Source organism: Gastrolobium bilobum, unplaced genomic scaffold, assembly GCF_033153095.1.
Source record: "Gastrolobium bilobum isolate Gb01-03AN ecotype WA unplaced genomic scaffold, APGP_CSIRO_Gbil_v1 utg1595, whole genome shotgun sequence".
NCBI classification, from domain to species: Eukaryota; Viridiplantae; Streptophyta; class Magnoliopsida; order Fabales; family Fabaceae; genus Gastrolobium; species Gastrolobium bilobum.
This window is the reverse complement of record NW_026899397.1, coordinates 433,334-573,551: the sequence shown is the minus strand read 5'-3', so window position 1 is coordinate 573,551 and position 140,218 is coordinate 433,334. Positions and strand designations below refer to the sequence as shown.

Below are 140,218 nucleotides of genomic sequence, written 5' to 3'. Positions count from 1 at the left end.
CCAAAAAAAAAAAAATGTACTTAACTTAATGTTCACATAATTATCTATCTGTTTTCTGTTTTTTTTTTTTTTTTTTTTTTTGTAAATGGTTTTCTCTTATTTTTATTACATCTTTTAACAGAATTTTTTTTATTGAACATTAAATTAATAAACTTGAAAATACTTGAAGAATATATTTGATTAAGGGAAAAATATTAATCATACTATAATCAAGCTACACAAGTTTAGGTTTCATATTTTCAAAATGTCAAGTTTTAGATTTAAATTTAGCAAGTTTAAGTAAATGAATTAAATTTGAGTTTTTTTTTTCACAGGCTATTGTAAATATTAGGTTTTTTAGGTCTTTTATTATTATTTGTTGTATTGGGCCAAGCCTATTAGGTCAACAATTAGGTCTGTTCTTCTCTATAAATAGAGACTCCTTTGTATCAGATTATTTACACAATTATAATAATATTTTTCTGATTACCCTTTTCAAGTTGGTATCAGAGCTCTCGATCCTGAGGGCTCTGCTTCTGCGCCTACGAAACCTTTTTTTCGTCTCTCGCTGCCATCAGCCGCCACCGATTTTTTTTCTTCCGGGGACCTCTTGGACCGAGAAGATCACTCATCACTGTTTCTCCTCCTTATTTTGCCTCTCATACAGCAAGGATATACAACAATCAACGGACCACACAGCAACCAAACGAACGTCAAAGTCAGAACCTGTTCCTCACGGTTTGGGCACTTTTCTAGCGTATTTTTTGCTCCGACCAGGCACAGACCCAGCCGCGCTTGCCGGACGCCGCCGCCCTGAAAAGCCCAAGGTCATCGGAAGTTAGACACACCTCCACGCGCCATCCTTCTCCCTGCGCGTGGCTTCACCAGCGCGTGACGACGGTTCTCGAGATCGGACCACTGCAGTTCTGATCGACTCTCCAAGCTCGTTCTGGATCTGTGCTCTCCTCTTTGATCGGACTTCGTTTGGTATTTTTTCCGATTTTTTTGGCTTCTTAGAGCTTGTTCTTTAACTAGTTTTGTGCAGTATGGTCTCCGACACTGAAACTGAATCAACCATTGCAAACACAAACAAAAATTCTTCTACACAGTCTGTGGTGACCCCTAATGGTCACAATGATCTTCCTGCTCTTCATCAGAATTAGCGTCTGAATGGAAAGAATTATTTACAATAGTCTCAGGTATTTCGTACCATTCTCAAAGGACGCCGCAAAGTTTCCCATATTGAAGGACTTGTTCCTGCCAAAACAAATCCAACATTTGCTGATTGGGATGATGAAGACTCACTTATTATGAGGTGGCTATGGAACTCTGTGACTCCTGAGGTTAGTCAACACTGCATGTTTTTACCTACTGCTCTTGAGATATGGAGCGTTCTTAAGCAAACCTATTCAATGAAGCAAGATGCTGCCACTTGTTATGATCTGAGGAATCAGATCTTTTCTACCAAGCAAGGTTCTTTCTCTATAACTGAATATTATGGTATTATGAATAAATTATGGACTGAGCTTGATCAGTACGAGAATTTGAAGATGGAATGTAGCAAGGATGCAACCACTATGACCGCCTCCATTGAACGCCATAGGATCTATGATTTTCTTTGTGGTCTCAACTCAGAATACGACCCTATTCGAGTTCAAATTCTTGGTAAGGAAAAATTACCGTCTCTTTCTGAAGTTTTTCATATTGTCAGGGGTGAAGAAAGTCGCAGGGCTGTCATGACGGATACCAAAGTGTCTGAAGGGTCCATTATGCTTTCATCTAAAGTTACTACTTCAACTCCTTCTGACTCTAATCCCACTGATGAGTCTGCTATGATTTCAACAAAAAAGGATGGTTCTTCCCAAAGGAACTCCTTTGGAAAATTTTTTGATGGTTCATCTTCTAGACCGAAGAAAGATGATCGCTGGTGTTCTTATTGTAAAAGAACGGGTCATATCAAGGATCTATGCTTTCGCCTCCATGGAAAGCAAACAGTCTTAGACAAGATGGCAAGGATGTGTGGTCAAGCACATTTTACTTCCTCTGAAATAGCTTCTGCACCTCATGAGACCCAACCTGCGTTCCGTCAAGATGAGTTGGAACGGCTCCGCACCATCCTTGATTCTCTGAGTAAGCCATCTGATACTAATGCTTTGGCTATGACTGGTATGAGCTCCAAAACTTATTCTTTTTTGTCTTCATGTACTGATTTTAAACATTCTTGGGTTGTTGATTCTGGTGCTACTGATCATATGGCTTGTTATGCTGACCCTTTTACTTCTTATCATCCTACCATTGGAACTCATACCATAGCCGTAGCTGATGGCTCACATACATCAGTTGCGGGTTCTGGTAACATAAATTACAGCAGTCCTTACATCTTAAAGATGCTCTTCACGTTCCTAAACTCTCCACGAATCTTCTTTCTATTCACAAAATTACAAAAGATTTGAATTGTACTGTAACCTTCTTTCCTACCCATTGTGTTTTTCAGGATCTCGCCACGGGGAAGACGATTGGTAGTGCTAAAGAGCAAGTTGGGCTGTACTATCTGATGTCACAATCTCCCGCAAATAAAGTCACAGATCACATCTTGTTGTCTCATGGTCAATCAACTGCTGATTCTTTAATTTTGCTTCATCATATGCGCTTGGGACATCCTCCGTTTAGTTTACTCAAGTCTTTATTTCCGTCATTGTTTTTTTCTAAGTCTGTTGAGTCTTTTCATTGTGATGTTTGTGAGTTTGCTAAGCATCATCGTGTGACTTTTCCTTCTAGTATTACTAAGAGTGTTGAACCTTTTGATCTTATTCATTCTGATGTTTGGGGTCCTTCTAAGGTCCCTCATTCTTCTGGAAATAAATGATTTGTTTCTTTTATTGATGATTGCACTCGTGTAACTTGGGTTTACTTAATGCGTGAAAAGTCTGAGGTACCACAACTGTTCTTTCAATTTTATAAAATGGTTGAAACCCAATTTGGTAAAAAAATCAAGAGACTAAGGACAGATAATGGTACTGAATATGTTAATCAAAGTTTTTCCCAATTTATACGAAATAACGGTATGATTCATGAACTTACTTGTGTTGACACCCCCCAACAGAATGGGGTTGCTGAAAGAAAAAATCGTCACCTTCTTGAAGTGGCTCGTGCATTAATGTTTCAAACACATGTACCCAAATACAATTGGGGAGATGCTATTCTTACTGCAGCATTCTTGATCAACCGTTTACCCACTCGGGTACTTGACCATGTAAGTCCTATTCACTCTATAACTTCTTTTTTTCCTTATATTCCAACTATGAGTCTTCCTCCACGAGTGTTTTGGTGTGTTGCTTTTGTTCATGTTCATAAATATCATCGCAGTAAGTTGGACCCTAGGGCTATTAAATGTGTCTTCCTTGGTTATGTTCCTGATAAGAAGGGCTACAAGTGCTATCACCCTGGTAGTCGAATCTTTTTTGTTTCTATGGATGTTACATTTCAGGAATCTGAGTCCTTTTTCCAAGGTCCTCATCTTCAGGGGGAGAATAATTCACCAGAAAACTCATCACCTTCCTTCTTTGAGTCTGAATTTCCAGTGTCTACTCCTTTACCTGTGTCAGTGTCTCCTTCTTTTGTTCCTGTTCCTTCTATGTCTGATCCTCCTGTGAGTGATCCTTCTGTGACTGATACATCAAGTACACCAGAGATACGGAAAATTGTGACACCTGAATTGGTATATCAAAGAAGGAAACAACCCGCCTTACCTCAACATCAACCTCAATCGTTTGAACCACTGGTAAGTCCTGAATCTCATATTTCTGATCATGATGTTAATACTTCTGACGACTTACCCATTACTACTGCTTCTGATGATTTACCCATTGCTCTAAGAAAAGAAAAATATTATTATAATTGTGTAAATAATCTGATACAAAGGGGTCTCTATTTATAGAGAAGAACAGACCTAATTCTTGACCTAATGGGTTTGGCCCAATACAAAAAATAATAATAAAAGACCTAAACAACCTAATATTTACAATACTTCCCCTCAAGCTGAGGAATAGATATTTATCATTCCCAGCTTGCCAGTAAGTTCTTGAAATCTGTCTGAAAGAAGTCCCTTTGTCAATAGATCAACTAATTGACGCCCAGTGAGAATGTATGGAGTGATAATCAACCCGCTATCAAGTTTCTCTTTGATGAAATGGCGGTCGACCTCAATATGTTTAGTCCGATCATGTTGAACCGGATTATGAGCTACACAAGTTTAGGTTTCATATTTTCAAAATGTCAAGTTTTAGATTTAAATTTAGCAAGTTTAAGTAAATGAATTAAATTTGAGTATTTTTTTTTCACAGGCTTAGCCTGAACTTGATGTACTTCATTTGATTGTGATTAGGCTTTTGACATATATTGATTCTGGGTCTAATTAGGTTAGTATAATGCAAATATTAGTCCGACTAAATTTTGTGATGGATTAACTCGGCCGACAGACTTGATTAGGGCTATATTAGGTTCCCTCTCTAACATGTAAATAATAGGGTTAAACCGTATGAGTGGGGCAGAATCATGCACACCACACACACAGATCAAGTTCATTCCATTCAACAAAAGAGATGGTCCAAATAGGTATTCTATCTTTCTAAACATTGATATATATGACTGGTATTTCATCTATTATATATGCTTCCATCAGTGTGATGATTTTGTTCTTAGAAAATTCTTACACGTATATCCAGGATATGAACCAGTAGATGATCTCAATAGAGAGCTAATTACACCATTAAAACATATAAACTAACCAAAACTTAAGCAATGTTTTGCGCTAAAAAGTTAGTAGTTATCTTGGACATCAGGAAATACTTAAAAGCTAGTTTAAAGTCTCAAACCAAATCAACATAATATGATAAGTGGTAAAAGTAAAGTCTCAAACCAAGACAATGGCTATTACATCATAAGATGACAAAAGTTAATCAAAGATTCTTCACTACAATTATCGATCCGTTACATGTAATAAGCAGGATAATAACTCTTGTTAAGCAGAATATTGGCAATGACAATATCTTCATTTTTCTTGGTGTGTGTTCACAAATACAATTGCTATCTTGTCTTCATCAAGCATTCCCTTAAGCTTGTAGAATTTCTTATTGGCCTATTGGGCCATTGGGCTCTTTGTGTCATAATTTACACCAAAATTAAAAGCAATTGGATACTCTGATGAGTTTCTTGAATAAATATATTCATATAATTTGCCTTATCAAAATTTCAAATGGAGAAGGGTCTCATGATTTGTCCCGTCTCGAGGAATATTCTCATGATGTGCTCTGTCATAATAACTGACTTCTTACAATCCCTTATCACTCGGCAGTGGCAGTGTGGCACCAATCAATAACCTTACAGATTTGATGTGGTTCTACATTTACTAAGTTCACATGATGTCAAAACTATATTTTACATTGTACATCTAGTAAAATATTCAACTAGTCAATAATATTTTTTATCAAAATCAGCATGACTCCTCTAGCACTACCTTGCTGTTAAAATTATATCATTTCAATGAAGATAATAAGCATCCTTTAAAGAAGTTTCAATATCATAGTTGGTCCACAATATTTTTTTTTTTTCCTTTACAGACAGTTTACAGGTCAATTGGGATGGGAATGATGACAAGTTTAAGAAAAGGACATCAAAGGAAAAATAGTGTAGCCATGCCAAAGCCTCGAGTTGTGCCTTCTTAGTAGGTTACAATCTCACAGTCAAAATTTTATCTAACCAATTGTGCCAAAGCCAAAAAATTTACACTTTCTTTGGTGGTAGAGATTTTGACATCAAAAGAAACTAAAAAGTGAAGCCAAAAGTGAAGCTAGCAGCCAAATCCCACATCTCCAAAGCTTTCTCAAAAGCTTTTTTTTTTTTCTGCTAGGTGAGGTTATCAAACTCTGAAGCATCAGAGTCTCCCGCTTGAAAGAATATATTCCCTTCCACCAGTACAACAAAAAAATATTCAAACTTTGTAGAGAACCAAAGTGGGAAGAAAAAAAAAACTATATATGTAAATAATGTTGAGGGGCCCAAGACTCACATGCATGCCACATGTCAAAATCTAATTGTACAGCTGCTACCATTTGGTTTCTGCTTTGTACAATATCAGTATATTTAATCATAGTAAAATAATGAGTTTAATGTGAAAGAGGGGGGGGAGAGGACCACTGCATAAAACTGCTAGTTTTGATTCAAAAAACTGATAGAACTGCATGTGGGTATGGTGTAAGTAGCTCGCACCTCTATGCATGGAGCTCAGATCTGCTTTGTTTTTCTCTTATACTTAATTTGCCATTTGTATTTTTTATGCCTTTGTTTAGGATTCCAATATCTTTGAATGTGTTTCATTACCTGAAGTGAAAATTGAAAGTAGGGTAAGTGGAAACTTGCATGGCTTTAGAAGGCCACAATAATGTCCTAAAAAGGTCAAAAAGGGTTTTTATCACACAATGGGATTACTAATTTTTTATTAACAAAATGTTTCCTATACATTGTACTAAAACTTTAAAATCCGTGTCGGTTTCTGAGATTGTGATCCATTTTCTTAAGTTTGATTATCAATTCTCATTTGACACATAAAGTTATCCTAGGTTTTTATTCATTTTCTTAAACTATAATGCTCTTTCTCTCATTGGATAGATAACTGAAGTTTTTCTTATTATTCTTATTGAAATAGGTTATTCTATCTACTTTTTTTCACATACCTTACCTACTCATTTTTTAATATCATTGGATCAGAATTTCAAGGGAAGAAAGAAAGAGAGAGATTTTAATCTAATAATATTGAAAATGAGTAAGTAAGGAAAAAAAAAAAAATAGACAGAATATCATATTCTATTATTATTAGTTTATATCGAGCTTGTACTTCTGAAGTTAAATGACTCATTTTAAATTCACTAATATTCACCACGAAGTTCTTGTTAAACTTGTTATCAAAAGCTTAAGTTGATAAATTTGACTACCAAATAAACAAACAAAAACCCAGATAGATCAATACTTTTAAATGAAATAATTCTGAATATATATATACTATTGAGCAACTTAAAACTCATGATACAAAAGCTGACACTATTTTTTTATTTGAGAAAAGGTACCATAGTTTGGTTCCACTCACTCTCAAGACATCACATGTTTCAAAACCTATAAAAATAAAAGGCAAAGAAAAATCTTATCATCATTCAACATTTTCTGATAACGAAAAGAACCTATAAATAAAAGGGTAAAATTGGCCCAAATAAAGTTTTGTTTGACCAAAATTTTTTTTTATAGGGGTGGGGGGGTCTATAATAAAAAGAAGAAAGCAACTGAGAAAACAAAATGTCTGTTTGAGAGAGGGAGAGGACCAAAGAAGCGTGAAGTGCTCTTCTTTGCTTTTAGTTTGGGACCAAACTTAGGTAACCATATATATTGCGGAGTCAAAATCCAAGACCCTCTAATCCTAATGTTAACCCCCCATGTTGAAGGTCACTACCTCCCCCTTCATGGCCCCATTTGGCTATTGCTGAATGACTCTAGACAATGACTCAAACCAACAAAGTTGTCCACGACATTAGCAATCAAACAAAACTTTGATAAAATAAAGTCATAGTCCAAAGTTGATTTATTGTCGTTTTTTAGACACTTGGATTCTGAATTACGTATTCAGATTTTCTCATTTGGTGCATAGTTGTTCATACGTAACCAGAGGCGGATGGAGGTATAAGAGAAGGAGTAAGTGCCCATCCTTAAAATATGATGTAAAAATACAAAAATATCCTTATCTTATAATTCAAATTTTTCCAATTTAATTTTGACGTATGAGATTATAATAATTAATTAGGGTTACTATCAATGTTACTACCAATTAATTTCATCGTTAGATCGATTATGTTGATCCAACGGTTATATTTATTTTCATCTTTGTATGGTTATGATTTTCCATATTTAATACTTTATATTTATTTTCACCTTTGTATGGTTATGATTTCGCATATTTAATACTTTTACATTAAATATAGGGATCATAACCATACAAAAATAGAAATAAATATAACCATTGAATTAACATAATCGATCTAACGGTGAAATTGATTGGTAGTAACCCTAGTTGTTTGTGATATCTTGCCACTTTAATTTTTCTCCTTCTATTTTATTTTCCCGTGAGTTTTTTTTTCTCCTCCACCTTCATTCCAAACCTAACAGCAGGGAGCTCTGTTCCAGACCCATCATTTGCATATACATAATGATTCATCTCCTCTCAAACCTCAATCTCCGTTATTGGAAGTTGCAACATTTGCTTCTTCTTCTTCCATCATCGGTCCAGTCGAGTCACAATCCGTCCAGATCTAGATCTAAACCAGACTCAGTCAGCCGACAGCTGCTCGCAAGTCGCATTCCAGACCGAACCTAGATCTATATGTACCTAAACTTGTCGAGTGCCCACCCTTCGTTAATTTTCTGGACCCGCTGTTATTAAGAAAAATATTACATGAAAAAAAGAAGAGATATTAAGGTAAAGTAAAGAAAGCCTTAGAAACATTTCGTTGATGTTTGAAGGGGACACCTCTTGTCATATCCAAATTTATATATAGGAGCATGTAATACGTGTTATTGAATGGTGTTAATTTTGTGGTGCAAATTAAAGGAAAGAATTAAGGTGATATCTCTTTCTTTCTTTTAAATCCAGAATCCAATTTTTAGGTTAAAAGATTAGCTGTTTATATTTGGACGTCATTATGGGTACTTGTTTGCTTGGCCTGGCCCTCTTGCTTGCACATCTCATCCTGGTTGTCAAATAAGAAAAAGGTGTTTGTGGATGTGCTATGCTTTCTGGAAATTGAGATAATTGTATAATTAACATGAAACACTAAAAGATTAAGGTCAATTTTGAGGGGGTTTCATATGGGAAAATGAACTGCAACCACCTTCATAGTTATTATTTATGAAATTTCATATTCAATTGGGACCTCATACAATTGAGCAAACAAAACTACTTTATATTCAGAAAAATAAAGGAAAAAATGTTTCTGCAGTTAATGCAGATAAGTTATCTGCATTTATTTTCAAAACGACGTCGTTTTGGTATTGAAATCTCAAAAAATTATAAATATAAATACTATTATAATCTTGAAATAAATTAAAATTACGAAAACACCATGATTTCCGTCCCAAAACGACGTCGTATTGACTTATTGCAGATAACTTATCTGCAGCAGAAAAAATGAACCCAAAAACCATTTTGCTAAAGCTCCTCTCTTGGGATGAATAGTCCATTTATTAAATGCAGCACATAAATCTCTCTTTCTCACTTCCTCACCATGTAGGGTTTGAGTGATCCTTATGTGATCCCTTGTCCAATCATAGCAAATATAGCATTTAGAGGTTGGGCCCTGCTTGGCTAGTGTTGCAAAGACACCGAGAATAATTAACGTAATTGATAGGATAAACACTACAAGATAAAGGGTATTCTTATGTACAATCTCCAATGAGCATAGCACCTAATTTACAATGAAATTAAAGGTACTTCTTTTTGGAACATACATAATCAAAAGCTTTAATTGCCCATTTGCAGTGAGTGTGCTACATGGTCCACCAAAACCTTAATAGCTTGGATGATTCAGTGATACACCTCTATTTTTCATTGGATCACCCAAACATTCCCATCGACCGTTGGTCCATTACTTGGTGATTTTATTGACTGCAAGGGAAAGTAGCACCCATTTTAGGTAACCAAAAATCTTGATGTCGGCTTAACTTATGTGAATGGGAAATACTAATCTCATTTTACACGAGGTAGTTATCTCATTTTCTCTCACATCGAAAATCGCACCCCTCCTTTTTTCTTTTTCTTTTTTACTTTTTAATGGTGGACCCCACTTAAACTCTCTCTATAGCATAAGATAATACTCTCATGTAACATAAGATTAATATTCTCCTATGTCAATTTGTATTTTCATCAAATGCAAACATAATCATAATAATAATTATTGCCTATAGGAAAATCATTTCTTCCTATTTTTTTTTTCCCTTCCATAATCAGTTTTGCTTCCAGCTTATATTTTTCTTTCTTCTTTTTGTTATAGTTTGGTTTTGAAGAGAGAATATAGGATAACATGGGTACATTTTCTTAGATGCTCCACACTACGGGGAAGTTGTCCTTTTATTATAGCACTTGTTCCAACATGTGAATTCAGAATTTTTAAATGAGAAATATCCAATTATTTAAAATTTAACTAACCCTTCTGGTCCAAAACTTGTCGACATATGGTCCAAAAATTAAAGCAAAGCTTTAACCCATTATTATTATTTTAAGGGATACGCACTCCCTCCCTTGATTTCAATTTTTTTCTTCTAAAATTATATATTTTATGTTAAATATCATAAACTTATAATTTTCATTATTCAGTCTGTAATTTTAAAAAAGTAATATGATACCCCCTTTTTCAAAAAATAAATAAATGCATATTCTAATGGTAAAGTTATCAAATCATATAAAATTTAAATTTTCCCCAAAATAATCAACCCTAAAATTGGCTTGAAAATAATGTAACTATTTCGTCAAATTATAGGAAAAGAGAACTTTAACGTAGTTTTAAAAGCTGACAAAAAATATTTTATTTTTTACAGTGAAAAAGTTTATCTTTTAATTAATTATATTTAAAATTTAATGATTTTAAATAAATGTGAAAAAATATACTAAATATACACTAATCATTATTCAAAATTATTTTAACATATGAAGTGTGAACATACATAAATAAATAATAAAATAGCAAAGGAAAGGAAAAGATGGGAAAAATAAAAATAAAGTAATAAGAGAAAAGAAATATTTGGGGCAAAGGGGCATGAGAGATAGAGGTGCAATGCAAGACCTCATAAACTGTTTAGTGATTTGGACCTCTCTTGGTTTTTGGGGACAAAAAACCATTGAAATTATTGAATGAAGAAAAAAGCTTTGCTTTACCTTTGACCCTTCTCTCTCTCTCTCTCTCTCTGCCTAATAGTCCACCACAGGTTGAGTGGCCCAGTCTTATTTTATGATTCTCTCTCTCTCTCTTTCTCTTGAAGGCCTAAGCTACCAGGAGCTCCCAATCAACAGTGTTTATCTCTCTCTCTCTATCTCCTTTTTCTTCTCACACTGCTAAAGTAAAGAAGCTGAGTTTTGATCCTTGAAATCAGGTACTCTTTTAGGTTCACCTTACTTTCCCTTTTAGCGTTTTGCATTCCTTCTCTTGCTGGGTTTGCTCCTTATCCCTTCAAGTTTAACTCTTTTTTTGAATCTGGGTCTCTCTCTTTCTTTTCGGATCTGCTTTAGATTCGTCTCAAAACCATGCTTACTTGATCAAGATCCAATTTTTATTCAATTTTGTCTAAGGATCACTTTCATGTACCCTGCTTATGGTAAATATTTTTTCTCCGTCCCTGTACCCTTTTCTCTCTCCAAAACCTGCATTCTCCGATTGACGGGTGAATTTGACTCGTACCTTACTCTTTTCTTGGTCCTCCAAATTCAACCATCTATGTTTGTTTTATGATTTTTTTTTCTTTAAGCTGATTCTTTTTTTTGTTGAGCTTTACTAATCTTGTCATGGTCTGCATGCAGCTCCACATCTCAAGTTTGTTTCTTTTTAGGGATACATGCTTGTTTTTCTAACTGGGTCGTAGGTTTTGTCCACAGTTTGTTCATGTGTAATAATAGCATGTGGGTTCACTCAGCAGGAGTCTGAGGTTTTGGTTGGCTAATTATCTTGTTATGCTTTAGCTATGTTGTTATGCACATGTGTTCTGTGTATGTGGGTGGAACTGTTTCACTTGTTACTGGATCTATTTGTCTCTTGTTGAATGTGAGCTGATTGTGTGTTGATTGCTTAAGTCTTTCTTTAATAGATTGATATATGACTCTATGTCCTCCCTCATATTGTTGTTAAGCCGAACATGTTTTCAATACTGTAGTAAAATTGCTGACAACTTCTTTTCTGATATTGGTGCCTTTGATAGGTTTGTTTCTTATTTTTGAAGACATAAATGGATTCTAAGCCATGGATTTGGTCAATCTGATCTTAATTGTAACTCTTTAACATTTCTGATGGACTCGAAAACTAGTGCTAGAGCTCTCCCAAAACACCATCAAAAGACGGCTGAGATTCAAACCCTTGAGGCAAAAGACACAAGGCCTTCTTCACTGCCGGTTTCGAAGACGGCGAAACCTGAGCTGGCTGCACCTGAAGATCTATCAAAGTCTGTACAAAACACATCAAAGCAAAATACTGGGGAAATTTCGGAAAGCAAGAAGTTGGGAGCTCCAATCCAAAAGGGGTCTGCTGAATCTTTGAGTAATAAATGTGGTTCTGGTGCTTCCTCATCCATTCCCAACAAAGCATCTGGAGAAGTGGATCATGCTGTTACTGGGAACATAGGCTCACAGGAAAGCTCTGTTGATCAAGACAAAAAGACATCTGAATATGGAAGTGTGAAGAGCAGTTCTGTTTCTGCCAAAGTTAGTGATGGGACCAGCAGTCTTGCAAAGACAAGTGGAAGTGCAAAGACAAGTGGAAGTGCCAAGATCAGTGATCGAGCTGATTTTGTCGAGAGTGGTAAGAGCAGTATTTGCAGAGGAAGCACAAGCAGTGATGTGAGTGATGAGAGTACTTGTAGTAGTTTTAGTAGCAGCATAAACAAGCCTCACAAGGCAAATGACTTGAGATGGGAAGCTATCCAAGCTGTTCGAACTAGAGATGGTGCATTGGGTTTAGGTCACTTTAGACTACTGAAGAGGTTGGGTTGTGGGGATATTGGCAGTGTATACCTCTCTGAGTTGAGCGGAACTAAATGTTACTTTGCAATGAAGGTAATGGACAAAGGGTCCCTAGCAAGTCGTAAAAAGCTACTTCGTGCTCAGACAGAAAGAGAAATTCTTCAGTCACTTGATCACCCTTTCCTCCCCACTTTGTACACCCATTTTGAGACAGAGAAATTCTCATGCTTGGTGATGGAATTCTGCCCAGGTGGAGACCTCCATACTCTCAGGCAAAAGCAACCAGGGAAGCATTTTCCTGAGCAGGCAGTAAAGTATGTTTAAGTTATAATCTCAATTTTGGTTCATTCGAGCTGGTTATAGTACATACTGTATTTCTCCTTTTGATTCCCCCCCCCCCCCCCCCCCCCCCCCCCCCAATTGCTCATATAAGTTTAAGTTGCCCCTGCCCTGATTTACATCTGTTCTAATCTAAATCTCTGCCACAAGAAAGTAATTGATTGTACAATTTTGTTTGCATGAAACATGCAATCTTCTGAGACATACAAGATTTATAACAAAATAAAATATCTAAACAAAAAATAGAAGTTACAATATGCAGCAATTTTTTATTTTAAAGTTCATGCATATTTGGTGGAAGTCTTCAATTTATAGATATTTGAGACCAACTTGCTTATTGGGCTTTCAAATAAATGATTTTTTTTTTCAACCCATAAGAAGGTTGTCATGGAATTGTGGATAATGTGTTACTTTTCATGTGAGAACTGGACCCAATTTGAGATATGCTTTAGTGGCTTGTTATAGTCTACAAGGAAGGAAACTAGGTTTCATTCTTTTTAGGATATTGTAATTACAACCACATCATTTCTTTTTTTAATTTTTCCTTGGGTAATTCCATGAATTGTTATGTAGGTAGTTGCCGTGGAATCATCCTTATTTTTGCACCCGTATAGCTAAGTTGCTCTAATTGCTGCACTTTATTGAAGCAACTGTATTCTAATGCTTAGATTCCTGTGTCCTGGTTTGCAGATCCTGGTAACAATTATACATGCATGCATGCATGTATTACTTTTCATCTGTTTATCATGCCTCTGGTTGTTTTAATTAAGTCCTCTACGAAGTCAATAATGCATTCCAGACAATTTCAGATATTAAATGGAGGTTAATGACTGCTTTGTTTCTTCCAAATGTGCAAACAAATATATAACCTCAACCAGAGTAATAGAGAATCTTTGAAAATTTGCTTGTTTGTGGAAAGATAAAATAAGTGGAAATCTTGGTTTTAATATTGAAACAACCATAGGGCATCTGTTTTGATTCCTTTACTGGGACATTTTACTCAATGCAGACTACTTGTGATCATGCTCAGATTCCTTAACCTCTTTGATTTCTGATAAAATCTGTCAGCTGGAAATGAGATGTCGGATACTCCTTATGGCCTAGTCATGATTTCTTTTGTTATTTTTCATTTTGGTATTTTGTCTAATTTGGCAATGATGTTAATTTGATTTGATGGTAACAACTGCTAATTTCCTCATAACTTGCAGATTTTATGTGGCAGAGGTCCTACTGGCTTTGGAGTACCTCCACATGCTTGGGATTGTCTACCGTGATCTTAAGCCAGAAAATGTCCTTGTTAGGGATGATGGACATATTATGCTCTCTGACTTTGACCTTTCCCTGCGATGTACTGTTAGTCCAACCCTTGTTAAAACCTCATCCATGGATTCTGAGCCTTTAAGAAAGAATCCTGTTTACTGTGTCCAGCCTGCATGTATTGAGCCACCTTCCTGCATCCAACCATCCTGCGTTGCTCCTACCACATGCTTTTCTCCACGCCTCTTTTCTAGCAAATCAAAGAAGGACAGGAAGCCCAAAAATGAAATTGGCAACCAAGTTAGTCCATTACCTGAGCTCATTGCAGAGCCTACCGATGCGCGGTCTATGTCATTTGTTGGAACCCACGAGTACTTGGCACCTGAGATCATTAAGGGTGAAGGGCATGGGAGTGCAGTTGATTGGTGGACTTTTGGAATCTTTCTATATGAGCTGTTGTTTGGTAAAACACCTTTCAAGGGATCTGGGAACCGAGCTACTTTGTTTAATGTTGTAGGTCAGCCCTTGCGATTTCCAGAATCACCTGTTGTGAGTTTTGGAGCTAGGGATCTTATAAGGGGGTTGCTTGTGAAGGAACCTCAGCACAGATTGGCATATAAACGTGGTGCTACTGAGATTAAGCAACATCCCTTTTTTGAAGGTGTGAATTGGGCATTGATACGTTGTGCTACCCCACCTGAGATCCCAAAGCCAGTAGAGTTTGAGAAGATACCTTCCCCAGCCTCATCATCATCTGGCGAAAAGGCTGTTAACCATATGTCAATAGCTAATCAGAAAGGTTCTGATAATTATCTGGAGTTTGATTTCTTCTAGAGATAAACAATATTGATTGCAAATGGTTTCTATTAGAGGTGGAGGAACTGTTTTTCAATGTTTCAGGGACAGATGATGAGGAATTGTATGTTTGTTTTTGTTGGCTATTTACTGTTTCAAATTTGTATGGCATAATTAATGCATGGCTTCTCTCTGTCTTCTCAAAGGCCTAAAAGAACATTTTTCCACTGACTGCCAATGCATTAGGAATTTGAGCCAGCACAATGGTGGTTAGTTATGATGCTCTTAAGGTCCCAATTGGTAAGTATGCAATTGTGGGAACTGAAGCACAATGGGCATTCGGCAACATGTAGTTGCTCTATAGACCTGAAAATCAACAGATCAACAAAGTTTTTATATTTTTCTTTGAAACAAGAGCGCCAAAAGGAGTATCATCTAAATCCAAAAGCAACTAAAATGCAAAAATGGCTAGTTTTTGTTTTTTGATCATGGCAAGAAGGTTAATAGGAATTATGTTTCCATAAGCGTTACTGTTTTAAGGTGGGCACTTATGGTCGATGCACTTTCTGGAAGGTTGCTTTTGTTGAGTTTTTAGTATCCTCTCTTCACAAAAAGGGAAAAATTCTTCACAAATGTAATGTAAGAAGGTATTGCATCGCTAAACATAAGACATTTTAGACAGTAAAGGATTCATGAAGAAAAACATTAGTTCATGCCAATTAGTTTTTTTTTTTTATGGGTTTAATATTTTTTATGTTACAGGAGATAAATGTATCTTTTATATATATATATAAAATTATGTGAAATTTATGTTTTCTTTTTCTTTCTTTTCTCTTCATATGAGTTTCCTACACTATGTATAGAAGATAAATTTATTTAATATAATATGAGAAATATTAAATCATATATATATAATTTAATTATATTTATACAAATGAAGGGTTGAGGAAAAAGGATGAGAGTTGAGTTAGTTTGTGCTTGGTTGGTGGTGCATGAGTATATAATAAGGGTTTTTTATATTTAGATTTAAAAATTGACGGTGTGCGGTCTTTGACAAAAAAAATTGAAAATTGATGATCTTTGACAAAAAAAATAAATAATAATATTACATTGAACTAAGATATTATGTCAAATTCATTTCCTTTTTAAAAATACAGCATGGTTTAAATTGTGATCGAAGAGCTCTTTTTCCTGAAAAACTGTTATACTGGTTGCCACTTGCCATCAAGCCGTGTAAATCCTTGCCTCCAACTTTCAGAAAAAGCAGCTGTTTCAAATTTCTCCATTTTCAGAAAATATGTTCCTCCACCTTCTTATTATTTTTTCCTTGGACAGGGACATTAGATATCAAGAATATAATACCGTAGTCAATTTGAATCTAATATTTTGTTAATCTAATTCGCTACTCTCCAATTTGAACAAGTAACCAGAGTTACATAATAAAAATAAATAACATATCATAATCAATTGATAACATAAAAATAGTAGTATATTTGCAAAGCAACAAATGGAAATTTAAAATAGGATTTAATAGTTTACCAAAAAAAAAAAATAGGATTTAATATTTCTCTTATAAGTTAGATGCAACTCCTACAAATAGTGGGGAGTGAGTGAGCTCGGTCTTTTTCTTTTCTTTCTCTCCTTCTCATTGAATGTCAATCACTTCTTTTTGTTTACACGAGATAATTTTATCTTTAATTCATAAGAGAAACATTATATCCTTTTAACTATATCTTCACTCCTTATAACTTTGCAAGTGTTATTTCACTACTTTTTCTCTTTGGTTTTGTAGTATTATTGTTGGGATTTGTTTTTCTCATGTTGCATGAGAAAACAAACCCTTCCTACACACTATAAAAAGGTGTGCCACTCATTTTTTTGCTTTTTGTTTTTTTTTTAATAAATGCAGCTCACACTTGATATATCTATGACATGAGATTAGAATTCTCCTACAACATAAGATTTATTTTTTCCATTATTGTTATTGATGTTTGTATGAATAAGTCCAGTATACTTAAAGGAGTGAAAATGAATCACATTATACTTACCATTGATCTAAAATCTCTAAAATTTACATAGAACAAATAAAATATAACCAATTTATATTGATAAGAACACTTGTTTTTCAAAATGGACACATTGATGTTTATTGAGCATGTATATATGTCATCATCGTTAAATACATATAAAATAAATAATATCAACCAACCCAATAATGATATTCATAGCATTCTTTAGATATATATGCCACGAAGTATTGTTTATTATTGCTCCAATATAGTTTGTCTTTTTTATTTAATTTCTCTAAAATAACCCTTATGTTTCATTTATAATCAAAATAGTTAAGTAGTTATTTATAGGATCCTAGTTATGATTTATCCCGATTTTACCATCTATATTTTCTCGTTGTGAATAGTTTTTCAAATGTTCTTTTCTATAAAGCATATTAGATTTAGCTTGGGCAGTTGCCTCCCTCACCCCTTACTGTGGTTCTGTCCATGCTCATGACCATGAATCATAATATAGACTCTAATATTAAGTATTAGAACTGTTAGTAACACATTGTTTGAATCTTTTTAACATATTTAATCACTGGATCCATATTAGTCTCATTAATAAAGAATGGTCCCTAATGTGGGGCTTACATGCAATTTCACCAAAATAATAGAAAAAGTATTGAAAAGAGTATAAAAATATGTTGCTAACATTTCTCCGTTTCACATGTTTGAATTCTAACTAGACCAGGTCGTAAGAAATATTCTTCGAATATCCTAATTCCGACCTTGATGACTTGCCTTTGACCAGATTAAAATAAATATAAAATAATTTATTTTCGAGCAAAACCTGATCCGTATATCACTTGACTCAATGTTATTAAAATCGGCTTGGTCATTGACTCGGTCGAGGTACTGAGTCACTGGTTCAATCAGTGTCAGAGGCGGATCCACTTAGGGAAGAAGGGGGGCAAGTGCCCACCCTTAAATATGATGTAAAAATAAAAATATTTTTTTTCCTTAAAATTCAAGTTTTTCCAATTTAATTTTGGGATAAGATATTATAACAATCAATTAGGTTACTACAAATGTTACTACCAATCAATTTTCAATTTTACCGTTAGAACTGATCCAACGGTTATATTTATTTTCATCTCTGTATGATCATGATTCCCATTTTTAATACTTTATATTTATTTTCACCTTTGTATGGTTATGATTTTCTATATTTAATGCTTTTACATTAAATATGGGGATCATAACCCTATAAAGATGAAAATAAATATAACCGTTGGATCAACTAATCGATCTACGATGAAATTGATTGGTAGTAACCTTCGTTCGTTGTTACAATATCCTACACCTTTAATTTCCCGCCTTCTAATTTATTTTTATGTGAGTTTTTTTTCTCCTCCACCTTCATTATCCAAACCTAATCTAGATCTAGATCTAAACCAGATCGAGCCAGCCAGCAGCTGCTCGTAAATCACGTTTAAGACCAGACCTTATTAAGTGCCCACCCTTCGTTATTTTTCTGGATCCGCCACTGATCAGTGTGTTACTAGTTCAACTGCATGATCCGTGAATATATGCAAATCTATAATTTATATTAAAAAATTATAAACATAATCAAACAGCTGAAAAAAATAACATACATTTTAAATATTTTAATATAAAAAATAATAAATTACACATTATTTTCCAATAAAGGATCAAACGAACATATAATGCTTGTGATAATGTTGTTTCATGTTCAATAAACGATATCTCTAACTATAAATCAAATCAAAATTCTATGCATAGTGCATAACTAAGATAATATTAGTATTGTAGGTACATAACTTACGTAAGCCAATAAGTAACAAATCACTCAAATACGTCAATTATGATTTATTTTTTTGGATTTGTTTTAAAATAAACCAGGCCGGGTCACCCATTTTCACCAAAATCAGCCGGGTCACACCAGGTATAATGCATGGCCGGTCCATTGTTTCACCCAGACCGATTATATGACCGATTCACCGATTCCTGAGTTGACCCGACCGGGGCCGGTCCGGGTTTATTAACAATGTCTTGACTATAATGTTTAAAAAAATTATTAATATTTAGTATATATTTCACACACACACTGGACGAGTTTATTAACAATGACTTGACTATAATGTTAAAAAAAGTTTACTAATATTTAGTATATATTTCTCACACACACTTCCCGACCGAGTTTATTAACAATGACTTGACTATAATGTTAAAAAAAGTTTAGTAATATTTAGTATATATTTCACATCATTTAACATCGCTATAAGTTACATTCTCAATCTTAATCGTTGATCCTATTTATATCTAACGGTTAGATATTGTAAAAAAAGAGAGTCTTATATCAAATCTTGATCATTGATTTGCTTGCATCAAACGATTCAAATATCTAATAAATTAGAACCGTTAAATATAAATAGGATCAACGATTAAGATTGAGAGTGTAATTTATATCGATGTATATATATATATATATTGGGTCACAGTTAGTAATTAATTAATAATTTCCAATAAATTATAATCGTTGATTGATGAAAATCAACAGTTAGGATTTGGTATTAAACTAAAAAGTTTGATACTGGTGTCAAAGAATCTTATCCCTATATATATATGAGTCAGGATCATTTTACATCGATGTAAGTTATACGTTCAATCTTGATCATTGATCCTATTTATATCTAGCTGTTCTGATTTATTAGATATTTAAACTGTTAGATGCAAGCAAATCAATAATCAAGATTTGGTGTAAGATTTTTTCTTCTTAGAATATACTTCCTTTATATATATATATATATATATATATATATATATATATATATATATATACATATACATATATATATAGGGCTTATCGTTTCTCAAGCTGCTTGAAATAATTTTATCTCCGGCTACTAAATCATAATCGTACAAAGATGGATCAATGGTGATAAAAGAAGAGAGAAAAAAGGAATCATAACCATTCAAAGGTGAATAAATTAATATAAGAAAATAAATAAATAAAACAACGTAGTTTTGGAATAGCCGGAGATAAACTTATCTCAAGCTGCTTGAGAAATGTTTTTTCCATATATATATATATATATATATATACGAGACAAGTTATATTTACAAACTCTTACAAACTACACTAAGTACGACCGGTCATACTTTAATCATGCAGTGTACGACCGGTCGTACTTAGTGTAATTTGCAAAAAAAATTTGTAAACGGATCCTATCCCTATATATATATGGATAAAGTGTGTGTCATTTTTAAAGGATGTAAAGTTGTATCATTTTAAGAGAGAGAAAGAGATAGATAAAGAAGGAGAGAGAGTTGACAAAAAAAAAAATAAAGGTGTGGGTCTCACCTCTTTGTGAGAGTGAAAGGATGTAAGTTGTGTCATTTAAAAGGATAAACACTTTTTCTTATATATATATATATAGTTCGATTTTTTTGCAGCTACTTTATGTGCAGCAATGACAAATTTTTTGTATATATAGGTTAAAGCATTTAAAGTGTAAAATCATAACCATACACCTGTCATTACTGCACGTACAACAACTTTTACCATATATATATATATATATATATGGATCCATTGCACGCGAGATATAAGATCCAATTCATGAATGGCCTAAGAGACCTAATAACCAAGACTTAAAAGGCTAAGCAAAGACGTTTATCTCACGTTGACGTCATCCCACAAACATACAACTACAATCACAACAACACAAGATTGTACAACCACCTCTAAAAGGTGGCATAAGTAGGATAACCTACTCCTATTATAATAGAGGCTTGAAGCTTGTGTATAATCATTTTATCCATCTTTACCAAAGTTATTGATCAATTACTGACTTAATCGTCGAAATACCTTGAAGTTACCCAATTCATCCCAATCAAAGAAGACCAACCAACATCATATTCTCCCTCCCATGGAAGTATCTCTCGACAGTATATATTCCAACAAAAAAACCTAGATAACTATTGAATCAAACTCAATCGTGAATAATCTAACCGAATAGATTATTGGACTGATAAATACATATACACACTGATTTTTCAAATTCGGGTCCATGCTCACAAGTTACATGGCACATTGAACTACAAATAGTACAATTGAACTACAATCATTCAAATATAATGAAATAAGCAAAAGACCCCATTCAAAAATAATGAAATAAGACATAGCTATAATTACAGAAGTTGTGCAAGTATAGTATATTCCTAGTCTAACTTCAGGCTTAACGAAAAAAAAAAAAAACTTCATAATACATATTCAATCTTTACTCAGAGCTTGTTGACTCTGTGTCTAAATGACCCAAAAGGATTGGCTACAAAACGCATAAGAGGAACAAAACCACGGGATTCATCTTGTTTTTTTAAAACTTTGGAACTGCCACTGACACTGTCACTGGGGCTTGATGAAGTGCTACCAATCATCTGATCAATCACTTCCTTCCTGTCACATATTATTTTAACATCACATACATCTGGTACATTCTTGAGGACCTTATCTGCTATGGCATTTCCCTTTCCAGTTCCAGATATAGATTTGCTACACATGCCAATAATGAAATAACTGAAAAATATTAGTAAAAGACTATTGTTCTTATTAACTTAATTCTAGATATTGCAGGGCATGGTACCTTAATTTAGAGTTGGTAATTCCAATCACCAATTTCCTTATACAACGATTCCAAACAACGTCCACGATGGTTTTGGCAACGTTGTCACCCTCAACAAGCATCATCTCCACATTAACCTGTATAGGATTTACCATTATGTCCTAATAAACTCATCTGGTATACTTAACTTTTTCTAAGTTGTGATTTATTTATTTACCTTTGAATCAATACACTTGTCAATGAACCTTCGAAGGAGCTCTTTCTTCTTGGCTTGCTCTGTGGTCAAGTGAAACTTAACATACTCTGGATTCACTTGGTTTCTAGGCATTCTTCCAACTGCCATTAAAAATTAAAAACAGTGCCATCAAGCACACAAAGTCATAGCTAAATTAATAACTTAAAGTTTGTGTTAAATAACAAGAGACGAGAGGAACATTGAAATAAATCTGTGTAATATTGAAACAAGAGACTTGGCAGCTAGTTTATCCAAACTTGGATTAAGACGATGAACAAAACACGTAAAACCAAACACAAATCTTAATGAAATAAGAAAATATCTTTCTAACAGTTTGGAAGAAATTTTGTATGATAAACCAATAATAAAACTCTTATCATAAACCAAGTACTTACTGGTAAGCACTTACCACTAAGCCAAAAGTTATACTTATACCAAGTATTGGATGGAGCACTTATCATAAATCCAAAAGCTATAAAACTGTTAATTACGGCACAACTCTTTCTATTTATCAAGCATCACGGTTTTATCTAACTCCAACCAACATCGAGTCTTGCCAAGTCAGGATGTTGGGCTCAAATAATTACACATCTTATAAAGGGGTTTGGTCCCATAAAGATACTAATTTGAACATCATCAAAACTAATTAACATAGGAACAGAGAAAAGGGGGGGGGGGGGGGGGGGGGGCAAGAACATGACTTACGTGGACTTGAGATGTATCTGATTTCAGGATAAACGTGTACGAGACAGACAGTGGTAGAGGGTGTGACAGCATGGTTCAGAACCCATAAAAGTGCTTCCATGCTTGAATCTCCAACGGGGTTCACTGCCACATGAACAACATTTTTCTCATTCTGAATATCGAAAGAGAACACACTGGTCTCGCAGTCTTCTGGTATTGGATCCAATGGCACCTTAAGATTGGTCTCAAATTTTTCATCCTCAGAATCGTCATATTCTATCTCGTTGGTGCTGTAGTAGTTTTGGCTGTAATCTTCACTTTCTATCTCGGTGGTGCTGTAATCTTCACTCTCTATCTCGGTGGTGCTGTAGTTTTGGCTATAATCTAACACTCGGTTTTTATTGAACCCATTGAAATCATAACAAGCGTAACTACTGGAGGTTTCTTCATCGGAATCATAGTGCAAAGAGCCATGCTCCTTTTCCTCTGATGATGATGACATACTAGTTGTGTCCTCTAATGTTTGGTTCTCCAAGTTTGCATCAACTTGGTTTCTGCTATGGTTTGTATAGTCCTTTTTTATCATTGGCTAGTATTTTGAATTAGAGTTTCATTATACAAGACGAAAATTTCAGCAGCAACTTGAGAATGTATATATAGATCAGAGAAACTTGTGTGAATAATATATTAAACAAAAAGGGTGTGCGCAAAATTTTGTAGTTATAAAAATAAGAAAAAGTTTGTGTCATTTTAAATGACACTAGTTGTGTTATTTCATAGACACAAAAAAATGGGATCCATATTATTTTTTCTTCAAGTGAGATTCATATCTGAAGGGCCGGCTTGGCTCAGCGGTAAGCTTGCTTGCCGTGGTGTGTCAGGTCGCGGGTTCGAATCAGCCTCTCTGCAAAAAGCAGGGGAAAGAAAGACTGCTTAGAGTATTCCCTTCCCCAGACACTCACGAAGTGGGTATTTGAACTGGGTCGGCCCTTTAAGTGAGATTCATATCTCTTTGTATATATGAAATGACAAACTTTGTGTCACACACTTTTCCCTTGAAAATAACATAAAGTGACTTGAAATATAGAATAAACAAATAAGTAAAAATTAGGAAGTGACAAATGCAGGCAAGGACATGCAAGAAAAAAACAAAAAAACAAAGAAAAATGAAGATTGAGTTAGAGAGGGTACGTAAGGAGTAGTGTGTTTTCCTCGCCTCTGGGGAGTTGACCCTGAAACCCAATAGGGCCTAATTTAATGACATCTTTTTTTTGTTGGTAAAGTAATTTAATGACATCTTATGTCAGAACGTGAACATGCAACATGCCTTTTGCCATGAGGTTTGTTAACTATATGATCAAACATCTAATTAATGTCAAATCGCGTGAATCCATTAATTTAAACTTAACGATGGCGGCTTTTATTTCAAACTGCAAGATGAGATCACAACTAAAATGAGGAACGAGCCGTCTTGTGTTAAATTTTTACGCAGAATTTTTCATGTCAAAATTTTATATATATTTATATTGTCATCAAATAGATGGGTACTATATTAAAATTTATGTTCACAGGAGAACCAGCATGGATACGGGATTGATCCCCAGTCGAACGACATAAGCATGACAATTGTCTAGCTCTTGTCACAAAGGTTCTCTTGAGAAAAGAACTACTTTGATCGTCGTGGGACTCATATTACTACTTGAGTTTAGGAATTAAAGTGCGTAGCATCTTCCCATTATTAACCGGGAAACATTAATTCCATGCTTGAACTCTAATTATACCCACATATTATGAAAAAGACTTAGAATATAAGTATTAATAAAATTGGTTTTATTGCATAATGTTGAAGTATAAACTATTAATAAACCGTTTCGTTTACCACCGTCGCGAGACAAAATGCGGCGGTTTTCACAAACTACTGGAATAATCGCCTCCACATTACAATCTGAGATGATTATTTTAATTGCCTCCGCATGATAATTTGAGGCGGTTAAAATAACCGCCTTGAAATGACAATCTGAGGTGGTTATTTTAACCGCCTCTAAAATACATTATGAGACGGTTATATTAACCTCCTCCAAATAATGTGTAACCGCCTCCAAATAGTTAAAGTTATATAAATTTTAAATTTTTTATTTTTAAAAGTCAACATAATTTTTTTTAATTTTTTTTTTAATATAATTTTCGGCAGTGATTAATTACTATAATTTATTTTTATTTTTAAAACTTATCTTTAAAAGTTTAAAGATAATTTTTATTAGTTGAATGTAAAGAGCTTATTGAATTTTGTATATGTGTATGTTAGTGTGAGTTGTTATATTAAAGAGAATGGGGAAGGAGGAACAAGGGTCATCCCATATGGGACTTCAAAGTAAAAGTGAGATGAGTTTTTCAATGTGCAACAGCCATCTTTGAAAATTTATATAACACCAGATGATTCAACTTCAAAGTTTGAACGGTTAGATTAAAGTATTACAAGAGAAGAACACACTGACCAAATTTGAGGACGATCTAACAGCTGAACAAAGAGATCTCCCTCTTGAATCTCACTGTCCGACAGACCACGAACCGTCTCTAAAAATGCTTTGAAGGCAGTTATTTTAACTGCCTCTAATATACATTTTGAGACGGTTGACATGAAATCACCTTCAAATATATATTAGAAGCCGTTAAAATAACCGCCTCCATTGACCATTTAGAGGCGGTTGAGGTATCATCATCTCTAAATGTAGCAATTAGAGGCGGTTTTAATGTAACCGCCTCTGAATGGTAAATGGGGGCGATTATTTTAATCGCCTCTAGTACACATCTGGAGGCGATTTCTTGTCAACCGCCTCGAATCAATTGAACCGCCAGAAAAATTGTCTCTATGTATCAATTGGAGGCGGTTTAAGTTAAATCGCCTCAGTTAAACAGCCTCCAAATACTAGTTAAACAATTTATTATTGGTCCCAATTGAGGTTTAATTCAATTCCCTTCATATCTGGATCTACTTCACTTATTGCGATTTGGTTTTTCAGTGCGAACCTCTGAATCTAAAAGGGAATGAGATGGTGGACTACATTGGTGAGGTGATGAAGGATGGCCGAGTGGTTCATATTGATTTGGTGCTATGAAGACATCATTGCTAAGATCATAAAAAAAGAACATACATTGACTTTGAGAAAATGCTAGGGTAGATTGTGAAACACTGCAATATATAAATCTCAAGAAATTCCATTGGCTAGGGTGAAATTGTGAGAGAGGCATGCTATTTATATTTCTCACTAAAAAGTCTCACAAAATCTACACTAATAGAAAATCCATTAATCATCAGATTTTTTAATACCCCGAGATTATTTTTCCTTTGTTTAAAATCTTGATTGAATATCAATGGATTTGAACAGACTCTAAAACAATCTTTTAAAATCATAATCGAATACCACGTGACATTTTTACAATCCTTTAAAATCCTAATTGGGGATATTCGTTTATTTAAAATCCTCTAGCAAACGGAACAAAACTGCTTTTCAAAGAGAATATCATTCCATCAAGAGGGGATATTCGTTTATTTAGTATCAGACCGTCCATATCAGTCATATCAATTCTAATAAGTTATTCAGTAATTCCTTGGGGTTATAATTTTATTGTATCTGATCTCAATATAGGTGTTTTTTTATGGATTGCTATTTCCAGTATTGCTCCCATTGGACTTCTTATGTCAGGATATGGGTCAAATAATAAATATTCCTTTTTGGGGGGTCTGCGAGCTGCTGCTCAATCAATTAGTTATGAAATACCATTAACTCTATGTGTGTTATCAATATCTCTACGTGCGATTCGTTGATACATAAACTTTTTGATACTATTGCCATACTCCTCTCTTTTTAGTACTTTATAGCAAAATATCAAAGGGGTTGAATAAATCGTATAGATATATGAATTTTCATTATTTTTATTCGGAATTCGGGTTGAAGAAATAAATCAGATAGTTATATGAGTGAAATAAAATGATTTTTATTGAGTAGAATTTACAAATACTTCCATATTCATAGAGATAGAATTCATGTCATAATTAAAGAACTAATGTGTAATTCTTTTTCGTAATCAAAAACGATGGGAGGTTATTGATAATTCTAGAAGAGTTTTTTATTTAAAAATTAGGTTATTACTCAATAAATTCAAATTTTTATTTTTAAAGGATGAGATCAATTCAGAAGTACCTTTTGTTTTTTTTTTATTAAAATAGATTTATCTTTATTATTAGAACATAATTATTAGAACATAATTATTAGAACAGACAGAATTGAATTGGTCTAATTCAGAATCGTCCGATAGATTGGAATCTTATATATCTTAGGGATATATCAAGAAAAAAATAATCGTCCCGATCCTTAGATTTATTTTAGGCTTTCGAGGAGCCGTATGAGGTGAAAATCTCATGTACGGTTCTGTAATAGAGATGAGAACAGTAATGTTCTCACCGACTAGGATTATCTAATAGTTTAAGTACAGTTGATATTGTTGATACACAATCAAAATATGGTTTTTGGGGGTGGAATTTGTGGCGTCAACCTATGGGTTTCATCGTTTTTCTAATTTCTAGCGGGTTATCAAACCGAATATTCGGGTATCAAATTTGGTTTATTTTATGCTGCTTCCTATTTAAACGGGTTATCAAACCGAATATTCGGGTATCAAATTTGGTTTATTTTACGTTGCTTCCTATTTAAACCTTTTAATTTCTTCATTATTTGTAACAACTAAAACGAAAATGTTGAAAATCAAACGGGGCACTACATACAATGAGTTAAAGGAGAGAATTCAGCAAAAATTGGGTTTGCAAGGCAGCCAATGCGTTCAACGGATGATTGCCAGGGTAGAGACAACAGTTGGTAAGGATGCTATTTACTACATTGGTAACGATATATGTGATGATGAAGATGTCGAATGTGTCATAGATGCAATTGTTGACCGAAAATTTCAAAATTTTATTGAGATATATGTTGAATTAGATTGTGGTCAATCTTCATCTGCACCCATGCATACAAGAAGTGAACCGTATTTTGGTCATGAAGAGTAGTCGATTTATCTGCACCTGCACATGTCATAAGTCAGATAACACTGCGGGAAATAGATGAGGATGAACAGGATGCCGATATGGACAGCGATGAGGACGGTGAACCTGAGAGTGTTATTCCACTAGGTGACACGTCAGATACTGACGTAGAGGGTGATTTCGACGCTGACACAAGCTCACCATCCCCGGGTTCGCAGGTTACGAGACCACTTCGTGTTGACCCTGTTAGCAGTGGTAAGATTTGTTTTTTAAAGATTTAATTTAGCAATTATTTTTTTTGTTATGAATGGTATTGACGGTGGCATTGTAATGCATCCGTAGGTTCTGAGGTCGAGCCATTTTGGAATGAAAGCTCACATTATACCTTCATTAATTGGGCCCACCCTAATGATGAGACGGAGATATTGTATGGTGACGATGATGATCACGGTGGCTGGCAATTAGGGGATCCTTTATATTTGTATCAGGAGTTTCGTAGCAAATCTGAAATGCAACATGCAGTCAAATTATATTGTATGAAGGCTCACCGTACTGCCGTTGTGGCAAAAAGTGATGACCATAGATTTGTGATGAAGTGTCGACACCATAATGATGGATGTCCCTGGTATGTGAGGATGTAGCCTGTGTAAGCAAATTGGTCACAACAAACGTACATGTCCTATGAGGATTCCCAATACAAGATGAATTGCGGAGGAAGCAGGGGAAGGGCTTAATGTTTTGATGGTTTAACATTATAGGCATTTATGGTTTTATATGCTTGTATTCGATGTCTTGATGTTTGTATTTGAATGTAATGACGGTGCTATGTTTGTATTTGATCTCATGATATTTGTATTTGACTCATCTTAGTTTTTTGACTCGGAAATTATGCTCCCTAAGTCACACTCCCTTAGTGGATCAGTGTAGAGTGGAAACCTAGGGCAAAAAACATGTGTAATTCGGATTTGGGGTCCTAAACCAACAATTTAGTCGATTAACCTGTACTGGTTTAATCGACTAACCTAGTCGATTAAACCAGTACAGGTTAATCGACTAAATTGTTGGTTTAGGACCCCAAATCCGAATTACACATGTTTTTTGCCCTAGGTTTCCACTCTACACTGATCCACTAAGGGAGTGTGACTTAGGGAGCATAATTTCCGAGTCAAAAAACCCATGTGGACATTAAATTCCTAAAACCAAGTCGTATGTTGTCATAACGTTTGTTTACGGTTAACAATACAAGATGTAGCCTTTTTGAACACATGTACTGATTTGCTGTGATGTGTTATGGACGAATGTGACCTGTTCAATATTGTTTTGTGCCGTGATGATCAAATTGCTAAAAAGGTTCCATTCATAAGTTATACAATATTGAAATGGAATTAAATTCATTACACAACATAACATAGATCCAAAAAACATAACAATTCTGCGTTCATTAAAAAAAGTTACATTACATCAACGACTTAAAGGAAATACATGAACAAAACACAATAACATGATGTACACCCTAAATCTACTCGTCATCCCCGTCTGTGTCCGTCTCCGAGTCGTCCTCATCTGACACATGACCCCCATCCCTTGCTGCCTCAGCTACCTGACCACCTCTTGCAAGCTCCAGACGAGCAAGCCTGTCTTCCACACCCTTAAACCTTCCCTGTATGTGTCTAAACCTTTCATTCCCTTTCTTTCTCCATTTTTTATGTGCCAGCGCCATCTTTCCTATCTTCTTTGTCATTGCATTTATGCCCTTCATGACATCACGCAGTGAAAATCCACCTTCAGGTTCAGCTATCTCCTCAACCTCAGCCACATCCTCCTCCTCCTCCTCCTCCTCCTCCACATCTGGCTCAACAATATGGTCATCTGGGGCAACATAAGGAACCTCAACCTGGGGCATACCACTAAACTCCCACACACCCGATCTCGTGTTCTTAGTAATCTTGCACTGCTCCAATAGACGCTTTCCGAACTTGCAATTATAGCCCGTGGTCTTCTTCAACAGCTCAGTCTCCATGGGAACACCAAAGTGAACCAATATCCTCTGTACCAGACAGGCGTATGGAAGATGACCCTTATGTTTGGCCTTAAACATAAACCAACAGATATAGTGCCTCCAGTTCACCATCTGGGCATGTCGGATAGCCCACATAATGGGAATGTCATGTTCCAACACCCTGGAATGATTAAAAGATCGCGGAAGCAGAACGTGGGTGAGGACATAGTGTAGTATACGGGACTCCACAGAAAGCAACCCCACCGTATAGTGCAAGTGTTCCCCACAGACTCTTCTCTGCTCCTGCACGGCATCCTCTCGTACATATCCTGGAAGTACTACACCACTATCAGCGTCATACACCACAGTCTGACAAGAGTCAAAATCATAGCCGAGTATCTCCAACCATGCAGGTGCCGTCATGATGATCTCTATTCCACAGACCCTCGACCTCAGCTCGCCCTGTACGTAGCTGAGGTTATGGTAGAAGGCCCGCACCATAAGCTCTGAATACAGACATAGGGTCTCGGCCAACACCCTCAGATGTGCCGCCTCCAACACCCCCACAATTTCAAATCCCTCCTTATCAAAAAAGGTTGTATCCAAAGATTTTGGAGCACATAACGGCCGGTTCAAATGGTCACGTACGAATGAAGCGTGGACGGCAGGGTCGTCCTCAAACAGATACCCATACGGGAGGTCAACAGTATCAGGCTCTTCGTCTTGTCGCCTTGACGAAGAAGGCCGCTCTTGCCTATGCTTGGTGCGTCTCTCAAGTGACTCATTGCCCTCATCGCTTGGTCTTCTGCGGCTCGTCATTTGTTTAGGGTACCTACAATGAAACATGTCAGCATTTAACTATATGAAACATGTCATGATGGTAATGAAAACTTGCAACATAAGCGCTGTAAACCAAAAGCAAACTTTTGCCCCATACAAACTTTTCAAACAAAAAAATTCACACAATGCAAAAAAATAAACCTTAGTAGATTACGGTTACAAAACCTACAACAAACCTACAAAAAATTCACACAATGCAAAAAAATAAACCTTAGTAAATTCACACAATTCACAAATTCGGACAACAAACAAATACAAAAAATTCCTAAACCTAAAACACAATGCAAGTTAAGAAACCTTACCTATCCTTCAGATTTCACGATTTGGACCAAATTTGGGGGCAATCCACACGCCTAAAGGAAGGGTTTGGACCGTTCTTCAGCTGCTCCTGCGGATTTGGGGTTTGGGCCGTCTCCTTAGTCGATTAGGTCATCCTACTCCCCCTCTGCCGAATGAGGGGTTTTTAAAAAACAAATCCGTCGATATTTAGTCGACTAAATATCGATACTTAGTCGACTAAATATCCCAAAAATGTAGTCGATTAAGATGATTTTTTAGTCGACTAAATTTGCGGTAGTCCACTTTCTGAAGATTGACCATTTGCTCGACTAAGACAGCAAGGTAGTCGACTAAACGGGGGCAGGTTGGTGGATAGTTCTTGATCAGGGGCAAATTGGTTATTAATTAATTAATGAGGGGCAAAAGGGTCAAAAAACCTCACGTTTTCTGCTAGAGATTTTTATAAGCATATATTTTTTCATATATCAGAGTTATATAGTTTGCAAAGGCGTATATCCTGCTTGATCTTGTCTAAGAAATTTATTCCTTAACTCAAGAAACTCAGTTTCTTGACCATATATATATATATATATATATATATATATATATATATATATATATTACCTTCTATGAGAAATTTTATAAACTTTTTAATTAGACAAACATGTGGATATCTTCAAAAGGATTCCATAAAAAAAATTGCAATTCCTAACATATTATTACTTAAAATTTGACATCTCAATACAAGTAAGGACAATCACATTATTATAGTAAATCTTGAAAAATATAAATTATACGAATCTTACGGTATGAGATTTATCTACAAAATTTATTGTGATAATTTGGATAAAAAAAATTAAGACAAAATATATCAATATAATGAATATGTAGAAATATAAATCAACAATTATATATATATATATATATATATATATATATATATATATATATATATATATATATGACGTTATTCATGTATATGTTACTTACACATATACAATAATTATAAATTGTAAAATTCTAAATTTGCTTAAATTAAATTAGAATTCTCAATTGATGTAGCTCAGTTGGCAACACATGCTAAGTAGAGTTGGTAGAGAACCTGAATTCAATTCCCACCACACACATCTTTGAGGAGGGATGATGAACTTTAACTGAGATTAAACCCTAACAAGAGATTAGTATTATAACTAACTCAAAAAGTTGAAGCTTGTGGAGATACTCACAGAGTCGACTTACCTTAAAGAGGTATAAACTACTGAAATATAAATTAGAATATATATACATAAATATATAATTATAAAATGTAACAACATAAATTGCAAAAAAATAAATTACTGAATTATAAATCAGTGAATATATATTTTTGTATATTATTATGAAGTGTGGAAATATAAATTTTAGAAATGTAAAATTTGTTGAAATATAAATTGTTATAATAAATAACATAAAAGAAATTGAAACGCGTTATTCCATCAGCATTGGATAGGGAAACAAGAGGAAGAATAAAATAAAATAACAAAATAATATTTAAATGATACTTATATTTAAAAGAAAGAAAAAGGTTATCCATGTTGTTGAGATATTCAAGTGTGACGAGTCGGTTGAGACATAGTGTCGGATCCACTTGGTGTACTTGGAGTAACTTAGTTCATTGGTGGTGGCCCCCCGCCACGGGCTTTTCCTGGACCCGCCTGACAGTGGTATCAGAGCCGGGTTAGGCTCGAGCTAGCCTGGTGATTAGCTAGGAGGCGAATCGAGTACTTTGCTCTTGGGGTACTCGGTTGAGGGGGAGCATACCAATGGTGGGTTTCACATTTGAGGGGGAGATTGTTAGGATATTCAAGGGTGATGAGTCCCACATTGGTTGGTAATTGGCTAAGTGAAGAGTATATAAGTGGAAGGAACCCATGAACCCAATGCCTTAAGGTTTTGGGTTGAGACATGGTGTCGGATCCACTTGGTGTACTTGGAGTAACTTAGCTCATTGGTTGTGGCCCCCGCCACGGGCTTCCCCTTCGACCCGTCTGAAATTGGTATCAGAGCCGGGTTGGGCTCGAGCTAGCCTGGTGATTGGCTAGGAGGCGGGTCGAGTACTTTGTGCTCGGGGTACTCGGTTGAGGGGGAGCATACCAATGGTGGGTTTCACACTTGGGGGGGAGATTGTTGGAATATTCAAGGGTGATGAGTCCCGCATTGGTTGGTAATGAGCTAAGTGAAGAGTATATAAGTGGAAGGGACCCATGAACCCAATGCCTTAAGGTTTTGGGTTGAGACGTGGTGTCAGACCCACTTGATGTACTCGGTGTAGCTTAGCTCATTGGTGGTGGCCCCCGCCACGGGCTTTCCCCTTGACCCGCCTGACACCTGTCCTTAATCTTTAATTTTATATTTCTTTATTGTCAAATTTCTTTCACTCTACAATTTTTTTTCCTCTCCGTGAGTTTTCTCTGAAATCTCTCTTTTAAGTGAATGATCATCAAGTTAATGTAGTTACGTTACAATAATAATCATAACTTAAAGTATGTAGAGTTTGCAGTACAAATATACATAAAAATTTTAAAACAATAACCCAATACCTCCGAGGTAGCTTAGTTGGCAACTGAGCTTTCAAGGATATACTTGAGTCAGAAGTTGAAACTCGTTGTTCCAATGAGGGGGTTCGAGAATCTCATTTTGGGGTAGATCATATTAAAAAAGCGGCAAGATTCTTTTAACACTAAATCTTAACCGTTAATTTCTGCAAATTTAATGATTATAATTTATTATATCACACTTATTAATTAATTTATTAATTCTCAATAAAATATAACTGTTAGATTGACCGTGTCAAAGAATCATGTTGTATTAAAAAATTATAAGTACATTTGTTTTTCTCACAAAAATTATACATGTAAATCATTAATTTGAGTATTTATTATAAGTAATGTACTTTACTTAAAAATTTCACATAATATTTTCTCAAAGTCCAACTATGACAATAAATGAGAAATCTAGATAGACAACAATAGATGAAGAAAAGCATATCAGTGAAGAGGATGAGAAAAAAGATGCAAAGGATAAGAAACAAACAAAAAGAACAAAACAAATGGTCAGGAGGCATAGCCTTAAATAGAGAACGACAACTATATACAAAGTAAAACTAAAGCTTCACCACTAAGAAATCTAAAGTGAAAATTAGCAGCTCCACGTCTAAAAGAATCTTAATAGTGAAGCAACATATGTACGACTATGTAAATATTCTCCATCATGCTCAAATTAAGGTAATATATAAACAGAAATTTTGTATCCATAACTAATGTGCATTTACATGATGTTTGTGAGGTTCTTTCTTCCCGTTTAATTTATTTTCATTAAATAAATAATTTAATTTTTGATACATTATTAGTTTGAAAAACTTCTACACCACCATCATAATGATGTTTTAATATAATGTAATAATTAAAATTATTAAATGATATGTCAATACTGTTCTGGATGGCCTATACCTTAAAAAGGCCTAGTGATGCAGGCCCAAACCCCCCTCACCACACTCACGTCAGCCCTACTGACCAGTCACCACCAACCCTCCTTCCTTTCTGTCCCCTAGGCGACAGCATCCCCAAGGTGAGACACCAAAATATCTCATCTTGGGATACCAACCCTGCTGGAGGTTTGCCCAGACTCCTTAAATAGGAACTTCCCTTCTATATAGGTGGCAACATTGACTGCCACCTCCCCCCTCAAAGAGAGTTGACTCAGCTCACCTACCCACACGTGGTAGGCATCTTCCACTCCCATAAATACCCCTCCATTACCAGGCAATGAGGTATCTTATGTATCGTTATTCTACTAGTCATTATAAGACCTAGTAATATCACACACACACACACACCCCTTCAACTTATAATCTAGATTCATGCTTGGGACAGTGCTGGCTAACTTGGTCTTTACATGTACTAGTAGTATTACCCATACAGTGATCCTTATCTCCAAAAGAAACATATTGGGCTTATAGAACCCAACGGTACAAATACCATATTAGATTATATTTGTTACAGGAAAGATTCTATTACGTGTCGAGTGAAAGAGTAAAAGTGGTCTAAGTATAACCATTAAAAATCATCAATAAGAATTTCAAGTATTATTGCATCAATTATAAAGCCATCTATGCAGAGTTATAAATATAAAAAGTTTGCAGATCATAACATTGTTCAAAATGCTTTCTTTATGTTAATATCTCTTCTTTTGTTTATGTACTGTATTAATGTCTTACCATTATCATAGTCTATCGCAAGTCAACCTCAGAATAGGTTAATTAAATGTATATTTATTTATTTAAAAAATTGATTGAAAGGAAGATTAGTGACTAGAAATGAGCTAAGCTAATCATCTATGCACGTTTCTTTTTGGTAGCAGCACATATGAGTTTATCAGAAATTAAGCTTTACATTTTTTTAGTATATAATCAATCAACCTTACAAGTAGAACAAAATTCTCAGCTAAAATTCATGGGAAGTCTTAAGCAATACTATTTGTGTACATGTTCTGTTTTGGGGTGGTGTCTCCTTCTGGAGTGCAACATACATAAAGTAGCCATGTTTTGTTCTGAAGTTTACTCTTTTTCAGTAGAGCTACAGCATACAATCTGAAGAAAAAAGTTCACATCTGTCATAATTAATGGACTTTAGCTTACAGTTCTTATATACAATAAGGACTACCATAAGATAAAAACATTAGCAGCCCAACCAAATTATAAACTGGTGATGTCGTATGAAAAGTTTCTTAAGGTATTTGATACATTCATTTTAATCTACAATGTTGATCTTTCAAAGTCTAAAATCTAAAACCAATATTTATTGAGGGAGCTATCCCTTGTGCTGCAATTCACAGTCACACACAGTGGTTATGTAAAACTTGGGCTTAAAAGTTAAAACAAACACATGAAACTGAATCATTTTGCAGATCTTCTTCTTTCAGGGACAAGGAAGTATCATTAGCAATGGCATGAGTTATCTTTTCATTTACTTCCTTCCCTTCACATACAATTCTCACCTTGCAACTTTGTGGTGCATTCTGAAGTATCTGATCAGCTATGCCATTCCCTTTCCCTGATCTTAATTTTCTGTGCAACCAAAATGCAAGTGGTTCAAATATGAAAAAGCTTATGTATGCCTAAACTGAAGTTATACTAGGATGCATTAGTAGTAGGGCATTCTACCTTAATTGGGATTTGTTGGCTCCAATCACTAGTTTTCTTATTTGAAGTATGGGAATCAGGTCGATGATAGCCTTAGCAATCAAATCACTCTCAATCAGGATGGTGTCCACCTGAACCTGTTTGATATTTTTGTTACTTGATCTCTTGGTTTTGGTTGAAATTGGAAAAAAAAAGGTTTGAAGTACTCCCATTGTAATCATATAGAATGAGTGAGTACCTTGGAATTAGAGCATGATTGGAGGAACTTGTGAAGGAGCTCTCTCCTCTTACCTCTTTCTTGGGCCATATAGCTCTCCACCTGTTCAGGACTCACTTGGTCCTTTGGAACCATTCCCACTCCCACTGTCATCACAGAATCACATTGGCAAGACACATTCACAAACCAACAGATGCATATAGAGAGATTGGTTAATAATTACAAATCTAATTTGAATTTCAACTTGAGGATATTAATATTTGCATTTAGAAAGGACAACCCTGAATCTGAAAAATTCAACATATGGGTTTTGACTATTTGTCCTTAAAATTCACATTTTGTTGTTTATTTATTGCATTATTAGGTCTGGCCTGATCTTTGTTGTTGGGACTTAGAGCACTCCCTCCTCAGCAACCATTTGTTGACTTTTGGATCATTTCAAGCCCTCAAAATTTATTAAAGGAAGAAAACCAAATGCTCAAGAAAATAAAAGTAAGTAAACTTGGTAACCTAATCAAACTTTCAACAATTTTCTACATCCCCTAATCCTTAGAGTCAATAAAGATAATGTTTTTTCTGGTCTTAAAAATAACTTGGTGATTAAGATCTCAACATCGCACCCATGAACCATCATCTATCATTGAGACAGAGAAAGAAAAGAGTGAAGGAAAATTTATAATCTAAAAATAAATAAATACAATAAAATAAAATAAAATAAAAAGAAAGATGGGAAAATAGGAAAATAACTTACATGGATTTGGAATGTGCTTGATCTCTGGGAATACATGTATGAGATAGACCATGGTAGATGGAGTAGCCAAGTTTTTTAGTGTCCATGAGAGGGCTTCCATGCTAGTTTCACTCTTACCAACTGCTACATAAACAGTGTCTTCTTCACCTTCGTTGTCTTCATTAATAGTCCCCATAGAAGGACCATCATGTAAGTATAACTGTGACTGTGAAGAGTTCTCTTCCTCTATCTCACTCACGCTTGTGCTGCCATACCTGTAGTTTTCCATGGACACACCTTCATATGAATGGTGCAAGCACTGCAAGGTCTCAGTTAACGTTGCTGTCATTTATTTATATCATTGAATAAGTTTGTTCTTGGTTTTAATGAAAAGGGCAACTATATATATTTGGTTGTAGAAGACAGAGAAAGGAACTTGTTATGTCAGGTTTTTTAGCTGAGAATAGAGGAGAGAGAGAAAGAGTGGGGGGCTATCTATGCATTTGTGTTGAAGTAAGTTGTGTTATCGAGGGAACAAATTTGGGGATGGTAACTAAAAACCATGTGGATTGAGGATGAGGAAATTCAGAGATTGGATATGAACTTTGACTTTAATTTTTGTATTGAGGAAAAAACGGACCAAAAGTGTTACATAAGATATTTTAGAATTTAGATGTTCAAGGTATGCTGGGCCTGTTCTTGCTTTTTTTGAAAAAACCCAAAACTTATTATTATAATATGATGATGTCAAATCAGACACAGTATTTTGTGTTTAACTAAAACCAGAGTTTTAAAATCCGAACCGGTCTAGTCAATACTGATTTTAGTAATCCGGTGAATTAATTTTACGTTACATTTTATAAGCAATGGGATTCGAATTTGAGTTTCCTTATTTAATAATAAGAAGCATTGTTGTCAAAAATTAATATAAAAACATAAAGATTTATGTTTTTATATTTTTATTAGAGTGGTGTGTGTTAAAATACAAGTAAAAATAATCTTTGATAAAAACTAGTAAAAAAGTCACATAAAAACGGTAAAAACTTACGTTTTGACCTTTTTTACTTAAAATGAAAAAAAATTTAAAAAAAGATTTACAAAAAAAAAAAACTAAAACCAATTTTTCGTTTTCTCCAAATCATATGCTATATTGATATCTTTTTATTTGGATATATGTCTTTTATAATTATATCTTATAAAGCTACAATTTTATTATAAGTTATGCTACGAGAATCATTTTGTGTTTTTGAATTATTGTGTGCATTAAAATAAGTGGAATTTTATCCTGATGAGCGATAATCCAAAATCTACAGAGTGTATGAAGCAGTTAGAGCAGATTGGTTATTTATTACTTGTTAGTTATCACTATTTATAATTTTGATACTTGGTTATCAAAAATAATTTTCTTTTAGATAGCTAAATTATGTCTCAACACACAAGTTCATTATGTGATTTTTTTTTTTTACATGTATATATATAATTTTGTATCTTGACCTTAAGTAGTAGAAAGTAGAAACCTTATGTTTCGTGTCGTTTCTACGTTTTACGTTTCTACCACCCCTTTCCGTTATTACGTAGAAACTCGAGTTTGACAACATTGATAAGAAGACTTATCACTAGATCATTATTTTTATTTGTTGGACATGTTATTCATAACTTTTTTAAATCCAAAATCGATGATCGGGTCGAGTTTTAAAACACTAATTAAAATTGACAATTTTTTAAACCGTTAAAAAGTTATTTTAAAAGATGATAATTGCAATAAAATATTATTAATTTTTGTATACTTTTGTTTACATATTTTTTTAGTCTAAAAACCTAGTGAAGTAATCAAATATGTTTTTATGAGAGAATAATGACACTTTTAGTTGTACTTATGAGTTTATTTATTTTGTGAATGGTGATTATTTTATGAGAGATGAACACCCTAGTTACATCATCACATGGTAGGAAAGAGAGTTCTGCATAAATAGACACAATCTCATAGAAACCAAGACGAAGAGGAGGCTAAAACTATGATTAGCAAGTTACTCTGTACGCTAAATATTTAAAGAAAATAAACCTTTCAATACATAAAAAATAACCATCATGACAATCTCAAAACGCACTATTTTAAAGTGTGCAACTCCAATAATTACATCAACATTGCATCAACCAGGATATTTAAGGGAAACAAATATAGAAATTTTTTAGTTGAATATAAAATCCCTTCGTCGTAGTCAATAATTGAAACTGCGGCCGATCGTCGCTGACCAAGTTTTCAAAAGTCAAATGTAATAAAAAAAAAAATGTTCCAACCAAGGGCCCTCTCCTTTTGACCAAGTCTTATATAAATGCAATTCCACTCTTACACTCTATGTGCATTCTCACACAATTCTCAACACAGCATTTACAAGAAATCCAGTAGCGTGCAAGACAATACAATACATGCAAAAAGCTCACGACGAAGGTCTTATCTTGGTGTTGGGAAGCATGCTAAGAAAATGTGAAGTAGAATTTGTAATTTACTTGAGAAGTGTGTAACTTATTACAGTAGTGTTTAAATTGAAAAATATACATAGTCCTTATTTTATTAATTTTATGTTAAAGAAGATAAATTATCTCATGTCATAGAGACAAATTTGTGGGCTCCACTATTTGAAAAAAAAAATGTGTCACAATTATCGAAGAGTGTGTAGGAGAGAAAGTTATCACATGTAGCATAAGAGTAATTTTTCCCTTAAAATAATACTTTTCACAAAATTATTTTATATTATTCACATCTCTAAATTTATATAGTTTCGCTTTTAAACTTTTTGTTACACAAGTTTACTGAAGTTTAATAGCTCTACATTTTTTTTTTGGGTCTCTAAAAATATCAACACTTCACATATATCATTATGCAAATTCAATTAACAGGTTTTGAATTTTTGTTTGATTCTTTTTAGCGAGGCACTCGCATATCCTTTGAGGCTGAGACTAATTTTTTCATTATTATTGTTTTTGATACTAATTAAGACTGTCCTTCCACGCAAAATATTTTTTGAGAATATTTAAAATTGAATATGTGTTACTCATAAGAGCTGAGTATAAAGCTATAACCAAGTTATATTAATTAATAAGGGAAAAAATATTTATTATTTTAAAAGATATAATTTTGTGTTATTTTAAATGAAACGATTATATTTTAGTGCATATTTAATAATTTTTTCATATTCTCTCTCATTCTTAATACTTTCTGTTTTTTCTCTCCTCCAAATTTTATGGATGAGAGAAAATATAAAAAAAAAAAGAGTAAATACCTTTTTTGGTCCCTAACAAAAAATATGGTCCCCACTTTAGTCTCTTACAAAAAAAAAAAAATTAGTTAGTTGGTCTCTAACAAATTCAAAGTAGACCCATTTAGTTGAAATCGTGGTCCCTCACAATTTCAAAAAAGACCCATATTAGTCCCTCAAAAGGACTAAAATGGGTCCACTTTGAATTTGTTAGGGACCAACTCACTAATTTTTTTTGTAAGGGACTAAAGTGGGGACCATGTTTTTTGTTAGGGATCCCAAAGGATATTTACTCAAAAAAAAATTATATATACACAAAAATACAGTCATTTCTCTTAAAATGACACAAAGTTTTTTCCAAAAAAATAAATGATACAAAATTATGTTCTTTAAAATGATAAATATTTTTTTACTTTTAAATTACTATAACTTTGAGAGATAAAGAGAGCATTATGAATGAAAGAGAATATAAAAAACACTAAAAATACACCAAAACACAATTATTTCATTTAAATGACACAAAGTTTATTCTTTACAATGAAATTTTTTTCCCATTAACAAGTATATAAGAAAAGCTGTTATGACCTAAGGGGGCGTTTGATATGAGAGATATTTTCTTTTACTGGGAAGAAACGCTTTCTGAAAATACGGAGGGGAAATTTTTTGGGGTAAGTTACAAAAAGATGTTTTGGTAGGACAAAATTTTATCGGGGATATTAAGTTAATTTTACAAATGCTATATTTGGTTATTTGTAAAATATTGATGGGAATCTTGACCTAAATGACAAAATTACCCTTATATTTGAATTTTGAAATGAAAAAATTGACATCAAAAAATTTGACACTGCTGTCCCTTATCTCTAGTAAGTTATTATTATTATTATTATTATTATTATTATTTTATTCCATAATGCAAAAACCTGACAACATCAATTGAGCTGAGTGGGTCGAAGACGAAGACAATGATTGTGTGGTCATTTTCGTCTCCAAATTTTAGTACAAGAATCCGAGATGTGGGGAAAAATAAAAACTACGGGGGAATGGCTTTATTTTTTAACAATGAGTAGTTAGAAATTAAAATGATGGAGAAATTTTTCCCCAGAATTGTTTTAACAAAAGCTCATAACAAACATGGAAATAAAATTTCTCAGCTCCACTTTCCCAGCATTTTCCCAAAAGGGGTGCTTGGTTCAGGGGATTTTTTTTGACTAAGAAAATGTAAATACGAGGAAAAATGTTGGAAAGTAAATTTAGTAGGAAAGTTTAAAAAAAGTTGTTTGATACTGTAAAATATTAGTAGGGAAATTGGATTAAATATGCTGAGTGTATGTTTGGTTGAAAATAAAAATTTGATGGGAAAATGGATGGAATTTACGAAAGTAACCTTTTTTATAAAATTTTGAACCATTACAACATATAAAAAGAGGGGTATTAATATCACCGTATTCACCCGCTCTTTCCATTTCTCCGGTTTTGACCGAAATACTTTGTCTCAAAGTGTATTCGTCAACAGTGTTTTTGTCCATTTTTAACATGCATTTCTAATTAGATAAGCAAGTGTGTTTGATGGATAAAAGTAATGAAATTCTTCAACTTAATGAGAAAAATAGAGATTGCCACATCCACTTAGATGGAAAATTTTTGAGAACCCCTTAACCAAACACCTCCTTAAGTGATTGGGGTGAGATTCCTGATCTTGTTTGAATCTGGCCATTGAGCAAGAGTTGTGAATATTGTTCTATGAACTTACTTGTAGCCATAAATTTAGTGCTAAGTACTATACAAGGGTAGTTTCTTTAACATTCATATATATAGGCTCCAATCCATCGTATACAGCCATAAATTTAGAAGCTACTTGTGGCAGAAAGTATGGAAAAGGGGACTGTTCGGCCGCTAGGTAACAGTTCTTACCTTAAATTTTAAGAGGAGAGTGTTTGTCATTTTAAATAATATAAAGTTATGTTATTTTAAGAGAGAGATAGATATAAAATAATTTTCTTATTTAAAATTTAAATTGGAAAAAACTATCCATTTTCTCTCTCCCATGATTTTTATTTTTTGTATATATCTCTCTGCTAAAATGATATAACTTATGTCATTTAAAATATCAAACACCAAACCCAAATTTTAATATCATAGCTGACGCATGCACAAGTTACTATTAAATAATTCGACAAATCGGATACCAAAAAAAAATAATTCGACAAATTTATCAAACATAATAATTTAATTAACACATAATATTTCAATAAAATATATGTTAGATTTATCAGATCTATAATTAATACTATTTATACAAATAATGGAACAATCCTAAATTAATAGCTTATAAGATTTCCAACAAACAAAATTTATAAAAAAATTATAAATTTCACTCACACAGACAATGTGAAAAATATTTTCGATACTACGGATATAGCAACCATTCGGTACTACAGATGTACCAACCATTCGGTAAATCCTTTATCAAATATGAAAAAAATAATATATTTACACTAATCTTATTTTTATGGTTATTTCCTTCCATATTTTTTTTTTTTCCCTTTTTGATAAAAATATACCTACTCCCCTTATATCCAAGATAAACTCGACAATGTGTGTCATGCAAACTTTGTGGCTGCGCTTATTATTTTGGTCGGCTACAACTCATTTATAATTTACAATAATATGTCCATGTTTTATCCTTTTGCTTTTGCATTTTACAACAGCTGGCACATAATATGGTAATACTTGCTACTCTTATATCTTCAGATATTGAAAATCGTATTAAAATTCTTGCCATTGTATGATAATCGATCCCTAATGTCATATGGGAGGGTATTACAATAAGGGTTTTTTTTTCTCAATTCAACTTGCCTTTTTTGGAATTAAAATTCGTATTTATTTCATAAGAAAAAATTGTAAAACCTACATTTATACTACCTCAGTAGTACATGTGGGGCGCGGGATAAGCTTCCCAAGCTTTAGATGGATACTTGCTTATATCAACATTTATCACGAGGAGATGCAACCAATGTATTGTATACGAAATTATGAATGCACCACTGAAGGTTTTACTGAACATTATCTCATTAAAAAATGTAACTTGGATACAGGAATCGCCTGAGTTTATTTTATTGTATATTTTTAACTTATATTGAATAAATGATTTTCAGATTATAAAAATTTATTATATATAAACATTGGGGATTGTTTTTCTCATTTAACACAAGAGAAAAACAATCTCCTACACTCACAAATGAAAGAGAGAGGAGAGAGAATAAAAGAGAAAAAAAAGTTAAATTGAGTCTCACATTCAATTTGTATCTGGTGCATAAAGTAATAATCTCATGTAACATGAGATTATTATTTTCCATAAACACTATATTATAGAGAAGTTTTTCTATAATAAAAAGTTATTTTTATGTAAAAATGAAGAATGACTACATATATATACAGGTAAGAGAGGCCTTTTGACCTTAGTAGTTCAATTTTAATAATCTTTCGTCGGAATAATTTCTTGGTGAAAGGAATTACTTATGTAATGCATAACAACGCGGCATGTAGGGTATCACGTTGAGAAATGATAGCATACAAGTCGCGTCCTTTACAAGTTTTCTAGTCAATCAAGCTGAATGATGGACTGAAACGCGGCATATATGGGATCATGTTTCTTGGTGATAGTACACAAGTCGCGTGCTTAATATTTTATTTGAAAATTAAAGTAAATACAACAGTTACGATTTATAATTATATTATAAAATGGTTTCTTTTCATAAACTCAATTTGGGAAGCAAAAATATTAAATGGTATAGAATGAATAAGAATACAGTTAATTCATTATTATTTTAAACAACTTTACTAATTTATATAAGGGTGGGAACTCAGACATACTAAAACTTAACCAGAATAAAATGAAAATTTATATACGATTTTAATGGGACAATGATATATGGTTTTAATATGGAGTATGAACATAAGAATATATGTTTTTTTCGTAAAGGCACATAAAAAATAAATTTTATCTACTTAAATATAAAACAGTAATAAAGTTTAATAATATTAATATATCCTTAAGTAGATAAAATTTATATTATTAAACTTTATTACTGTTTTATATTTAAGTAGATAAAATTTATTTTTTATGTACCTTTACGGAAAAAAACATATATTTTTATGTTCATACTCCATATTAAAACCATATCATTGTCCCATTAAAATCGTATATAAATTTTCATTTTATTCTTGTTAAGTTTTTGTTGAGATATATAGTCTCACATTTGGTTGTATGTGCAACTAATGTGGAGTTTATAAGGCCTTGGGTACTCTCACCATTTGAGCTAGCTTTTGGGGTTGTGTACTCCAAGGTTCTTTACATGGTATCAGAGCCTCGCCGCCCCCCATTTTCTCTTGTGGCATTTCTTAGCACAGGCATTGTCCACTCTTCAAGTCCAATAGGCTCTTGTGTGATGGGGCATGTTGAGATATATAGTCCCACATTGATTGTATGTGCAACTAATGTGGAGTTTATAAGGCCTTGGGCATTTTCACGCAAAATTAGTATGTCTGAGTTCCCACCCTTATATAATTATATAAATTAGTAAAATTGTTTAAAATAATAATGAATTAACTGTATTCTTATTCATTCTATACCATTTAATATTTTTGCTTCCCAAATTGAGTTTATGAAAAGAAACCATTTTATAATATAATTATAAATCGTAGCTGTTGTATTTTCTTTAATTTTCAAATAAAATGTTAAGCACGCGGCTGGAGTACTATCATCAAGAAACATGATCTCTTATATGTTGCCTTCCAGTCCATCATTTAGCTTGATTGATCTTAAAACTTGTAAAGGACGCAACTTGTACGCTATTATTTTTCAACGTGATACTCTTTATACCGCATCGTTATGTATTACATAAATAATTCCTTTCACCAAAAAATTATTCCGATGAAAAATTATTAAAATTAAATTACTAAGGTCAAAAGGTCGGTAAGAGAACCAATAACCTTATGTATATATATAAAAAAAAAAAAAAAACCAATAACCTTATTTAACTAATAATCAGTCCTTTTGGGTTTGCGTCATCATAATATGCAAACTTCATCCCTGCCACACTTTTTTTTATATAAAAAATATTTTTTTCGTTTCATTATGTTTTGGCGGTTCATTTTTTATTTTTCATTTTTTAAATAAAGATATTAATTTAAACATCCAAAAGCATCTTCTGAAAAATTAAGTTTTTTAAAGCCGTTGAATGTGAGACAACCTAATAAATTAATTTATTATAAGTAAATATATGACTTGGGTGTGTATAATATTGATCTTTAACCACTCATTGATCCCTTAAAAATTTTAAGATATTCTATGATTAATCAATTTAAGAAGAAAGTCACATCCACATATCTCTTCAAATTTTATTAGAAAATTATGTTTAAGGTGGTGTTTGGCTTGAGGCTTTTTACAACTTTCCTATGCAAATGTGTTGAGGCTTCTTGAAATGTCGTGTTTGGTGAAGGGTGATTTACTCAGAAACTCATTCATCTAAGATGCATTGGTTTTTAAATTTTGAAACCGAAAGACAGCTTTATGTACTGTTTAGAAAGCTTTTTCGGAGATGATTTTTTGTTAAAAAGCTGGTAATCTCACTGTTCACTCAAATTTTTCACTATATATTACCTCCAACCAAACATACATTTCCTACGGGGGTGTTTGGTTGAGGAAATTTTTTTGGAATAGTAGGGAAATGAGATAGATAGAGAAATGATTGAAAAGTGAGATAAAGTGAGATAGGTAGAAAAATGTAAAAAAAAGTTGTTAGGTGGGAAAAAATTTTACTGGAAAAATTAGATAACTTTATGAAATCAACAGTGCATTAAAAGTGAGATAACCGGTTTTCTAAAAAATCTCACCTTCAAACTGGGTTTCTAAACAGTGCGGATATCTATGTTTCTCATAAATCCATACAAATTGGATAGATGAGTTTTTGGTGAAAATATGTTGAAACAAACATGGTGTTTCTAAAAGCCATACTTGAGAAACATAGATATCTCTTGAAAAGCTCCAAACCAAACACCACCTAAAAGTTATCTAATTTTTCCAGTAAAATTTTTTCTCACCAAACTACTTTTTTTAACATTTTCCTATCTATCTCACTTTCTTACCATTTCTCTATCAATTCTATTTCCCTAATATTCAAAAAAATTCTCCGCAACCAAACGCCCGCTGAGAAATTAAAAATACTTCTTATTCAGGATACATCTTAAAAAATGGAATAGTATGACCTATTAACCACCATGGCCAGTGAGATCAAGAATAGTCTCTAATTTTATACCTTTGCCAGCTTGGAACACCATATTAGGTCTTGATATTAAGTGTCACGTCTAGATTATTATAATGAGTTGAATTTTCAGCAGGCTGGTTGGTGCAGTATAGAGTGACCCATTTTACACAGCCCCACCCTTGGATTCTTAAGAGATGTTTGGTATAAGGTATTTTATAAGATTTTCAAAAAACTGAATTTTTTTAAATTTTTAATTTTTGAATATTATCATAAACTAAATATTTTTATCATATTTTTAAAAATTAAAATTTATGGATAAAAAAAAAATTCCTCTACCAAACACCCCCTAAAACAATAATGAAGATGCTCACAAATTGGACAACTTGAAATTGTAACATAATTATTCTCCTTATCTTCCACATCTACGCAATTAATTGGTTGTACATAACTAGGTGTCCGCTTGTCACAAAATAGTTGGACTTGGGAATTCACACTTCACAACACAACCATTCTCTCCCTAACATGTTTTAGTCAAAAGCTTAGACTGACTTTGTAAGTCGTCCTTTGCTTACTTTTCTTCCACCGGTTGCTTCTCTCTAGGTCTCGGTTTTGGCACATTTTAAGTAGGTGGGCATAGTTAAGGATTAACTTATATTTCATAAGGATATGAATTAGAATCCAGATAGTTAAATGTGAGGATTTTGTTGATGAAGTGATATATAATCTTTCAGAAATCCTCAATCAGAGAAAAATGACTAGAATCTTTAATTAATTATGATTTGTTATTAGGTACCCTTAATGATTTTCCAACAAATTAATTTTTTTATATTTAGTAACATTTTTTATATATAATATATACTGCAATGAGCCTTTGAATATTATTAACATCTCCTTTCAATTATAGGTCTCGTACAGAAAACTTCTTGTCTTTTAAAATTTACAAACATGAGTCTTTGAATCCATCAAACTGTATATATTGAATTCATGTAAGAAGTTTTAATTAATATACAATGTTTGCTTGATTTTAAAAGTTGTATTGTTACAATGAGAGATAGTCTTCGAAGCTATACTCTAAAGACAAAATGATCGAAAGAAATTGTATTGGAATACCTTCAGATTATGTCAAAAAAAATCGTATTGTTAAATGTCAATATACTGCAAACTTTTCTATGCATAACCAATTGTTAAATAAGTTCCTTACATTTTGTCGTGATCATAAATATTAAACTGCAGACGCACATGCTGGACCAAGGGAGCCCCTACACATGTCATGGACCATAACGAAATGTTAGAAAATGTGATGAGACGACACCTTAAAAGCCATAAAGCACACGCAAGTTTCCAATATATATAGCAAAAGCACCAAGGAGATTTCTTAAAAGTAAAAGTTGCCTTAGATCGTCTAGAGCTATCTAGATATATGCTTTTAATTGCTTCTTTTTTTCCTTTTAAGTGCAATCTTCTTTTTTTATGTACTTTTTTTAACTTGATAACAAACTGCATGATTTCTAACAAGTGACTATAAATTGAGTGGAGCATGATCATGTAATCACTAATTCTGTGGCATTGTTGGAGGACGAGTGTGCATCCAAATTGCACTTGAGTAGATATGAAAATACTTTTACACACCAAAGGGTTTCTTGACTTATATTGCTTTCATTTTCTTTTAATCTTTTGATTCCTGAAGATGTTTGGAGTCATTAAATGATATTCATTTGACTGCAAAAATCCCCCTTTCATAGTGGAAAGCATGTAGAAGCATCTTCTTTATTGATGCCCACGCGTCTTCGCTAAACTTTTCAAATTGAGAGAAAATAAGTTGTTTTAGGTGCTTGCTTAGGATTAAGTAAGTAAGAATACTTCATCTTTTCCCCATGGCTTCTAGGACATCTTCATGTTGGGCTTATTTTTTAATGTTAAGCCCAAAGTACACGAGGGTTTAAGAAACTTTAAAATCCTAAACCTCCTTATTCCTTTATAAATACATTAGTTATGGGATAGAGGTAGGTAAGAGAAAAGGGTTGGCAAGTGAGAATTTTTTAGGATTTTAAGTGAAAAGCTTAAAGTTTTGATTTTCAGAGTACCTCTAGAGGGAAATTATAAGAGTGAGACCTCTCTAGAAAAGTTTGAGAGAATAATTTCATTGTATGTGAGGTTTGAGTGTATCATCATTGTTGATTCTGAACTAATGTCCCGTGAGTTTTTATTTCTTCACATTTGAAAAAGTTTTCTCACGTTAAAATGTGTCTGTGTTCTTCTTTCTCTCTCCCTTTTGTGTTTTTTCATTTTTTTCACTCTGCATAGACCGACCTGGTAAGTTGATAGTGTTATGGGGTTTAGGCTATAGTGATATCGGTAAACCTGAAAAGTTATTAAACATTATGGATTAGCTAATTAAAATTAGATAATAGTGAGTAAAGAGATCATTCACACCACAAAATCATATAGAACTTGCAATTAATGGATTCATAACTAGGGGTGTGCACAAAAACTGGTTCACTTGCCCTGCCCTTGATCCGACCTTGACCTGACCCATAAATACCTATATTTTTTGAACTGGTTTAAATACTGACCCACTTTTATTTGAGTCAGTTTTAGACTTGACTTGTTTTAATATTGACTCATTGACCCAAAACTTGACCCATACACATTATGTGAAAAAAATCACAATTACATTAAAAGAAAAGTTTTAACGTAAAACAATTACGTTAAAATTTTTTACGGAAAATATTTCCATAAAACAATTACGCAAAAATTTTTGACGAAAACATATTTTCCTCAAAATTTGTGATTAAAAATATTTCTATACAAAAATTTGACGGAATATTTTTTTGTCAAATTTTTTTACGGAATCTAAATTTCGTCAAAATATTTCACAAAAAAATATATTAATCAAAAATTTTGAAGAAACATATTTCCATCGAAATTTTTTGACGGAAAAAAATTTCATCAAAATTCTTTACAGATTTCAAATTTCGGCGAAAGTTTTCGACGAAAACATTTTGGTTAAACTTTTTGACAAAAAAAAATTTCGGCGAAATTTTTAGCGAAAGACATTTCTACCGAAAATTTTTGACTAAATATTTTCGTCAAGTTTTTTGATAAAAAATATTTCCATCAAAATTTTCAACGAACACATTTTTGTAAAAAAATTTCGTAAATTTTTTTGACAAAATATATTTCGATAAAAAATTTTGACGGAAAAAATATTCTGTCAAAATTCTTTAGAGAATCTAAATTTCATGAAAGTTTCGAATGAAACATTTCCCTCAACACAATTTCCATCAAAAATTTCGACGAAACACATTTTCATCAAAAAAATTGACGGAAAAAAATTTCATCAAAATTCTTTACAGATTTCAAATTTCGGCGAAATTTTTAGACGGAAAAATTTTCGTTAAATTTTTTGACAAAAAAAAAATTTCTTCGAAATTTTTAGCAAAACATATTTCCATCGAAAATTTTCAACTAAATATTTTCGTCGAGTTTTTTGATAAAAATATTTTGATAAAAAATATTGACGAAAAAAATATTCTGTCAAAATTCTTTATAGAATCTAAATTTTGTCGAAAGTTTCGGATGAAACATTTCCCTCGAAACACTTTCCGTCGAAATTTTCGTCAGAACACATTCTAATCAAAATTTTGAACGAAAAACATTCCGTCAAAATTTTTGACAGAATTCTTTTTTCGTTTAAAACATTTGATGGAAGAAATCATTTTCGTCAAAACTTTTGACGGAAACTAAATTTCGATAGAAAATTTATTTTTGTAACATTTTTCATTAGAGAAAAAATTTCGTCGCTTTTCGACAAAAAGTATTCTGACGAAAAAATAATTTTGTGACGAAATTTTCGTCGTTTGCAACGTAGAAATTTCGACGAAATTTTGTGAGGAAACCAAATCAAAAACGGGTCAGGTCAGATTTGACCCACTTCAGAAACCAAGTCAGACCCACTTCAAAAACCAAGTCAGGTAAGATCCGACCCGATTTTGAACTAGTTCAACAAAATTCAAATCAAGTCAGGTCAGATCCGACCCGATTTTGAACTAGTTCAACAAAATCCAAATCAAGTCAGACATAACTTCGATCAAATTAAAGCAGGTTGGGTCAAAATACCTGACCTATAAAAACCAAGTTGGGTTGAGTCGGACAAAAACCTGACCCGACCTGACCCATGCACAACCCTATTCGTAACTATGTGACTACAGAGATATGAAAGCTAGTATACATTGTTGGTGAGTGCCCTTTGCATACATGAGTGTTTTGATTACTTATAGATAATTGCTATAGCATTGTTATTTCATTCTGGTGAAGTCGCAATATTAGGGAGATTGACCCCAATCTATTTTAATAGTTGAATTCTCTATTCTTGAGTGCAGTTTTATTTTATTCTTACATTACTTTTAGCTTTATTTAGTAATTAATCGGTAGTTAGTATTAGTTTAGTCCTTAGTTCTTAATCCACAAAACTGTCATAAATATTGTTACTTTTATTGCTTCACATTGATCCAAACTTTATAGTTTTTTCTGTGGGAACAATATCTGGACTCACACATCCACTTTATTACTTATTGACTCGTGCACTTGCTTTAATGTGTAGTTGATAAAAGAGTTACACAATTGCACAACATAATCATTTTTAGAAAATTAGCCTGCATGCCCTATTTTGGCACCACTCTACTCGTTCTTTTAGTTTGCAAGGAACAATTGTCTAGAAACATGTCCAAATGCTTATCGATGGTGGTAGCACTCACAATTTCATCACCAAGCATACAACTACATACCTTGGACTTACACTTCATTCCATAAAAACATTTAGAGTGCGCTGGGAATGAGGATAATATAGCTTGCTTGGCGGTATGCTATGCAGCCTTCATCAATCTTGTTTATACTAGATCTTTTCATCTTCGATCTCAAGGATGCATATGTGGTTCTCAAAGTGCAGTGACTCTCTACCCTCAAACCCATTCTCATTGACTATGAAAAACTAACCACATTTTTTACATACAAGTACTGTAAGGATAATCTAGTTTATTATCAGATCACAAATCACTATCGTAATTGGCCAAATAAATATCTAATGACTATGTCTCTTCTTGCTTCATGTGTATGGCAGGTGGTCCAACAGAACCAAAGCCCAGAACAATTAACAATTCTATCTAGTTGGTGCATTCAGTAGCGCATGTTCAATTGTTGTTATCAAAATATGGTGACATCTTTCAGGAAGCCACCACTCTTCACCCACATCACAATTATAATCATCGGATCTTACTGCTTCCTGACGCTAAACTAGTACAAGTGTGCTATATCATATCCACACTTTGAAAAAAATGAAATTGAAAGATTAGTCAAGGAAATGCTCACAGTAGAATTAATTCAACCTAGTCATTCGGCGTTTAGTTCACCAATTTTATTAGTCAGAAAAAAAGATGGATCATGGCGCTTTTGCATTGACTATCACGCAATTAATGCAATAATAGTCAAGGACCAATTTCCAATCCCTGTAGTCGATGAGTTACTAGATGAATTACATGGTGCACATATCTTCTCCAAGATGGATATATGATCAGGTTGCCACCAAATTCGCTTGCTCTAGGTGATATACATAAGACGACGTTCTGCATACACCATGACCATCTTGAATTCCTAGTAATGCCCTTTGACCTATGGAACGCTCCATCTAACTTCCAAGCTACAATGAATGAAGTCTTCGCCAATTACCTCCGGAGGTTTGTGGTCATATTTTTTGATGATATCTTATTTTATAGCCCATTATTGGAGGTGCAATTGGAGCACCTTTTCGCATTTTTAGACACATTATGAATTCACTCTTTCAATGCAAAGTTTTCCATGTACTATTTTACAGTTGACTCTATTGACTTTTTGGGCATGTGATTTCTGGGAATGGTGTCAACCCCGATCCCACCAAAATTGATGTAGTTTTCAACTGGCCTACCCTGTCGTCTGCTACATGGATGCACACCTTTCTTGGCCTTTCTGATTACTATTGGCGCTTTATTCGAAATTATGCTTAGATTGCTTTACCCCTGACTGATGTTCTCACCAAAGGCGGATTCCAATGGTTCACAATAGCCGAATAGACCTTTCATGCCTTAAAGGATCACTTGACTACAACCCTTATCCTAACACTCCTGGACTTTATAAAGCCATTTGAGATTGAAATCGATGCTTCCAAAATAGGGATCAAAGTAGTATTTCTCCATAATAGTTGTAAACTGTCACCATTACTTTAAAGCAAGTCCACATACATTAGGGGATGTACAATATGACATCAATTGTGAGTAAATGGTGGCAATATCTCCTCGGGTCCTCATTTATCATAAGAACATATCACAAGAGTCTGCACAACTTAATGTCTCAAGTTATCCAAACTCCTAAACAACAACAATTATTGGCAAAACTGCTTGGGTACCATTACTCCATTACGGGGAAAATAATGCAACGTTTGACGCACTTTCACAACAACTTAATAGGGAAGACACTTTTCGCACACCCTCTCTTGTGGCCATCAGTGGCCCAAATTCTAACTATACTCAGATCATACAGAAGAAACTATAACATGACCCATACACTACAAAGATTATTAAGGGATTATAGTCATCCAATGAAAAATTAAGCAAGTGGAAAATAAAAAAAAAAGAGTTGCTATTTAATGGTCATTGTCTATTCATTCTATCTTCCTCAACACTAATCCATCAATTGCTGCATGAGTTCCATTACTCTGCAGTAGGTGGCCACATAGGTGTTAATAGGACTTTCCATCGTTTCTGTCAATTTTATGCATAGCCTTCAATGAAGGAAGATGTCTAAAAATATATAAAGCATTGTGAAATATGTCAAAGGTTTAAACCACCTAACTACTCACCTTAACATTGTTGCAATCATTGAACATTCCGGCAAAAATACGATTGAATCTTTCCATGGACTTCATTACTTGTTTGCCTCCTTTCAAGAGGACACACATCTATCTTAGTTGTGGTTGACAGACTCACGAAAAGAGTAAACTCCATTGCCTTCCCCAGCATATGGTATCTAATTTGTGTCATGTCAATTCGGAAGAGACATAAAAAAACCACCATCAGTAATTTATCAATAATATATGTATTTCATTTTGAATGATAGTAGTACCTATTAGTGGGTGCAACGAGAGCACTTAAAAGCTCTCATGGATTGGATGCCAATTTGTTTGAAACTGACTGACTTCATTTGATTGGAATAGAAGTTAGGACAATGACCAAAATCCTCCTGTTCAGACAAAAAAACAAAACATCTAAAAAATTATTCCCATTCTGCCATGCCTAAAGTATTATTATTAAATCAAGTGGTACACATTTTTCCATATGGTAGATGAATGTGAGTCTGGCTAGCTAAGTTAGCGACATCAAATCCAACCTTACTTGCCATGTGAAGTTGGACTCGTGTCCTTTATTAGTATCACAAAACGTATCCAGTTAGTTGAATAACAAGATGTGGTATTTCAAAAATAATTTAAGAACAGTGGCTCGTTGATAATTTTTTACCCCAAATTGTGTGAAATTAATTGTTGTCCCATGAATTTTCTTCCCGAAAATCTATTCAAATCGAACCTTAGACATTAAGTTTATAACTTCTTTCACTTATATATTTATAATTTTATACATTCATTCATTCCTAATGGGATTTTGGGTTTGTTTGATTGTGTTTTTTTTTTATTTCGAAAAATATTTTGTAGAATAATTAATGAAATATGTGTTTTCTGTGTTTTTTTTTAAAGTTAAAAGTCAAAATATAAAACAAAAATAATTTAGATATATTCTCTAAATTTGATTCTAAAAACTAAAAAATAATTGTAATTTTTAGAATTATTTTTACATATTTACTAAACATATTTTTTTCTGAAAAATTAAAAAAGTATTTTTAGAAACTAAAATAAAAAAACCCTTTATCAATTAGATTTAAATTCCTAACCTGTTTATCAAAAAAATAAATAAAATCCTAACCTAGAAAACACCAACACACAATTTTTTTTGAAAAATGTCCGACACGCTCTGACATGTTCCGACACGCGGTCAACATTTTGGGACACGTGATCAATGTCCCAATACGTTCCGACACACGATCAATTTTTTCGATACGCGATCAACGCTTCGACACGCATCTAATACTTTTTTTAGATATAAATTTTATTTATTTTATTTTATTAATTAAACATGAAAAATAATTTATAAATCCTTTTTTTCTGATATGGAATTGGACATGAACAATTAATTGGGTACAAAAAATATTTTTATTTTATATTTGTATTATAAAATTTAAATATTTGATTGATTATATAAATTGTTATATGTATTAAATATAAATTATATTATATATATTAAAAATATTATTTAATATCAAAATATATTCTACCATATTAAAATATGATATTTGTTAGAATTAATATAACGACATATTAGATCATATCATATTCTGTGTCCTATATCAATGTGGGTACAAGATAGTTGCTAACCATTCACTCCTCCGAAATACCAAATTTTTTTTTTTTGGAAAACTAAATACCTATAATATTGTTACCCTACACGAGATCCAGATTTAAATTGAGACACTAATTATCCACACATGACGCAAATGAAGTTAGGTGGAACAGAAGACAAGTGGAAACGTGATTTGTAATTTTGTACCATCTATTGTACTGACGCGCACTGTAAGCAAATATATAATTTTTGAAAAAAATATTTCTCCCGTAAGAGATAAAATTATCTTCAGTGAATTCAAAATAATTTCATTTTGAGTTATAAGATTAAAAAATTATAATAGTAAAGACTTATATAACCCTGTAATATATTATAATTATAAAAATATCTTGATTTTCGCCTAAAATAATATCATTTTAAACTCACCGAAAATAACTTTATATCTGATAACTGAAGAAATTCTTTACCTGTAATTTATTACTGCTGTCAATTTTTGAGGTTCGGGTTGGGACCCACCATGTGATGATAATAAGATATAAACAATGAAAAAAAAATTCTATTATTTATTTATTTTTTATATTTATTTTATCAATCATTTTATTCTACAAAATCTATTATTAGATTAGAATTTTTTTTTTTAAGATTATGATATAACGTGTTGGAGATTAATAAGTAATATAGATATAAAAAAAAATAGATAAAATAATCTATTCCATAACAGTATAAGAAAGACAAACCACTTGTTTGTTGAAATTCTACTGTTATTATTGTTTGGTTCAAGAAAATTATTCCTTATTTTTTTATAATTATTTCCTAACTAACATATAGCAACTTATAATTTAAAAAATGAAGATTAGGACATTACAATAACATTAGCCATTTAGCCGCTTGGCCTTGCCAATCATTCCAACATAAGGATATTATAAATATAACATTTAAATCCCTTAGAAGTTATAAGGGATTTAATTAATTTATATGAAGTTATAGATTCGAATGTTATTATTATATTAAAAAACTCCATATTTAAATTTGAATTTAAAAGAAAAACAAAAGAGAGACAATTTAAAATTCCCACCAACAGAGCATCCATTTACATACAAAATGAAGATATTAGGCGAATTTCATGATTTGGGAATTGGGATCCAAGCATATTCCCAAAAGAAAGCATAAAGGTAAATCAAACGTTTCAAAATAGATCTACGAGAGAGAGAGAGTGGGACCCCCTTGATGTCGAACTGTCCAGCCGTATTCGCTCAGCAGCCACCACTGTCATAAAATTGAAAAAAAAAATGTTTATCTTTTTAAATGACACAATTTATATCTTTTCACTCTTATATAGAATTGAAATTTACACTTTTATTTTTTCTTGTCAACTCTCTCTCATTCTTTATCTATTTCTTTCTCTCTCTTAAAACGACACAATTTTACATCTTTTAAAATGATACACATTTTTCTCTAAAATTAATACATTTTAATTTTGGGTTTTATAATTCTCATTCTACATGGGAATTGAAATATTCCTACATATTCTTCGATTTTCGTACTGACATAGGTTCTACACATAACTTTTTCTAACATATAGGTCTCATATATTTTTTATCTCTATAACAAAAGATTTCAATTCTCATGTAACTTGAAAATTATAAAATCCTTTAATTTTACCAACAAAATGGTAAATATTTATACAAAAAAAAAAAACAAAATGGCAAAAAAATACTAAAAGAAAATGTTTTGCCTTTTTGAAAAGTGCTTGATACCTCCGATTCCAAGCTTATGTGAAAAGAGGAACGTTTGCCCATTTTTACTAAAAATTTACTAACTAGAAATATTAATAATGATTTTCATAGTTATTTAGGAAAACTTTCTTTTAATTTATATTTGTTTATATTTTATTTAAATTTTAAATACCGGTACAATTGACTGAATACAATAATAATATCAAAATTAAAAAGGAAAAACTTTATAAATACCCATAACGTTTTTTTTGAATAAAATAATCCATAATTTTTTTTAATAAATAATATCCTTAACATTTAAAACACTCACAACCCTTTGTAACTTTAAATAATACCAATAAATTTTATGACATTGTAACTATTTTACTATTCAGTTAATTTTATCACAAGAGTTTAAATTCAACTAGAACTTCCACTCCATCTAAAAAAATAAAAATAAAAAAATTTATATCAAAATAACAAAGTAGGATAAGCAAAATTTTAACATTCAAAGCAACATATTTAGCAAGAAATGAAACCCCAAAAGAGATTGATAATAGAATGAAAAACATAGAGGAAAAAAAATATAGACATGCCTAGTGATAAAAAAAAAAACATTGAAATATAGACCAAGAAACGAAGCCAAAAAAAAAAAAAAAATCCTAATTTAACAATGAATATCAATAAGGTGGCTGTAGCATGATAATCTTCTTCACTCTTCATGTGTGAACGAAATTTTTAGATGGAAGTCAAACTATACTGCTTCATGTTTTTAGATAATTAAATTTAAAGGCTAAAAATAATCATAATATAACAAAATAATCATAATATTTGAAATTAGCGGGAAGATACATACAAGTACTTTTAATTCTAAAAAGTTATTAGAAACATTTATAAAAAAATTGAATAAAAAATTATCTTTATTCCAAACTAATTGATATAAAAGAAAAGTTCACCGATGGTGTCTGGTGATTTGTTTAAAAATTATTTATGTTTCTGTGATTTTTTTGTATTACATATGTCTCTATATTTTAAAAAAAATAAAAAATTACAACGACATATATGATAAAAAACATATTCTTTTACAAATCACGTTAGCATATATGATAGAAAAAAAAACAGCATAAGTGATTTTGAAAAAAAAAAATACGTGCTATTAAAACACACATATGGAGACATAAATATGGAAATGCTTAGTTGAATCTCTCTCTCTCTCTCTCTCTAAGTCACCCTTTATATGAGGTGGAAGTGGAATGAGTTGATTCATTGAATATTTGGTATCTGTCTCTAAAAGTCAATATTATAATATGCATCCTCCATTTTTATGAAGCTTCTGGTTTGCTGCAGTGTAAAAGTAACAACAGTAACACAGTGAGTGAAGGAAGGAAGGAAAGGCAAAAACTCCATACAGTGAGTGAGTGAGTGAAGCTAAAGCTACAAACAAAAATTCAATTCTGGGGTTAAATGGGGGTTGTTTCACAGGATGCCCTCAACCATCTCAAAGCTCTCATGGATCAAGGTCTTCCCTTTATCATTTTCTCTATCTCTTTCTCATCTTCCTTTTTATTTATTTTTTTCTGGCTTTCTCACTTTTTTTTTTCTTTCTTTCCAATGATGCTAGTTGAGGAGCCATTGCAGAGAACGTTTCAGGTGACCATTTTCATAACTCTTTCCTATCTGATCTTAACATTCCAAATTCTTCAACTATGAGTCTTTTTTTTTTTTTTCTTCCATTTTTTGCTACTTGGGAGTTTGCTTGTTTTCAAATCTGCTGATGCTGATCTCTGTTTTCTGTATGAGCTGTGTGTGGTTCTGATGTACATGTCGTGTTTTAATGGACTTTGTTTACTGTTATGGCCTTTGGAACCCTGAAATTCAAGTGATTGCTGTGTCTAAATGTTTCATTAATGTTGTTGACTAATTGGTTCTTCTACATGCCTACACTTGTGTTTGGTACATTTCACGCGTAGTGATGATTCAGCAAAAAAGAGAGGGTTGGTGGTGGTAAATGAGATCTCAATTAATGTTGCACTTCTATGTATATCTTCAACTCTCTTGGTTAACTTGTTTGAAGTAGACAGTCATTTCTTATGTTTTACACCGCATATTATTTATTTAAGTTTACTGACAAACATAATTGGTCATAAGTTCTTTCTGTTTATGGACACCTGCAAATTTAATCAATTGCTCGCAATTATCTAATTATTCGAATGGGGTTTGATGAATTCTGGGAATCTCTTAGTGTTTTCACTAGAAAAACACTCTTATCTCCCCCTTGGAATTTAATTGCTGTTATTTGCAGAATGTTCATCAAGGATATGTCACTGAAACCTTAATGCGGTTTCTAAAAGCAAGGGAATGGAATGCTTCCAAGGCCCATAAAATGGTAAGATATGTATAGTGGAAGTGTTGTTTTGTTGAATGCTTTGCAATATATTCTTCATTTTTGGAAATTGACCATCATATCTGATTTATTTGTAAATGGCTGTTTTACGTTTCAGTTAGTTGATTGTTTAAACTGGAGAGTAAAAAATGAGATTGACAACATATTATCCGTAAGTCTATATTCTGCTGATCCTTGTATATTATTTTTGAGACATTTCTTTTGGCAATTCATATTTTTTCAATTAGGTGCTTGTCTGAGATTGAGAGATTGTCCTTATTGTGGTCCTTTTTATTAGATTATATTGCATCCCCTATATATATTTATTGGCACAACCACTTGTTTATCTATTGTAAATTACAATGTGACTTCTTACTTGTTAAGCCTGGATGTTGTTTCATTTTCAGAAACCAATTTACTCTCCTGATTTATACAGAGCAGTGCGTGATTCACAACTCATAGGATTGTCAGGGTACTCAAGAGAGGTGCTCTTCTAACATAATCTTTTCTCAGTCCATTCTGTTGTAGTTGTGCTTGAAAGTATTTGCTTGTCAAAATATGCAAATTATGTGATGGGAACCCGGTATTTTATTATATAGAAATAGGGATCAACCGAAAGATCAAAATCACTCAAAAAAAGAAAAAGAAAGATAGAACACTGATGAACTTTGAGGGTTTGCAAACCTCCCAGCCTAAAGGCCCCAAAACTCACTCAATGGCTGGATGATCATCTCTCCTACCTTTCCCTCCCTTTTATCTTTACTTATAACCGTTTTCCCTTCCTTCCCACCATCCTTACCACGTAGGCAAGATTGTTATAACCCAAATTCCTTTTCTGCCCCCTTTGTTATAATTTTCACATGGTAGGATCTCATTCCTAAGAGGGATCCCTCTTTTTTTATTTCTTTTTATTTTGTTTTTAATTTTATGAAGGTAAAGGTTCCGATGAAGTACGAAAAAACCTCTTAAAAACAAAATAAAAAAAGAAAAGGAATTTTTAATTGCACTAGAAATAATTTTTTTTGAATTTAGTATGGATAAAATATTTAAAAGGGGGCAAACTGGAGCAGTGGTAAAATTGTTCGTTCATGACTGAAAGGTCATGGGTTTGAATCCTGGAAACAGTCTCTTTGCGGTTATGCAAGGGTAAGGCTGCGCACAGGGATTACCTCCACCCCACACTCACTAGTCGGGTTTAACGGGGAGTGGTTTTGGTATGGATAAAATATTTGATAGTGTAGGTATTGGTATTCGTGATATTGATCTAATTTATACCATTGAGTATACCAACGAAAGATTTATTATCTCTATTAAATCCCGAATTCTTTATTGAAAATAAAAGAGAGATTAAACATAGAGATTATGGAAGTAAACATTCTTGCATTTATTGCTACTCAACTGTTCATTCTAGTTCCTACTTCTGTTTACTTATAATTTACGTGAAAAAGGGTAAGTCCAAGTGAGTAATTTTACTTAAGTATGACCTTTTAATTCTTATCAATGCAATGATTGAACAAAAATAACTCCCCATGAAATCTCGACTTGTGAGGAATGAATGATTAGAAAAAGGAAAAGGATTTCAATGTTGGGCCTTAGTATTAAATGAAATTATCCGACCAGAATCACAGAATTCTATGAAATCCGGATAGTATAGTAGAATGAAATCAAATTGATTTCTTTCTATCATACTATCTATTTGTTACTGTAGTCTATAAATGTTTACTTTATAAAAATAGAGGCTTAATATGGAGCAATCTAGGTATTCTATACAGATAAATTGGGATAAACATATAGACCAATTGCAAAGATCAAATGACTCAAAAACATGAAAAAGAAAGATAGAACACTGCAGAACTTCGAGGGTCTTCAAACCTCCATGTCCATAGGCCCCAAAACTTACTCAATGGCTGGATGATCCTCTCCCATACATTTCCCTCCCTTTTATCTTTGCTTCTAACCATTTTCCCTTCCTTCCAACTTTCCTTGTCATGTAGGCAAGATTGTTTCATTCCAAATTCCTTTTCTGCCCGTTAGTCATAATTCCCACGTGGTATAGCATAGGATTGCCTAACATTATGTTGTATCTGCATGCACACTTTTATCGTCATTGATCAAAATTATATTACTTTCTTGTTATATTTCCTCTTTTTAATTTCAATGCTTTCTCTGCCATCCTTTCCAGGGTCTGCCTGTCTTTGCAGTTGGTGTTGGGCTTAGCACATTTGACAAAGCGTCTGTAAGTTTAATTTATTAGAAAAAGGAAAAGGAACAGTACTTTGTTTGGAGCACTATCTATTGCTTTTTCTTAAAGCCTTGAGTTCTTATATCTTCTAACATTATCTTGTGTTGTGTGTGCAGATCCATACTTATATGCAGTCTCACATTCAAATTAATGAATATCGTGATCGTGTAATCTTGGTGGGTATTAGTCTTTGGAGTGTACTAAGATCCTTTAATTGCTTGATTGACCTGTTAGTTTAGCTTCTGTCCTTTTGTTTATTTTGACCCACATATGCCTGTAGCCTTCTGCTTCAAAGAAGTATGGGCGGTCTATTACCACATGTGTAAAGGTTTTGGATATGACTGGTCTGAAGCTCTCAGCCCTGAATCAGATTAAGGTACCTTTTAGTTGATATAGCTACTAGGTCCAGCAAGGCTAGCATACCTGTGATTACTTGTGCAATGAATGTATTCATAATGCATTTTGATGTTTAGACAATATGTATGCTGCTTTACTTTTGATTTGTAAGTAGTATAGCCATTTGGAGTTGGTATAATGAATAAGTGTGTGTGTAGGATTCACTATTAACATATCATGATCAGTAAACTATATAGCATGTCTGAAAGTAGTAGACATACTCAAAATTACACCTCCCAGATTGAGTTTAGATCAAACTGTTACAGTTGCTACTTCACAAACAAATACATAAGTTGAAAACCTTTTTCAATTTTTTTCCTTTGTTTTGAACATTTCCTAAATCACTGAGTTGTCTTTCATGCTGATGCAGTTGTTAACAATAATATCATCCATTGATGATCTGAACTACCCTGAGAGGACAAATACTTACTACATTGTAAATGCCCCATACATATTTTCAGCTTGTTGGAAGGTAACAAGATATTATTCCTTATGACTTGGTTTCCTGTATGATATTTCGACTTAATATATTGGTTTAAGTTGTGTACCTATTGAAACCTCAGAATAATGTTAAACATTTGGCATTAGCAGGTAGTGAAGCCACTTTTACAAGAGAGGACAAGAAGAAAAGTGCAAGTCTTACCAGGTTGTGGGCGAGATGAGCTGTTGAAGGTAATGTAATTTTATTTTTATTTTCAATTCATTGACAAGGGCTACTGGAGTACATACTCCGAACAGCAGAAATCATATATGACAGATTTTTTGTTTTTCCACACGGCATGATATCAAGTTATCAACTATTTGGAGCTCCTAGTAATGTCATAGTAGCATAGAGAAGTGCAAAGACAGAGAGGACAAGTTTTCCTTTTAAATGTGACAAGAAAGAATAAAAATCAAACAGAAAAAAACATTAGAAAGCAAAAGCCAGGCAATACATGAAATTTTTTGTCATAGATATGCTGAGTTGGCAATTTTTTTCCCAGATAAGAGTGACATGCGCTTATCCTTGAAAATCTTTCTTGCATTTCTTTTAACCACATGCATGCACTGTGCATTGCCATGAAGCCTTGCCCTCATGCTTCAAAAGGCTTTGAAAATAGTTGTCTTCAAATGTTTCATTTTTCCAAAACAAATCAAACATTCACTTCAAACACCAAATATTCTACACTGCATAAATCTAGAACATCGTAAAAAAAATTGGTCACTTGTTTCAGAACTAGAGAAGTACATTACACAAATATAGGGAGAGTGCTTTATGAGCTTTTGTAGATCTGTAGCATTGAATTTCCTGTTCTCCATCCATTCAATGCTGGTTGGATGTATTCGTGCAAAAAAATAATAACATAAACAATTCAATAGAAAAGAAAATTATTAATCAATAACTGAAGCCCATTACAAGGGAGAAATGGGAATAACTTGGGCTTGAGGGCTTTGGTAATTTGTGGTGGATTTATAGAACTTTGGATGAGATAAACCCATATATATGCATTACACCTTTTCTTAGAGAAGTACGATTGATATTAGTATTAGCGGTCTTGTTTCAAATGTTGATATTCTTTCTAATTTATGTTTAAAACATCCGTAATGTTTTTGCCATCAGCTCTAGAAAAGGAAAATGAAGCTCTTCCCTAATTAGGTTTTTAGAAAGAAAAAAACTTCATCAACTCCACTTATGTGCAATTTGTTTTTCTCTGCCATATTTATGTTGGCATTTTTTTCTATAAAATGTAGCAATTGTACAGTTCATTCTTCTGGAAGTGCATGTATTGTTTCTGAAAATTTCTCCACTTTTTATTCAGTTCCTATTAATAAACAAGAGGAGTAGTTCCCTTTCTTATTGTAAAGAAAAAAATGATGGGTGAATATATGGTAATCTGTTGTCTGCTTTTATTGAATTTAACAAATAAACTTTGGCTTGTAGATCATGGATTATGCATCTCTGCCACATTTCTGTAGAAAAGAAGGCTCTGGATCATCCAAACATTTAGTGAGTGGAAGTGAAAATTGCTATTCCTTGGATCATCCCTTCCATCAAGAACTCTACAATTACATTAAGGAGAAATCCAGAGTCCTTGAAGCTGTTGAACCCATCAAGCAGGGATCTTTCCATGTAGATTTTCCTGAACCTCGTGCTGATGAAGCAGACATTGCCAAGACTATTGAGTCAGAGCTACACAAGTTAGAGATCAGCAATGGGAATGATGATTAAAGATGTCTTGGCCTTATGGTCTTTGCAAGTCCTCTTAACCATGTGAACCAAACTAGTGTAGTACATTCATCTCCGAACTACTGTCAGGATTCAGCAGAATTAGTTAGCGTTGTTTATGTATTAAGCTTGATAAATTTAGAGAGTAGTCAGAATAAAGCAGATCCCAGCTTTGCATTGTCAAAAATGCAAGGGAGAAATGTCAAATATAATATTTTATGTGGGTTTCTTCTATGTTTAATCTATTGCATTTTTATCTTCATACTGTGACTTATCAATTCAAATATAAAATAGTCTATGTTCGAAGTATTTTGACTTGGAAATAAGGAGTCCAAATACCGCTCAATTTGGGATTAGTTCTATATTGTGTGGTCTTTTTTTCCACTCAAGTTGTGGGGATAACTGGGGGAAATTGATTCACCTCAAAAGACTGATTAGGGTTATAGAGGGAAAAAAAAAGAAAAAACTAATTTAAGTATTTCAATGGCTAAGAGACAAGCACATAATTCCAATCATGTTTAGGAGAAGTAGCCCATAAATAGGCATGCCGTACATGGGATAGGCTGCTCACGCCACTTCACTCCACCAATAAGATTAAGTGTCGTCATACTAGGGTGATATAAGCAGGTCTCACAAGTACTATATAATGAAGTCTAGAAGTGCACATATGATCATCTTATCCATCTTAATTTAAGCTCATTAATCACTTCAGCATTGGAGTGTTTTGTAGGTACTTCCTCCCATTTGTCTCAGCTAAACAAAGTTATCTTGTACTAGCACAACCATCTCGCAACAGTATCCCGCAACAGGTAACAACATCCATCCTAGAGCAAATCCATTCAGATTACTATAGAATTAGGCTCAATTCAATTGTGTGTAATCCGGACCAAGTTCTCTTGGATTGATTAATTAGATTAGTAAACACTAGTATTAGAGATTGGTTGAGTAAAGAATGAGAGATCAATTTCATCTTCACTCATAGGGAGAACAATGAATGTTTACATTCTAGGAAGTTTGAGTAGATTTTTTTTTTAGGCCCCCGTTATTAAAAAGAAAAGAAAACAAAATAAAAGTTTTCATGAAATTGAACATTAATTTAACAATTATTTTATGATTTTTTAAAGTGTCTTAAAATTGATGTATAACTTATTTTTAAATAAATGAAAATATTTATTCAATCACAAACTTTTTATAGTATGATTTTATAATGTACCCACGCAAATGGGAATCATATATACACAAATTTTATTGCACAACCATTATATACGTGGTAACTTACATCATACATGTATAATAAGCAATAAGCAGAAGCTTACAAATACACATGCTTTATTTCCTGTACTTCAAGCATCTTCACCTTACTATGATTGCATACAATGAAACCTAAACAACAGCTACATCTAAATGTTTTCCATGAAATGTGGAAAAACTTGAAACTTCTATGTCTGCCTCGAACTCAAGAAACCAGGATGTTCACAATGAGCATTCACATTTCATAATATTTCCTGGAAGATGGAAACATTGACTTGCAGTGCAAGGAGCCTCCCAAGAGAAATGCCAAAAAGCCAATGCTGAATGCTACAACCAAGATGGTTTCTTTTAGTTCCTTTTGATAACCCCATCTAGATATCTAAGACTGAAAAGATAGATTTCACTTTCTAGATGCGCAGGGAGATTGGTCTTGAATAATTATCTGAGTAATCCAAATCAGTTTTTTGTTCTTCTTGACGCCACCTTCTTAGTTCACCCTCAACTGCTAGTTTTGCAGAATCTGCCATCTCTGCATTCCTCAGTGCCATATCTGTTGCAGCCTTTATTTCTTCAATTGCTTTCAGATTAGCTTCCACTTTTCTGTCTACTTCATTTCTTCTTGTGTTTATTGCTTCCACTTGAACCATGGCAGCTGTTTCTGTTCTATCAATCAAATCTTCAGATTCCTTTATTTTTCCACTCAGATCCGCAAACTCATCAACTGTTAATATGATCTTACCATTGGAATCTGAATCTGAGACTGTACCTTGTGTGTCAGACATCATCTTCATCTCCTCAATGGCTCTTTGTTCTTCTGCTTTTGCTTCTTCAGCCTGTTTCTGTAGAAGCTCTAGTTTCTTCTCTAATTCTTCAGCCACAGCTTTGGATTTTTCAGCTTCTTGCTTCAGCTCTTGAGATTTTATTCTCATTTCTTCTTCTTCTCTTCTTGCATTTTCTGTCTCAAATAACAGCTGCTTAATTTTCAAATCTGTTTCATCACTGAGTTCAGATTCTACAGAACCTGCATTAGGTCCTGTTCCTTCCAAGCTACTTTGTAGTTCACCAGCTAGGTTAGCAGCAAGAGATTCTAATGCCTGTTCCTTCTCCTTCAGCTCCTCTTGCTCTTTCTTCACTTGTTCTAATTCTGTCCTAAGAGAAGCCACTAGGTTTCTCAAGGAGTTTTCTTCTGCAGCAACTTCCTGCAGTGTCGTTGTGGCTTCTTTAATCTCCAAAGTTATTTGTCTCACAGAATCCATCTCAGAAGCATGAGCCTCTTTCATCTGCTCTCTAAGAACTTGAATTTCTCCATTTGTTTCAGCAAGTTTGGCCTCTAGACTTTGGATTGGTTCAGGATCATACTCATTCTTTAAAGCTATCAATTTGGCTTGTGCTTCTTCCTTAGCAGTTTTGTAAAAACTTAGTTGAGATTCTCTTTCTCCCACGACCTTTGTCTGTTCTTCTTGGGCTTGTGCAGAGGCAAGCTTCAATTGTTCAGTTGATGCTTTCATGGTTGCTATTTCCTTTGAGAGTTCATTGACCTTTTCCGAGTTCAATTTCGCCGAACGCTGAGCTTCTCCTGCTGCCTGGAATGCAGCCAATTTTGCCTCCAAAGCTGCATCAAAATCCTGCCTGATTTTGTTGAGTTCTTGCTTGGAAGCATCTAGTTCAGTTACAGTTGCTGTGTACTCCTTTCTTGCATGCTCTAGTTCTTGTTTCCAAGCTTCATATCCTATAGCTTTTTGGGATAGAGCCTTTTCAAGTTCTTTGGCCTGATTCTTCACAACTTCAGCTGCTTCCATTGCTGATTGCTTAGACTCTCTCACATTGGTGAGCTTCTTTGTCAATTCCTGAAGTGTCACATTGGCCTTATTAAGCTCAGTAAGAGCTTTATTTTTTGTATTCTCAGCACTTTCCAGCAGTTTCTTTATCTTGTTTAATTCTCTCTGGGCCAAGAGAAGCTGAGTCTCCTTTTCCAGTACATTCTGCAAATTACACAAAGTTGCTATTTCAGAAACATAATTTTACAATAAATGACAATATCAATAATGAAAAATGATACAAGTATTATGAAATCCCAAAATCATGCAAATAAAGCACTTGTGCAAAATTGAAAATCTCCTTAAGACATAGGACTAGTGTATTAATTTTAAGTGTCTAATTAACTAGCATTCAGGATTTTTATTATTATTATTATTTGAATATCTTCACTGATTCATCGATTACTCGAATAATCCGATCGAGCCGAGTACCGCATGTCGGCAAAGCTCCTAGGGTCATGCCTTTGGCATCAAGCATTCAAGCTCAATCTAGAAATTTTTTTGAAGGAAAGTTATATTTGATGTTTACCTCTGAGGATCTTCTCTTGATTGAAAGTCTTTCCCTGGGGACAGCTACTACACCAAATAAACTAACAGCAGCTTTGACAGATTGAAATGGTGCTCTTGTGTCAATCTCTCCAACCTCTCCCCTTGGACTTGGAGAACCCATATCTTTTGGCTGATCTCTGTTTCTGAAGCTCATTATATTCTTTTTTTCTTACTTACAAATCGTATCTACAAGATAAATAGTGAAAATGAGTCTTGTTATATGAAACTACAGAACAAAATATTTTATTCTTCCAAACTTTACCTACTTTGTTATATAATATAATTGCACCATTTAATATGCTTACCTTAATGTTTGATGTTACAAGAAAGGACCCTATGGAATGCAATATCCTTACGTGAATGAAACAAATATGAAGCCTGAAGAGTCCTTCTTTCACTTGATAAGGTAGAACCCAGATAATGAATTTGCAAAGCAAAGGTATTGGAAATCAAACGAACCGAGATGAAAACATGGATTCCTTTTAAGTCCAACTTTTATTTACCTTTCCTAGAGACCTTTGAAAACAAGGAACATCCTAAAATATGGTTGGTTATATTTGTTTGGATGTAGAATTAGCTATATGCCTATTTTAGTTCAAGGGGTAGAGAGGTTTGTGGTAGTTCTGATAGTTATATACCAATCATGCATGGTTGTCAAATACAAAAAAATAACCCTTTCCTATCTGTAATTCACAAAGAATTGGGCATACACGGAAAAGAAGGAACAAGCCATGCCATTAGGAGAAGGGTTTTATATATACTGAAATATAGTCTCTTCTAATATCATGTCATACAATTAATTCTCTTGAAAAATGGGTGAAGGAATATAAATAAGATCAAGATCATTTTACACATATATAAGTTACACTTTTAATTTTGGTTGATTCTATTCATATCTAACGACTCTGGTTTATTAGACATATGATATACAAGCAATCAATAATAAAATTTGATATAAATATTTCTTTTTACACATACTTCATATAAATAATTTTATTATATCTTTTGATAAATACTACATTCTCAATTTAGTTTGATTCTAACAACAACTCATTTAATGCAATAACCATCAAAGAGGTTGAAGAGGTTTTTGTCTAACATGTATCATTTAGGCACAACTGATAAGAAAGAGAGCTATTTAAAGCACTAAGTTGAGATTGTGTTTTCGGAGTTCCAATACGATGTGCTTTCCAGAAGGAATGCGTCACCCTGTCGTTGTTTATGGTTAAGAAGTATGTATTAAGAAAGTTGTAGTTTAGATTGTTAAAACGTTTTAATAAAGCACATGCAGGTGTTAATTCGATAATAACCCTTTAGGCCTTTACAAAAAAGTGATGAAACTATATCAACTTTTTCCGAATAATCTATACGAGTCCAATTTATAAGGAGTGAGAATAAAATCTCTGTAGATATCATTACACTCTTTCATAAAGGATCAAAGCCAAACTAACAATAATTTTTTCTAAATATTTTTAGCAGTAATATCGATAAATTGTACATATTTATAAGAACAAAAATAAACGTTTAAATAGAAAGAGTGATATTTATTATTCAAGCTTTGTCTTTTCTCACTCTCTTTTTTCCCCCTTCACCAATCATTCAAAAGAAAAATTGAATAATATATGAAAACTTTCATTACAAATTAATGCCTATATTCGGTAATTTTTCAAGATTGAAAAAAACTCAATTTTATGCAAAATATTTACTTGATAGGCCAAATTGTTAAATTATTGTTGTGAAAGTATGTACTATATTTATCCAGAAAGAATTATTTATTAGGTAAAAAAAAGTGCAAAATATTCTTACATGGGCACATTATTGGATTTTTTTATTATAGACCCGGCCCACAACTTTTTAGGTGCACCTTTTTCCAAAACAGAAAAAATTTCTTCCACTTAAATCCCTCTCTTCTTCACAAATTTTTCCTCCGTCTATTTTGTTTTCCATTTTAGGACAGGGACTTTGAAGTCCCCGTCCATATAAAATGAGCTCCACATTATTGCACATACACAGTACGCACAAGCTTTTGAAGCATGCCCACCCCCACACTAGTCCTTCATAGTTGCAGCAACTTTCTGAGTCTGAGTCCTATAGCTGTTATCCAAAGTATTGCTGAATCTTCTAAATTTCTAATACGTCATTGCTTATTGAGAATCTGAGATCTTGACTATTTACAAGAAGTAGCACCTTAGGAGCTTAATAATACTATCTTTGTCCTTTAATAACCAATATCCCTACCCTACCAAAACCATTCCCTCTTATTGGAACGTTCAGAGTCACACGTTTAAAGTTCAGCGCAAATATTGTAAAAGAAAACACTGAAAGTATTACATAGAATAGAAGAGTGTTTTTTTTTCAGAGAATCATATAGAAAAATGTTAACGTTTAAGTTCACTGTAATCAACGACTGGCAACTATATGCGCATCACATGAAACGATATGGAAATTCATAATTCCATCCAGAAGGTTGCAATAGCAGTAACTTTGGCACCTTAAAAAAGAGCTTGAAATATAAATTCAGAAGATACAAATATTGTCATCAAGTTAAGGTAAAATCCTACAAAATTATAATCTTCATATCAACTTGCCACAAAAACCAGACATTCCTTTTAGAATTCCAGAAGCAGATTTACAACAAAAACGCTTGAGCATATTCCAAGAACTGGCCAGCCAATTAAAACACCCACCTAAACGTTAGATTAATGCGTTTAGTGTCTGCTTTTGCACGCTTGGGCACAGAATGAATCCAATCTCGTTGCGTATAGCCTCTCATCACCAAAAGGGATCCATGCCTTAGTCTAAAAGTATGCTGATCACCATGGCTACTCTTCTTTATTCGCTTGCTCGCAGGTTCATCACTTCCATCTGAAGATCCACACCAAATGATAATATATATTCATGAGCAACCATATAAAGGTTGATTTATCATTTCTCTGCAATCCTTACAGAATGCAGAACAGGAAAACACACACACATACACCTCAATGCTATAGATGTGTGTCAATTTAATGCATATTTCTTTCAAAAAGTAGACACTAGAACTTCCTAACACAGATTACACTTAAACAGTTGACAGATTGAAGAAAAATATATAGGGAAAAGTTCACCAATGCCCCTGTGGTTTGCTTCAGAATCATTTATGTCCTTGTGGTTTTTTTCCTATCACATATGTCTCTGTGCTTTGTAAAAAATAATAAACCACAGGGGTATATGTGATAAAAAACATACCCTTTTACAAACCACAGGGGCACATGTGATAAGAAAAAAATCTCAGAGACATAAATGATTCTGAAGCAAACCGGGGCATTGGTGAAGCAAACCAGAGGGGCATTGGTGAACTTTTCCCAAAAATATATATATATAAAGCATAAAATTGAATTGCATGATTGAAGAAGTGCAGTGATAACTCCAGTAACATAAGAAATCATACCACAAGATTTTTTGCATGGCTTCTTCTTCAAAATGAAGTCACGTTCACATCCAAAAGATAGAGAAGCAATTTGAGGCGTTGGTCCATAAAGCTTCTCATCATCAGCATGCCAACCAACATAGTCATCACCACCTTTATACCTATTTAAGAGTAAGCTATTAAAACTATTCCCAGGGAGAGCTTTCTGAACCTTCAAAAGTAAATAGAAACAAATATTAAGTCAAATTAACAAACATAGGCCAAAAACCCACTAGTCAAAAATATTATTATTATTATTATAATTATTAGCAGAGTTATTGAGGAACAATGTTGATTAAAAAAATCATTCTTACAGCATCCAACATGTCTTTGAGCAGTGGATAATCATCCCAAGAATATGCATGTGGCTGATATCCACTGTAACTTAACTTGGTCAATCCTGGAGTTGCAACATAACATGTGTCTCGAGGCTGCAAAGAATCACATTACAAACTACAACACTTCACAAGGTTGAACTGATAATTTGCTACAATTATTACAAAAAAAAAAAAAAAAAAAAAAGAGGGATAAATTTTACAAATTGAATTAATAGTTAAAATAAGCTTTATTTCTTATTTCAAAAGGGGGGAATCAAAAAAAGATGAGATTTTTGAGGAATCCCACATTTTATCTTTGAGATATTAACTAACCTGAATGAAAGATTTTCCGTAGACGCGAATAGTGGGTCTGGTCCATGGGATGTTTGTGTCGAGATAATTGAACCATGTCCATGACTGATCAAAGGGTATTAACCTTTGAATGTATACGACGTCGCTTCCATTTCCGAGATCCACCGTCTCCCTCTTCGCCTTGTCGTTAGGGTTCTCAACCGGCTCCGCCTTCAGCTTCAACACATTCATCTCCTCATCGACGATGAATGTTCCAAGTCCATAAACTCTTCGAGGGTAAGAGATACAAATGCAAAATTAATTAGCATTTAAAATTTATTATTAATTTCTAATAAATTATAATTGTTACGTTGACGAAAATAAATAGTGATTAAGATGATAAAAGTGATAATTTTTTTTTTTTTATGATAAGTATATCCGTTTCCATGATTTTATAGGATTAATGTTTCTCCTTGGTAACCCCAAATAATCTAATCTTAAAGATATAACATTCCTCTGAGTAAATATTATTTTGGATCTCAATAAAAAATATAGAATCCATTTTAATCTTTTAAAAACAATAGTTAACTTATAGTCTTTTTAAAATTTTAATTCTTTAAAATTGTGGTGCTTTAAAAATTTAAAAAAAATTCATATTAATTTCAAAAAAGTACTAATATAAATATTTTTTCCTAATGAATTAAAATAGTTCCATACTTTTTATCGAGAACCCAAAAAATGATTAAATATTAGAGATTAAAAAGTTAAGGGTATTATATACTAAAACTATATGATACAAAAGGAAAATAAATTACAATTTTTTTTTCTCAAACTTCGAAAATAATATCATTTTAGTTTGCTAGTTAAAAATTTATTTCATGTGGTAGAAAAAATATTTTTTTTCTTATTTTAAATGAAATAATTATATCTTGGTGTTTTTATATTATCTCTTACACAAAAAATTAAAATGAGAGTAAAAAAAAAATTATCGTGAAGAAGAGAAAAAAAAATAAAATACACAGAAGCAAATCATTGAAGTTGTATCATTTAAAATAAGTTACATTTTTGTTATAGATTTTATCGGTTATAATATTAGAGATTCAATTTATGTAAACAAATAAAATAATCCTATCAAATATAGTTTTTTTCCTCTTTTTTGAGATAAATTTAATCATAAACTAAGGTTTATATTTTTTTATTTTATAATGATCTGTCAATTATATCTTGAATTCAAAGAACTTGAACAATTTTGATTATTTTAAAGTAGTTATTTCCCTTCAAAAAAATATTCGAATTATAACCGTTAATTTTAAAAAAAAAGTAGTAAATTTGAATATATTTTTTTAATTAAGAATTATAATCTTGTATTTTTTTAAGTGCGCTTTTCGATTAAGATAACTCAATTTTTTTTTAAAGGGCACCCAGGAATTGGTATATAATATATAACTAGCTCTAATGGCTTTAATTTAAATAAAATTAAACAAAATCTCCTAATTCTACTGAAATTTGTGAAAATATGATGCTACAAGTATTACTTAAAAAACAAAGGAACCGCTATTCTTTGTTCTTTATGAATGCAATAAGGGGTGTTAACGAGTCGAGCCGAGCTTTGGTCTTAACGGGCCGAGCCTGTGTTCAAATGTATCAGACTGGCCTTAGCCTGTTACCTGTTACGAATATAATATCAGCCTGTGGCCTAACTCATTTACAAAAAAATAAAAGTCTGATTTAGCCTGTTAGCCTGTTTTAAAAAAAATAAAACAACTAAAATTTACCCAAACAAAATCTACAATCAACAGTACTGGTAATTTTCTAAATATTCATAAATTTAATGTATATCCAAATAGCATAATAAAAAATAAAATCATTCAAAGAGTCTGTTTAATTAATAAAATGGGATGAAATGAATTGAGAAGAGAGAAAGTGCTATCACAAGTAGTATAAAAAATATAAAAAAAAATATAAAAAAATATATTAGGCAAGCCTGAGAGGCTCTAAGGCCGAGCTTTTGAATTGGAGTCTGAGGTTTTTTTATTAAACGAGCTTTTATACACGTCCAAGCCTGGGTCCAACAATCAGTTTTAGACATGTAAGCTCAGGCCTTCACGAGCCGAGCCAAAGGCCCCTGACTCGTTTAGCACCCCTAAATGCAATAGAAATTTAAACTAACAACAAAAACAATTCCTTCAGCTGTTGGAATTTATTTTATTATTAAACAATTAAGTATTTTTTTTACCGTATCATCAATTTTTTATTTTTGGAATTTGTTATCGACACTAGTTAAAGGAAATAAGAATAAAATGTATTTATTAAAAACACAAAATAATAATTACTTATTTAAGTAATTACGAAGGGTATTTAATGCTCTTTCATCAATGATCTTAAAAATTCATTCCCATTTTTTTTTTGGCCCATCATTTTGAGACTCTCCTCCTCCTTCACAGTTGACAAGTATTTTTGGTAGACTTGAAATCTGATTTCAGAAAAATCCCCCACATATCACCATTTACTATTTGCAAGGCACATAAGATCATTGGAAGCAGTATTATTCATACCTCAACTACACAACCACAATTATAGCTGAGTAAATATAATTGTACAATTTTATATAAAGTATAAAGTATAGACAGCTCCTTTTTAGTTAATGAATAATTTAATAGATCCATCTCTATTCTATTTATGTAAAATAGTAACTAACAATGTAGAAGTAGAACTAGAAGAATAAATTAGCAAGCATCACAACCTCTTTTTCCTTGACTTACCTGAAAATCAATACAATACCACCCAAACCTACGCAATACCCAATGAGTGCTCATAGCTAAAATCAAGGGCTGATTTTCTACTACTTTTTTTGTGATGTAATACAAGGTAACACAAGTACAACACACCATAAAGACCAAAGAAGCCATAAATCACAACTTGTTCATTTGGAAATGCAGCTTCTAGTGGCTCATCACAAACTAGCTGCTAAATTTCATTGGAATATGCATCTATAATTTTTATTTTATTTTATTTTTTAATTTTTGGTTGAAAAATCTATGAAGGGTTTAATCACAAGCAGGACTCTAACTACAAATAAAATGTTACAATTATGATCTTGTTAGAGATCTAGCCCGAGGACACTTGCAATTTCTGCACACTATACTGAGGAAGCAACAGGTGTGATCAACTTGATCGTCAATTCTATCTCCCCAGACTCTACTCCACGAAGCTTTAACCAAACATTCTGCACAACCTCACCATTAACACAATTGATACTGCTTTCACGGACAAGACAGTTTTCACCATCAGGTATCACCTTCCTTATAGTTGTCTCACCAGAGGAGACTCCTAAAATATCTCTCAATCTAGCTGCAGACACTAATGGTTGAAGGTTGAGGAAAGCATTTCCCATCTTGTCATCAGCCTTCAAAAGATCTTTATCAAATACTTCCTATAAAAAAGCAAATCGGTTATACAACATGAATACCAAATAAGTAGTGTCCTGAACTCAGAATTTCAAAAAAATTCATCAGAAAAATGACCAATATATTTCATAACCACAGTAAAATACATGAACTTGAGTATCTTCCAAGCAATAAAGACTAATAAACTAGGAAAAACTGAAGAAAACAAAGAATGATGGGGCATATTAACATTTAATCGTGAAAGAATCTAAAGCAAAAGGAAAAAACTGAAGAAAGAGAAGGGGTCTATATTTAGGTTTAGAGTATCATGTCTCAACCACTCATCCATTCTTATTCTAAAAGAGATAGATGGTCAGTGCCATAAGACCTGAAAGTCAGTACTCAGTTGCACACAGCTTCCAGAGTTCTTAGATGATACGAATGTAACGGTTAGGGAGCCAAGGATATCAACCAGTGAAGGGCCCAACCAATTTTCCTTTCCCCCATTCCTCTTCGGGCCTGACTGTTGGATATCCTTGGCTCCCCAACCTTTACATTCGTACCATTACATGAGTCTATTATATTTCCATAAAGAACTCCTTCCCCTACCTCATCTCTAAGGTGTCAAGAAAAACCACAATGCTACCATTTTTAACATTGGTAGAATTCAGAAATTTAGAATGCATTTGGTTCGTTTGTTTGCTTTTTTCAATTGATATGTTTTCACCAATAATTTTAAAAATGCAATCTTGTGTTCGCTTTGTGTCAGTTGAAATATTCATTTTCACCATTTTCTTTGCATATTCTTGAACAGGAAACGAAGTGCAAATAATGGAAACATATCAACTGAAAATATGAAAAAAAAAAAAAAAAAAGCACCAAAATCAACATTTTAATTTCTGTCCAAATGCACAAAGGGCATATTCTAGCATTTGAGACTCATTTGAATAAACTGAAGTGGACATGGTGCATGTTTGGATTTGATTGTTTGTAAGAGAATAATCATTTTTCTTTTTTGAAAAAGATCTCTCAATAAGGTTATGATTATAAAATAAACTGTTTTTAACACAAAAATAAGTTAATTGAAACACACATATTATATAATCCACAGCTTTGGCACGCATCTCCTGCAGTTGCAAATAAACTGATGAGTGGTAAGAATGAAAAGGCTTCCTGAGGGATTAGTGAATTAAGAATGAAGAAAACATAGAAACAGGACACCCAACAAACTTGGAGCAGCTTGGATTGAATGAATACTGAAAAATAGCAAGGTGAAAATTCACACGATAAAAGTGTTTGTAAAATGAATATTTAAGCACCAGATGAGACAAATTTCTATAACAGGGGCTTTACAAGCACAAAGTTTAGCCAAACATTCAAGTAATAACAGGTAGTTGAGATCTGCTAACACCTAAGGAGTCTGCTGAAGCTACAAAACAGGGTGCTTGAATCAGCAATATATCAATTATTTATGCGGGAATGGTTATCTGAGACTATAAACTGAATGCGACTTGACTCAAAAAGTTGTCAGCTACCCACGGATAGAATATATAAGTTATTAACTTCCACTATGGATTATTAATTTGCTTTTTATTTTAGATCATCTTAAGGTGTTCTCACCCATTCAACTTCCAAACAGAAAGTAGTAGAAAATATTGGAATGTCTGACATATTATGTTGGAATAAATTTTAAATGTCCGTTTTTTAGCAGTTTTGGTTATTTAGTTTCTATTCTGCTTTTCTTCAACTTATTAGGTTCAATTACTTCAGTGCATTCGAGAATCAGGACAAACATAAAAACTTGAACTGCCTGCAAAGTTTGAAATCAGTAGATACCAACATCAGGAAACTAACCAAATTCAGAACTCCCAAGGGTTCAGTCAGAGTGAAATTCAGCTCTTCATTCCAAACAGGATTCAAACAGCTATTAATGACCTTGGTCTTTGCGGTCTGGTACAGTTGAACAAATCATTTAAACATTTTGAGGTTAAAATATGCTAAATAATGTTAATGTCAAGGTAAAAAAAGCTAAAAATGAAATTGAAATATAAATCCCAGTTACCTGATTCCCTAGTTTGAGCACAACATAAGGATCACTGCTCTTGAAATCCCGGATCACCAACCTTTTCCCTTGCACAACTAAGACTTTTAGCAGCCCCAGCTGTTCACTCATTATAGTCCTACTAAGAAGTTAAATTATTAATCAACCAGGGTACAGACCACAACACAAAATATGCAGTTAAGATATTTGGTGTTCAACTCTTCATGCAGATAAAAAACACAACAAAAACAAAGCAACAAGGAGGCCAAGTACGCATGATGTGTGGTTGAAAATATTCCCCCTCTGCAAAGAATCTCAAGTTGTCACTCAAAACCAAAAACAGATGGAAGTTTCATTTTTCTTTTAACCTTTTTTAAAAAAAGAACGATGAAATCCTTTTTTTTTTCTTTTCTTTCTGTTAATAAGATTTATCCAGCAACATTACGGGGAAACCCAATGCAAGAATAATGAAAAATGTAACTTAAACTGGAGAATAGAATAAACCATGTCCATGCATATTCTGCTGGAGAAATACTTGTAAAGAAGGGAGCTTGCAGTTGAAAAGCAAGGAAGTTAAATACTTAAATTAGCAACAACACCCAAAACAAAAGTTGAGATTTTTCAAATAGCTAAAAATTGCTATAATAATAATAATGATGATAACAAAACATTTGGTACCGACAACAGAAACCATAGATTATTCAATCCAATGAGAAATAAGCAAGTGAAGAATGAAGAGGGTATATTCCTAAGTGAATCCACATTAAATAAACAAAAAGAAATAAATCTTAAGTAGGAGTAGGACCCCAACCCCAAGTGAAGAGATGAACTGTGTTTAGCACTTGGCAACATTGATTCAAGTTCAACTAAAAAAATAAGAAATGATAGTATATCCCTTTTCGAAGCTAAAAGCAAGGAAACCAAAGAAACAAACAAACACACAACAAAGCTGGAACAACTCACCACTGGATTTGTGGTGATGTGTTTGTTGTTATTTTTGTTGTTGTTGTTGTTCTGAATCAGTTATGAGCAATCAGCATCAGACTTAAAGGCAATGGAACAACAACCTCGTTTACCGGCAGCAGCAGGTGGCCAAGGTGGAACAACTGTTTATAAAGACAACAGAGGTAAAAGGTAGAACATACACACCTGTCGGTCAAAGGGTATCATTATTAATTATTACAAATGTTGGCCGCAGGATTGACCAGACCTGGTCTTCTTTTTTACACCTTTCAACAAACACTATCCATTCATATATGAACTGTAGCAGTGCGTGTGCGTTTTGTGACTCAGTTCGCTGATGACTCTGACAACGCTTTTTCTTTCTTTCAACAACAACAAAAAAAAACAGTATTCCTTATTTATTTGTTAAAAACCTAAAACACCAAACTGAATCATGTGTAGTGTGTGTTACAAGTTACAACCTTCGAACGCGTGAACCGCTTTTGTTACGGTTCGTCTTTTCTTTTGACACGGTCACACACACTATCGTATTCATAATGTCAATTACGTAGTTCACAATTTACATATCCTTTTGTTTTATTATACGGTGCAGGTTATATTTACAAATTTTTTTTATTTATAAACTCTTACAAACTACACTAAGTATGATTGGTGATACTTTAATGAGTCATACGTAGTGTACTTTGCAAAAAAAAATTTGTAAACGGATCATATCCCTTATTATATTGTTCTCATTTTACTTTTTTGCTTATTCTAATAAAAATTTGAGCAAATATCATTTTTGGTCCTCATCAAATTTTACGATACCCGCTTTAGTCCCTAGCAAATAAAAAGGCTATACGTGATCTCTAAAAAATTCAAAGTGAACCCATTTTAATTCTTTTGAGGGATTAATGTGGATCTTTTTTGAATTTGTGATGGATCACGATTTTAACTAAATAGATCCATTTTGAATTTTTTAGGAACCACGAATAGCCTTTTTATTTGCTAGAGATTAAAACGAATATCGTGAAATTTGCTGAGGACCAAAAAAGATATTTACTCTAAAAATTATAAGCTTCTACGAGAATATATATTTATCTTGTTGCATGATATAATTTTATTTTGTTTATACAAAAAAAAAAGGTTTAAGCTCACTTTTTTTCTTTTACTTTTTTCTCAAACTCTGCAAAAAAAAATTTAATATATATGAGACTCTCACAATATTAAAAAATAATTCTCATATTTTTTTATATTGTAAGTCTATAAGTAGACCGAGTTGGAAGAACTTCTTTGGTTTATTTTAGTTCATTCTAGGGTTCTTTTTATCAGCGGCGGAGCCAGCAAGATTAACGAACCAAGGTCAACAAAATTTAGTTGGTTTCAATGATCAAATTTTATTTCTTCAACTTAGCTATAATTATTTATTCATGTCTAAAACGTGACTAATTTTTTAAAATTAGCTAAGGCCTGAAGCGGCTCCACCACTGTTTTTTATGTCAGTGGCTTTTATTTATTATGTACAGATATTATTAAGCTTTTTGTAAATATTTTAAAGCCCTTAGTTAATACTTTTTAAACTAATTGTTGCGCATTAAATGATAGAAGTATGTTAAAAGATACTTTCAATAACTGTGTTTAAGCTCCCCTTTTTGGTAATATTTTAGCAACTCGTGATAGTTAGTGGGTTCATCATGCTAAAATAATATTTCTAATATAATAATCTCATAAAGAATAAAAAAAAAAGTGTGGGTGGGCATGTGTTGAGACTCGTATGTGTTAGTGCCAGTTTGCCAGTGTGACCAAGTGACTAATTTTGTCGGCACGTAAAATCACACTTTTTCAAAGCTCAAAAGATTCTTACGTTAAAGATGTGTAAAAAATATAGATCATTCATTGGCATAAGATAATTTACTTTGCATAAGTGATACTTAGTAAACGCATTTTGTTCTATGGGTTTTATAAGAGTTATCTTGTAGAAAAAATGATTGTGTTATGTTATAGAAATTCATTTTGCGTGCTATAATTTTTTTTTTTCAAAACATACAGGTCCCACAAAATGTTGTGTGTAAGAAACTTTTTGCGGTCATGTTAAATGATGAATGAACCCCTTGTTCTATTTACTGCTTTTGTTGTCATTGGTTCGATATAAATTGAGGAAAGATATTGAAGAAGAATGCAAAAATAGTTAGCTAGTAATATTGTTCCGGTACTTATTTTATTTCCAAAGAATAATCAATTTATTAATTGCATTAATATATACAAACGAAACATTTGCAGCACAAGTAAAGAATGCCAAGTCGAGTCGTGGTGGTCGTGAACTCATTTCAGTTGACAAAGTCGAAAACTAAGGTTCATAAACCATACATGTATAACACAAAAACAACATGAAGGAGCAAACGATAAGGTCATCTTTTTCACGGATGCTAAGACTACAGAAACATGAACATAAGATAAAGATACAAATACAATTATCCCCACGTATAGCTGTACATGTTGCCCCAGTCAAAATATCAATTATGCTGGTAGGATGAACGACATCCTCATGAATCATATGTTAAACCTATCACCTAAACTAATAAAAGGTCATTTAGCAGAACATAACCCTAAAGCAACATCACTTTTTTTTTACTTTTTTTTTTTCTAAACGTGGGAATGACAGCGTTTAAATTACATCTAGAGGGTGGCTACAATACATGCAAAGCACATCTATTAGTGTGTCAATAAATGGCAGTCATCATTCACACTGATACTTGGATTTGCACTGAAACAGATTAAATGCTGACTGCTACTGAAAATGACTCGTGCTACAGCAGCCAAACTGCTCACCGTTTTTGCCCTGAGCTTTTCTTCCCTGAGGGAAGTTTCCATTTGCTCTGCATCAGCCATTCCCAGTGATTACAGATTAGCTTAGAAAATGTACAAAATTTTTATCAAGTAAAAGAAAATAAAAGTAGGGGCCGCAATTCTACTAAGGCTTAGTTATTTACCAGTGGTTCGTCATCAGAAACCTCAGCAATTCTGGCACCATCAGGACTTGCCGGCTCAATAAGCGATTTTTCCATCTCTCTGGAAACTGATTCTTCTTCTCCATTAACATTTTCTCTCAAAGCTCCACTAGATTCTTCCACGTCTCTCTCTTTTGAATTCCTTTCTTCATCACCATTTTGAACTCCTTGTGGAACACTGAGAGTGTCTTCAGAAAGTCTCTCACCATAATCCTGCTTCTCTTTATCCGATTCTTTTCTATAATTCAAGCTCTTCTCTTTCTTAAGTCTCTTTCCACGTAAAACTGATCTTACTTTCTTGTTAGTTTTCTTCTCCTTGGTTATGATTACGTTAGACCTATCAGCCTGCTCCCCTTCAGAACCACCTAGAATAAAAAATTAAATAAAGCAGACGAAAATGAAGCAGGAGTCTTGCAAAATAATGAGGAACCACAAAAACATCACTAAAATTAATTATAGTTGACGAAACTCCAGGTCGCAAACTAAGAATTAACCATTTCAGAAAAGCAAGACTTCTTCTCAATGATCACCAGCAATAGATAGATTGACATGATACCTAATGAAACAAAACTTCAGCTAAAAGCTATATTAGATTCCATATCACAAGTGAAATATACAGCACAATAATTGAAAGAGTTTGGTAACCAACATTTACTTGGCTTTCTCCTCTTAATTATCAAAATGCCTGGCCAAAGATTGTCAATTTCAAAACATATACATTACTTTATTAATTAGTTTTTTTTTTTTTTTTAATACGGGTATGGTGGATAAGAGGGTGAACCTTGGCCAAACATTAAATCCATATTTGCTTGATACACACTCAAACATTATCACATTAATCAGTCAGAAGAGGTAAATGACAATCAATACACGCATCACATATCTTGTAGGATACATTACCTGAGTTAATCTCAGCTTTAGATATCATAGTATCTTCAGGGTTTGATAACTCAGAACTCTCTTTGGCATCCTCTTGATGGAAATTACTTTTTGATGCACCTTTTTGTCCATGTTTTACACGCTTGCTAGGAGATTGTTTACCATTAACTCTAAACAACAAAATGAAACAAATTATAATGATGGAACATAGATCAAAATCACAAATGTACAATAGGGTCTCATTTTTTCCACTGACATTCTTTTTGTCTTTTTACTTGCTGAGCCACTTGAACTTCTCTGTTTCTTCCCAGTAGACCTATAAAATAATCAAGAAAATCAACCCACAAAAGGAAGACAGCACACTCAGAATGGGATACAAGACCATATTAATTATGCTACTAGAAATACAACTCATTGCACTTAAAGCAGATGAACATGTATTCAACTTTTCAAAAAATATATGGAAATTTTCATACGTAGATGTGCAGTGAAACATATTCATTCAAATACAACTAAACTAAAAACTAATTTGTAAAGGGGAAACTTACACTTCACCAGAAGAGAGAGGTTTTGATGGCTTTAGCTTCTGGAAAGATCATAATATAAAAAACAAATTAAACTCCAATGCTACTATATAACTTTTACTGGAAATAGAAAAAGTAGAAAAGTAGAACTGCTAAAGAGAACGAAAGAAGACTGATGAAAAATCAGAGACCTTGGTAGGTTTGCGATCCCTGTCAATAAGCTCCCAGCGCTCCTTTCCCAAATGGAGTACTTCTACATCTCCGTCATTATATAATATCTTCCACATGACATGACAGTAAAATTGCGTCAAATTGTAATAGTTAGCTGGCAGAATAACATTGCACCAATTCAGAGTGTGAACTTACCACATGCTTCCTCTTTAATGGGTCATAAGATTTAACAGTACCTTCATAAAATCTAGAACATCAATAAACCAACGTGAGAACCTCAATTAGAAATGCAAGGAAAACAAGAGAACAAATTGAAGATTTTAGAAATTCGTCTCAAGGGTTTAAAGAAGGCAGACAGAAAAAGCACGTTAGATAGTAGAAAGCCATAAACTAATAATTAATCTAGTTCCAGTCAGAAATAACATCAGGTAATGAGAACAGATGCAGCATGAAAAGCTTAAGAAATAAGCAAATTAAGAAAGGTGTAGTCGAAAGAATCAGCTAAACCCATAAGTCATTTAGAGAATGTGATCAAAATGCTTCCTACATCACTTAAAAAACCTAAGTCCTTCCCTTGATTGTCCTTTATATAAACAAAAAAAGCGGAATCCATGCATTGTTTTGCTTCTACAACTGATCTCTCTAGATTTATGCTAAGCACTCACTGCTTATCCATAGGCCACCAAACTTTAATTCTGCAGCCAATCAGATCTTCAGCATCACTTTCACCATCCTTTGTCGTACACTATAGACAAAAAATAAATGAACGAATGAATTAATCAAAACAAACTATAATCCACGAGACTTGCTGGAACACAAACATTATAAAATGACATAGAGAAGCTACTGACATGAAAACCACTACAATATTGTAGAAAGATTTACCTTAGCCAATCCTCCAATACTTTTTCTTTTCAGCTTTTTAGTATGTCCTATGGGCGACTTGAAATTGTCACTTTCAGTCATATCAGTTGGCTTTGATTTATCAGGACTCTGAAATAGAGGCGGAAAATAAGCAGAAGCCTACAACATTGACTACTTCTACTATAGGATCCTATATTAGTATAAATCTACTTCACAGTAAGATTTCACCTTCATGTCATGCTCTTCAGATTTGTAGGACACATCGTCATGATAGCTCTCCGAGGCCCTAACTTTTAGTTCAAATGACGGCTCCCTGCCTTTGACCATTTTTCTCTGCATAGTTTTGCTATCTGTATCAGGGTTAATTTCTGCATCCAACGGTAATTTCACTCCAGAAGATCCTTCCCCTGAAACTCTTCGGGGAGCCTTAAAAGTACTACTGGGTCTTGATTTTCTATGGGTAATGGAAGACCGCCTACGTTTAGGCACTGGAACAGGTGTTGCTTCTCCAGCTTTTCGTTTTTTAGTTGTTGCAAACTCTGGATCCTTCTGAACCTTCTTACCTAAAGAGTTTTCATGACCATTACTTGATTCAAAATTAGTAGATATGCCCAAGTTATCCAAATTAATTTGTCTGACCACATTTATGATATCAATATCATTTTCAGCCATTTTTGTTTCAGCTGGTACAGACTTGTTCTTTTTCACTTTTTTGCCCTTGGTTCCCTGAGATTTTATGCTCTTTATTATTTTTCCCAGGGGCATTTCCTTTCCGTTTTTTTCACTGTCCTGTAAAGCATCATCCTCAGCTAGTTGAGATGGAACCTGACATATGGAAGGAACATTATCACATGATTCAAGATTTTAGATGCAACATAAATTGCTAATTGACTTTACCCTTTGCATCAAACATACCATTTCTGATTCAGGTGATTCAAAATGAGCCAACACACTTTCATCGGCTAACCAGGTTTTTATTTCGCTTACCTGCCAGATGAAATAAGTAGCATTGATTAGCATTTTTTAATGAGAAGTAATCCAAGATCTTAGAAATGTTAAAAATCTGTCTCAGTTCCACGATCAGAATAAAGCTTATACCAAACCCCCATCAAACATTATGAAGATGTTATCACCGTTTAATCGCAGTAAAATGTCTGCGTAAGTGTCTATATCTGATCTCTAGCATCACAAAAGTTCAATCAATTAAAAAGATCAAATACCTTATGTTGAGCCAAAATAACAACCAATTCTACAACTTAAAATACACTCAAAATGTTATAATTAACAAAATTTAAAACTAATATAAGGTGATATAATGCTGTTGTAAATAATAATATTATTTTATTTTAAATGGAGTGTTGTATTCTAGGTGTTGTATTCTAGAATCTTCTTTGGACTTAGCCCATTAGATCATTTAGTCTTTTTAAATAGAGAGCTTACAGTTGTAAAATACAATCCTACTTTTCAAGTTCTTTCTTTTCAAGTTGGTATCAGAGCTTTCAATCCTAAGGGCTCTGCTTCCGCAACTACTGCCTTTAGAGCGGAACCCTATTTGTTTGCCTCTCGCCGCCACCGGAAATTTTTTTCCGGGGACCTTTTGAACCAAGAGGATCACTATTTGACTTCGTTTTTCTAGATCTATCAATCCACAGACGTTTCCCAGTCACAAAACAACTCAAACAGCCCCAAAAAGTTCAAACCGCTACTATTTTTCACTGGAACAGTACTATTCCGATGCCTTTTCAACTCCAATCTGCCTCAGACCACCTCAGTTGGACTCGTCTTGGCTCCCCCGGTTCCAGATCTACACTTACCTCCTTGATCAGACACTTTTCCAGCAGTCGGTCTTTGATCTAGTCATAAAAATCGGATCTTTTTGGCCACTCGCGCCTCTTTTCATCAGGTCTGATTTTTTTTGTTGCTATTTGGGACGTTCAGAGACATCTATTTGTCATAAAAATCACATCTTTTTCGGCCTCTCAAGCAGCCTACTTTGATCAGATCTGACTTATTTGTTACTACTTGGAACGTTCAAAGGCTTATGTGGTAATTATTCAGACTCCTTTTGTGCTGCCTTCTTTTTTTCGTCAATGAGAAGTTCATGCATCCTCTGTAAGGGGTCTAGACACTTGTTCTTTGGCTATGTTTGGTAAGATTACACACCCTACATCTCTTCTTGCTTCTTGCACTGATTTTAAAAATTCGTGGATTATGGATTCTAGTGCAACTGATCATATGACTTGTTTGGTAATACAATCTTACTTTTCAAGTTCTTTCTTTTCAAGTAACGCAAGCAGCAGCAACGTTACAAATCTATCTCATTTAATAAAAGGTATCTTCAAGAATTAGCAACTATCTGGAAGGTGTTTTGTCCAGCATGTGAAAGTATATTTAGCAATTTAGCATACCAGAAGGAAACTACATAATTTGACAAGAAAAGAGAATACCATGATGTCATTTTCCTTCTCACGTAATTTGTATAGTATTGGAGGTAGAGAAACTGAACGAGACAATCCTTGCAAATCAACATCCTTCGGTACTAGTCGCCTGGTGATTGCTAACCCAAGGTCACATATCGCATAAGAATTCTGGCCATTTATGAATCACAGACGTAAGATTATAGGCTCTCATCACTTTAACATTTGCAATTTTTATCCATAATCAGAAATTTAAAAAAATTAAAATTATCCTCAACCTTCGACTTTGATGCATCAACCATATCTTCAGAGTGCTTGATACTCTGAAAGATAGAAGTGATGGTAGATATAATTTCCTTCTCTATGTTAGTAGTTACTTCTGACTTGACATCTTCATCTTTTTGCACTAGCATTGATAGTATCAAGTGCAACTTCCTGAAATTCAGGACAGAATATAAATTCCGTAAGAATGAAAATTCCCAACATATTCCATATTTTGAAGCTTACTAACAGAAGTAAATCTGTAGGTATCAGACCAAGATGCATTCCACATTCATATTCAAAAATATCATCTACACGTAATGTGTGGACTGCAACAAATCAGTAAAATAGATACATTTAAGTGTTACAGCAAAAAACTGTGCGTAAAGATCCTAAGTCCTAACTGTATTTGGACAGGGTAAATCAAATAGGCATTGACAAGAGGACCCTTAAAAGCAAAAGCCTTTACTGCACATACACGCTACTACGCTAGTATGGATTTTGACATTATTCCAAACTAAGACTGACTCTATATAAGCTTTCCATAAACTCTGAAGCCTGGCAATTGGAATGCATAAAGGCAAACTTTTGAAAAAAGCATGTGGCTGACTTTATATCTTTCAATCTGCAGACAACCTTCTATAAGCATTATATTATATGTATTATTTAATATAAATCATATAATCAGTACCCAGGACACCAAAAGTTACAAAATACAAAAGCAAACTCCAGCTCCCCAACCCCACAGCACAGTAGCTAGATTCAAGTGTTTCTTTTGAACCTGTTTTAGAAGACTATCTAAATATAAATCCAGTACAGAGATGTTATATATGGGTAAAATGGTACCTGTATATATTATCATAAGCTTCAACATCCTTGCACTCGTCAATATTGGGACATGATATGTTAGCAAGTGCATGAACTAGGTACGGAAGAATGTATTCAGGGAAAGTCGTAAAGGAATTTGCATCTGATTGTCCAGAAAGCTGCCGTGCCCTTCCTTGGTGATGCATGTGAATAATGTCAGCCAGGTTCTGCTTATCCTGCATTAACAGACACAAGTCATCATAAAGACAAATTGATGTCAAAGCTAGGAATATTTCAACTGCAAAAAAAAAAAAAAAAAATCGATAAAAAATTACCTCTGCAAACTCCTCTGGCTTGGATCCAGATATGTTGACCATGAAGGCACATGCATATTTGGCATCCAAAAGGCAATCTTTTATATATTGATGAACTTTGCTTAAGAAAACCTTCTTAGCTTGAGGGAAGCTAATCTATAAGACCCAAAAGAAGACAGAACAGTTATTTCTACATTGAACTGAAATAAAAACTTAAAATATATTAATTTTGACCTATGCATATGAAGAGTAAACTTGTGTTTTGATAATAATGTGGTGAATAAATCATAAATGCTCGATAAGAAACTAGGCAAACAGAAGGAGGAACCCACCTCTAATGCCCTTAAAGTTAAGTGGAAAATATCAACTGGTATCTTATGATCCCAGAGCCTTGACAAACGAAGAACTGCCTTTGCAGATGCAAGCCTCAAATGGGCCTTATCAACTGAACTGCAAGAGGGCATAAGTGCATAGCATTTGAACCCAAAAAATCCAATTTGGAAGTGAAAAAGAGAAAAAGCAACAATTTTCAGATAAATTAAAAAATATAGCTCTATGAAGCTGATATACCTTGACTGTAGGTCCTTTGATATTTCACCATAAGATAGCATGTTTCTCAGGATATCCAGAAGACCATCAATACCAGAACGAACATGAGCATCTTTGACAGGTAAGTAGCTCTTCACTATGGTTTTGATGCCATATATCTGCAGCAAACAAAGAAAAAGAAGGGGGACAAAGAGGCAGAATAAAATAAACTGTTAATATTAGAAACATAAAATAAACCAATTCACTTGTCTTCACCTAACAGCTTTAAACTTTCGGAAGAGTTTATTCATGACATAATATCAAAATGGTCTTAAGTTTAATCCTTGTTACTCCCATTTTTCGAATAAAAAGTTGAATTTCAATACAAGATAGGTAGATGGCCTGTGCATTGTTCTTGCTTCAAGCTCAGAGGGCTTTTGCTTAAAGGGGTGTGTTAGAAATGTAATTTAAAACCATTTATGTGTCTCCACCTAATAGCTTAAACTTCTAAAAAAATTGGTTCGTGACATCCAAAAGCAGCTAATGAGCATTATCCAGTGTATCAAATTACAGAATACAAATGCTATCTGTTGTAAATAATAATTTTTTTATTTTTTTATTTTAGAATCTTCTTTGAGTTTAGCCCAATAGGTAATTTAGTCTCTTTAAATAGAGAACTCTTTGTACTGTTGTATACACAATACAATTATTATAATCCTTCTTTTCAACTTGGTATTAGAGCTCTCTTTGCTTCCGCGACTACCGCCTTTAGAGCGGAACCCTTATTTTTTGCCTCTCGCCGCCACCAACTGCCAATGGAAAAAATTTCCGGGGACCTTTTGGACCGAGAGGACCACTGTTTGACCCATTCTTTTTTTCGATCTATCATTTTATGGACGTTTCCTAATCAGCAGACGACTCAATCAGCTCCAAACACCTCCGACCAGCTTTGTTCTCAACGGAATAGCACTTTTTCGGCGACTTTTGAACTTCGACCAGCCACAGACAGGATCACAACATATGGGCGACCCTGCCATGAATAGACCACCGCCGTCCGCGCCCTCACGTGCGGCCTGCACTCTCTACGCGTGGGACTCACAATCCACCACTCTCCTGGTGCTTGAGCACGTGCCGCCACCGTTTTGCCTCGAACCACCACGTTTGTAATTGTGTTGCCTTCCCAGTTCCAGATCTGTCCTTACTTGCTTCATCTGACACTTTTCCAGCAGTGGGTCTTCGATCTCGTCATAAAAATCGAATCTTTTTTAGCCACTTGAGTCTCCTTTGATCAGATTTGACATATTTGTTGTTGTTTGGGCTCTCCTGAGACTTTTGTGACTTTACTGATAATTACTCACTTCTTCTGTGTTGTTCTTTTTTGTCCATGGGACATTAGTGCACCTATTGTAAGAGTGTTGGACACACAAGAGACATGTGTTTTCGTCTTCATAGGAAGTGTGATAATGCCACTCCATATGTGAATACTCAGCAAGGGGAGTTGGAGCAGCTTAAGGCCGCTATTGATATTCTGTGTAAGTCGTTTGACCATTCTTTGATCTTGTCTGGTAAGAACACACATTCTACATCTCTTCTTGCTTCTTGCACTGATTTTAAAACCTCATAGATTTTGAATTTTGGTGCAACTGATCATATGACTTGTCTTGCTGAGTCTTTTCTTTCTTATCATCATACTGTTGGTAGTCATACTATAGCCATAGCCGATGGATCCCATAAATCAATTATTGGCTCAGGTAACATTCAAATCCAACCTCCTTGTTTCTTAAAAATACTCATGTTCCTCATTTTTCCACTAATCTTATCTCCAATCAAAAGCTTACAATCGATTTAAATTGTTTTATCACCTTTTTCCCTTTTCATTGTGTTACTCAGGATCTCACCACAAGGAAGACAATTGGAGTTGCTGAGAAGCAAGGTGGGTTGTATTATCTCCTTCCAGAGCATGCTACAAATGATACCAAAAATCAGCTATTGATGACACGTCATCCTTCTACTGCAGAATCTATGATTTTGCTACATCACAACGTCTGGGGCACCCACCATTTAGTCTATTGAAGTCAATGTTTCCTTCTCTGTTTCTAAATCAGTCAATTGAGACCTTTCATTGCGATGTTTGTGAATTTGCAAAACATCATCGAGTGTCTTTTCCCTCTAGTGCTATCTGTTGAGATATATAAAACCATTAATATAGTCTCACCCAACAGCTTAAACTTTTGAGTTGAATTGGTTCTTTACATGGTATCAGAGCCTCGGTGTACCGGGTTTGATCCTCACCGCCCCCCACTTTCTTTCAAGTGGAATTTCTTTCTCCGCACAGGTAGGTGGGCCTGTGCATTGTCCACCCTTCAAGCCCAGTAGGCTCTCGTGTGAGGGGGCGTGTTGAGATAATATAAAACCATTAATATAGCCTCACCCAACAGCTTAAGCTTTTGGGTTGAATTGGTTCTTTACACTATCAAAAACATTGAACCTTTTTCTCTTATTCATTCTAATGTTTGGGGGTCTTCTAAAGTGCAACGTGGTTTGTTTCTTTTGTTGATGATATACTCGGGTGACATGGATATTCTTGATGAAAGACAAGTCTGAAGTACCAGAGATATTTATCCGATTTTATCACATGGTCGAGACTCAGTTTGGTAAGAAAATTAAAAGAATAAGATCTGATAATGGTACTGAGTACGTCAACCACCGTCTGTCAAAATTCCTTTTAGACAAAGGTATGATTCATGAGCTCACATGTGTTGATACCCTTCAACAAAACGGGATTGCTGAAAGAAAAAATCGTCAACTCCTTGAAGTCACTAGAGCACTACTTTTCCAAACATCTGTTCCTAGTTCTTATTGGGGAGAAGCTGTGTTAGCTGCAGCCTTTTTGATCAACCGCTTACCTTCACAGGTCCTTAACAATATCCGTCTTATTTATTCCATGACTTCTTTCGTTCCTCTTTTTCCCATTTTGCAAAGTCTTCCGCCATGATGTTGCCTTTGTCCATGTTCATAAACAACATCGCAGTAAGTTGGATCCTAGGGCTCTTAAGTGTGTCTTCTTTGGTTATGCCCCTGATAAAAAAGGCTACAAGTGTTATCATCCTCCGAGTCGGATATTTTTTGTTTCTAAGGATGTCACTTTTCATGAATCTGAGTCTTTTTCCCCAGATCCTCATCTTCAGGGGAGAACAGTTCTTCATAAACTCGTCCCCTTCCTTCTTTGAGTCTAGGTCGTCCTTGTCTACTCCTACACCTCTCCCTCTTGTGTCTACTACTGATGTGTCAGAGCCTTGAAATACACCTGAGATACGGAAGATTTTGACACCTGAATTGGTATATCAGAGGAGGAAACAACCCATATTGCTTCACCAGCAACTTCAATCGTTTGAATCACTGGTAAGTCCTGAATCTCTTGTTTCTGAATCTCCTATTTCTGAATCTAATATTATTGCCTCTAATGACTTGCATATTGCTTCTGATACATCTGATGACTTACCCATTGCCCTAAGAAAAGGAAAAGAATCTTGTACCCAAAGATCTTGTCCCTCCTGTACCCAATACTCTATCTCTCATTTTGTCTCTTCTACTAACCTTTATGTGCACCACAAAAGCTTTGTTTCATCACTAGATTCTATCTCAATCCCAAAATTAGTACATGAAGCATTAAGAGATGAGAATTGGACTCAAGCCATGTAAGAGGAGATGAATGCCTTGGAGAAAAATAAAACATGGGAGGTTGTTGATATATCTAATGAAAAGAAAGCAGTAGAGTGCAGATGAGTTTACGCCCTAAAGTATAATTCTGATGGTACTCATGAGAGATATAAGACTCGGTTAGTCGCCAAGGGTTACACTCAGACCTATGGTATTGATTATGAAGAAACTTTTGCACCAGTTGCAAAGATAAATACTGTGAGAGCCTTGTTGTCCCTTCCTGCCCATTACAACTGGAATATAAATCAATTTGATATAAAAAATATTTTTCTTAATGGTAAGTTAGAAGAAGTTTACATGGAAATCCTGTCTGGTTTTGACTCTATGGATGGAGAAAATAAAGTTTGGAGGTTAAAAAAGACCTTGTATGGATTGAAACAGGCTCCCCGTGCCTGATTTGGGAGATTTACTAAGGCTATGATAACCTTAGGATACAAACAGAGTCAAGGAGACCACACATTTTTCTTTAAGCACTCTCAAGATGGGAAGCTCACTGTGCTCTTTGTGTATGTTGATGACATTATTATAACAGGTGATGATATCGTGGAGAGACATTCTACAAGCACGACTAGCCTCTGAATTTGAAATTAAAGATCTTAGGAGATTGAGATATTTCCTAAGGATAGAAATAGCTCATCAAAAGGAAGAAATCTTTATTAGTCAGAGGAAATATGTCCTTGATCTTCTTAAAGAAGCAGGAAAACTTGGGTGTAAACCCTTTAGTACTCCTACTGAGCAGAATCACAAGATGGGTTATGTTGATGTTGATGACATTATTATAATAGGTGATGATATTGTGAAGAGACATGTTCTACAATCACAACTAACATCTGATTTGAAATTAAAGACCTTGGGAGATTGAGATATTTTCTAGGGATAGAGATAGCTCATTCAAAGGAAGGAATCTTTATCGGTCAGAGGAAATATGTCCTTGATCTTCTTTAAAAAGCAGGAAAACTTGGGTGTAAACCCTTTAGTACTCCTATTGAGCAGAATCACAATATGGGTTATGAAGAGGAGAGCCCTCCAGTTGATAAAGGACAATATCAACGACTATGGGAGACTGATATATTTAGCTCATACTAGACCAGACCTAGCTTATGCTGTTAGTATTGTGAGTCAGTTCATGCAAAATCCAAAAGAAAAACACATGCAGGCAGTGGAGAGAATTCTTCAATATCTTAAAGCCACTTCTGCTAAAGCACTGTTATTCCGACGTGATGGCAATCTCTCTTTAGAAGTTTATACTGATGCTGATTACGCTAGATTCGTGACTGACCGTCGATCTACCACTGGTTATTGTATGTTTCTTAGTGGTAACTTAGTGACATGGAGGAGTAAGAAACAGGATGTGGATGCTAGGTCCAATGCAAAGGCTGAATTTCGAGCTATGGCTCAAAGCATTTGTGAATTATTGCGGTTGAAAATTATGCTTGATGATCTCAAAATAAGATGTGAAGGACCTATGAAGCTGTTTTGTGATAATAAATCCGCCATTTGTATAACTCATAATCTAGATCAACATGATCGGACTAAACATATTGAGGTCAACCGCCATTTCATCAAGGAGAAACTTGATAGCGGGTTGACCACCACTCCATACATTCCTTGTGGGCGTCAATTAGCTGATATTCTGACAAAGGGATTTCCCTCAGAAAGATTTCAAGAGCTTACTAGCAAGCTGGGAATGATAAATATCTATTCCTCAGCTTAAGGGGGGAGTTTTGTAAATAATTATTATTTATTTATTTTATTTATTTTTCTATTCTATAATCTTTTTTAAGTTTAGCCGAATAGGTCATTCAGTCTGTTTAAATAGAGACCTCTTTGTACTGTTGTATACACAATACAATTAATATAATCCTTCTTTTCAACTCTATCTAAAGTATCTAAAAAATAGAATACACAATCTTCCTACCTACCTTCAACACACAAAGATCACTTTTATCCTCCCAAGATGCTCTTTTGTGATCTTCTTTCTGAAATCATGAGACAAACATTTAAATAAAAATCAATTACTTCCATGTTATCTCATAAAGCAGCACATCATTTGAAGGAATTTGAAAGGCTTACACTATCACTTTTAAGGATCTTGTTTATTATAAATTCTTCAATTTCACTCTCTCTAGTTTCAAATACAGGCATTGCAGTCTGCGCTATGCACCCCAGAGACTGCAATACGGCAGGTAGATGTGTTTTCTCCTCCAGCATATCTACAAGCCTCTGCATACAAGGTCAGAACAATCAGAATAAAAAATTTCAGAATATTAGAATAAATGAATTAACTATATGAAACCTTGTATGGAACAGAGAGAGTTTTGAGGCCATCATCCTTTGTTATTGCAGCTAGAGGCCTAGAGCATGCACAGCATAATATTATAATAAATGAATTGACTATATGCAACCTTGTATAGAACAGAGAGAGACTTGAGGCCGTCATCCTTTGTTATTGCAGCTAGAGCATGCACAGCATACTTGGCCTGTCGCCGACTGCCTTCTAAACATACTCTCTCCAACATAAGGTCTACGGAACTGCATGAAACAAGGAGATAATAAGAATATTATACAAGGAAATGGATCTAAAAGAGTTAAAGAATTTAACAGTGCCACCTTGATGTAACTGCGAGTTGTTCACGTATAGTACCACCAGCCTTTGCTAAAACATTCAAAACACCCTCTTTAATCATATCGTTATTATCCTTAAGTAAATTCACAAGCTCCTCCTCACTGCCACTGAGAAGATATGGACTGAAACGAGCAATTATCTGCATTTTATCATAAGTGAAGTTAACCAAAAAAGTTAGAAAAGTTGATTCTATTTTTTTTAATTTTCATGTCCAAAATGACTGAATACATGTCATTGCTTCATAACAAAATTACACAAGCATATGAAACAACTGAAAAGGGTATTGCAAAATAAAACAAGCATAGTAACTCGTATAACACTGTTTAAGATACTGATAGAGTAACTCATATAAAACTGTATATTGACAAACCATTATTGTGCCTACTAACAACTTAAACATTAGAGACTATCCCAAGGTTCTTTACATGGTATCAGAGCCTCGCCACCCCCCACTTTCTCTTGTAGCGTTTCTTAGCACAGGTAGGCTGGGTCTGTTGCATTGTCCACCACTCTTCAAGCCCAATGGGCTCTCGTGTGAGGGGGCGTGTTGAGATATATAGTCTCACATTGGTTGTATATTGTTCACCCTTCAAGCCCAGTGGGCTCTCGTGTGAGGGGGCGTGTTGAGATATATAGTCCCACATTGGTTTTATGTTATCCCAAGGTTCTTTACATGGTATAGAGCCTCGCCGCCCCCCACAAGAGAAAGTGGGGGGCGGCGAGGCTCTGATACCATGTAAAGAACCTTGGGATACACCACCTCAAAAGCTAGCTCAAAGGGTGGGAGTGTCCAAGGCCTTATAAACTCCACATTAGTTGCACATACAACCAATATGGGACTATATATCTCAACAGAGACGAATAGGCTCCATGACATGGATAGTTGAGATATATAAAACCATTAATGTAGCCTCACCCAATAGCTTAAGCTTTTGAGTTGAATTGGTTCTTTATATGGTATCAGAGCCTCGGTGTACCAGGTTCGATCCTCACCGCTCCCCACTTTCTTTCAAGTGGAATTTCTTTCTTCACACAGGTAGATGGGCCTGTGCATTGTCCACCCTTCAAGCCTAGTAGACTATCGTGTGAGGGAGCGTGTTGAGATATATAAAACCATTAATGTAGCCTCACCCAATAACTTAAGCTTTTGGGTTAAATTAGTTCTTTATAATATCAATGCCTCTTTAACCAAGAGCACAATCCATGCCACCACCATTCTCTCAATTAAATTAAATTCAACACATGGCATTGGTGGGACTCTGCTATCTCCACATTTTAAGATTAAAGGGGTTTCACATAAGGAGCTGTGTTAGAGATAGCAATAAAATCATTCATTGGCCTTCTAGAAGTTCTAGATTACTCCTAACAGCTTACGTTTTTGAGATGAATTGTTACTTGACAAACATTCACCCTAAGACCAAGGATAACAATTAATCAGCAGCAAGCAAAGCCATAAAAGAAGGTTTTGCTATCAATTAGTACAAGCAAAAAAATATAGAAAAGTGTAGGAACTTTATTCTTTTCCACACCTTTTCTCTGCACTTAACATGAAAGTGGAAATTGTTCATGACAGTTACATAATACAAATGTTCAAGAACCATGTGCAATAATTCAATACACCTAAAAATGGCATTTTCTCACCACTAAAATATTCATGCAAGATTGTATGCGCTGATCATTCTCTGCAGATTTAAGTGTGATGATTTCTGAAAGAATGGCTTTTACATGCTCCTTGTTGAAAAGCAAATAGGAGCACTTTACATAGAAGGTATTCATAAATTCATAGAGCCGATGTTTCTCACCAAGTATCTTTAGCAAATCATCCTGCAAACAAAAAGTAAAAAAGTGACCAATATCAGTAAATAACAAAATGTAAACTACAGTTTCTTTTTTTCCTTATTAGAAAATAAACATTCTAGTGAGTTAATCGGAATCATAACTGAGATTGTACTATTTGGATGTTCATATACAGCTCTCCTAATAGACTCCTAAAGTTGAGGAACTCTTTGGAATTACAATGCTAACATCTATAGGCAACAGGAAAGCAGATCCAGAGACACATTTAAACTGTATTAGCAACAAGTTCTTGAGCTTAGTAATATATCCCACAGGAATTGGGTATTAACTTCAAAGATTAATTCCAATGCAATTTGTAACCATGATTTCACAAATCAGTATCTCTAAAACCGTATCTATCTTGTACTAAAAAAAAAAAAACCGTATCTATCAGTTACTCAGTTTCGGATGATATTACCCTGTATACATGAGTTTGATGGAAGCTAGTATTTGGATCAACAAGATTCATCAAAATTTTCCAGATATTAGCATCTTTTAATTGATCAAGAATCTGGAAATTCTCTTCAGCCTTTGTTGGGTCAGCAAATGAACGAGACATTACTCGGAAACAGAACACAATCTTTTTTTGGACCTCAGGAATGTCTTTATCCTGCATGTAAGTAAGATCAATCCCTTCTCATCAAATTTCCTTTGAAAGTTCATCTTTCTAACTTCCAAGGTCACATACCTGAGTAGTCTGCCTCAGAGCCAGATACTTCTGCATCTCTTCCTGTAACCTGCTACCAAAGTGGTGCCATCAAAACTGAAAATTTGAGACACCACGAGTATAAGCCATCACAGAAGTCAACCAAGCATACCTTTGTTTTTGCTCCAGTATCTTTTCAAGAGCCTTGACCTCTACTTTATCAAATCTAGAGAAAATCTCAACCCAATGTTTAACTATATCATTGATTGAAAACTCTGATGGAAATAGGGACCCACATAGAATAGATTCGATTATATCTGAACTGCAGAATGAAGTGAACAAAAGAAATGTCAAGAATTAAAACATCTCTATTCCTAAGAAAACAAAAAATAAAGAAAATAAAAACAAAACATAAAGGGAAACAAAGAAATAAACTCAGAAGAAACTATTATCCTATTGCTAAAACAATGTTCCCCGCTAAATAATTGGATCGTATTTACAAACAATGATCACCAAACAAACTAAGGGAAACAATTTCATTTGTATTTTTTTTTTTTTTTTTTTGTGATCATAGAAACAACTTTTTACACAATAACATTCAATTCATCAACATCAACATCAACAACACCTTTATCCCAAATTAATTGGGGTCGGTGGTAGATGAACCCACATGAAAGATACAAAACGGTTGAAAAAAAGTAACAAAAAAAATAAAAAATAAAAAATAAATAAATAAATAAATTAATAAATAAATAAAAATACACAAATAAAATAATAAAATAAAATAAAATGAAATAAAAATATATGTATATATAAATAAATAAAAGTAAAAAAGAAAGGGACAAGAAGAAGTGGGGGAAATGAAGGGGAAAAGGACTAAAAGAGGACCATCTGGAACATAGGAATAACAGCGGGTCTAACCCTCCACCATACTTATAGCTTTTCTCCATTCCTTTCTAAGACATACTGTCCGCCAATCTATATCCCACTCCATTAAATCTTGTTTTACTACTTTTCCCCAAGTAAGCTTCGGCCTACCTCTGCCTCTTTTTGTGCTTAGCTCTTGGTAACAAACTTCTGTTCTTACAGGAGCATCCATGGGTCTTCTCATCACGTGCCCAAACCACCTCAATCTATGTTCTCTCATCTTCTCGGCTACCGGTACTACTCCGACCTTTCGTCGAATATCTTCATTTCTTATCTTATCCATCCTTGTGTACCCACACATCCACCTTAACATCCTCATCTCTGCTACTCCCATCTTATGCTCATGTTGCCTATGTGCTGGCCAGCATTCCGCTCCCTATAGCATTGTCGGTCGTACTGCCGTTTTATAGAATTTTCCTTTTAACTTCAGGGGAATTTTGCGGTCACACAAAAATGCAGATGCACTACGTCATTTCATCCACCCTGCTCTGATTCTGTGATTTACATCCTCATCAATCTCTCCACCATTTTGTAAAATGGAGCCCAAGTATTTAAAAACATTTTTTTTGGGTACCTCTTGACCATTTAGATGCACAGGTTCTTGGTCCTCATCTTGTACCAGAGAAAACTCACACTTCAGATACTCAGTCTTGCTTCGACTTAATGTGAATCCTCTGGATTCCAATGTGCTTCTCCACAATTCAAGTTTTCTATTAACACCCTCCTTGCTCTCATCAATAAGCACAATATCGTCTGCAAAAAGCATACACCATGGAACTTCCTCTTGAATATCTTTTGTTAGTTCATCCATAACTAAGGCAAATAGGTAAGGACTTAGAGCCGACCCTTGGTGTACACCTACCGTGATAGGAAAATAACTTGATGATCCGTTACAAGCTTTTACACATGTAGTAGCCCCATCATACATATCCTTGATTGCCTTTACATACTTTAATGGAACATTTTTCTTCTCCAAGACCCACTATAAAACTTTCCTTGGAACCCTATCGTATGCTTTCTCAAGGTCTATGAACACCATATGCAAGTCCTTCTTCTTTTCTCGGTATCTTTCCATTAGTTGTCGCATCAAGAAAATGGCTTCCATGGTACATCTTCCTGGCATAAATCCAAATTGATTTACAGAAACCTTGGTATCTCTCCTCAGGCGATGTTCAATAACCCTCTCCCACAGCTTCATAGTATGACTCATTAGCTTAATGCCTCTATAGTTTGAACAATTCTGTATATCTCCCTTGTTTTTGTAGATAGGCACAATCATACTTTTCCTCCATACATCAGGCATCTTATTCGTCTGGAGAATCTTATTAAAAAGATTGGTCAACCATTTTATTGCCACATCCCCCAGGCCTCTCCACACTTCAATAGGGACACCATCAGGCCCCAAGGCTTTATTAGTCTTCATCCTCTTTAAAGCCTCCTTAACTTCATGTGTATTAATTCTGCGTACAAATCTTCTATTCATATCATCATACGCGTCCTCTAAGTCCACCTCGCTTGTATTTCCATCCCCATTAAACAGCTTGTTGAAGTATTTCAACCATCTTTCACTTACATCTTCATCTCTCACCAGAAGTTTTTGATTTTCATCCTTAATGCATCTAACTTGAGTGAGGTCTTTACTTTTCTTATCCCTTATCCTTGCAAGTTTATAAATACCTCATTCACCATCCTTGCTCCCAAGACTTTTATACAACTCGTCGAAAACCTTGCCTCTCGCTTCTCGCACTGCTTTCTTTGCATTTTTTCTCGCCAATCTAAACTTTTGCAGGTTCTCTTCATTGGGACTTTTATGCAAAGATCTAAAGCACTCCTTCTTATGTTTAATTGCCTCTTGCACCTCTCCATTCCTCTCCATTTCAAAAATAAATTTTGAAACGAAGGGGTCAGTCCTTATTTTATTGTCACAAAACAATAAAGGCTTATGCTTCCTTTGTCTTTAAAATTTAAATATTACATGGAAAAGCAAAAACCCACATGCAAAAAGATAATGAGCATGATGCAAATAGTGGCAAAGATGATAACAGAATATCTACTTATGTAGCATCAGCATTTCACCTGAAATCTTTGTCATAGAAACATTTAAGGATCTTCCCTGGAATCCAGTCAAACTCACTGGAATTGACTGTGTCGGAGCTATTCTCACAAAAAACTCTATATATCTCAGCCAATCTCTCCATGGTATACTTTTTAACAGGTAGCTGGAAAACATAATAAGGATTTGAGATAAAGTGAGTTGAGATTGTCAGAGTTAAAAAAGAATTTAAGAAAATCGATAATTTATATTTTAGAGGTATACGTACAGATTTGTCACGAAGCCGTTCTGCAACAAGTTTCAAAGATTCAAGAGGAACTGCATTTACGGCATGACATGCCACATCACAGATTACAGCCACAACTTGCTTTCGAACATTTTCATCAAAATCCAGCAACTGGTCACAAAGGGCAGCTAAAAAGTTGTACCCAAATAAATTTAGCAGATATAGTAAAAATATAAGATGGGACTGAATATCATGTACACGAATTTAATGCACTCACAGAATATTTGAGGAGCTTCAGCCCTAAAAGGATTTGACAGCAGAGAGCTCTTTACATGCTCAAGGACAGACATACGAACCCCAAAATCTATATCAGTCAACCTATTTAAAAACTCTGAAAATATAGGCTGAAATTCTTCAGCAATGGAAGTTCCAGGAAGAGCAATTATATCGCCAACCAAGTTCACTGCTTTCAAACGGGTTTCCAGCTGGTCAGTCTGCAAATTTCCAAATTACAAATGAGAATCCAGGCATCAAATTTGAACGACGGTCAAGATTATAATTATGCTAAACTCGTAAACTAAATTATATGAAAAATAAAAAATGCTAAAGTGGCTCTTTGTAATTGTGATATCAGATCTTCATAAATTCTAAAGCTCAGGAATTCTCACATACAATTTATACAACGAAACATCTTTATAATAGCAACGACTTCAATTTAATGGAAACAAATGAATACTTAGAAACCACATGGAGCATCAGGATAACCAGTAAATCACTAATTACCAGTAGCTCTCCTGTGACATAAGGGAGAACTCCAGTTAGGATCTGAGGAGCACAGCAATAGAGATCATAGATAACTCCATGGTATTGAACTTTACTGTTAACGGGCTTGCTGTCCCCTGATATTAATGATAGCAAAAATTGTTTAATGGTGGGTTCAAGCTTTCCTACACATTGCTGTATGACATTCATGGAAAGCTTCCTCGCGGCCCCAGTAACATCCTGGAATTAATAATTCCACACAATCATGTTTCTTATGTAATATTAGACATAACACAAAAACAAGTATAGCCTCCAAGAGCATCAGCTATCTGCCTATAACAGGAAAAAAATATAAGAAAAAGTACTTACTCTTTTTTCACAACCTAATGAAGACAGTAAAATAGATAAAAGATCCTCACGGACATCTTCACTCTCTTCTAAGAGAACGACCATTATAGTTTTCATGGATGACAGAACACTTTCGGGATGATCATCTCTGAGCATGAAACAAAGTATACAAGCACCACTTATTAACCCAAAGAGGATCTTCAATCAAGAAAAGGAGTATAGAAAATTTGACAATCAAGAAATACTACTGATGATGAATGCTTCAAAACTAGTATGACAAAGTACTACTCAATACATAATGATTGATAAATCAAAATTAGAAAATACAAAGAACTGGCAAAATAATTAGGAAATAGTTTAAAAACAGTCAATGAATCAAGAAGAAATCAACCTAAGTGTACACAATATACCTAGCATAGTTGCAGGTACAATAATATGCCAAGCATCACACATACAATATCCCAAATGTAATAAAAAAAGAAAACAAAAGGACAAGATAGGCAGGACAGGAACCAATAGAATGAGAGATAATAGTGTCACAGTTACACTATTACAGAACTTGCCTCTCCATTTCAAAACATCACATTCCAATTTATGTTTGACTAATTATCTTTAATTCATTCTCATACTTTATGACCAGCAAAAAGAACATGGGCTCCAGAACCAAGTATAGACCAACAAAACATCAAGTTTGCAATCTTGGAAGCATATAGCAGAAGCGTTCAGAACAATACTACTATTTAACAAGAGCACACACCTACAACTAACTAAGCAAAAGATTTTATGATAAACTAACCTGGCCACTGCAAAGAAAGTACTGAACATTTCATTCACCAGATCATCACATTCAAGATCCAACATTACAACACATGATCTGTATTTTGCAAGAGTCTCCAATATAGCAACTCTCCGGCCAAAGGACGGACCACTTGTATCACTCAGGCCACTAAAAGTGCCCACAATCAACTGAAAGATGTCCTGTAAAGTGATCTAACAAAGATTAGGATGAAGGACACTATGTTCCCAACTAAATTTCTCTTTATGTTTGGTTGAAAGTAAAAGGACAATGTTTATACTTTTTAAGTTATAAATAATAAGACAACCTAATTGATATAATCAGATAACTAGAGTAAACAAAAAGCACCTTTAGAACATCATCACTATAAGGAGCCTCAGGTGCAGTGATCCGAGTTATCTCACAAAGACATGTTGCAACTAGAACATTGACATCACTATCTTGGTGCTTCAGCAATTCTGGTTTAACAATTGAATTAAAAAAGGGCTTCATTGACTCTAACGTAGAATCTGATGGTGATTGATCCATGTCAGTCAGGCATACTGCTGCTTCCTGCAGGTGGGGAAACATTTTGTTGAGAGGGGGGATTAGCAGTTGCCATTAAAAAAAACAACTTGCACTTAAGATGAAAAAAATTATGCTATACAACAGTAACATAAGTTAACAAAAAAAAAAAAAAAAACTTCTTAATATTAGATAACGACATAACGTTATAGCATGAATTTGACCTCAAGCATTATATGCTTATAGACTGGTTTTAATTGTTAAGTTTAAGAGTTACTGTTAGTGTTAGGTTATTGAGAGTATATGAGCATGGCCCACATGTACTTTGTACTGCATTGAACTACACTCTTAACCTAGTAGTATAAATACATAGGGAGACTGTGCTACACAGCTTATCCCATTGCAGCATAAATCAATCCTACTCCCTTTACTTTCTCTACATGGTATCAAAGCCTACTAGGGCAGCCAATCATCTAGGCTGGCTGTTTTCCCAAAAACAAAAATAATAAAATTAAAACTCACTGATATTAAACTCAACTGGTATGGTGAGAACTTTGTTGGCGGAAATATTTAGTTGAAATTAGTCTGGGTGGTATGGGCAATGATGGAGACTTGACAGAGGCCTGCCACGAAGGAACCGAAGGCAGCCACATTATGGAATACGGAGGATAAATGCATTCTGACCTTACTTGTGAATTCTGTTGATAATAGAACACAGTCAGTCATCACCCACTGCAAGACGGTGAAGGACTCACAAGATTTTCTGAAATTCTGTTAGGAAACCACCCATTATTGGGATGTATTCTAAGAAGGGGCATAAAGGATTAGAATCCTAGGCTGGGCAATAAAGTATGAACCTTTTTTTTTTTTGGGTGTTTGGGGGGGGGGGGGGGGGGGAGTGCTAAGCCTAAAACCGTAATCTTACGGAAATTGCCCGAGCTTTAATGTTTCAATTTCAAATGAATGTTCCCAAGATTTTCTGGGCAGATGCAATTCATACTGCTACATATTTGATTAATTGAACACCATCATCTGTGTTAAATGGTGATATTCCTTACTCTGTCCTATTTCCTTCCCAATCTTTGTTTCCTTTACCCCCAAAAATATTTGGATTATTGGATACATGTGGTCTGTTCATGAAGTGTGTGTTCTGGGGTTAATCCAATACCCAAAAGGTGCCACTTTTTTTTTCCAACCTTGGTTACTATCTTGTTTCTACTGATGTTTCCTTTTTTGAAGATCGTTCCTTTATTGGCTGATTCATCATATTCTTTGCCTGCATGACTCAGATGATACTTTCCTTACTTATACAGTCATGTACTCAGTTCCACAGACCCCTCCTGATACTGGTTTCAGGTTCATTGAGAGGACGTCCGGCCGTCATTCCCAGACTAACGCTTCTCCTCCAATTGACACTCCTACATTGGATAATCCTCCTTCGCCTCCTCAAGTGCTTTCAAATCCCACTACTAATCTTCCAGTAACCTTACATAAAGGTAAACATACTTGCACTTGTCCTATTTCTTCTTATGCCTCTTCCACTAGTTTAACTCTTACATCTCGTTCCTTTGTTGCGGCCAAAGATTTTGTCTCTGTCTCTAAATCACTTTCAAATGCCTTAACCCATGATCGTTGGATGCAAGCTAGAAAGGAAGAAATGCTGGCTCTTGAGCAAAATGAGACTTGGGATTTGGTGTTTTTACCCATGGGGAAGAAAACTATTGGATGTAAGTGGATTTACAGTTACACTAACAAGGTGAATCCCAATATTCCCTTGCTTGATTGAAAGCTCAGATAGTTGCTGAAGAAATTATAGGGATTTATGTATAGAATGAGGAAAACAAATACTTAGAATAAAAGCATATTGATATTGTCATCAAATATGGTATGTGATACAAAAGACAAAGTCTGATCCCTATTTACACTCGGACTGCTAAAATAAGAAAATTGTTATGAACCAACTCTCCCAAAAATATAAGATGTTAAGTGAAACACATGAATTATTTTTATAATATAATATTATAATTCTAACAAACCCTATCACGCAAGAGCCCTTTGGGCTTGAAGCATGGACAATGCACAGGGCCACCTACCTTATGCTGAAATTCAAAATTTTATTAGATGAAGGGGATGGCAAAAATCGAACTCTAGACCACTTAGTCAAAGAGGCTTCAATACCATGTCTTAGGTAGAGACACGTGAATGGTTTTTATATTATATTTCTCAACAGATCAAATCATGAAATGTTAGGAAGTACGGAAACTAATTCTAAGAGATCCTCTAGGATACTCTAAACTATTTTAAGATATAATCTTAATATTATATGATGTCTTCTAGATATTTCAACACTCCCCCCTCCCTAAGCTAATGCTTAAATGAAATCTTCCAGATATTCTGGCAATTGCCAAGGGATACACATAAACATATGGGGATACCTACACCAAACACAAAACACCTTCACGAACATTCACAAATTAACCTAACTCAAAAGATGCTCGACAAACTAGCTTCAAATTAAACAGAGTCTGGCATCAAAAACAGTAAATCTGCCAATTGTCTTTCTCAATTGCAAAAGGCCCGACTAACACAACTCAAATCCTCAATTATAAGCCACTCAAACAAAGAACCACAAAACTTTAGCTCAATTCAATTTTTCCAAGAGACATAACCCAGAAAAATTGTCTTAGTGTTCTTCACCTTAGCTCCCCCAACACCTCAAAACAGAAAGTAACGGATATAACTAACCCCAAAATAAAAATTTCAAATCTTCCATAAAAACTCAGGATTTTCGAACCTGGCCATCAAACACTTAATTGGAAAACGAAGCAACGAGAAATTCAAAAAAAAAAAAAAAAAAAAAAAAAAAAGCTAGCAAACCTCCAAGAGCTTGATGAGAGCGTCATTGGAGGAAGGAAGGGTGTCGAGCTTGGATCCCAGCTCCTTGAGCTGAAGATGAGGCTTCTGAGCCATATTACTGACTCCAGAAAACAAAAAACGGTGTCGTTTCAGTGATGCGCGTTGTGTTTCATGGAGTATACACGAGGCTGGAGCAGAAGAAGAAGAAAGTGAAGAAACGAAGCAGAGAAGGGTTTTCGGGTTTTCGTTTCTCTCTCTCTATCTCTCTTTCTTTCTCTCTCTATCTTGTTGGTTTGGTTGGGATATAGCGAAGTGGAAGTGTTGTGTTGTGGGGCTTTAGATTTTCGAACAGAGAAGCTAAATGTACTCCAAATGCAAATCCAAATCTATGCCATTCACGCGCTGACTTTTTTCTTTTTGCTAACGTAACTAACACACTTTTGTTTTGCATTCATGCCCTCCGCTTTTCCCAATACCTTCTAAACTCCCCGTTTGAATTTTGCGTTTTATTGCATTTGCACCCATCGTATTTAACAAACTTAACTTTTTTAAATGAAACTGGATGACTACTCGTTATGTAAGACTCAGTTTATAGTTAAAACTGTTTTAACTGTTGCCAACTACCATTCCTTTTTTTGCAGACATAAGTAATGTAATAAATTTTCTTTTTATATATTGAGATTTAGTAAAGTAATTCAAACCATTGCTTTAGATCGCAAATATAAATAATTTGTCAAACATATATATATATATAGGGATATACATTTCTGCAAGTGTTATACGTTCAGCAATCAAATACTTGTCAGATATATATACATGAAAGCACTAAATACTGGGAATCATAACCATACAAAAGATGAAAGCATTAAATGTGGGGAATCATACGTTGCTATACGTAAAGCGACTGCAAAAATAATTTTATCATATATATATATATATATATATATATATATATATATATATATATATAGGCTTATTATTTTTCAAACTGTTTGAGATAATTTTATCTCCGACTACTAAATCATAACCGTACAAAGATGGATCAATGGTGATAAAGAAAAAAAGAGAAAAGGAGAATCATAACCATTCAAAGGTGAATCAATTAATATAAGGAAATAAATAAACAAAACGACGTAGTTTTGAGATGGCCTTAGATAAACTTATTTCAAGTTGACGTAGAAATATTTCTCTCTCTATATATATATATATATATATATATATATATATATTCTAAATTTCTTATTTAAGTATATATTAAATATTTAATTTTCACTTTTCACAATACATCCTTGTTTATTTTATTTAACATTGAAAAATAAATTCACTAAAACATAATAATGTGAATGAATATTTGCATAATCTTAACTATTCCTTAAATTATAATATTAATTATTTATAAACTTGATTTCATAAAATTGTACATATAAGATATAACAATCCAAAATCAACGAACACTGAAGACTATTTTAAAGTGATTTTTTCTTTAAAGTAAGTAAATAAAATATATTTATTTTTTATTTAATTTAAAGTTCATCGTGATTTTATCATATTAAATTTTAAAGTTAGTTAAATCATTACTTACTCATTTTAGGAATAATATCATTTTGGAAGAGTTGTTAATAATTCTGGCAAGTATTGAAGTTCTTTCAAAACTAAAATTTGATAGAATCTAACTTAATTTCAACTATATAGAAAAAAAATTACTAGTTATGTTATCAGTTAAAATTAAATGTATTGATTATATTGTCAACTAAGAAAATGTCGTCATTATGAAAGTCTGATTAAGAAGATTACAACTTCAGAAAAATATAGAAAAAGTCTAATTAAAACCTCGTTATAAATTTCAATTGAAAAAAGGGACCTCGTATTTTGATATTTCTCTTTAAGTCTCGATACCAATTAAATCGCATTTGCATTATATAAACCGTTAATTGATGAAAACCCTTTATATTATATAAACCCCAAACTGACTTACCACTTAAATTATATATTATAATATATTTATCATAATTAGTAAGTCCAAGGAGACTAATTGCTCTGACAATTATTTGTCGAACCTCTTGCTAGCTTGAATTTGGATAATGATTTTGTCTTATTGAACCTTCTCCGAATTACTCTTACTTTTATTTGCGAACTCCTCAATCACTTTTCGAATTAGGGTGTCCTTGATTTTTTTTCTTTTTGTTTTCTACTTTTTAACTGTTTTTGTATCTAGCAAAAAAAATTGATCTAACAAAATCTCTTCCCAATGAGAAAGGTTATAGTTTAAAACAGTTCAAAATTAAAATGGTGTGCTCATTATTTCTCTATAACCTTGATTTTGACACCACTATAAGAAGAATAAAACTCCCTACACTAAATTTTACGTATCTCTTTTCAATATGTAGATTTATACAATTTCTACTTAAAAATAAAATTATTTTAAGTAAGCACAAAACGATATCATTTGAGGGTTGAAAGATTAAAAATTATAATAATAAAGATTAATATAATCCTGAAATAAATTAGAATTACAAAAATATATTTTTCTTAATCTCAAAACAACGTCATTTTGGACTCACTGAAAACTAAATTATCTCTATTGACTGGAGATATATTAAACCTATTAATAAAATAAAGATAGTAATAGACTCGCATAATTTGTGTAATGTATAGTTATCAGTTTTGTACGATAAATGATATGATACGATATAATTCACAAGCTCAGCAATATGTATCATGAGGTGTATCAGAAGGATTCGTATGGGACGATACTATACTATGTCATACGATACGATGTGTAACGTGTATGATAGGATACGAAAATTAAATCAAACTTTGAAATTTTCAATATTAAAAAGAAATAAAATTTTGACTCATGATTTAAATTTAAAAAAAAAATCTAAAAAATAATTATTAATGAGGAAAAGAAAATAAATATTTGATTTGTGATTTAAACTCAAAAATCTTATCTACCAAAAAAAAACTCAAATCAATCTAAAAATTTTGAATTAATAAAAAAATAATTTAATAAATAATTTAATATATATTATAAAATTATTTTTATTATATTTTTTAATCTTAAGATTCAAAATACACGATATAAAAAGCCGGCTAAACAATATACAATATATATTGGGATTCAACAACCTTGTTCTGATGCATAATGAAATCTCTAAAAGTTTATACATATAGGCAAACTATTTGAATTAAATTTAACGGGAAGTGTAAATCATTAAAGTAATAGGATATAAAGAAGTATTAAAAATTGTACTAAAAAAAAGTATTAATAATATATTTTCGTTGTGTATCTAAATCTTTATCGTCATAACAAACTAGTTGTTTAGTCTACCTTAATAAAAATAATGATGGTGATTAAGGACGAGGAGATTGGATTTCAAATTTTCAACAACCGGTGGCGAGGACGATGACATGTGGCTAAATTCTAATATATAACGACGTGGCCGATAACAATGATGTGGTAATGGCTATTGGCTAGTGATGACCTAACATTGGAGGATCGAACGTCCCACACATTATAAAATATCTCCATGTCAAAATGTGTAAAATTAGTTTAAATCGAAAGTGTGTATGTTCGGTCCTGGAAAGACCGTATTGCTATACTGTAATCAGAGATACTGTATAATCAGATGTATACTAAGCTTATAGCCAATGTCTCAATCACTGCGCATAAGCAATAGGCTTATAGCCAAGACGTGGGTGTGTGCACAGTGTTGGCAGTAATAGTATATAGGTTCAAAGTGTGCACCTGGGGTCTTTAGGCTCTTATTTATAAGGATTACCTTCCTAGGCTTGGGCCCTTTAGATCTCCCAGTTGCATCAGGGTTCAACTCCCTTTCTGTTGGGATAAGGTCTTTATCTTGAATATTTGACTGTTGGGCATTGTTAGGATAATTATATATTTATCCTTTAGTAGATTCTAAGGTGAGTAGTTAGGATATGATAGATATCCATAACAGTTGCCCCCCAGCTCGGTACTCCGAAGATCGGAATGCCAAGGTGTTAATACGTTATCTCGGACTTGTTGTTGCCGAGATGTTTCCTACTCGGGTCGACACCTGGGACGTAGTTTTGGTATCTGCCATGTCGGTGATGTTGCATGCCCTTTGTAAACAGTTTTGAAATTTCTGAAGCTGTCAAAGTTTCCTTTATGCTATCAAGCCGTGACGTATACCTCGGCCATCGCTTCGTGGACAGGATTATGCCTGACCCTTGTCATTCGAGCGTGACCCTTGCTTAGCCTTTACGGTTATGAGCACCACGTGTCTCCTGGTTGTTGGGGGTTCATGCGTAGTGGGCAGTGAGTCGTCCTGCCTTTGCGTGCGTGATGATTGCACGCATTTAATTCGTGTAGGGTGAGGTTACCGTTTTGCCCTCGGTTACTTAACCGTTTGCAAACCTTTCATCTTCGCGCCTAGCATAGCCCCTAAACCAAGTAGGGTGAAGGCCTTTAAATTCTTCTTCTCGTGTTCATTTGCAACTCTTACTTCACTTTGCATTTCTCCTTTCTGTGTATTTCCCCTCCATCTTCAGGCGTGCTTCTTGGGGTTTTCGAGTCTCCCATTGTTGTTGAGGAGTTCTAAGTTTGTTCGCCCTTTTCTCCACCTCTTTCCAACCAGGTACTTCTTCTTCCTTCAAACTTTTCGTTTCAAGCATTTGTTTATTTCTTGCTGGGGAGGGGTATTTCTTTAGTTCTCCTTTCTGGAGTGGACGATGAGTATTCCCAGTTCTTCTGGTGCGGCTGTTGGCTGAAGTGATGGAAGGGAGATCGATGAGGAAATGATAAAGGAGTTACCTCGAGCCGTTCAGTATTGGTTTTATGGCAAGGAGTATACTGAGGAGGAGAAGCTTCAACAGCTTCTTCGCGGTCCTCGAGGAGGTCGCCGGAGTTCCCGAGGTGGACGTGGTAGGGGAGGGAGAGGTCGGAAGGAGGGGGTCGTCAAACTCAACTTAACTTTGGCGTGGGCGATCCTCCTTTGGTTTCGAACCCTTCAACTCCTGGGTTGAATTCCTCTCCTGATCAGGTTCCTTTATCCTATATTTTGTCATCATCTCAGGTGGTCCCGGGTCTGAGGTCCGTTTTAGATCGGATCCCTCCTCTTGGGTTGAGCGATAGTTCTTCCAACCTTTCTTCATCCGAGCTGGGTTTTCCGGAATCGGCTACCCCTTCTTATTTTGGTGATTCGGCTTCAAGTCAGATGTCGTTTGTTGACCTTGTCAGTAGTTCTGACAGCTTCATTCCTTTTTCTTGGAGTCCATGTTCGTTGTCGTCTGATCTCGGAAGTCCGAGGTCGGATTTGGCTGATTTTTGTACTGATCCTCATCCTTCGTATTTCAGGGCCATAATTATGGAAGGATCTGACATTCAAGATTGGGTTCTTCTCAAGATTTTGCACATGCGATCTACGATGTCTCCCGCCGATGTAGCCCAACTTCCAGTTGGAGACCCCAGTGGGGTTGATATTTTTCCAGCAAGCGATTATCCAGTGTGCTCGGGTCCTACCTTGGACGAGCCTCATTTCTTCTACTTTTATCGAGATCTGATTACCAAGTTGGGGATTTGGTTCCCTCTTACCAAGTTTCAAATGGTCGTGGTTCGCCGACTTAGGATTACGCCCTCGCAGCTTCATCCTAATTCATGGGCTTTTATTCGAGGTTTCGAGCAAGTGTGTGCCTACCTCTGTCTGCCTTGCACAGTTTCTCTTTTCTTCTTTTTATTTGATGTATATACCGCCCGGACTGGTGCCGAGGCTAAAGAAAGGAAATGGTGGATAACCCTTCGAGGTACTCCAGGTAGGAGTATTTTTATTTCTTACTCCCAATCCTTCAAGGGCTTTAAGGATGCCTATTTTAAGGTGGCATCTCGTTCTGACTCCCTTCCCTGGTTCGCCAAAGAGTGGCTGGACAACGGGGATCTATCATGTCGATTCGAATTGTATTGGACGCAAAAGCATTATCGAAGGCGTCCTAGGGACTATGCTACCCCAGTAGCAGCTCTTTCCAGTTCGGAAAGGTTGGCGGTTTCCGTTCTGATCGAATATGCCGACAAGTACAACATTATTGATCTAAGTCGGTGATGTGCCTCTGGCAGATGTAGTTTTCCAGGCTAAAAATAGATGAGAATTAAGTCATAGAAGAGCATTTTTTATACATATTTGTTTATTATATTGACTTTTCCATCTCAATGACATTTCTCACCTATTTGTTATGTTTAAATAGGGAGAAGAGGTGGAAACTACGAAAAGCTTAGTGATGCGACTCTACACGGGTGGAAATTCCATGCTACATCGAATTGCTGGGCCAAAATTCCAGAGAAGTGGCGCAACTTAGCGCCACACTGGCGCAACTTAGCACCGCGTGCACAGGCCAATTACCAGAGAAATGGCGCGGTTTTGCGCCATAATGGCGCGGTCTTGCGCTGCATTGATACTCCTAAGATGCATCAAAATTAGCTAGGCCATTTTTCCAGAGATCTGGCGCGGTCTTACACCACAATGGCACGGACCCGCGCCAGTTTGTGGGAATTGCAGTACCGTGTTTTTAAAAGGGAAGTTTCAGGAGAATAAAAGGATGGCTATTTAAAGGCTGTTTTTGACAGAACTAGGGGATTCCATTCCTTGAAAGAGATCAGCTGTCGCGCTTGGAGAGTGATTCTGGTGGAGATTTTGTTCATCTTGTTCCTCCAATTCCATTTATCAGTTTATGTTGAATATTGATATTTCAGCCATGATCATGGTTGGCTAGGTACTTTTTATTGTAGTTAGGGTCACGAACCCTATGTTAACCCTTGTTACAACGGATTGGTTTATAATTATTCGTTTATATAATTATCTTTATCTCTACCCTGTGCGTAATTTATGTCTTCGTTGTTAGAACTGATCAATCTAATAGTTGATGATAATTTGAGGGTTAGAACCCTAGATAGGAATATTAGAGTTTTGATCTTGAAAGGGGGTAGGATAACAATTTATATGCATGTTAGGAATAGATGTATATTTGATTGCAGATGTTTAAATTATTAGGTTCATTGCTTAATGCCATGAGGAACATTGCAGGGAATTGGGGTTCCAATTGGGGTTAAAGGGTTAATCTTGTAAGGAATTGAGGGTTAACTACTGAATATTTTTAGATAATAATTTATCTAAGTACTTATATAAATGAGTATTGTAAATCAATCCAAAGTAAGAAGCGGGAATCATTTGGTGAGTGCACTTTAGCTACAATGTTTTCTCATACTTTTACAAATCAATCCTTATTTGTATTTTTATTATTCATCACAAAAATTCCAAAAATACGTTCTTGCTTTTATCTCTTATTTTTAATCAAATCAACAATATTTGTCAGACCTATTTGAACTTTTCCCATCTTAAAAGGAACAATTATTTGATATTTGATCTCAATCCTTGTGGAGACGATACTTTTCTTATCACTGTATTACTTGTGCGATCGGTACACTTGCCGGTGAGCATCAAGTTTTTGACGTTGTTGCTGGGGATTGTCGTTTCTTTTATCATATAATCTTGATCTTGAAGATTGGATTTTGTGAATACTTTTATTTTATTGTATTTATTTTTATTTGAAAAGTGCTACTAATCTTCTTTCTGAGTTGTATGCGAGGCAAAACTGCAGAATTCCCATTTGATTCGGAGATTACAAAGATTGAAAAGAGAAACAGAAAACTCGCTCGGAAGAAGCTTGCATTCAACGAGTTAGAGACTTTTCCGGAAGAACCACAAATCATGGCCGGAAATAATGAAGCAGACAATCCATTCATGGATACTATCCTCACTCCAGCATTTAACAGGCCCAACTCAAGCATTGTTCAGCATACTATTGCTAACAACACTTGGGAGCTCAAATCTTCTAACATTCAATTGGTGGAGAGAGCTCAGTTTGGAGGAGAGGAGAATGAAGATCCTCGCAGATTCATAGACAGATTTCTGATGATCTGTGACTCAACCAAACATCCTAAAGTGTCCAATGATGCAATCCGGTTGCGATTGTTTCCCTTTGTTGTTAAGGGAAAAGCTCTCAGTTGATTAGAAAGGCAGCCTGCACTCAGCATTCCTACATGGGATGATTTATCTCAAAAGTTCTTTGCTGAGTTCTTCTCGATGGAGAGATACAATCAGATGGTGAATGATATCACCAATTTCACTCAATCAGAGGGTGAATCTATGTGTGCAACATGGAACAGATTCAAGGATTTAATGAGGAGGTGTCCTCATTATAACTTGTCTGCTAGTAATCAGGTGAGAATCTTCTTTAATGGTTGTAAACCTGAGGTTCAAATGGTGTTGAATGGTGCAGCAGGTGGCACTATTAAATCGTTGAGGGCAATGAGTCTCTTGAGCTGATTGAGAGAATGTCTGCTAATGAAAACGAAGGGGTGTCATCTAAGCCTAAGAGAGGTATCCTTCAGCTGGAAGGTTATGATGTGGTGCAAGCTGAAAACAAATTATTATCTCAGCAAATAGCAAACTTGACTTCAAGGCTTGACAAGATGCAGCTTTATAGTATTCAGGCTCAAGCTGCTGCTGTTGTATGTGAATATTGCAAGGACAATCATGAGTCTAATGAATATCCTTCTTTGATGGCTTCTGATTCTACGCAACAAATGCAAGTGAATGGCATTTGGTATGATCAGAGACCTCAGCAGCAAAATGTTCAACAAGGTCAGAATTTTTCTGCTGGAGGTAGTAATTATCAACGGAGAATTCAAGGCACTGGTCTTGATTCCGCATCAAACAACTATTTGCAGCCTCCACCAATCCAAACCAAGGAACCTTCTAATTTGGAGAGGTTAGTTGGACAAATGGCTCAACATTCCAACGCCTTCATGGAAGAGACTAGGGTCAATACCAAAAATACAAATGCATCTATCAGAAATTTGAAGAATCAGATTGGCCAACTAGCTAAGCAAATTGATGATAGAACTCCAGGTACCTTCCTTAGTAATACAATTACTAATCCAAAAGAAGATTGTATGGCTATCACAACTCGAAGTGGTAAAGTGGTGGCAGCTCCTGAAAGGCCAAACATAAATGTAGGAGCTGATGAGAAGTTTAAGGAGGTTAAGGAACCAGAAAAAGAATTGGTAATTCCTTCTACTGTTGAGAAGCCTCTTCAGAAAGGTGAAGAAGAAGAGCAACCGTTTGTTGCTGAAAAGAAGAAATTTGAGTTGAGTCCTGAATATGTGAGAGTCATGGCACCTTATCCTGAAAGATTCAAGAAAGATGCTCAGAAGCAGCAATATGCCAGATTTCTTGATATCTTCAAAAAGTTGCATGTTAATATATCCTTTGCTGAAGCCTTGGCTAATATGCCTAATTATGCCAAGTTTATGAAGGACCTTTTGTCAAGAAAACACAAGTTGCAGGATGCCAAACAGTGACACTCACTGAGGAGTGTAGTGCGATAATACAGAAGAAGTTTCCTCCTAAGCGTCAAGATCCAGGGAGTTTTAATATTCCTATTGTCATTGGTAACACAAATGTTGGCAAAGCTTTGTGTAATCTTAGGGAAAGTATAAATTTGATGCCCTTGTGAGTGTATAAATCTTTCGGGATATCTGAGCTCAAACCTACTATGGTTTCCTTGCAACTTGCTGACAAATCTTTAAGGAAACCCAGTGGTATAATTGAAGATGTTCTTGTGAAAGTGGACAAGTTCATCTTTCCAGCAGATTTTGTAGTGTTGGACATGGAAGGGGGAACTGAAATGCCTCTTTTGCTGGGTAGACCTTTCTTAGCCACTGCTCGGGCCATGATTGATGTTGAAAATGGAAAGCTTGAGTTAAGGATGAATGATGAGACCATTACCATCAACGCCTTTGACTCTATGAAATAATCTTCTGACAAAGGCGATTGTTTTAGTCATGATGTTCTAGAGCAAGTAGTGAAAGAAGAAATATCTTCTAGTCAAGAGCTTGATGAAGAACTTGAAGCGCGTGATATTGTTCCTTTGAAGGAAGAAAAAAATGTGGCGTTGGAGGTTCTTGAAAAAAAGATGATGAGAAAGAAGATGGTGCCCCTAAAGTGGAGTTGAAGAAGATTCCTGAAACTCTTAAATACACATTCTTGGGTGATGAGGAGACTTACCCTGTTATCATTAATAAGGGATCGTCTTTTGAGCAAGAAATAAAGTTGATTGAAGTGCTGAAGGAACATAAAACTGCCATAGGGTGGTCTATCTCTGATTTGGAAAGTATAGATCCTTCTTTCTGTACCCACAAAATTGACATGGAAGATGATGTCAAACATGTGAGGAAACCTCAAAGGAGGCGTAATCCTACAATGAAGAAGGTAATGAGAAAGGAAGTGGTGAAACTCTTTGATATCGGTTGGAGGATGTGTGCGGATTACCGGAGGTTGAAGGCCGCCAAAAGGAGAATCTGTGAAAAGAGACACCGAGACTCTATCTCTCAGAGAAAACAATACTTCAAAGAGTTCTTCACATGGCTTCATGGTTGGAATCAAATCTGGGAATGGTGGTCTCATGCACCGATGCATCCAGTACCACCAGATCCTCCATTTGCTGAGTCATCCCATGCTGCTGAGGGGGATGACATGGAGGATTGATTATATCTCCTTGCTGTCGGAGATTTCTTGTATATTATTTTAGTTTATGTTTTTGATACTTTTGCTGTTTTATTATGACCATAGGTTGATGTTAGGGTCATTTAGCTGATTTGAGTTGGTATATTTCCCAAACACTCTGATGTTTTATTGTGTGCATTATAGTTTATCCTATATACTGTTGTTTGTTCCATGGTGCAGGTTTTTCATCCATCTTTTGGTTTGACTATTGCTGGGGACAACAATTTTTTAAATCTGGGAATGGTAGGCTTTCAGAAAACACCTTGGAACTGCACTTCTTCTATCAAGGGAGATATTCTAAACTCTTTTAAATTTTTTCTATTTTTAGTTAGTTATTTTGTGTTATTTAAAAAAAAAATCTCAAGTTTAAATGTGCTTATCCAGTTAATGTGCTTGAGTGAATTTTAAGAAGTATGTTGTATGACATTCTGGCATAACATTGCATAGGTATAATTGGATTACATATTGCTTGTTTGTCTGAACTGATATTGTGAAAGTCTGATAATGTCTGAGGTTAATTTTCTTGACTCTATATTGATACCATAGCTGTGAGGTTTGAGCTTAAACACTAAATTTTCTTGTTGAGAGACCTCACTGTTGTAACACTCTAGAACTTGATCTGTTTCTCTGTAATGCATGCATTGGTTGGAATGATAAAGGCATTTTGTTCTTGTTAGCCTATGGCCAAAATAGTCCACCTGTATGAAATTTTTCCATTGCTAGCCCTTTGAGCCTGAACTTATTTTGTTGATACATGACATGTGGCCTGACTGATGTCTTAGCCTATATCCATGTGACTTACCTTGATTGAGATTGAATCACTGATATGTTGAGAAATAAAACAAACAAATGGAGGTAAGCTCCACAAAGGTTAAGTGATTAGGGGATGTAGATTTCATCTGTGCCCTTATAAAAAGGGGGGGGGGGGGATGAAAGTGAAAGAAAAAGGATAAATATGCATAAAAGGTGGCTAAAAGGAATTAATTTCTGAAATTTTGTGGGAATGTTAGTGGAGCAAAACAATTGAGTTGAATGTGTTAAAGTGAAAGAGTATCAGTTTTTCAATCTCATTGTTGTTGAGCTACTATCCATATATTCCTACCTTTAACCCGACCAAGTTACAACCTGTGAAGTCCTTTTGATTAACTGGTGCATGTGTTTAATTCTTCATTTTTAAGGATTTTTTAGAATATGATCAAGCCTATGGAAGTGTTATAGTTGTGTTGGATTGAGTGCTCATGATACCCTAAAACACTAAGTGTTGAGTGAATATTATTTATCTTTGTGAGGGGTAATCAGTGCAGACTTGTATCTTTAGAAAGCTGATGACATTGTTGGAAATTTATGATATTGGGTCAGTCATGCATAGCATATTGTGTCTGAGAGTGCCTATGTATTGTTATGCTGGATTAATTGATTGTTTCTGGATTGAGTTTTGTACATTGCTGAGGACAGCAACGTTTAAATCTGGGAATGGTTTGATGTGCATCTGGCAGATGTAGTTTTCCAAGCGAAAAATAGATGAGAATTAAGTCATAGAAGAGCATTTTTATACATATTTGTTTATTATATTGACTTTTCCATCTCAATGACATTTCTCACCTATTTGTTATGTTTAAATAGGGAGAAGAGGTGGAAACTACGAAAAGCTTGGTGATGCGACTCTACACGGGTGGAAATTTCATGCTATATCGAATTGCTGGGCCAAAATTCCAGAGAAGTGGCGCAACTTAGCGTGCACAGGCCAATTACCAGAGAAATGACTCGGTTTTGCACCATAATGGCGCGGTCTTGCATCGCATTGATACTCCTGAGATGCATCAAAATTCGCTAGGCCATTTTTCCAGAGATCTGGAGCGGTCTTGCGCCACAATGGCGCGGACCCGTGCCAATTTGCGGGAATTGCAGTACCGTGTTTTTAAAAGGGCAGTTTCGGGAGAATAAAAGGATGGCTATTTAAAGGCTGTTTTTGACAGAACTAAGGTATTCCATTCCTTGATAGGGACCAGCCGTCGCGCTCGGAGAGTGATTCCGGTGGAGATTATGTTCATCTTGTTCTTCCAATTCCATTTATCAGTTTATGTTGAATATTGATATTTCAGCCATGATCATGGTTGGCTAGGTACTTTTTATTGTAGTTAGGGTCACGAACCCTATGTGAACCCTTGTTACAACAGATTGGTTTATAATTATTCGTTTATATAACTATCTTTATCTCTACCCTGTGCGTAATTTCTGTCTTCGTTGTTAGAACTGATCAATCTAATAGTTGATGATAGTTTGAGGGTTAGAACCCTAGATAGGAATATTGGAGTTTTGATCTTGAAAGGGGGTAGGATAACAATTTATATGCATGCTAGGAATATATGTATATTTGATTGCAGATGCTTAAATTATTGGGTTCATTGCTTAATGCCATGAGGAACATTGCAAGGAATTAGGGTTAAAGGGTTAATCTTGCAAGGAATTGAGGGTTAACTACTGAATATTTTTAGATAATAATTTATCTGAGTAATTATATAAATGAGTATTGTAAATCAATCCAAAGTAAGAAGCGAGAATCATTTGGTGAGTGCACTCTAGCTACAATGCTTTCTCATACTTTTACAAATCAATCCTTATTTTTATTTTTATTATTCATCACAAAAATTCAAAAAATACGTTCTTGCTTTTATCTCTTATTTTTAATCAAATCAACAATATTTGTCACACCTATTTGAACTTTTCCCATCTTAAAAGGAACAATTATTTGATATTTGATCCCAATCCCTGTGGAGACGATACTTTTCTTATCACTGTATTACTTGTGCGATCGGTAACTTGCCGGTGAGTTCGGATAATGTATTGCTTCAATTTCCCCTCTCTGACATGTTTCTCAATAGCATCTCGGAGGTCCCAGCAGTCATCCGTGGTGTGACAATTTTGATCATGGAAAACACAATATTTGTTCCTGTCCAATCCGCTTTTGCTCTTGAGGGGTCGAGGTCTTTCGACTTTGCGCATTTCAGTCTGAGCCACTTCTTTCCATATCCGAGATCTGGACATGTTTAATGGCGTATAGGTGTCATACTTGGTCCTTGGAGATCGGTCATCCGATCTCTTGTCATGAGAGTTGTTTCATTTTTTCGACCCCCTCTGATCCCGGTCTTTGTTTTTCTTGCTTGGGCTTCGTCCTCTGAACTCCCCATAAGCCTTCTGCATGTCTTCAACGTCAATGTACTTGTCCGACCTACGTCAAAACTCCTCCAGATCGTTGATCGGGTTCTTATAGATTGACTTTGCGAGTGGAGAATCACCATCTAATCTTGAGATGATCAGATGCAAGTGTACTGGCTCAGTTAGATTCCGAACCTTGAGGGCGACATCTTTAAATCTATCGAGGTATTTCCTCAATGATTCATTCTCTTTTTGCCGGATTCTTCCCAAGGCATAGGCTGGCATTGGATGTGCCTTACTCGTTGCAAAATTCAGACGAAAAGTTCGAGCCAGGTCCTCGAACGATTCGATCGAGTTCCTGGGGAGCCTAGTTATCCACGCCATTGCCTGACCTGTCAATGTCGTTGCGAAGATTCTGGCCTTAATAAGTCCAGTTATCCTGTTGAACAACATCTCAGTCTTGAAAGCCTCTAAGTGGGCATCCGGGTCTTGACTCCCGTCATACGGAGGTATCCTGGCGCTTTTGAATCTCGGCGGAATTGCCAAGTTCATGAGCCTTTCAGTGAATGGACTTCATTAGTCCCCTCATCATGGAGATAGTTATCTCCTTGGTTATTGACTGGTCCTCCGCCTTCTTAGTGGTTGCCGTTACGAGGATTCTGCACAGTCTCGGTTGCCGCGACTGTGTTCTGTTGCTGCGGCCCGCCAGTTTTGACCTGACCTGCTCTTCCAGCTTGGCCTTCGGTGCTTTGGTTTCGTACCTCAGCCTCCAATGCCTCAATCCTCTGGGCATCTAACCTTTGTTAAGCCAAGAATCTGTTTTCCATCTCTTGCATCCTTTGAAGGATTGCATTCATGACCCTAGTGGTCACATCTCCTGACTGATCATTTTGTGGGCGTGCTGTCTCCACCGTCGCGTTGGTCTGGGTTCTTAAGGGCGGCATCTGCGTGTCGACCTCTCCGACCTGGACATCCACCAACACAGGGGATGCTGTTGATTGGAGATGTTCCAGCGCAGATAGGTGTGGCGGCGGTTGGGCAGTGCTGGAAGTCGAACGAGTGTTCGTCATCGTGGAATGGGAATCGAAATTTATCGTTTCCCACAGACGGCGCCAATGTTTGATCCTGGAAAGACCGTATTGCTATACCATATGGTATGCGCTCAAGATACTGTATAATCAGATGTATACTAGGCTTATAGCCGATGTCCCAATCACTGCGTGTGCAATAGACTTATAGCCAAGACGTGGGTGTGTGCACAGTGTTGGCAGTAATAGTAAATAGGTTCAAAGTGTGTACCTAGGGTCTTTAGGCTCTTATTTATAAAGATTACCTTCCTAGGCTTGGGCCCTTCAGATCTCCCAGTTGCATCAGGGTTCAACTCCCTTTCTGTTGGGATAAGGTCTTTATCTTGAATATTTGACTGTTGGGCATTGTTAGGATAATTATATATTTATCCTTTAGTAGATTCTAAGGTAAGTAGTTAGGATATGATAGATATCCATAACAGTGTGAATGTTCATTATCTGAAACTTACTTTTACATCTCAATGTTTCCTAACAAATTGAAGAAGACGCAAGAATTTAAAATTTTCAATTAATTAAACCTTCATAAACTAAATAACTGTAAGAGTTGATCGTCATATTAACTTTCCAAAAATACTCCAACAAGTACATTTTAAAAGTATATATTTTTTGTTAGGAAGAAGGACCGATCCTGAGAGCTAGTACACAAATGTGAATGATAGCTAAGTGCAACCCGCAGAAATTTGATTCGGTCATCAAACACTTTTTATAATGACACGAGTCATTTGATTTACAGTTGCTAAAATATTACAAAATATATATTCATGGGTAGGCAAAAAATTGATATATTATTATTTTAATAAAAAATTACGAAAATATAGTTGTTTTGAATCAATTTACGGATTTATTGCACTCTGTTTCATCCATTTTAGGCGAAACAAGTGTCAAAAAATGGAATATGTATATTTCTTCATTTGTACAAAGATAATTATATACACTATCAAGTCATAAATCAGGAAATAAAAAATAATCCAAAATAAGAGAAATGATATCTCATATCAATTAATTCTAATTACAATTAATTCCTATAATTGCTATCACAATTAAAACCAGATAGTATCAAATGTATAGCTCAACAATCATATCCCTTATGTGGAAATTGATGAGGGAGTGACTAGGATACAATTCAACATTGATTTCAAATCTTCAATTCAACACTCCCCTCAAGTTGGTGAATGAATGTTTATCATACCCAACTTGCTGACTGTTACTTCAAACACTTTCCCAGACACAACTTTTGTCAGTATATCTGCTAATTGATCTTCAGATTTCACATATGGAACATGGATAATTTTCTGATCTAATTTTTCCTTAATAAAGTATCTGTCAACCTCAACATGCTATCATGCTGAACGGGATTATGAGCAATTTCTATGGCTGCTTTATTGTCACTATGTAAGACCATTGGCTGTTCATAATTAATACCCAAATCCTTTAACACACTTTTAATCCATAACAACTTGTTATTTGAAGACAATGAGTGATAATAAATCACTAAGAGGTTTCAACCCATGTATAGAACAGAAGAGATAATATCAAAAATATCATACACAGTGCGATTATGAAAATTAGAACAGAGTTACTTGTTGACAGTATAAAGGAACAAACAAATGAATGTATGCAGTATGAGGAATTAAATCCGAGCCCATAGAACGTGTCTCCTTAAGATAATTAGCCCCCTCACTGATGCCAAAGGTTGATGGACAAGAGTCTACCAGGAAAGAACGAATTTCGTCTGAAGAGTGGTGGCACTACCAGTCAACAGCCCAAACAAACAGAACAATTGCCAGAGGAAAGTACACCGGAAATCGAAAAGAAGAATGCAAATCGAAAGAAGGAAAAATTTCGATAGAGTAACAGTGCAGAAAATTAGATGGAATTTCTAGGGAGTCAAGGTCTATTTATAGATTCTGACTGGTCACGATGAACTACCGTCAGCGGCGAATCGCCATGTCTGACGGCCGCGAACGGGTACGTCCGGTGATCGATTCGATGAATAAGTACAGTTCGAGAAAGGTAAGAACCAGTTCGGTTCAAAACGTTCAGAAAAACCGGCGGGTAGAAACGTTTGGGTTTGAAAAACTGGAGGGAAGCAACAGATAGTTCACAAGGGTATTTTGGACAATAATAATAATAATTTAATAACCAATTTAGGAGTGTGAGGTGAGAGTTTCTAAACTCTAAACCGAGCCAGACGGGCGGACGGCGGCGCGTGTGTGTGGAGGACCTAAGCCCACCTAGCTCCTCCCCCTCCACAAAATGTGTAGAGACCCAAGGGCCAAGTTAGGAGTGTGAGGTGGGAGCTTATAAACTCTCCCACCTTCTATTAGTTGTCTAATGTGGGACTTCTTAAACCTACACACCCTTTTTCTCTTTTCTTCCTTAACCCACTTCTTATTCATAATCAATAGATTGTCTACACAATTTTAACATAAATTCCAACACAACTCACAAACACCATATGACATTCCTCTAAACTCGACTTTTGCATTAAACCTCGCCACTACATTATGTTTCTTGCTTCTCAAAGTCACCAATTTCCCTCCACAAATGTAAAATATCTTGAGGTAGATTGTTCAGAGGTTCTACCCCCTACCCCCAGAATCGGTGTAACCTTCAATTGAGTGAATTTTTCCTTTTGAAAATAGCAGCCCTTTTCCAGGTGACCCTTTGAGATATCTCAAAATCCTGTACACAACATTCACATGGTCTTCACTGGGAGCATGCATAAACCTACTAACCACACTTGCTGCATAGGCTATGTCAGGTCTTGTACGTGACATATAAATCAGTTTTCCTACCAATCTCTAGTATCGATTAACATCTGTTCCAATCTGATTCGAATATATTCCTAAAGTATGATTCATCTTGATTGGTGTATCGACTAGTTTGCAAGCTAGCATATTAGTTGGACACCACTATCAAAGTACCATATCTAATTTTATTTTTTTGGAGTTACCCAACTCTAATTTTGAGGCGAGTTGACTTTATCCGGTATTCCCATAAATTTTGACTCTTTGAACTGGCTATATGACTAATCTGAAATAAATTTTAACTCTTTGAATCAGCTATGTGACTAATCTGAAATACAGGACATGTCAAAAATAAATATATTTAAGCCCCTCCTAAAAATAACATACAGGGATCAACCTTTTCTTTTGGTATCCATTTTTAAATTAGACAACCGAAACAAAGAGATTGTAAATACTCAAATAATCAAAGATGTATTCATTATCTTCAAAACGAAACAAAAAAAATGTATTCATTGAATTTAAGATATTTAGTGGACTCATGGGATAAAATTTGTTATTTATTTTTTTGGTAGTTAAAATTTGTTATTAATTGTACCAAAAAAAAAAAATTGTCATTAATTTATTATATAAATTTTGTGGATATATAAATATTTTACAAAAGTGAATATAAAAATAAGAATTAAACATGAGCGTATGAAATTAGACATCAACAACAAATCCCTAAAACGAAAAATGCCGGAAGTGGAAGCTCCTCTGCCGACGACGGAAATGGAGGAACCTCAAAATGATGGAAACACCCTCGACAAAGCTCCTGTGGTTCTGTCGAAGAACGCGCAGAAGAAGATGCTGAAGCAGCAAAGGTGGGAGGCGAAGAAAGCGGAGAAGAAGGCGCTGGAGAAGGAACAGAAGAGGAGGGATGGCGAGAGGAAGCGGAAGGAATGGGAGGAGAGCCTCGCCGGCATCACGGAGGAGGAGAGAGCGAAGCTGGTGGAGTCCCGAAGGAGCCTCCGGAAGGAGAGGATGGAGAAGTGGTTGCAGGAGAAAGAGTGCAAGAGAGAGAGGCTCTTTCGAGCCAGAGAGCAAGGCCAAAACGTCGTCATCGATCTCCAGTTCTCTCATCTCATGACCCCTAACGAAATACACAGCCTCGTTAAGCAGGTTTCATGACTCCTATTATCATTATTATTATTATTATTATTATTTTTGGGAAATTTTATAGTTGTGAATGACTCAATGAAGTATATGTTTGATTGCTTTGTCTTACAAAATGTAATAAACTGGAAAGTCATCAATGAATTGAATAATCAAAAAGTATCAACAATTTACAGAGGAGGACCTATTAATAGTATTGGTCCTAGATGAAATGAATCGGTGCAAGTCCAACCATGTGGACAAAACTGTAAACTAACTATAACAGTGAACTAACCATGACATAAGGTAAACTAACTGACTATAACAGAAAGTAGGGTAAACTAACTGACTATAACAGAAAGTAGTTAAGACTATAACAGAAAGTAGTTAAGATTGATATCTATCACCCCCCTTCAAGTTGGAAGGTATATATCTATCAGACCCAACTTGGAAATGAAACCTTGAAATGGACTAGGATGAAGAGCCTTAGTGAAGAAGTCTGCAAGCTGCTGGGCAGATGAAACTGGAAACAAGCGAATGAGACCTGAATTCAACTTTTCGCGGGTAATGTGGCAGTCAAGCTCTATATGCTTACTGCGTTCATGGAAAGAAGGATTTCGAGCTAAGTGGATGGCAGCATTATTGTCACAGTAAACTGGTGAAGGATGTAGAAGAGGGACACCAAGATCAGTTAAAAGAAAAGTGAGCCATTGGATTTCACAAGTCAGGGCAGCCAAGGCTCGATATTCTGATTCGGCTGAAGATCTGCTAACAGTGCTTTGCTTCTTTGATTTCCATGAGACTAAGGCAGAACCAAGGAAGACACAAAAACCAGTAGTTGATTTCCTGGTATCAGGGCAAGTGGCCCTGTCAGCATCAGCAAAGCTGGAAAGGTGCAGGCTGTTAGTAGAAGGGAAGAAAAGTCCCTTTGCTGGTGACCCTTTCAAATAACGTAAAACCCTGATGGCTGCATCAAAATGAGGTTGCATTGGATTGGCAACAAACTGACTAAGTTGCTGCACTGCAAAGGAGATGTCAGGGCGTGTGTTTGTGAGGTACAATAAACGGCCTACAAGGCGACGATAGGATGCTGGATCATGATAAGGCTTGCCTTGATTCTGATGTAAACGAAGAGTAGGTTCCATTGGGGTGGATGCTGGTTTAGCTCCAAGTAACCCACTATCCGTTAACAATTCAAGGACATATTTTCTTTGATTGAGGACCAATCCTTTTTGTGATCGAGCAGCCTCAAGTCCAAGGAAGAATTTAAGAGGACCTAAATCCTTGATACAGAATAGGTGATCCAGATGTTGCTTGACACGGTTGATCTCATGCATATCATTTCCTGCCAAAAGCAAATCATCCACATAAACCAGTAAGGTAGTAAATGAGCTACCTGTGATTTTGATGAATAAGGAATGATCACCAGAAGACTGTTTATATCCAAGAAGTTGTAATTCTGCTGTTAATCGAGAGTTCCATTGTCTACTAGCCTGTTTAAGGCCATAGAGAGATTTTTGAAGCTTACAAACCATGTGTGGATGAGGACAATGCACTCCATTAGGGACTGACATGTACACTTCCTCAGAAAGGTCACCATGGAGGAAGGCATTGTTAATATCTAATTGTTCCAAGTGCCAATTTTGAGACACAGCTACTGCTAAGAGAAGACGAATGGTTGTAAGTTTAGCAACCGGTGAGAAAGTCTCGAAGTAGTCAACACCCTCCATTTGGTTATATCCTTTTGCTACTAAACGGGCTTTGTAGCGAGCTATAGAACCATCGGCATTATGCTTGATCTTGTAAACCCATTTTGATCCTATTGGTCGTTTTCCTGCAGGCAGATCAACAAAGTTCCATGTTTTGTTTCTATTGAGTGCCTCAATTTCTTCATTCATAGCCTTTATCCATTCATCGGATTGAGAGGCTTGTTGGTAAGTAGTGGGTTCAATAGAAGCACTAATATTATGACAAAAAGATGAATGTTTACTAAAACATTTTCCATAGGATATAACAGAAGATAGTGGATACAAACAACCTGATGTGGAGTTGGGTGTCTGCTGGGCTGTGGCTGACAGATTGCAATGAAAATCCTTCAAATGTGTGGGAAGCATCCTTGGTCTAGTGGAACGTCTAGGAATGACTTCTGGAAGCAAAGCATCTACTGCAGTGGGAGAAACAGGCAACACAGTGTGTGCATTCAATTGATCAAGTGAATGTCCAGCTACCAATTCTGAGTTGAGTCCTGTTGGCTCAATAGGTATTGAGTCAGTATCCTGATTGTAAGAGACAACATCAGTTTCCTTGACATAAGGAACATCATATGGGTTGCTAAGATCACCTCCTAGTGGCCAGGGAGCATGAGGAAATGACTGTTCCTCAGTGAAAGGAAAATGCTGTTCATAAAAGATAACATTCCTTGAGAGGAATATCTGTTTGGAACTGATATCATAAAGTACAAAGCCTTTCACTCCATCCTTGTGACCAAGATAAACACATTTCCTTGCTCTAGGGTCAAACTTTGAACGATTACCCATAGTTGTAGAAGCATAAGCTAGGCACCCAAAAGCCTTGAGATGCATGATTGTTGGTGGCTCAGCATATAACAATTCAAATGGTGATTTATTTGCTAACAGAGGAGTGTTCAACCGATTAATTAGATGAATGGCATGCACAATACAGTAAGACCACAAACCAGGAGGGATTTTACTTTGGAAGAAAATTGCTCTAGCCATGCTCAATATGTGTTGATGTTTTCTTTCCACTACTCCATTTTGCTCAGGAGTTTCAACACAAGAAGTCTGATGTAATATGCCTCTTTTATGAAAATAATCAGTCATCAAGAATTCTGGTCCATTGTCACTACGAAATGCTTTGATGGTTCTGTTAAATTGATTTTCAATGAGAGATACAAATGATTGAATGTGATTTCTCACCTCTGATTTGGCTTTCATGAGAATTCCCCAAGTAAAACGGGTATTGTCATCAACTATAGTTAAAACATATCTATAACCATGTATTGATGGAATTGAACATGGCCCCCATATATCAACATGCACAAGATCAAAAGGGGAAGCTGAACGTGTATAGCTAATAGGAAAAGGTATTTTTCTTTGTCTTGCTAAATGACAAATGTCACAAGGATCATCAATGTTTTTACATGTAATAAAAGGAAATTGGAGCATCATTGCTCTTATTACAGCTTTGGAACAGTGGCCCAAACGTAAATGCCACACATCATCTATACAGTTTTTAATAGCATAGCTATTTTTAGAAAAATCAACTATTCTCTCTGTCTTCACATTGCCTTCCTGAGTATGGATGGACTTATCTTCACTGTTGGAAGTTTGTTTAAGGACATACAATCCCTTGTCTAACTCAGCAGAACCAATCATCTTCCTTGATGGTATCTGCTGAATGATGCAAATTTGATGCTGAAACAATACATGGCAGTTAATGTCATGAATAAGCTTGTTAACTGATATGAGATTCACAGTAAACCCTTCGACATACAGGACATTTTTCAAGGTCAAACAGTCTGTGAGCATGGCTACACCAGAATAGTGAGAGTATACAACATTTCCATTTGGTAGAGAAATTGGAATGGGATCAATTTTCATGACATGACATAAACTTGCATAACAACAAGTAATATGATCTGTTGCTCCAGTGTCTAGAATCCATGGGATTGAAAAATTACCTTGAGATTTTGATGCTTCATCGCTTATGTTGAAAGCCTTAGTGTGCACCAAATTACTCACGTGTGTAGTTGAGTTTTGTTGCTGCATTTGCTGCTGAATCATGTCAAGTATAGCTTGATATTGACATTTGGTAAAGCTGTCCTTTCCTTGATCAGCCAAGTTGATATAGGGTAATGCTTCTGCTCCTTGATTCTCATCCATTACCCCAGCTGCATTTGCTCTGTGTACAGGATTTCTCTGCCTATATCCTGGAGGATACCCATGTTTCTCAAAACATGTGTCAACAGTATGGCTAGTTTTCCCACAGTGAGTGCATAGCCTAGATGATCTTGTCCTCCCTCGTCCTGCTATGAACCCACGACCTCTGCCTCGAAAGGTTCCTCGTCCTCTTGCATAATTCTGATCAGCAGAATTGTAAAAAACTTTTGGAGCTTCAAACTTCGGAACAGTACCTTCCAAGTGCATGATTTGCCTCTCTTGCTGAGTCACCAACGAAAAAACTCGATTCACATTAGGTAACGGGTCCATTAGCATGATCTGAGATCTTACATGAGTGAATTGATCATTTAATCCTTTTAGGAACCTGATGGAGTAGTCTCTGTCACGAATCTCCTTGACTTGTGTAGCAATCGAACAACATGGTTTAACACATCTACATGTAGGTGTAGGTTGCAAAGCTTCAAGTTCATCCCATAGTATTTTTAGCTTTGTGTAATAATCACTAATTGAACTAACACCTTGTTGCAGCCTGTAAATATCATCCTGTAGATTAGAAATTCTGAAAACATCACACTGTGAGAAGCGTTCCTTCAAATTATTCCACACATCAACTGCACAATCCATCCAGAGAATGGATTGCGAAATAGAATCAGCAATCGATCGGTGTAACCATGAAATCACCATGGTGTTGCACCTTTCCCACGCAGCAAACTTAGGATCTGAAGTTTCTGGAACTGAAATCGTTCCATTGACAAAGGAATACTTATTCTTTGAAATCAAAGCCATTTTCATGGCTCTAGCCCAGCCATGGTAATTTCTCCCACTCAATGGTGCAGAGACCAACACAAGTGAAGGATTTTCACTTGGATGAAGGTAATAAGGATTACCTGGATCTGAAATATCAAAAGCGGAAGCTTCAGAAGTGGAGTTCTGATTCGCCATATCACCTCTCTCGATGAATACGATTTACGAAGATGAAAAGGAACAGCAAAAATTTGAACGGCGATTATCAGAGCTACACATAGAGCTCTGATACCATCTTACAAAATGTAATAAACTGGAAAGTCATCAATGAATTGAATAATCAAAAAGTATCAACAATTTACAGAGGAGGACCTATTAATAGTATTGGTCCTAGATGAAATGAATCGGTGCAAGTCCAACCATGTGGACAAAACTGTAAACTAACTATAACAGTGAACTAACCATGACATAAGGTAAACTAACTGACTATAACAGAAAGTAGTTAAGACTATAACAGAAAGTAGTTAAGATTGATATCTATCACTTTGGATGTTAAGGAAATGTGGATAGTGAATGTATTGCTTGCTTCTAGAACTTTAAAACCTTAACCCCAGTTAATGTTGTGCATGGTCTGGTGTGTATTGATGGGCATGATTGGGATCATTGGCGAGTGAATAACATAGAAATTGTACAACGTTTCGTTTGTCTCAAGACATTGGTTGTTGTGAGCTTGAGTGAGCGTGGGGAGTCAGTATTTCAGCTTTCAAGTGTTGTATTTGATTTGTGGTAGTATACACGGGTTCGATGCTGGTTACCTATACCGGTTGAGGTATTGCTTCGGAGTCTATTCTGATGTGGGGTGGGGGTTGATGGAGGCTCACAAGAGATGGTGGTGCTTGACAGTCGACTCTGATGCCCAAGTTATTGACTGAATGAGGGGGAGAGTGCATGTAGTAGGGAGGTGCATAGATGAGAACCATAGGATATAAGCAGTCAGAAGTGGCTTGCCATGGAAGCTTCACCCTGATTATGGGATGCATGCCCATTATAGAAGGGCAGCCGAGGTGTTGGTCTGCAGGGCTGACGTGATATTTTGGTAGTTGGCTAATATGCCACACCATTAGTCCAGGACAAAATGTATAAAATCACTTCAGTTTCGGCAAATTATATCCCTTGCCAACTTTTTTTTTTTTTTTAATCGCAGCTTATTGTGGGTGACTGGGTGTGTGCCCTCAACTTTTATATTTTGTTGTTCACTGACTGTTATATTTTGGTAGTTGGCTACTAGGCCACACCATCAGTCCGGGACAATATGTATAAAATCAATTCTGTTTCGGAAAATTATATGCCTGGCTACTTTTTTTTTTTTTAATTGCAGCTTATTGTGGATGTGTGCCCTCAACTGTTATATTTTGTTGTTCACTGATCTACATCTACATCTACTCCATCCGTTATTGCTTTTTACCCGAGGTCCAATTTTTTTGTAATTGCAGTATAACTGATCTCAATTTAAAATCATGCTATCAAGTATAAACTCCCTTTATCATTAGTCATTACTATTACTGTTATATTCCTCCCAACTCCTTCGGACCCCCCCCCCCCCCCCCAAAAAAAAGAAAAAGAAAAAGAAAAGAAAACCTTCATCTCCGTTAGATGATTTATTTGTTCCCGTTTAGCAGATCAATCTGATCACTGTGTCATTGCTAACTAATGGAATTATCATTCATTGTCATTGAATCTGCAGATTATGTATTGTTATGCAGTAAATGGAAAATGCACTTCCCCTGCTCATCTTTGGCTGACTGGATGCAATGGAGAAATTGAAGACCAAGTAAAAAGGATCCCAGGCTTTGACAAGTGGATAATTGAGAAGGAAAATAAATCCTATATTGAAGCCTTGCAAGATTGTAAGGAAGATTTCGTATATCTCACAGCAGATTCAGACACTGTTCTTGAAGAACTTGATTTAAAGAAGATATATATTATCGGTGGTTTAGTGGATAGGAACCGGTGGAAGGGGATAACCATGAAGAAAGCACAAGAGCAAGAAATCCAGACAGCTAAACTCCCAATAGGAAATTTCATGAAGATGTCTAGTTCTCAGGTATTATTATACATTCTTCTCTCTCTCTCTCTGAAATTGAATCTAACATTGTATTATGCTTCTATTTCCTGCACATATAGCGTAGAAGGGCCATTTCTAAAAACAAACCATTGCACACCTTATAGCATTGTGGCATAGCACTGTGTTTTTCCTTTTATTTTCTTATGTTGAATTGATCCTTTCATCTGCAAGTGACACTTTGGTGTATTTGTGTTGGACATTGTAGTCATTTCAAAATTCGTATCAATGGATGGTGGTGTTCTAAGTTCTCAATCCGATAGTTGCATGCTAACAGATAACTTATTTCTTTGGGTGGGCTCTTTTACCCTGCAAAGTCTTCTGATATCCGACAAATGACGATACTGTAGTCTTCCACTTAGAAAATGTAAATTTCCTTTTGTATCGTAACCCATCTTATTTATCATTCGAGCTTTCAGGTTCTTACTGTGAATCAAGTTTTCGAAATATTACTCAAGTTCCTGGAGACAAGGGATTGGAAAGCTTCTTTCTTTGCAGTTATCCCTCAAAGGAAAAGATTTCTAGCCGATTCAGAAGGAAATGCAGAAGAAATAATTGAGGAAGAAAATGAACAAGAAGAAGATCTGACGGCAAGTGTTGAGGAGGTCCCTTCTAACAGTTAGAAACTTAGAATGGTCACTGTTGATCTCCTCCTGGCCATTGCATGGAGTGCACAACTGGAAAACCAACATATCGAGACAGAAGTTTCAAATCAGAGTTTCCCCTGCACTCTTCATACTGATGTAGAGAATTAGCATAATTTTTGTGTGCTTTTTGACAAATCTGTAACCGGATTCTACATCTGGTGTTACTTCTGAAGTTATTCTATGAGAATGACCCATTTTGGAATGTTGTTCTTCGGCTTTTGGATTAATTTAGTAATTTAGTTATGTAGTGATGGTAATGAGCAAATAGACCATCTATGCGGGGTAGTTGTCTGATTCAGCACTTGACTTTTTTCGATTAATAATGAATCAGTAATTCAGTACCAAAAAAACCGTTTGTAAGTGGCACTGCTTCACTTTCAAAAGTTAATGTCAAAGTTAGATTTTCAACTCTCACATCTGAGCTTGTCAATTACCATTTAATTTGAGTGTCTATCAGATCTTCGTAGGATGCTTACTTTTCATGTTGGAATTCATGCAGGCAAATAACCACAATTTTGTTGGATGACTAATTTCTAAAGTTCTTAAATTGAAAAACCAAAACCTTAAATTACTACATTTCAAAAGACTAAAATTTTATTTTCGTTTAGTTACTTTTTAAGAAAAGTAGTGTCAAAGGGAAACTTGCGCTGGCAAGAGACTTTTCGTCCTAATTGGCATAGATCTGGCAAGAGACTTTTACTTTTTTCGTTTTCAAGTAGGAATTGAATGGATGTCAAAGAGGCATCATTAGTCTTGTATAGTCCCAACTTTTTAAAAAAAAAATCACAATTACGTCCAACATCATTTCAATAATTTAGTTTAGCAGTAAATAAATGATTTTTATGCATAATTTTCTTCACACTATTCTTTACACATTACTGTTTAAATAAAAATAGAAAAATATATTAAAATATGTATTTTTCTCATTTTTTTTTTACTAAAAAAAGAATAAAAATACATTTATCCCTTTTAACTGACGGATTTTAGTATATTAATTTATCTCTTTCTATTAAGGGATTTTTTTTTTTGGCTATTGAATTATTGACTATCCTTAAAAAGTCCCTACACATTTATTTATAAAAATGTTCCATTTGTGATCCATAAAAGAAAAGACTAATTTCGATTGTGTCCCTTGATCCCCAACATAAAATGTTACCACTGCAATCCAAGTGGGGCTCTATTATTCGCCAACCCACACCATTTCACCCTCTATATATAGGCCATGCCAATGCCACCATGCATATTGGGCTGTTATCTTTCGTTTCATCAACTTTCTTCAAATAGCCTGTAGAGGCACATAAACTTATTTTCTTTGGAGTGGAGAATGAGACACCCTAAAGTATGGGGTCATTGTTCCATTTTGGTATTTTTTATTATTGCAGCCATATTTCTATTTGCTCCACTCTTCATGGGTCCAGTTTCACCACCAGGAATTCCTTTGCTTTTGGTGTTTTCGTTGGTTATTCTGGTGACTTTGATCTTTCTTATTGTAATCTCTAACTGACTACACTGCATGCTCCTTATGGTCACAAATAATGCTTACTAGTTTATGATATGTATACATGTTGGGTTCTGTATATTCTGTTGAATGATAATTAGGCTATGCAATTTTATTTTTATGATTAGAATGATTATTTTGATCCAGGGAACAATCGTGTACAACTACATGCAATTGTAATAGACATTTCTGAAGCGTTTCTCGGTGGGTGCTCTCTGCAGGCTTATATAGACATTTGTGTATATATATATATTTTTTTTTTGATAACAGTGTATATTTATTTCAGGGACAAGATAAATAAATCATGGATTTAATGTAATATTTACATTTTATGATTTGAGAATTTAAAATGTTGTAAGAGAAAAAAAAAAATCTTATATGTGCTTGTTAAATGTATATGATTCAATAATTAAATAAAAGGTTAATTGGTCATTGGCAACCACTTTTGAAAAAGAGGTTTCTTACTTATTTGATGGGAGTAATTATGTGTTTTTTTTGTGTGGATAAACCACACGTATCATTTACGGGAAACAATTTTGTTCGAGTAGAGAACATCCCAGTCATAATTAGGGCTAGCTAGCTCTCTCAAATTAAATTTTTGTTGCATTCATGAGCACTTGAACTCAATTCTATTCATTCTTGACATATTAATGTTATGTTTCGTGTTTTCTATCAACAATATATATAATATAAGAAAGAAAGGATGAGATTGATAAGGACATTTATCATATTGCATTGCTAGTCCTAAAAATTGAAGCATAATTTTTTTTTAGTGCGCGTCTTGATATACTTGTATAAATGCGAAAAACTATGAGCTATTAAGATTCATATTCATATCCTTCATCTCTGAATGTTAAACATGAATTATATAGATATTGAAATTATTGCTTTCCATTGATGATGTTTGGTTTATTGATCCATGAATGATGTTTTTAAAATTATTCGTGAATAATTAAATTTTGAGAAACTAATTGTTAATGTTTTCGCTAATGGCAAAAATATTGAAAGAAGGAGAAAGATTCTCTAATGGCAAAAAGAGAAAGAAAAAATTACCGTTTAATTTCTATATAAATGGTTTTGAAATTTGAAAATTTTTAAAACGTTGAATTATTTAAATTTGAATTTAAGTAACTCTTAAACACAATGGTTCTTGTGACTTATTAGCACGATCACGTGTATTGTATTCACATAACACAAGAACAATCAAGAAATTTTTTGTCATTTTCTAAAGTTATCTTTTCAACTAGCATCCGAACAAATAATTTTTTTTTTTTGTTATTTTCAAACATTGCCTTTTGAATTTAAATTTAAATAATTGTTGGTTATGTGCTATGGGAAATGTTATATTTATAACTTTTTTTTGTTTACAAACTCTAACAACCAAATCTTAATCGTTGATTTTCGTCAATCTAACCGTTATAATTTATTGAGTTACACTTATTAATTAATTATTACTTTTCAATAAATTATAACAATTAGATTAACGAAAATCAATGATTAAGATTTGATTGTAAGAGTTTATAAACAAAATTATAAATACAACTGATCAGAACATATTTTTACAACTGGGCCGATCATGTGATCTTCCTCTACACAAATGGCCTGGAACCGCTTTGGGTCAGAGCATCTTGATGTTGAGCAGCTTTTAACCCATGGGTCAGAGCATCTTGATGTTGAGCAGCTTTTAACCCATGGGTCTTCAATGGAACAAGATGAGGGTGTACCTGCAAGACATTCCGACGCTCAAGTCAGTTATGGTTCAAGCATGTTTCAATTATGTAGAAGAAGATGATGTACCTTGTGGTTAATAGGTATGTATTTATAGTGGAGAGATGAGCAGCTTGGGGGATGACTAGCTTTGCAAGTGGTAAGACATACTTGGAGATAAAGTATTCAGGGAGATAAGGTTTTTATGGCATGTTTGGTGCATAGTATAGGATAAGGCCTGATAGTATAAGACCTGGTAGTATAAGACCTGATTAAATTTTAATACTATTATTCGTTTGGTATGGTATTGTATAAGATAATATCCTCCAATATTTTAAAAATTAATATATTAAAAAAAATTATTTTAATATATTAATGTTGAAATGATATATTAGTTCTTGGAAATTGTACTTTTAAGCAACATTAATACATCAACCCCTTATCAGGCCTAATCCTACCCCCTTAGGCTTGATTAAGTTATACATCATTTTGATGTATACAAATGATGTATAAAGGGATCCTGCTATATAAGCTTATACTATACGATGGTCACACCAAACAACTGAAAATGTCATAACATATAGTATAAGCTTATACTATCAGGCCTTATACATCATACTAAACAGACCCTTAGGGCATGTTTGGTGTATAGTATAAGATAAGGCTTGATAATATAAAGTCTGATAGTATAAAACCTGATTGTATAAGACTTGATTAAATTTTAATACTATCCAGCGTTTGGTATGGTATTGTATAAGATAATATCCTCCAATATTTTAAAATTAATATATTAAAAAAATTATTTTAATATATTAATATTGAAATGATACATTAGTTCTTGAGAATTGTAATTGTAAGCAATATTAATACATCAACCTCTTATCAGGCCTAATCCACCCCCCTTAGGCCGGATTAAGTTATACATCATTTTGATGTATTAAGAGGTTATGCTGTATAAGCTTATACTATACGATGGTCACACCAAACAACTGAAAATGTCATAACGTATAGTATAAGCTTATACTATCAAGTCTTATACATCACACCAAACAGGCCCTTAATGTTGAGAAGCTTGCTGTCATGTAGCCTTTAATATTGTGCAGCTTGATGAGATGAGCTTTGCAGCCTTTGTGGACTAAAACTTTGCTTCATTGTGAAAGTTTTTGATTTGAGCCTTGTATTTTAATAATAGATATCCAGATCAACAACCTTCCTCATGTACTATATATATGTTATAACGTTTGTTTCTTAATGGACGATTAGCGCAATTCTCGAATTGGAGGATTGGGTTATTTTTTGAAATATGTAACCTTTAAAATAAAATGAAACCATTGTTGGGAATGATAAGTTTTCAACCAACACTAACGGGTGTATTAGATTGAGATTTTAAAGGATTATTTTTGGATAAAAATCATTGATATCCAATTAGGATTTTAAAGAATTGAAAAAAGTCATTTGATATTAGATTAAGATTTTAAAAGATTATTTTAGAGTCCATCCAAATTCAGTGATATTCAATCAGGATTTTAAACAAAGGAAAATTAGGGGGGTGTATTGGATTATGATTTTAAAAGACTTTTTTGAGATAAAAAATCCTACAGATTTTAAAAGACATTTTAGAATTGGAGAGACTTTATAGATTTTTTTAAAAGACTTTTTTTACAATCAAGATTTCATAGGATTGGATTTTAAAGGATTTTAATAGAATTCATAAGATTTGAAAGGACAATGTGAATTAATAAGATTTTAAAAAACTATATAAATTTTTAACAAATATTCAAAATTACAAGAGTCAATAAAAACAAATAACAAAGAAATGCAATGATATTAATAAAAAAAAGTAAAGTTAACAACTGGTTGGAAATTATCTCAAAAATTACTAAGCAACAACTCTCCACATATCAATAAAATATAATATAATTTTCTCAATGAGTTTGAGTTTGATTTGCGAAAATAATAACCATATATCAACAGTTAACTTCCAAATTAAATATTAATTAATGAGTTTGATTTACGAAAATAATAACCATTGATTGACGGAAATCAACGGTTAAGATATGATTGTAAAAGGTCGTAAACAAAAATAGGTTGTAAGTATAATATTTTCCATAAAAAAATAACAAAGAAATGCATTGAAATTAATAAAAAAGTAAAACCTAATATAATTTTTTCAATCAGTAAAACATAATATAATTTTTAACAAACATTCAAATTTACTAAACAACAGCTTTTCACATATCTAATGGGTTGAAAATTATCTTCTTCATTTGGTATCAAAGTTATGCGTATATGATTATAAAATTTGTATATAGAACCTAAAGTTCATGATAATTTTTGCAATTGATCTTGAAAATTTTGGGGTTTTTGTTTTACGTGATGAGAGTTTTCTAACCATATATCATAATATGCATATTTTCATTGAATATTCTAAAATTTTGGGTTTAATTACATGAAAGTTTAGAAAATTTCTCAAATTTTTTCAGTCGATACATTGAAACCTTAAATTGCTTTGGGACTTTTTTTTTTTAGTTATCTATTGACACAAAAATTGTTTGAAATCGTTTCCTACAGTGAAGGAATTTCGTTCATGAATGTATTGTTACGAAATATAGGGTTCATATTATGAAAGTTTCAATCTTTCTTGAAATTGATATTGTTTCATTGATGTAAAACGAGAATTGGTTTGAGAGTTTTAGTTCCCTTGTTATTTTTTCACTTTTTTATATTTTTTTTAATACAAAAATCACACGTTTTTGTGCCAAGAAAAACCGCGACCCATAGCTTGAAAAAATACTTTTTAAACTTCCAAAATTTCTCAAGAATGGTTCAAAAATATGTTATTTTTGAGATATATTATATTAAAAATCTCGTTAGTTTGTTGTTTCTGGATTGTTTTGTGATGAAAATCGCTCAAAAATAGTTTTGATGAAGCTCTCATGGCAGAACCCAATTTTGAGCCGTCAACCTGCCAAAGGAAGAAGAAAACACTGCAATAGAAGAATCTCAAGAAATCCTAGAGGTTAGGGTGAGATTGTGAGAGAGGCATCCTATTTATATTTTTCACTAAAAAGTCTCACGAAATCCACACCATTAGAAAATCCATTAAAATCGTCGGATTTTTGAATACCACGAGATTGTGATTCTATTGTTTAAAACCCTGATTGAATACCAACAGATTTGGACGGATTCTAAAATAATCATTTAAAATCCTAATCGAATACTACATGACTTTTTTTCAATCCATTAAAATTCTAATCGAATACCAACGTATTTTTTTGTCCAAAAATAATCCATTAAAATCCTTTGAAATCCCAATCCAATACACCCTCCTTAATCTTGTGGTATTCAAAAATCTAACGATTTTAGTGGATTTTCTATTAGTGTGGATTTCATGAGATTTTTTAGTGAGAAGTATGAATAAGATGTCTCTTTCATAATCTCACTCTAACTCCCAGGATTTCTTGAGATTTCTCTATTGAGTGCTTCTTCTTCCTTTGGTAGGTCGACTCGCTCAAAATCTAGTTTCGCCATGGGAGTTTCGTCAAAGCTCTAAAATAATAGATTTTTGAGCGATTTTCATCACAAAATAACATAGAAACAATAACTCAACAAGATTTTAATATAATCCATCTCAAAAAAAGCAGATTTTGTAGAGCTTTTGAAAGTTTAAAAAATAATTTTTCAATTTATGAGTCCCGATTTTCTTGGCACAAAAATGTATGATTTTTGTATTAAAAATAACATAAAACAGTGGAAAAACAACATTGGAACAAAAAACCCCAAATAAATTTTTATTTTATATCAATGAAACGAGATCAATTTAAAGAAAAAATGAAACTTTCATAATATGAACCATATGTTTCGTAACAATACATTCATAAACGAAATTCCTTCGCTATAGAAAATAATTTTAAACAATTTTTGTGTGAATAGATCACTAAAAACTTAGTTTTCAAAAGTCCCAAAGCAATTTAAGGTTTCAATGTATCGATTGCAAATTATTTGATAAATTTTTTAAACTTTCATGTAATAAAACCCAAAAATTCAGATTCGAACTTTTCTTAGAATACTCAATGAAAACATGTATATGATATATGGTTAGAAAATTATCATCACGTAGAACAAAAACCCCAAGTTTTCCAAGATCAATAGCAAAAAATTCCAATTGAAATTTTATTATGAACTTTAGGTTCTATATACAAATTTCAAATTATTTTAATAAATAAAAAAATTTGTGGGTCTTACAATCATATATGCATAGCTCCATTTCGAGGTGTGCGATATCATTTGCAAGATTTTAGGTCATGATAATGACCCTCAAAATGCAAATGAATTGTTCAATTTTCGTCGTGCATCATTGAGAAATGTAATTGAAAGGATATTTTGCATTTTTAAATCACGGTTCACAATTTTTAAGTCAGCACCTCCATTTACATTTAAAACATAAGCAGATTTTGTGTTAGCATGTGTAGCATTACACAACTTTCTTCGCAAAAAATGTCATTCAGATGAATTTCCAATTGAATCAATAGATGCATCTGCATCTTTTTTTTTTGGTACATTGCCAGGAGGTATCCCCATTCAACCTTCTCCGGGCACCATGCCCTCGGGGTACGACCCGTTTGGGCTAGCCCCTCATTGTAACAGTGAGTGCACTAAGCTTCGCAACCGGAGAAAGGACGAGGCTAATCCCCCAACTGAAGATTTTTGGTTTATCCTCTGGCCCCCAAAGATTTTCCAAGAAACTGCTTGAAGCAGGGTTTGATCCCTGCACCAAGCAATCCCTTGGGAGCTCAGCTGCCAACGAGAAGAAGATAATTTTCAACCAATTAGTCAAACCTAAGAGCATGAACGAGAAGATGCTAATGCATGGCTCATGGAGGACTAATATAGCTTTAGAACGAGAAGACACATCTCCATGGAGAGCTGTTCCTTAATAATTTTGAATGTTTGTTAAAAATTATATTAGGTTTTACTGATTGAGAAAATTATATTAGGTTTTACATTTTTTTTATTACTATCGTCTATCATTGCATTTCTTTGTTATTTTTTTATTGACTCTCATAATTTTGAATGTTTGTTAAAAATTCATATAGTTTTTTAAAATCTGATAAATCCATATTGTCCTTTCAAATCTTATAAATTCTATTAAAATTATTTAAAATTCAATCTTATGAAATCTTGATTGTAAAAAAAATCTTTTAAAAAAATCTTTAAAGTTCATCCAATTCTAAATAGTCTTTTAAAATCTATAAGATTTATTTTATCTCAAAATAGTCTTTTAAAATCGTAATCCAACATGTACACCCCCCTAAAATTACAAACGCACCATATTTTTTGTCCTAAAATGACGTCGTTTTGATAAACATTAGACAAATTTATTTAAAGTAACTATAGAAAAACGAACCTGTAACAGCCCCAAACCCTGTAGCATGATATTGTCCGCTTTGCCCCGCGCACAAGCATCGTCGAGCTCACGGTTTTGTTTCTTGGGACACCCCACAAAAGGCCTCACACTAGAAGAGGTATCCACACCCTTATAAGGCATGCTTCGTTCCCCTCTCCAATCGATGTGGGACATTACATCCTCCCCCACTGGGAATACAGCGTCCCGGCTGTACACACCGGTCCAGGGCCAGGCTCTGATACCAAATGTAACAGCCCCAAACCCTGTAGCATGATATTGTCTGCTTTGCCCCGCGCACAAGTACCGTCGAGCTCACGGTTTTGTTTCTTGGGACACCTCACAAAAAGCCTCACACTAGAAGAGGTATCCACACCCTTATAAGGCATGCTTCGTTCCCCTCTCCAACCGATGTGGGACATTAC

The 140,218-nt window shown here is 34.4% G+C and overlaps 9 protein-coding genes and 1 non-coding gene across 16 annotated transcripts; 3 read left to right on the top strand and 7 right to left on the bottom strand.

Annotated features, from left to right (window-relative positions):
- Nucleotides 1-10,971: 10,971 nt before the first annotated feature.
- On the top strand, nucleotides 10,972-15,874 carry LOC133290316 (serine/threonine-protein kinase D6PKL2). Its single transcript, XM_061488398.1, has 3 exons — nucleotides 10,972-11,163; nucleotides 11,983-13,053; nucleotides 14,287-15,874. The coding sequence occupies exons 2-3, from the start codon at nucleotides 12,071-12,073 to the stop codon at nucleotides 15,167-15,169; spliced, it is 1,866 nt and encodes a 621-aa protein (XP_061344382.1). The 5' UTR covers nucleotides 10,972-11,163; nucleotides 11,983-12,070; the 3' UTR covers nucleotides 15,170-15,874.
- Nucleotides 15,875-21,432: 5,558 nt separating this feature from the next.
- On the bottom strand, nucleotides 21,433-23,275 carry LOC133290259 (uncharacterized). Its single transcript, XM_061488326.1, has 4 exons — nucleotides 22,711-23,275; nucleotides 21,988-22,106; nucleotides 21,792-21,907; nucleotides 21,433-21,700 (listed from the first exon to the last, which is right to left on the bottom strand). The coding sequence occupies exons 1-4, from the start codon at nucleotides 23,273-23,275 to the stop codon at nucleotides 21,433-21,435; spliced, it is 1,068 nt and encodes a 355-aa protein (XP_061344310.1).
- A 12,038-nt stretch (nucleotides 23,276-35,313) lies between these two features.
- LOC133290317 (U-box domain-containing protein 35-like) lies at nucleotides 35,314-37,545 on the bottom strand. Of its 4 annotated transcripts, none has more exons than XM_061488403.1 (5): nucleotides 36,993-37,545; nucleotides 36,263-36,387; nucleotides 36,046-36,161; nucleotides 35,880-35,949; nucleotides 35,314-35,492 (listed from the first exon to the last, which is right to left on the bottom strand). In XM_061488403.1, the coding sequence occupies exons 1-5, from the start codon at nucleotides 37,318-37,320 to the stop codon at nucleotides 35,487-35,489; spliced, it is 645 nt and encodes a 214-aa protein (XP_061344387.1). In that variant the 5' UTR covers nucleotides 37,321-37,545; the 3' UTR covers nucleotides 35,314-35,486. The 4 variants fall into 4 exon arrangements, with proteins under 4 accessions (XP_061344387.1, XP_061344386.1, XP_061344383.1 ...); XM_061488402.1 differs by having other exon boundaries at nucleotides 35,314-35,472; XM_061488399.1 differs by lacking the exon at nucleotides 35,314-35,492 and having other exon boundaries at nucleotides 35,513-35,949.
- A 20,354-nt stretch (nucleotides 37,546-57,899) lies between these two features.
- On the top strand, nucleotides 57,900-64,201 carry LOC133290283 (phosphatidylinositol/phosphatidylcholine transfer protein SFH9). The gene is made up of 11 exons (XM_061488358.1): nucleotides 57,900-58,205; nucleotides 58,308-58,336; nucleotides 58,989-59,072; nucleotides 59,188-59,241; nucleotides 59,477-59,554; nucleotides 61,252-61,305; nucleotides 61,428-61,487; nucleotides 61,592-61,687; nucleotides 62,078-62,179; nucleotides 62,299-62,379; nucleotides 63,629-64,201. Exons 1-11 carry the CDS (start codon nucleotides 58,151-58,153, stop codon nucleotides 63,914-63,916), a joined length of 981 nt encoding a protein of 326 aa, XP_061344342.1. The 5' UTR covers nucleotides 57,900-58,150; the 3' UTR covers nucleotides 63,917-64,201.
- A 1,370-nt stretch (nucleotides 64,202-65,571) lies between these two features.
- Nucleotides 65,572-67,684, bottom strand: LOC133290258 (WEB family protein At1g12150-like). The gene is made up of 2 exons (XM_061488325.1): nucleotides 67,511-67,684; nucleotides 65,572-67,146 (listed from the first exon to the last, which is right to left on the bottom strand). The coding sequence occupies exons 1-2, from the start codon at nucleotides 67,682-67,684 to the stop codon at nucleotides 65,572-65,574; spliced, it is 1,749 nt and encodes a 582-aa protein (XP_061344309.1).
- Nucleotides 67,685-70,022: 2,338 nt separating this feature from the next.
- Nucleotides 70,023-71,869, bottom strand: LOC133290311 (DNA oxidative demethylase ALKBH2). The gene is made up of 4 exons (XM_061488393.1): nucleotides 71,629-71,869; nucleotides 71,293-71,409; nucleotides 70,961-71,150; nucleotides 70,023-70,395 (listed from the first exon to the last, which is right to left on the bottom strand). The coding sequence occupies exons 1-4, from the start codon at nucleotides 71,836-71,838 to the stop codon at nucleotides 70,205-70,207; spliced, it is 708 nt and encodes a 235-aa protein (XP_061344377.1). The 5' UTR covers nucleotides 71,839-71,869; the 3' UTR covers nucleotides 70,023-70,204.
- A 2,453-nt stretch (nucleotides 71,870-74,322) lies between these two features.
- On the bottom strand, nucleotides 74,323-78,090 carry LOC133290293 (protein C2-DOMAIN ABA-RELATED 11). 4 transcript variants are annotated; one of them, XM_061488372.1, is made up of 4 exons: nucleotides 77,977-78,090; nucleotides 77,035-77,152; nucleotides 76,827-76,922; nucleotides 74,323-75,019 (listed from the first exon to the last, which is right to left on the bottom strand). In XM_061488372.1, the coding sequence occupies exons 2-4, from the start codon at nucleotides 77,143-77,145 to the stop codon at nucleotides 74,726-74,728; spliced, it is 501 nt and encodes a 166-aa protein (XP_061344356.1). In that variant the 5' UTR covers nucleotides 77,146-77,152; nucleotides 77,977-78,090; the 3' UTR covers nucleotides 74,323-74,725. The 4 variants fall into 4 exon arrangements, with proteins under 4 accessions (XP_061344356.1, XP_061344354.1, XP_061344352.1 ...); XM_061488370.1 differs by having other exon boundaries at nucleotides 77,035-77,155; nucleotides 77,977-78,086; XM_061488368.1 differs by lacking the exon at nucleotides 77,977-78,090 and adding an exon at nucleotides 77,825-77,964 and having other exon boundaries at nucleotides 77,035-77,155.
- Nucleotides 78,091-80,354: 2,264 nt separating this feature from the next.
- Nucleotides 80,355-105,331, bottom strand: LOC133290269 (sister chromatid cohesion protein PDS5 homolog A). The gene is made up of 33 exons (XM_061488337.1): nucleotides 105,050-105,331; nucleotides 102,017-102,220; nucleotides 101,669-101,850; nucleotides 100,894-101,020; nucleotides 100,546-100,764; nucleotides 100,040-100,256; nucleotides 99,805-99,950; nucleotides 99,560-99,702; nucleotides 96,729-96,878; nucleotides 96,599-96,647; nucleotides 96,329-96,520; nucleotides 95,716-95,898; nucleotides 94,059-94,213; nucleotides 93,854-93,980; nucleotides 93,522-93,671; nucleotides 93,371-93,427; nucleotides 87,771-87,907; nucleotides 87,533-87,650; nucleotides 87,222-87,356; nucleotides 86,926-87,122; nucleotides 86,097-86,253; nucleotides 85,849-85,989; nucleotides 84,317-84,388; nucleotides 83,630-84,226; nucleotides 83,423-83,530; nucleotides 83,203-83,282; nucleotides 82,733-82,784; nucleotides 82,558-82,644; nucleotides 82,391-82,428; nucleotides 82,099-82,158; nucleotides 81,864-82,012; nucleotides 80,946-81,328; nucleotides 80,355-80,831 (listed from the first exon to the last, which is right to left on the bottom strand). The coding sequence occupies exons 1-33, from the start codon at nucleotides 105,140-105,142 to the stop codon at nucleotides 80,781-80,783; spliced, it is 4,956 nt and encodes a 1,651-aa protein (XP_061344321.1). The 5' UTR covers nucleotides 105,143-105,331; the 3' UTR covers nucleotides 80,355-80,780.
- A 7,827-nt stretch (nucleotides 105,332-113,158) lies between these two features.
- Nucleotides 113,159-113,264, bottom strand: LOC133290326 (small nucleolar RNA R71). The gene has a single exon (XR_009748627.1). It is a non-coding gene; the product is annotated as a small nucleolar RNA R71 (small nucleolar RNA).
- A 10,061-nt stretch (nucleotides 113,265-123,325) lies between these two features.
- Nucleotides 123,326-131,475, top strand: LOC133290297 (tRNA (guanine(9)-N1)-methyltransferase). The gene is made up of 3 exons (XM_061488377.1): nucleotides 123,326-123,778; nucleotides 130,160-130,519; nucleotides 130,957-131,475. The coding sequence occupies exons 1-3, from the start codon at nucleotides 123,353-123,355 to the stop codon at nucleotides 131,158-131,160; spliced, it is 990 nt and encodes a 329-aa protein (XP_061344361.1). The 5' UTR covers nucleotides 123,326-123,352; the 3' UTR covers nucleotides 131,161-131,475.
- Nucleotides 131,476-140,218: the final 8,743 nt, after the last annotated feature.

Bases quoted from the DNA above. Each gene is read 5' to 3' on its own strand.
- LOC133290316 (XM_061488398.1), top strand. From the start codon at position 12,071: ATGGACTCGAAAACTAGTGCTAGAGCTCTCCCAAAACACCATCAAAAG. The intron at 13,054-14,286 runs GTATGTTTAAGT...CATAACTTGCAG, and splicing joins TTTCCTGAGCAGGCAGTAAA to ATTTTATGTGGCAGAGGTCC.
- LOC133290259 (XM_061488326.1), bottom strand. From the start codon at position 23,275: ATGATAAAAAAGGACTATACAAACCATAGCAGAAACCAAGTTGATGCA. The intron at 22,107-22,710 runs GTAAGTCATGTT...TTTTAATGGCAG, and splicing joins CAGATACATCTCAAGTCCAC to TTGGAAGAATGCCTAGAAAC. The intron at 21,908-21,987 runs GTAAATAAATAA...AATCCTATACAG, and splicing joins ACAAGTGTATTGATTCAAAG to GTTAATGTGGAGATGATGCT.
- LOC133290317 (XM_061488399.1), bottom strand. From the start codon at position 37,320: ATGACAGCAACGTTAACTGAGACCTTGCAGTGCTTGCACCATTCATAT. The intron at 36,162-36,262 runs GTACTCACTCAT...AATATCAAACAG, and splicing joins AATCATGCTCTAATTCCAAG to GTTCAGGTGGACACCATCCT. The intron at 35,950-36,045 runs GTAGAATGCCCT...TTGGTTGCACAG, and splicing joins GCCAACAAATCCCAATTAAG to AAAATTAAGATCAGGGAAAG.
- LOC133290283 (XM_061488358.1), top strand. From the start codon at position 58,151: ATGGGGGTTGTTTCACAGGATGCCCTCAACCATCTCAAAGCTCTCATG. The intron at 59,073-59,187 runs GTAAGATATGTA...TTTACGTTTCAG, and splicing joins CTTCCAAGGCCCATAAAATG to TTAGTTGATTGTTTAAACTG. The intron at 62,380-63,628 runs GTAATGTAATTT...TTTGGCTTGTAG, and splicing joins GGCGAGATGAGCTGTTGAAG to ATCATGGATTATGCATCTCT.
- LOC133290258 (XM_061488325.1), bottom strand. From the start codon at position 67,684: ATGAGCTTCAGAAACAGAGATCAGCCAAAAGATATGGGTTCTCCAAGT. The intron at 67,147-67,510 runs GTAAACATCAAA...TGTAATTTGCAG, and splicing joins TCAAGAGAAGATCCTCAGAG to AATGTACTGGAAAAGGAGAC.
- LOC133290311 (XM_061488393.1), bottom strand. From the start codon at position 71,838: ATGAATGTGTTGAAGCTGAAGGCGGAGCCGGTTGAGAACCCTAACGAC. The intron at 71,410-71,628 runs GTTAGTTAATAT...GATTCTTTGCAG, and splicing joins ACGGAAAATCTTTCATTCAG to CCTCGAGACACATGTTATGT. The intron at 71,151-71,292 runs GTAAGAATGATT...TTACTTTTGAAG, and splicing joins TCAAAGACATGTTGGATGCT to GTTCAGAAAGCTCTCCCTGG.
- LOC133290293 (XM_061488368.1), bottom strand. From the start codon at position 77,865: ATGTTGCCAAGTGCTAAACACAGTTCATCTCTTCACTTGGG. The intron at 77,156-77,824 runs GTTGGGGTCCTA...TTAACTTCTTAG, and splicing joins AGTTCATCTCTTCACTTGGG to TAGGACTATAATGAGTGAAC. The intron at 76,923-77,034 runs GTAACTGGGATT...CAACTGTACCAG, and splicing joins TGCTCAAACTAGGGAATCAG to ACCGCAAAGACCAAGGTCAT.
- LOC133290269 (XM_061488337.1), bottom strand. From the start codon at position 105,142: ATGGCTCAGAAGCCTCATCTTCAGCTCAAGGAGCTGGGATCCAAGCTC. The intron at 87,651-87,770 runs GTATATCAGCTT...GCCCTCTTGCAG, and splicing joins TCAAAGGACCTACAGTCAAG to TTCAGTTGATAAGGCCCATT. The intron at 82,785-83,202 runs GTGAGTGCTTAG...TTGATGTTCTAG, and splicing joins TGGTGGCCTATGGATAAGCA to ATTTTATGAAGGTACTGTTA.
- LOC133290297 (XM_061488377.1), top strand. From the start codon at position 123,353: ATGCCGGAAGTGGAAGCTCCTCTGCCGACGACGGAAATGGAGGAACCT. The intron at 123,779-130,159 runs GTTTCATGACTC...TTGAATCTGCAG, and splicing joins TACACAGCCTCGTTAAGCAG to ATTATGTATTGTTATGCAGT. The intron at 130,520-130,956 runs GTATTATTATAC...TCGAGCTTTCAG, and splicing joins TGAAGATGTCTAGTTCTCAG to GTTCTTACTGTGAATCAAGT.